This window comes from Pempheris klunzingeri, chromosome 15 (genome assembly GCF_042242105.1).
Source record: "Pempheris klunzingeri isolate RE-2024b chromosome 15, fPemKlu1.hap1, whole genome shotgun sequence".
In the NCBI taxonomy this organism is placed as follows: Eukaryota; Metazoa; Chordata; class Actinopteri; order Acropomatiformes; family Pempheridae; genus Pempheris; species Pempheris klunzingeri.
In genome coordinates, this window is record NC_092026.1 from 24,757,161 (window position 1) to 24,897,276 (window position 140,116).

General features: G+C 47.2%; 9 protein-coding genes across 13 annotated transcripts in view; 4 read left to right on the plus strand and 5 right to left on the minus strand.

The window, feature by feature from the left end:
• Positions 1-11,653: 11,653 nt before the first annotated feature.
• On the minus strand, positions 11,654-17,279 carry ttpa (tocopherol (alpha) transfer protein). The gene is made up of 5 exons (XM_070845127.1): positions 16,972-17,279; positions 14,977-15,130; positions 13,802-13,995; positions 13,300-13,410; positions 11,654-13,222 (listed from the first exon to the last, which is right to left on the minus strand). The coding sequence occupies exons 1-5, from the start codon at positions 17,149-17,151 to the stop codon at positions 12,974-12,976; spliced, it is 888 nt and encodes a 295-aa protein (XP_070701228.1). The 5' UTR covers positions 17,152-17,279; the 3' UTR covers positions 11,654-12,973.
• A 5,890-nt stretch (positions 17,280-23,169) lies between these two features.
• LOC139213928 (xenotropic and polytropic retrovirus receptor 1 homolog) lies at positions 23,170-49,313 on the minus strand. Of its 2 annotated transcripts, none has more exons than XM_070844636.1 (16): positions 48,846-49,313; positions 36,269-36,320; positions 29,699-29,794; positions 29,315-29,538; positions 28,795-28,944; positions 28,583-28,666; positions 28,141-28,222; positions 27,082-27,171; positions 26,593-26,690; positions 26,327-26,506; positions 25,833-25,998; positions 25,546-25,740; positions 24,696-24,862; positions 24,442-24,581; positions 23,863-24,084; positions 23,170-23,763 (listed from the first exon to the last, which is right to left on the minus strand). In XM_070844636.1, the coding sequence occupies exons 1-16, from the start codon at positions 48,912-48,914 to the stop codon at positions 23,709-23,711; spliced, it is 2,070 nt and encodes a 689-aa protein (XP_070700737.1). In that variant the 5' UTR covers positions 48,915-49,313; the 3' UTR covers positions 23,170-23,708. The 2 variants fall into 2 exon arrangements, with proteins under 2 accessions (XP_070700737.1, XP_070700736.1); XM_070844635.1 differs by having other exon boundaries at positions 29,699-29,800.
• Positions 49,314-58,560: 9,247 nt separating this feature from the next.
• Positions 58,561-68,274, plus strand: LOC139214454 (dual specificity protein phosphatase CDC14AB-like). The gene is made up of 14 exons (XM_070845316.1): positions 58,561-58,606; positions 59,837-59,927; positions 62,292-62,367; positions 63,221-63,313; positions 63,413-63,492; positions 63,688-63,754; positions 65,089-65,151; positions 65,442-65,529; positions 65,730-65,960; positions 66,090-66,228; positions 66,880-67,093; positions 67,598-67,689; positions 67,944-68,072; positions 68,212-68,274. The coding sequence occupies exons 1-14, from the start codon at positions 58,561-58,563 to the stop codon at positions 68,258-68,260; spliced, it is 1,458 nt and encodes a 485-aa protein (XP_070701417.1). The 3' UTR covers positions 68,261-68,274.
• Positions 68,275-70,242: 1,968 nt separating this feature from the next.
• Positions 70,243-77,072, minus strand: LOC139214681 (dynein axonemal intermediate chain 4-like). The gene is made up of 17 exons (XM_070845588.1): positions 77,014-77,072; positions 76,762-76,879; positions 75,423-75,586; positions 75,075-75,188; positions 74,644-74,811; positions 74,226-74,365; positions 73,626-73,790; positions 73,213-73,398; positions 72,962-73,086; positions 72,639-72,725; positions 72,366-72,520; positions 72,011-72,171; positions 71,541-71,653; positions 71,313-71,411; positions 70,649-70,875; positions 70,402-70,561; positions 70,243-70,303 (listed from the first exon to the last, which is right to left on the minus strand). Exons 1-17 carry the CDS (start codon positions 77,070-77,072, stop codon positions 70,253-70,255), a joined length of 2,292 nt encoding a protein of 763 aa, XP_070701689.1. The 3' UTR covers positions 70,243-70,252.
• A 930-nt stretch (positions 77,073-78,002) lies between these two features.
• Positions 78,003-84,743, plus strand: fam151a (family with sequence similarity 151 member A). Of its 2 annotated transcripts, none has more exons than XM_070845239.1 (13): positions 78,003-78,144; positions 78,267-78,436; positions 79,202-79,351; positions 79,444-79,593; positions 79,675-79,837; positions 79,957-80,014; positions 80,142-80,234; positions 80,333-80,409; positions 80,500-80,636; positions 81,188-81,334; positions 83,468-83,574; positions 84,172-84,351; positions 84,423-84,743. In XM_070845239.1, the coding sequence occupies exons 1-13, from the start codon at positions 78,083-78,085 to the stop codon at positions 84,726-84,728; spliced, it is 1,800 nt and encodes a 599-aa protein (XP_070701340.1). In that variant the 5' UTR covers positions 78,003-78,082; the 3' UTR covers positions 84,729-84,743. The 2 variants fall into 2 exon arrangements, with proteins under 2 accessions (XP_070701340.1, XP_070701341.1); XM_070845240.1 differs by having other exon boundaries at positions 84,426-84,743.
• Positions 84,744-85,439: 696 nt separating this feature from the next.
• Positions 85,440-94,764, minus strand: LOC139213929 (acyl-coenzyme A thioesterase 11-like). The gene is made up of 17 exons (XM_070844637.1): positions 94,658-94,764; positions 93,444-93,671; positions 93,205-93,274; positions 93,053-93,113; positions 92,529-92,633; positions 92,233-92,368; positions 90,802-90,893; positions 90,129-90,190; positions 89,401-89,520; positions 89,166-89,304; positions 88,501-88,556; positions 88,023-88,089; positions 87,729-87,809; positions 87,509-87,642; positions 86,276-86,443; positions 86,057-86,183; positions 85,440-85,972 (listed from the first exon to the last, which is right to left on the minus strand). Exons 2-17 carry the CDS (start codon positions 93,661-93,663, stop codon positions 85,733-85,735), a joined length of 1,878 nt encoding a protein of 625 aa, XP_070700738.1. The 5' UTR covers positions 93,664-93,671; positions 94,658-94,764; the 3' UTR covers positions 85,440-85,732.
• Positions 94,765-97,651: 2,887 nt separating this feature from the next.
• mrpl37 (mitochondrial ribosomal protein L37) lies at positions 97,652-102,756 on the minus strand. Its single transcript, XM_070844638.1, has 8 exons — positions 102,288-102,756; positions 101,830-102,013; positions 101,247-101,362; positions 100,753-100,941; positions 100,515-100,669; positions 100,271-100,402; positions 98,081-98,155; positions 97,652-97,996 (listed from the first exon to the last, which is right to left on the minus strand). The coding sequence occupies exons 1-8, from the start codon at positions 102,649-102,651 to the stop codon at positions 97,919-97,921; spliced, it is 1,293 nt and encodes a 430-aa protein (XP_070700739.1). The 5' UTR covers positions 102,652-102,756; the 3' UTR covers positions 97,652-97,918.
• Positions 102,757-110,197: 7,441 nt separating this feature from the next.
• On the plus strand, positions 110,198-126,077 carry LOC139213971 (casein kinase I-like). 3 transcript variants are annotated; one of them, XM_070844692.1, is made up of 11 exons: positions 110,198-110,317; positions 115,068-116,186; positions 116,442-116,511; positions 117,097-117,245; positions 117,344-117,578; positions 119,126-119,211; positions 119,334-119,418; positions 119,554-119,702; positions 120,054-120,134; positions 124,684-124,790; positions 124,935-126,077. In XM_070844692.1, exons 2-11 carry the CDS (start codon positions 115,890-115,892, stop codon positions 124,987-124,989), a joined length of 1,314 nt encoding a protein of 437 aa, XP_070700793.1. In that variant the 5' UTR covers positions 110,198-110,317; positions 115,068-115,889; the 3' UTR covers positions 124,990-126,077. The 3 variants fall into 3 exon arrangements, with proteins under 3 accessions (XP_070700793.1, XP_070700795.1, XP_070700796.1); XM_070844694.1 differs by lacking the exon at positions 110,198-110,317 and adding an exon at positions 111,343-111,377; XM_070844695.1 differs by lacking the exon at positions 110,198-110,317 and having other exon boundaries at positions 116,008-116,186; positions 119,557-119,702.
• A 7,701-nt stretch (positions 126,078-133,778) lies between these two features.
• Positions 133,779-140,116, plus strand: part of LOC139214148 (major facilitator superfamily domain-containing protein 12-like) — a 10,154-nt gene continuing 3,816 nt past the window's right edge. The window contains exons 1-8 of the mRNA XM_070844907.1: positions 133,779-133,941; positions 134,786-134,905; positions 135,468-135,678; positions 135,851-135,980; positions 139,113-139,340; positions 139,454-139,546; positions 139,635-139,727; positions 140,033-140,116. The exon at positions 140,033-140,116 is cut by the window's right edge and continues 87 nt beyond it. Of these exons, the coding sequence (XP_070701008.1) occupies positions 133,794-133,941; positions 134,786-134,905; positions 135,468-135,678; positions 135,851-135,980; positions 139,113-139,340; positions 139,454-139,546; positions 139,635-139,727; positions 140,033-140,116 (1,107 nt within the window). The 5' untranslated portion in view covers positions 133,779-133,793. The remainder of the gene's footprint in view (positions 133,942-134,785; positions 134,906-135,467; positions 135,679-135,850; positions 135,981-139,112; positions 139,341-139,453; positions 139,547-139,634; positions 139,728-140,032) is intronic.

Below are 140,116 nucleotides of genomic sequence, written 5' to 3' on the forward strand. Positions count from 1 at the left end.
AGCTGGGGGGTACACTGCTCCCCATCAGGAGAGGTAGGCCTGCCTAAGGGCCTGCTTGGCCTTGAATTTATTTTGACTTGTTTGTTAACTTCAAGTGAAAAATGCATTGACACGCCTTAATGGTATGCCTTCTTTGAAGAGCCCAAGGAGTAAAGAATGATATAGGATCGTGATGAGTTTCCACATGACTGAATTCTGTATTGTTTTAAGAATAAATAACCACGAAGAATAAGGTTTCTGTGAGGATCATTAGAACTTAGTTGTTTTTTACTGTGCAAACAAAAGTGTTTTCCTTATTTCTGTGTCTTATTGTACATGTGTTATTAGGGAAGTGTAAATGTTAGTAAAACATTAGTAAATGAAGATGTGATATAAATGTTACAATAAGGCTTCCTTTCTGCAGTTATGAATGTTTGTAACTCGTATATGAATGATCATAGAAATTAGATGCCAAGAACTCCAATCTGATATGCCAAATGAAACTTTTTCCGTACTGAGATATGGTCGTGGTGGTTAAGTGTCACTAACCTATTAACAAATATGTTACTATTTATATATATAGTAAGCTAAGTATACAATGAGAACTGAGGCCTAACAGATAAATGTGAGCTCAGTGTTAGCTAAGCAACAGCTTATGGTCGCTCAGCGCAGTGCTCTAGTGGGGTAGTACGGTACTATGAGCTCTTTAAGATATGATGGAGCCTGAACATTAAGAACCTTGTAGGTGAGGAGAAGGATTTTAAACTCTATTCTGGATTTTACTGGAAGCCAGTGAAGAGAAGCCAGTACAGTAGAAATGTGGTCTCTTCTCTTAGTTCTCGTCAAAACACAAGCAGCAGCGTTCTGGACCAGCTGGAGAGTCTTTAAGGACTTATTGGGGCAGCCTGATAATAAGGAGTTACAATAGTCCAACCTAGAAGTGACAAATGTTGGGATTTAACAAGCGGTAATGTTCAATTTGGCTATCAGAAGTAATTAATAATTATCAAAGATAATTAACAATTATTAAAATGAATGGAACTTTGTATAAAGTCCACCTCGATTGGGGCACCACCTCGGAAAACGAGGAAAAGACAACCGTTTTAATTGATTTAGTCTCATAAAAATACTAAACTATCAATTTGGAATTATGTTTACAATTAATTTAATAATTACTACCAAAATTACCACATTGATAGCTAGCTGAAGGATTTTGGAGTTCTTGACAGTGTAGAGGTTGGCAGTGTTCACCCTTGTACAACATTAAAGGAGACAGCAGGTATTAAAACATTTATTAAAACAGAACAAAAATCAATCAAACAATCTAACTATGTGTCTATGACTAACTAACAAACAATAGGGTGTGTGTGTGTGTGTGTGTGTGTGTGTGTGTGTGTGTGTGTGTGTGTGTGTGTGTGTGTGTGATTAGGCTGAGGAATGTGAGATAGGACCACAAATGGTGATGGCCAGACCCCCTGGGGTGTGGGGCACAGGAGACAAAGGAAAGCTAAGTGCTGTAGATGCTAGTCTAGGCCTGTTAGAGGAGAGGATGGTTAGTCTGTAGACCCTGTGTCTGTGAACAAACTAACATCAACTAAACTTAATGGCTGCACAGTAACTACAACACATCACAATTACCAAACTCAATGAACATTAAAGCAAGTCAATACATTAACAAGGGTAAACCATGTCTGCAGTAATGCCATGCTAATTATGCCCAATTAGAGTTTGTTAGCAGTCCTTAAAGGGGGAGAAGAGTCCTTTAGGTGAGCTGCTTGTTGTCAGCTCGTTGCTGGAGAGAAAGGTGTGGTTCTGTGTCCTTGCTGTGGTTACAGGCTGGAGGATCCGGTCGTTCCTTTGTTCCTGACTAGTTAGCTGCTTAATACCAACTTGCTGGTGTGCTCCTGTTGCTCTGGTTATCAGCTGACAGACTCTGGGTCGTACCTGCTGGCGCTCATCTGCTTAGTTCAGGCAGGACTTTGTGTCGCTACCATGAAGGAGGTGGCTCCTCTTGTACAGGCCACACTGAGGCAGAGAACGCTGAGCTTAGCTCAGTTGACCCTCTGGGCTCCAGGGCTGGAAGAGAGAGGATCTCTCTCTTCAGGTGGGAGATCAGGAGAGAGGGGTCTCTCCTCTTCAGGAGAGGTGTCCAGAAAGAGAGTTCAGTGGGGGTGACTTGGTTTTGTTGGCCTGAGGTCGTAAAATCATGTGTCCCACTCTGGCCAATGGTCCAACAGCTGTTTCTATGGTTACTAAGTTTGAGGTTGAATCAGAGCCTGTTGATGGCAGGAGGTGATGAATTTAGATTCAAGATTCAAAGCGTTTATTGTCATGTGTACAGTTCAGAAACGGGTTTCCCTGTACAATGAAAATCTTACTTTGCCATCCACACTGAATGCCAAAGAGTGAAAAAAGAAGAGGATAGAATAAAATATAAAAACATATAAATATAAACTACTATTGCTAAATAAACTGCTATTGCTTGAGATATAAATATATTTACAAAATGTGCAACTTAAAATAAAGTACAGTCAGTGTGCAGATGAATGTGCAGATTAGAGGTAGTTGTGACTCCTATCGGCTGTTAAGGAGCCTGATGGCGGAGGGAAAGAAGGAGTTCCTGAGTCTGGACGTCCTGCATTTCAGACTCCTGTACCTCCGGCCTGAGGGGAGGAGAGTGAACAGTTTGTGTTGGGGGTGGGTGGGGTCTTTGATGATGGAGGCAGCCCTCCGGTGGACTCTGTGTCTGTAGATGCTCTGCAGAGAGGGCAGGGGAGTCCTGGTGATCTTGGACGCAGTCTTCACCACTCTCTGCAGGAGTTTACGGTCCATGATGGTGGTGCTGCCGTACCACACGGTGATGCAGCCGGTCAAGATGGACTCAACAACGCAGCTGTAGAAGTTGGTGAGGATTTTTGACGACATGCCAAACCTCCTCAGCCTCCTCAAGAAATACAGCCGCTGCTGGGCCTTCTTCACCAGCTGTGTGGTGTTCAGTGTCCAGGTGAGGTCCTCGTTGATGTGGACCCCCAGGTATTGGAAGCTGCTCACCCTCTCCACTTCCTGACCTCGGACGAGCAGTGGCTGATGAGGGCTCCTCTCCTTCCTCATGTCCACTATCATCTCCTTCGTCTTGTCCGTGTTGAGGGTGAGGTTGTTGTCCTCACACCATGTCACCAGAGTGTCCACCTCCCTCCTGTAGGATGCTTCGTCTCCACCGGTGATGCGTCCTATCACAGCGGTGTCGTCCGCAAACTTCAGGATGGTGTTGTCCTTGTGGGAGGCAACACAGTCGTGGGTGAACAGGGTGTAGAGGATGGGGCTGAGGACACACCCCTGAGGTGTGCCGATGTTGGTGATGATGCTGGCTGAAGTCCTGTTTCCTATCCTGACAGACTGAGGCCTGCCAGTCAGAAAGTCCAGGAGCCAGTCACAGAGGGGGGGGTGCAGTCCGAGTGAGAACAGTTTGTGGGTGAGCTTGTGGGGGATGACCGTGTTGAATACTGAGCTGTAGTCGATAAAGAGCATCCTGATGTAGGAGTCTTTATTCTCCAGGTGTGAGAGGGAGGTGTGCAGGACTGCAGCAATGGCGTCTGAAGTGGACCTGTTGGGCCGGTAGGCGTACTGCAGGGGGTCCAGTGTGTCCGGTATGCAGCTCCGAATGTGGGTCAGCACCACTCTCTCAAACCACTTCATAATGATTGGAGTGAGTGCTACTGGCCTGTAGTCATTCAGGCAGGTGGGCGGGCTCCTTTTGGGGAGGGGGACGATGGTGGTGGTCTTGAAGCAGGAGGGGACAGTTCTCTGGCTGAGGGAGAGGTTGAACATGGTGGTGAGAACGTCGGTCAGCTCGTTAGCGCATGCTCTGAGGGCTCGTCCAGGAATGTTGTCTGGGCCTGCAGCTTTGCGGGGGTTGATCTTCCTCAGGGTTTTGTTCACCTGAGCTGATGAGACGACCGGTGGTGGTGGTGGGGGGGGGTGAAGTGGTCCTGGTGTCTGTGAGCCTCCTCTCTGTGTGGGGGGTGGAGGTCTCGAATCGGGTGTAGAAAGTGTTGAGGTCATCGGGCAGGCTGTCCGTGGCACTGGTGGTACTGGAACTGTTCCTGTAGTCCGTGATGTGCTGCAGGCCCTGCCACATGCGTCTGGAGTCAGCAGAGGAGTAGAAGCCATCCAGCTTCTCTCTGTACTGCCTCTTGGCAGCTGTGATGGTCTTTCTCAGTCCGTATTTCAGTCTCTGATAGTTAGAATTTTATCATTAAAAAGGCTCATGAAGTTGTTGCTACTGAGCTCTAAAGGATCACAAGGATCAGTGGAGTTCTGGCTCTTTGTCAGCCTGGCTAACGTGCTGAACAGAAATGTAGGGCTGTTTTTATTTTCTTCTATTAATTAGGAGTAATAGGCAGCTCTGGCACTATAGAGGGCCTTTCTATAGAATTTCTTCTAATTTGGTGGCACGCCATGTCCTTTCAAGTTTTTGCGAATCTTGCTTAAGTTTGCAGGTCTGGGAATTATACCAGGGAGCTTGTCTCTTTCCTTTATCATCTTTTTTAGAGGGGCAATGGAGTCGAGTGTCATTTGAAGGGAGCCTGCAGAACTATCGACCAGATAATCAATATGGAAGGGGCTAAGATTAGCATAGGGGTCTTCTATTGTATGGAGACATGGCATTGGATTAGATGATAGAATCACCTCCTCAGATTTGAACAGCACTATCAGGTAGGCATCTAGTGAGGATATTTTTGTCATATGGCACATAGTCTAGTAATAGGAAATCAAACGTTATCAGGTAATCATCAGAGAAATTGTTCAATTTCAGGTTGGATGAGAGAAACTAAGAACAAGGCTTTCAAATGAATTATAGTTAAGTTTAGGTCTGGGCTTGGTTAATAAACTATAGTTGTAAATGGCTGCAGCTCCACCTCCTCGTCCAGAGTCTGGAGGAATGTGAGTATTAATATGACTGGGGGGGGGGGGTGGCTTCATTAAGACCAACATATTCTTCATGGTGCAGCCAGGTTTCAGTCAGACACAATAAATCAATATGATGATCAGATATCAGATCACCTCGACAGCCAGCGGTTGAATGATGACATACAGCTATACATGTCATCACTGGTCAGATTGGGTGGGGGACCAGAGAAAACTAGAGAGTCCGACATTGTTTTAGCATAATTACACACCGACTACACATTCATTTTAGTGACCTCCAATTGGTAAATGTTCTGTATCTGTATATCACCTTTCTAGTCATCTCAACTACTCAAGGCACTTTTACATCACATCCTCATTCAGGAGGAATCTCAGTCGGAGGAAACTATTCTTTCACACACATTCACACTCTGCAGCTGCTTCAGGAGCAAGTTGGGGTTCAGTGTCTTGGCCAAGGACACTTCGACATGCTGACTCGTAGCCGGGGCCCTCCGATTGAGGGACGACCCACTTTACCTCCGACTGGTGTAATCAGGTGTCATTCCCGCAGACGTGAATAAGAATCTTACCAAATCTACATTTAGCCTTAGTCAGCAGTTTCAAATTGGATTCTATGTCGCCCACTCTGGCCCCTGGGATGCATTTGGCTATGGTCGCTGGCATCGCTAGCTTCACGTTTCTGACTGTGGAGTCAGAAACTGCAGCCTGCGTCTCTTCTCCAGCCACCATACTGTGTGTGTGCTCTCCCTGATTGTCCACACACATTTCTCCATCAGTCTGGAGGGGGGGTTCAGCGCTGTTCAGGCAGTGCAGAATGCCACATCAAGTGTGGCTGGGTACATGTGTTAACATATGTTAAGTGTACTTAAGGAGGAGGTGGAGGTGACTGCTAAGAGGTGTATGTGAAGCTAAGGTTTACCTTTGGGGCTTTTAGGAATGTGATGGCAAATGTCAGGCCTGTTAACACCCAGGTTTGTCCTCCGTGGCTCAGCTGAGGAACAGCTAGTTTGACAGGCGGCAAAAGTCCTCTTTCTGATCAGATCAACAAGTGGCTCACTGCGCTCATGGTTGTGTTTCAGGGACACTTCAGTGAAGCTGCTGTTCTCTGAATGCCTGGCAGGTGGTGTTAAAGTGCTAAACTTAAATCTTCTGTCTGCACCAAAGAGCCGCTGGACTAGCTTGACTTTTGTGTGATGATTAACAACTGAGGAAAATAACATGCTGACATCTTCCCATGATTCAAGTGAAAAGGCACTGTGAGCTACAAGACACAAGTCAAACACTGTAAACAGCATTTTCCTCATATGAAAGACTGTTCATCTTCTATTTGTTACACGTCATGCATTTTTAATTCCATCCACTTGAAAGAAAGAAAGGAAAGTAGGGAGTCAGTCCTCCACCGTGGGGGAATGAACGGTGTGTGCGTGTGGGTTACGCAGCTGATTCATCTGATTTCTGTCAGCGCTTTAAATTCAAACACAGAGTTGTTTCCTGGACTCTCTTCATGCCCTGCTAGTGCATAACAGGTGCTGACCTCAAAGGGGAACAGTGAGGAGAGGACAGAGGAACCTGTTGATTCACTTGTTGATTTCATCAAGTCCGTTTGCATCACATCAACGGACAACACTGTCGGATCGAGTCTCCCTCACTCTGTGCACATTCATACAACCTCAAAAAAAAAGAGGTGGAGAATTGGTGTGGTGATCATTTAGCATTGTTAGGATGGAATAACAACAACGCAGGGGCTCCAACAGCTGTCTTCAAAGCCACCAGACCATTTTACTGGTCCACTGCTGCCTCCATCACTTAGTTTGGAGATTCTGGTTTCTGTATTTCATATTCTAACTGTGTGATTCTCTGTTTTGTGGATGCCGTCATATAAGAAGCATATGAAGAAGATTCTCCCCTTATAAAGCATTTAGTTGTTTCCCAAAGTATTTGTAGTGAAGATGCTGTCGTGTCTGAATTAATTTCTAAGAATACTTTAAGGTTATTCCTTAGTTGTCGCAATGAAATGCCACCTATGTTTACGGGGGCTCTGCAGGATCTGCAAATGATATATCACTGGGGCATGGTCTGATAGTAAAATAGGGAGTATATCAGTGGAGGCATGAAATGATTCAAGGGAGGAGAAAGAGTATGTAATCAATTCTCGAGTGTGTCTTATGTCTGGAAGAGAAAAAAGTATAGTTCTTAATCATTGGGTTCCATAGACGCCATGGGTCAATAACATTCAAATCAGAAATGTGTTGATCCCACAGGTTGATTCCTGAGTTTGATGTGCGTGTGTTGATTTATCTGAATTTATTTATTAATTAACAGAAGAGTAAGCTTGGAAACTGTGTCTTGAAATCTATGGATGTCACTTATTTTCCGATGTGTTTCTTGGATCAGAGCAAGTCGTATCAAAAGAATGTCACGTGTACGTCTAGGGAAGGTACTTTTAGGTACTTTTCAAATAAACAAGACCCCACAAAAGCCAAGAGTTCTCTCTTAGGTTGGAGAGAAAAATTATAATCTCTAGTTGCTCCCTGTGGCTTTCTAAAGTGACCCGGTCCATATAGGTATCAGAATCGTTACTGGATACAAGCTTGTAGAATAATGACAGTCTCTAGTCCTCTTCACATCTGTAAATAAACCAAGGCTAGAAGTGACACTAAATAATAATCTGATATTAGCATGGACAAAAACACAGAAAACTCACTTTTTAAAATGTCACTCACAAACTGAACAATAATAATCTGAAGTATTTGAATGTGAAATAGCCTTGTCTCTAGGTCACACTAACGTTGGCCTCGTGCAAGAGGCTCCCATGCCCACCGGTCCCCCGTCTGGATCAGGTTGACTCAGGTAGAGTGTTCATTGGGATACTTTGCCGACGGCTCTGGTGAGGGATGGAGAGTGACGAGCACTGGGTCCATGGGGCGTTGAGGGTGGAGACCGGTCGAGTGAAGATATAAACTTGTCAGCATCCACTACTTTTTGAGATAAATGTAACGTCCCGTTGTGCTTGACTTTCAGGGTTGCTGGATATCTCAGAAACGGGCGCAATCCTCTATTGACAATCTGTTTCCTCACTGTGTGGAGGGCTCTTCTCCTCTGAGCATTGGACGGTTGGCGTGTTGATGCCAACAAGAAGGCTCTGATTCTGTGAAGAATTTTCTCTCTGTCCTGATATCTGTGTAATTGAAAGACGAGCGTATTGGGATGGCTGGTCTTGTCCTGGGTGGTGTAGATGCCATGAGCCCGTTGAATTTCAATCCTCTCTCCTACAAGAGGGGGGATTCACGATCCTCTTGCTCTTGTAATGATAGCAAGATGGCTGTGCTCGATGGATCCTCCAACTGTCCGTCTTTCTTTTTAGTTGTGGGGTCTACCTGAGACGCCTTAGTTCTCACTGCTCCTGGTCCCAACGTTTTGTAGAGACTGAGATGTAAACTGAACTAGATTAGTTTCTGAACTGCAGGACCTTTGAATGAATTTTCTGACTTAAGAGATGGCTTTAATCAAAATATTAATTGAAACACCAAAGTCACAGCAACTCGTGTGGTAATGTGGAGGATGCTTCTGTTACACTACTGGATTTTCTGTCTATTATTTCTACATTTCTCCTCTGCTTAACACTATCCAGCCACATCTATCAGCAGAAAAGCTTCGTCATCTTTGCGCAGTCGTTCTTAAAGCAGGCAGCTGGACACTGGGCGCGCTGACTGACAGCTCACAGTGGGGAGGGTCCGCTCATCCACCGGGCCTCCTCACAGTTGCCGTCTGTCTCCATTGCTCTGCATCTTCTACACTAATGACTGTTGCAGCAACAGATGATTCGGTGACTGTCCGTCTTACTGGGCAGGACCGGTGGTCAATGACTTTGTATCCTGGGGTGATGAGTCTTTTCCCAATGAAATACAATGTCAAAAACTAAAGACACGAAGATAAACAGCCACAGAGAGGCTTGTCCTCGTCCTGTACTCACCACCATCTGAGGGGGTTCTTTCAGTGCCTCCTCCCAGGTGATGACTCCTTAACAGAAGTTTCACTGAGTCACTTTTACTGTCTCTCACTGTTGCTTGTGACAGGAACTAGACTGGTCGACAGAAACAGGCCCAGCAGCCTCATCACAGTGGCTGTAAGATCAAGAGCCCCCTGTGGACAGATTGTGAGCTGGTACCCTCAGCTTGTTGGCTTAAGATGACTGTAACGAGGACCGTGAGTCATCAGGCTTCCTTTGTCTGTGCTGCCACTCACACATTAATCAGTAGACTGTTCATTTGCACTTTGACCTTGACGCTCCTCCTGGTGTTTGTTGCTGTAGATCAGCATTTATGTGTGTGCATGTCTGTGTGTGTGATCCTGGCTGTAAACCCTGTGCGGGACAATAAAGATTCCTTTGAACAAAGCACGGTACATTTAAATGAAACACAAGGTGTGCAAAGAGCCAAGCTAAGCTTCTCAGCAGGGTTTCCTACTATAGCCAATGATCAACTGTTCAGGTCACCGTACTGTTCAGACACAGAAAAGCTGCGTGTCACCCATTTCAGGGAGTTGTGTGTGTGTGGCAGGTGGTGCAATGTCAACCAACACCCTGAGGGGAAGTTAGTGATGATGGAGGATGTATCTGTGCAGTTGCACATGATGCTCTGTCTGGTGACAGCTGGTCGACAACGCAACGCTTGCTGAGTTGGGTGAAGTTCCCATGAGGCAGGAAGCATCCTCATCACCCCCTTTATCAGTGAGCCTCACACTGGACAACATCTACAGCCTTCACATGTGCTCATGTTAGGAAAATAAGCTGCTTTTCTGCTGTCAGTTTTAGCAGGGTTAGTGACTGTCCAGCAGCCAGGACAGAGGACACCTCCCCACAGCAGCACTGCTTCACAGTCTGACCCGACATCTCTGACAGTGTACAGAGCCGAGGCTTTGTCTCATTGTCTCTGAGTGACTACACGCTGTAGATCTTATCAGAAATGAACCATGGCTGTACCTGTGCCCGTCCATAGAACCCAGTCATGTGCAGCTTTGTAGGGGAGATAATGTTTAAACTGAGTGGGGGCTGATAGACATGTTTACTGAGCAAGTGATTAGATGTCTGCACAGACAGCAGTGCCATGGACAAAGACAACAGAGCCTATAAAACTACTCAAAGGCTCTTGGAATCTTTACTTGGAAAATAAGTTCAGTATGCAGGTGATCAGTCTGCAGAGTGACTAACAAATCTGTTAAGGAGAAGACAAAAAGGCTTTGTCAAGAACACAAGAAAGAATCAAAAACACAAGCAGAGACATGTTGGTACGTTTAATACAGAGGCACAAAGACCACTGGGAGTGGGAGGATCACGAGAGACATGTGAATCTAAGCCAAGTCAAGCACAAGAACTTCAGTTTTGTCTGAGTTGAGCAGCAGAAAGTTGCTGCTCATCCAGGACTTTATGTCCTTAAGGCAGACTTGAAGTTTAGTTAACTGATTTGATTAATCTGACTTTATTGATAAGTATAATTGGGTATCATCTGCATAATAGTGGAATTTAATGGAGTGTTTCCTGATAATATTACCCAGAGGAAGCATATACAGGGTAAATAATATCGGTCCAAGCACTGAACCTTGTGGAACTCCATGTCTAACCTTAGTGTGGACAGAGGACTCATTGTTAATATGAACAAACTGAAATCAATCTAATAAATAGGACTTAAACCAGCTTAATGTGGTTCCTTTTATGCCAATGAAGTGTTCCAGTCTCTGTAACAGGATGTGATGGTCAATGGTGTCAAATGCAGCACTCAAGTCTAACAAGACCAGGACAGAGAGAAGTCCTCTGTCTGATGCCATAAGGAGATAAACAGTCCAAATGCACATTAAGCCTAACAACTGTTTCTATGATTCCTAAGTTTGAGGTTGAATCAGAGCCTGTTGAGGGCAGGAGGTGATGAATTTAGTCTAATAGTTAGAATTTTATCATTAAAGAGGCTCATGAAGTCGTTGCTACTGAGCTCAAAGGATCACAAGGATCAGTGGAGTTCTGGCTCTTTGTCAGCCTGGCTAACGTGCTGAACAGAAATCTAGGGCTGTTTTTATTTTCTTCTATCAGTGAGGAGTAATACGCGGCTCTGGCATCATAGAGGGCCTTTCTATAGGTTTTCGGACTGTCTTGCCAGATTGAGCAGGACTCTTCTAATTTGGTGGCACACCATGTCCTTTCAGGTTTTCACAGTGTACTTCAGTTTGCAAGTCTGGGAATTATACCAGGGAGCTTGTCTGTTTTCTTTATTATCTTCTTTTTTAGAGGGGCGATGGAGTCGAGTGTCATTCGCAGTGAGCCTGCAGCACTACAGGAGGGGCTAAGATAAGCATAGGGGTCTTCTGTTGTATGGAGACATGGCATTAGCTTAGATGCTGATGGAATCCTGTCCCGTTTGACTTTGCCAGTGGTCTCTATAGGATGTTGGGTGGGTGACTATTGGGTCAATATCAGTGGTGGGTGATGAATTAAGGTGTTGTTCTTCAGTAAAAGTAGAAATATCTTACTGTATCAGTGTGCTGTATTGTATTGTGATAAGCCCTCTAAGCCTTGTGACTTTGTGATCAGCCTCCACATACAGATCTATTTGTGCTGTGATGGTTCTGAAGTCCAGGAGGAAGACAGATGTGCTCCTGAGTGACGTGTTCTCATGCTGCTGCTGCTTCCACAGGGCTCCATGTACCCGGTGCTCATCCAGAAACACACATGAACAAGGACGAGAGCACACAGACGTGTTCCTACACACCGTTTATTCACACATTCACCCACTGACCTGGCCTGTCTACTCATTAGCTGACACACAAGAATGAGGTGGATCCCTGCTTCACATATTAACAGGACTCCAGTTTAAACAGGAACGTGTGCAGTTTGTATAAACGGTACAAAACGTGTTCCGAGAAGATCTGCGTTTGCTGTATAGAGCTTTACAGTCATTTTATGGGCTCCACATGACCCAATTATAGGATACATTCATTCTTTTGTTGAAGAGCAAAAGGGTTCAAGTTCAGACAGAAGTTTAAGAAAATGTATTTTCAAGCTATTCTAGGTTTCACAGCAATGAAAAAGAATGATTAAACGTGGGTATAGTCACGTTTACGTACATGATATTGGTCCAAACATAGTCAAAGGGTTCCTGTCATGAATGATAAAACCTGTTAAAAAAAGGTAAACATTTCAAGTGTTAAAGGAAGGCCACAGTTGACACCATCAGCCTTGGACACACAGAGGAAGCTAGCTGAGAGGATAAAGGTGTGGGGCTAGAGGAAAGTCAGGTTCATCTAAATAAAACATTCAGAGGAACTTCCAGCTACTTTTTCCTTTTTTTTCCAGCATGACACTGGCTTGTTTCAGCAGGCCAAAGGTCCCAGCTGGTCAGGCTTCAGTTTCTCACTGTCCTCAGCTAGCAGAGGACCGTCAGCGTCCTCCTGAGATCCACCCCTGGTCTGATTCAAATCCTCAGCCGGCCATCCAGCTCTACAGCAGCCTGACGACCAGCTATCGAGGATCAGGTATGCAGACTGGGAGACACTCATGTAACTATAGAACAAGAAGACGAGAGGCGTCCCTGCAGAAACACTGACACGGTGACGTCCCGGACAGACCTTAAAGGTCAAGTGAAGATCCAGAAGATCCACATGATCCTGTCCGTTAACACTGAGGGGATAGGAGCAGGATTAAAGCACATGAATTAAAACTGTGTTAATTCTATCCCAATAGTTTGACACTGTGGGACATACTCTTCTTTGCTTACTTGTTAGAGTAAGGTTAGGAGATCTATTTGAAAGTAAAAGAACATCCAGCAGCACACTGAAAGCGTTTTATCTGACCAAAGGGAGAGCGTTTAGAGGGAGGAGTAACCAGGAGCTAACAGGCTGACATCACATACACACCAGTCAAGCACACGGACCAGGCTGACGTGAGAGCTGCCAACAATCTGCAGAGAGAGCTCAAGTGTTAAAAAGACCTAGAAATGGCTGCCAGAGAGCACGTTAGGTTGATCTGAGACAAAGAGTCTGTGTGTGTGTGTGTGTGTGTGATCTGAGAGGACAAACATCATCCCTCTGAGAGCTGGTCAGGCTCCACGTCCTCTGAGATCAAGCAGTCTTCAGCAGTGATGGCGACGTCACCCGTTGGGTGGGAGGCAATCTGGTGCAGGAGCTTCTCTGACCGGAGCAGCTGATTGGTCCAGTCCTGACACGCCTCTTCAATGCCAAGCCCCTCCCCTCCATATTCCGGCGGCAGGACGGGCGGAGAGAAGTAGTCACTTAAGGTGTCGTGGAAGTGAGCGCCGTGCATGTGGATCTGCAGCGGGGACAGAGAGTGTGTTTGAGGGCGTGTCAGCGGCGGCTGTGCTGCTGAGTGATGAAGGTGCTGCTCACCCTCTGTCGGATCTTCTCCGGCAGGAAGGGACGGATCATGGCGAAGACCGGCCGGAAAAACACGGGCTCATTGACCACATGGATGCCTCTGACTTTCAGTGGGAAAGAGTCCTGGACACACACACACACACAGTGAGAAAACTGACTAACTAAGACAGTCTGTCTCTCTCTCTGTCTCTCTGCCCGTCTCTCTCTCTCTGTCTGCCCGTCTGTCTGCCCGTCTGTCTGTCTGTCTGTCTGTCTGTCTGTCTGTCTGCCCGTCTGTCTGTCTGTCTATCTCTCCCTCTCTGCCTGTCTGTCTGTCCGTCTCCCTCTCTCTCTGCCCGTCTCTCCCTCTCTCTCTGCCCGTCTCTCTCTGCCTGCCTCTCTCTCTCTGTCCATCTCTTTCTCTGTCTCTCTCTCTCTGTCTGTCTGCCCGTCTCTCTGTCTGCCTGCCTGTCTGAGGAGCGGCGGCAGGAAGTGTCGTCTCTGCAGTCACATGATGAGATGCTGAGCTACGTACCGCCAGGACGGAAGAGATCTTCCTGGCCAGGGAGGGGGTAATCTGCAGGGCGTGGCCTAAACTCCAGCCCTGCAGGTCAAATATGACCTTCAGACCCCGCCTCTGGGTCTCTGTCTCCACGGAGATGATCTCTGATGTCATCAGGCTGACCCTGAACACCTGGAAGGCGGACCAGTCTTTGGGACTCCACTGTCCTACAGACAGACAGACAGACAGAGAGAGAGAGAGAGACAGACAGACAGACAGAGAGACACAGTTACACAGACAGACAGTCTCTGACAGTCAGACAGGTGTTGAGTGTGCAGGAATGCTGTGTGGAGCGACAGCAGGTCTGTCTCTCAGCCCTGCCGTCAACTAGAAAACTAGGACTCGGCCTCGGGGCAGCAGAACAAGCAGGAAGCATCAGCATGTTGTCACTGTGAAAGCTGAACATGTTCGCTAGCAGTTTCCTGGTCCCATCGCGGACGCATCACAGTCTGACTCAGCTCCAGACATCAGCCTTGCAGCCAATTGGCCCCAAAGGTCGACTGCAGCACTGCAAGTACGAATGCTCTGCACCCCCCATTTCTCACCAACGTGCATTCTGCAGCTACCTAAAATAACCAACACAGCTACCCAAAGCAACACAAGGTCCTTTCCTCATCATTTGGAGGGAAACTAGAGGAAATAACCTGTTTTCCCTCATTGGAGATCCTGTAGCTGGGAACTCAACATGGAAATAAGGTAATAAAGTTAATCTGTGTGGTTTCTACGGAATCAAACCAAATTAGTGATGCTATTTATGGTCTAGTAGTTTTCAGCAACTGCCATTGAGGTGAAATTCCTCTCAGTCATGATATCTCAAAGCATTCACAGGAAGTGATGTAACCCACAGCCTCACTGTTAAACTGTTGGCTCTCAAAGCAGAACCATTTTCACTGTTCGTGCGAGCATGTGACAGACCTGAAGAAATGTGAGCCGGCCCTTCACAGAGCAGTTGCTGCTAAACAGGTGTTGGCTAATCCAGCTGGCCTGATGTCGCAGGATCACGGCGTTAGTGGACCGTCTCTGTTTCCTGCTCCACACATCGGTTGTTTGCAGCCAAACGTTACTGCTCTGGAGTAGGAAACTCTTAGCTAATGAAATAATTCAGATCTTTTCAGTGGCCATCCACACACACACACACTCATACTGACCAATCCTGTAGATGAGCACCCTGCTGCCCGTGTGGTCCCGCTGTGGGAGGACGGCGTGGTACGATGAGTTGAGGAGGCCGAGCACCGAGGATGGAGACAGACAGCAGCTGATCTCAGGACTCTCCTTCCGCCACCGCTGGTAGTTCAGGAGGAGCTGCACAGGACACGTGCAACGTTCAGGGACACCAGGGACACCAGGGACTCTACCCATCACTGCAGCTAACACTGTACATAGTCAGTCAGTCAGTCAGTCAGTCGCCAATTCATTACAAATGTCAGCTCAAGACACTCTTCAGCCAATAACAACATTAAGGAAGGAGTGTGCTATAACACACTCATGATCGAATCCAATGCTTTTATAACATTTAATCACGGTCTGTGTAAAGAAGTGTCGTGTCCTCTGATTGGTCGGTATCAGTCTGTATAAAGAAGTGTCGTGTCCTCTGATTGGCCGGTATCAGTCTGTATAAAGAAGTGTCGTGTCCTCTGATTGGCCGGTATCACGGTCTGTATAAAGAAGTGTCGTGTCCTCTGATTGGTCGGTATCAGTCTGTATAAAGAAGTGTCGTGTCCTCTGATTGGCCGGTATCAGTCTGTATAAAGAAGTGTCGTGTCCTCTGATTGGTCGGTATCAGTCTGTATAAAGAAGTGTCGTGTCCTCTGATTGGCCGGTATCAGTCTGTATAAAGAAGTGTCGTGTCCTCTGATTGGTCGGTATCAGTCTGTATAAAGAAGTGTCGTGTCCTCTGATTGGCCGGTATCAGTCTGTATAAAGAAGTGTCGTGTCCTCTGATTGGCCGGTATCACGGTCTGTATAAAGAAGTGTCGTGTCCTCTGATTGGTCGGTATCAGTCTGTATAAAGAAGTGTCGTGTCCTCTGATTGGCCGGTATCAGTCTGTATAAAGAAGTGTCGTGTCCTCTGATTGGCCGGTATCACGGTCTGTATAAAGAAGTGTCGTGTCCTCTGATTGGCCGGTATCACGGTCTGTGTAAAGAAGTGTTGGTGTGTCTTCTTCAACACAGCAGGATGTTCATTTAGTAAATTATGGTCCCATTTAGAGGAAAATAAGGGTTTCAGGGTTTTGTGGAATGAAAGTCACTTCTGCTTCTGAAATGAAAATGGCATCGGCCAGAATTCCAGACTTCAAAATGTCAGACCACAAACCAGCGGGGGACGTCTCGATGGCCACGTCCACTTCTGTCTATGCCTGTAATCTACTCTGCTGTGCCCTGATTGTCAACACTCCTGCTGCAGAAAGTCAAACAGGAAAGAAAAATACAAGTCTGGGCTGTGATCAAAGTAAAATCAAAGTATTAGTGGAGTATGTGAAAGGTACAAGTCACTTTGTGTTTGTGTCACAGCACAGACCGCTGAGCTTCCACCCAGCTGGCTGAGCTCCAGCTGCTTTAAAGGAAAATAAGCAAGTCAGCCTTCAGGATGAGCTCTGATGTGACAATACGCAGCAAATCCTCAGCGGGCCCAGCACCGAGCCCCCAGTAGCACCACCCTCCAGACACTATAGGCCCTATAGTGGACACTACAGAAACACAGTACACCGCCAGCCCTGGGTTTTTTTGTTGTTTGTTTTTTCCCCACACAGACCAAAGGCCAGTCCACCAGGGACCGTCCAAGCAGGACTGAAGTCCAGGACAGACTGAGAGTGCAGAGAGCTGCTACTGAGGACACTAGTAACTTAGTTAGTGTTACTAGTTAGTTCCAACTGGACCCTGCAGACTGGGGTCAGTCAGTCTCCTCTAACATGAGCTGTGAAACAAGCTCATCCTAATCATTCACTTCACTGAGATGGTGTCACCATCAGACCACTGAGTCATCACCACTGACACAGCGTCCCATTGGAGCAGCCCCTCCATCACAGGCTGAGTGTGAACCCCCCCACCCTGACCAGAGCAGCTCGGTCCCGGTGTGGCCCAGCCGACTGCCTCCCTGGACTTCCCCCAAGTCCCAGTGAAGTTGGGTTTCTTCCTGCTCTTACCTTCAGAGAGAGCTCCACGTCGAAGTCTCTGGCCCGCAGAAACCGGAGCAGGAAGCCGTCGGAGAAGCTCCTGACGGCGGACAGCTCGGCGGCCTGCAGGGCTCCCCGCCTCAGGCTGCTCACATACGGCCCGAGCTGCTCCGAGTCGTCCGGCAGCTCAGTGAGCCAGGGCCCGCTCATGGTGCTCTGGGCTCCGGCTCCCTGACAGGGCAACGGGGGGGCAGCTGCGTCCTGGGACGGCGGGACGGCGGACAGGCCCGGGGGGGGGTCACTGTGATGTCAGCACCGCTGTCTGCTCATGCCGCGGTGTTCTCCACACACACGGTCATCCACACACTGACCGAGGCTCGCCTTCATCGTTCCTGGAGGGGGAACTCTTGTTCTGCAGGCCCACGCCCCCCCCCTGCTGGTCAGCGGCAGATACTGCGAACAGAAAACCCACCGGGGGCGTTCAGTCTGCAGAGAGTTTCTCCTGCTGAGCTTTCTGCTCAGATTCTGCTGCTTTGGTCTTTAAACTACCGGGACCAGTTCTGCTGCTGCTTTAAATGGGTCTCTACCGGGACCAGACGGGCCGAGGCTCTTCTTCTTCTGCTGCTTTAAATGGGTTTCTTGGCTGTATTTATTTTGTATTTTATTTTGAAAACTGTCCTCTGCTCTGAGCTATCAGAAACACACCAGGCGCCTCCCTATAGCTTCAGAGGCCCCCGGTGGGTCAAAGTGTGTGTGTGTGAGAGAGATGGAAACAGAAATAAGACTCCCAGTGACACAGCTCTTCAGCTTCAGCTGCTTTAATGTAAAACCCTAAGAGGAGTTGGTGAACCAGGCCCCTCTGTAGCATCACGCTGCCACTGGACACAAGACAAGAGCCACAGCACAGTCACCAATTATACAATGCTTCTAATCAATATATTCATCAATATCATGTGTTGTATAACCACCAGCCCCGGGGTGCACCGCGCTGACACACAATGCGGATCAAAATGTCTCCGCTCCTTCTCCTCAGTCAGAACATGCTGTCTGGGTCATGGAAGCAGAGTCAAAATTAGGCTGAAACGATGCAGCGGTGAGAGAATTCTGGTCCAGGTCCAGCGGTTTGTCCCCCACTGCCTGCGCCCCCACCTGGAAGCTTTAGGACGGCCAGCATGAAGCCTGTCAGATCATCAGGATCACAGCTGGGTCCATGACACCAAACTACAGCAAACTAAAGCAAGACGCTGGTGGTGAAAAAGAGGATTCTACGAACATCCTGGCTCTCTGTCTAGTCTTCTGGTCTTCTGAGAGGCTCCACGCTGCAGATCCCAGAGATCCCAGGGGCAACATGAGAGGCCGTCTGCTGTGACCGGACCAGTCCTAATACTGAAACACAAATACAGCCCCCACACCAAACCTCGTGCTCTCCAGTGGACACTAGCAGAACTCACCTGGTGCATCCAGTGACTTGGGGGGGGGGGACTGAAGTGAAGAGAGACACCATCCTCGTGCACAAACCAAGACCTGTTCCCAGGTTGCCTTGGGAACAGGTCACAACTTGTCACATTCACCATTTTCTCCTTTTAATGGAGCTCTGTTGTCGGTGCGGCTGAAGGTCCAGAGCTGTTGCACCACTCGCTGTCAGATCCTCTGCCTCACTGTCCCTGGTCACGGCCCCTTGATGGCCCACTGTGTGGCCCTTCAGTGATGATTCAGATTTCCTGCCACAGCAGGTGGCCTGATGCGACGACTGACCGAACTTGTGTTTTTGTCTGCTGATTTCTGACAGCAGGACTGGAGGCTTTTGGGAGAACAAAGTTCTCTAGTCCTTCTTTGACCGACAGCCGCCCACACATCGAGTGGGACAGCGGCCTTATTGCTAAGCTAAGGGGGTGTTGTCAACTACACTACCAATGACGACACCTCCTGATGAACAGGTGACACTCATGAGGCTGAGATCATGAATCCGACTAGGAAGAGACAAAAGTTGGAGGTTTAGCTAAGAAAAGGAAAGTGTGACTGAGCAGCTTTGTTGTGAGGCGGCGGATCTTTGTCATCCAGCTGGGACAATGAGAAAGGTTTGGTGAAAGGAGCTTGTTGAAGGAAGAGTTACGGCGAGTCGTGTTTGCTCCACCATATCCCACCACTGTTGAACTGGACTGTTGAACACTGTGCCCAAGAAAATAACTAGACTTTGGTCAGAGTCAGGAGGATCTGAACAAAGAATCTGCGCTAACCTTTCATACTTCCTGCCAACGATACATTAGCAGTGGTACAGAGAAAGCACTGACCATCAACACCCAGGCAGACCCTCTGCGTGGGGGGGGGGGTTCACCTGTCTGTCACACTCTCATCAACATGTCCAAAAGCAGTGTGGTGTTCAAGTGTAATGGGAGTGTCAGTCACCGTCTGGAATGTTGGAAAAGAAAACCAAAAAGACACGGTTTACAGTTTCTGAGTCCGCTCAGCCTGCCTGCAGCTGAAATGTTCACACGCTGAGTCATAACCAATCACTGGGCCTGGCCGTGGGCCTGAGGGAGCACAGCATTCTGGGGGAAAGCCTCCGGTTTGGCGTTCAACAAGAGAAAATGCCTGACTTTCTCCAGGTTCCTCTGCTAAGCTAAAGCACATTCAGCTCATTCATTGAGTGACATTTCAAATGGCACAATCAATGTGTGTGTGTGTGTGTGTGTGTGTGTGTGTGTGTGTGTGTGTGTGTGTGTGAGAGCTCCAGTGGGTCATAAAGGGCAAAGTAGAAAACTCCAACGTGCTTCTTTGCTGCTTGAAGAAAGACAAACAGAAATCAGGGAGCTGCAGAGACCGTCTTTAATGACTTTAAATGTTATTCTCACTGAACCCCCACCCATTTACTCGTTTCATCTTTTAACACCCACTTTCTACAAACCACTGTTCATATTTGCAGCTGTATCAAGAAATGACATTGAAGTCAGCTGCACCCAGTCCATCAACCCACAAAAGAATTGGACTCCAGTTTTCGCATGAAACTGAAGGTCCTGTTAAATGGATTACAGCTTAATATCTTTAAAATGATCAACATCTTTGTGCCGACTTCAGGTCAGAGCTTCATCCTGTGCTGCCAAAAGACCGATTATTGCCTGACAGCATCAGAGGCCTGGTGACACCAGCAAGTGCTACGGTGAAATAATGCTGCACGTTTTTCCTAAATATTTGGTTGTAGCATCTCGGTGACGTAGCGAGGGCTAGCTGGTCAACTGATGCAGCTAGAGAGTGGAGTGCTCACTGCTCTACTGTTCTGCTCAACCCCCCCCCCCAAGCTTGGTTACCAACAGGACAATAAGTACACACAGCTTGTTCGTGCTTGCACCATTGACTCCCATGTAGAGGTTAAATATAAGTGAATGGTGCAGCACTGGTAAGCTACCATAGTTTACCACCGGCTCACTATTGGAGTTCACCACACTCAATGAGAAGAATTAGCTTCCACCCCCAAGCATTCACTTATCAGATCAATTCTCTGGGGATGAAGTGAAATTGCAGCAAAGTGTTGCTGTTGTAAATGCTGGTGTGACCAGGCTTTAAGCCGCCGGTTAGAGCCAGAGCTCCCATGATGTTTGGGGGGGGGGGGGGGGGGGGGGGGGGGCGACAAAGGGGCTACTCAAGAGGCTTTCAGGAATGATAGAGACAGGTAGATATCAATGCATAACTAAAACACAACATTCAAAAAAAATGAAAGGAATAAGAACATACAACTCACGGACTGTTGTGTTCAGACGTGAAACCTGCACAGGTGATGTGCTTAAGATGTTAACACTGTTTAATGCTGTATGGTTTACTGAGTAGACATTATATATAGACCACTACTAACCTACAATGTGCCAAATCATGTTGACGACAACACATTTGTCTGCCTCTCCTGTTACGTAACAGCAAAAATCCAAAACACGGGAAGTGAGGATATGGGAATGTTAGCATGCAGGCACATGAAGATATCATTAACAAATCAGTTGGTCTTTCATCGTACATGTCTAATTGGCTAAACTGGCAACAGCTCTGCTGTTCCTGCTAGCAAGAGTGAGCACTGACTGTTGAATGGTGAATTGTTTCATGTTGGAGACCTAAATGAAACACTGGTCCATTACACAGCTGTGCCTGTATATACACCATCGTAACCACAAGAAGCACTACAACTGAAATACTACAAACCTTCATTCAGTGAGAGCGGAAATAAAAAAGTGGAATAAAAGAAAATGAAGTTTGGCATCAAAGTGCACATAATCCTCATGAGACTTATTGCTCACTGGTCACTGACTTCAAGCACAACTTCCTGAAAGATTTCAGAAGTGCGTCACTTTTGTTCACAAGCCATTAAACTCATTACAGATCAACCAGCGACACACTGCATACGTGTGTCAACCACAGTGGGAATGTGGAAAAAGAGACTAAAAACATGAATCTTTTCACTCTATAAGAAGCATTTAGAAAAACATATAATCCAGTGTACTCACAGCTACCTGCCTTCACCCAACGACAGAGGATGGTTTCATCTGGTTTGGTGGCACAGATGGACACCAGTGCCTGCACCATGACAAGGTGTCTCCAAAACAGGTTTGCCAATAAACAGAAGACGTGATGATGATTGTGTGTGACCTGATTGAAATTCTGTCTGTCTGACTGTGGAGAAAGAGAAACAGCCCAAACCACAGCCAAGCCCCTAAAACTGCTGTTAAAGAGAGCTGCCACAGTCTCACATGGAATCAAAGAAAGCCAGAGGCGTGGAGCACTGGTGAGATCAGTGCTGCGCTAATGTACATTATATTGAAATCATCAAGATAAAAAAAAGGTAAACATGGTGGAAGTTTGGAGTTTGCAATAACTGTGAAGGAGAGGAAATGAGGAATAAATCTAAATCATGTTCCAAATGGTTGTGTCAGGCCCCTATTTGAGACTTTACAGTAGGTGCACAGTGTGTTGTACAGTACAATTACATACTGAACATACTAATATATATAAAGTGACTGTCACAAGAAAAGCATGTTATTTTCTGTCAACCAGCCTTGTCCATTCACGTGTTCTAACCAAAGGAGCTACACCAGCATGCATCTCATGAGTGCAGACAGCCGGTCAGATTCACTCACACGTGGATCCTTCAACACCAAACCAGCTGCCACTTCATTCTGATTCACGTAGATCTGCAGCGTCCTTCTGATTGGGACACTTTGGACCAGAGCGTGACAGACAGGTGACCTCCCCCCTCTCCGTCACATTCCAATAAACCAGTTTAAGAGATGAAACCGTTTCATAAACCAAACAGTTTCAATTAGCCATTGTTCTGTCTATCAAAGGGCCTCATCTTCACTCTCATTTCAAGGGTCCAGAAGCTGCTCGGCCTGGATGGGCTGACAGGTGGTATGCAGGCGCCGCTTCATACACACATAAATAAGTTGGCAAAAACATCCAAATGGAGGATTTTCTTCCACATGGGGTGACAGGGCGGGGTAATTAAGACGTTTTCTGGAAACAAAAGTCAGATTTCCTTCTCAGCTCGCAAGGCTGAACAGTCATTCCAGCTGCTGTTCCAAACAGTCTGAACTCAGCTCTTTTTTACGGTTTTATGCAGTATTTGATATTTGCTGAATATTGTCACACCACCTCCTACTTTGGTCCATTTCAAATTTACAACCATGGTTACAAATAATTTGCTAGTCTGTGTATGTTTTCCTCCCAGGGTCTCAAAACAATTGATGGTCAAATGTTGCACATCCATGAACAATGAAACATATTACATCACAGTTTGTGGGTGTGTGAACACACAGACGTTCCACCCCAGTTCATTCTTACTCCAAAGTGCTTGTTTCTGTGTTTCTAAAGCGTGTAAGGTGCAGGTAGGCAGCTCTGTGATTATCTGAAAGGGCAAGCTGAGGAGCGAGGGAGTCAAGCCAGTGACTGATTGGCCATACTAAATGTTCATCGGCATAGTCTGTTGGCCATGGAAACGCCAAGGGTCGGAGGGAGGGTCACACGGCCTAAACGGTGGCCGAAAAGGAGGAGGAGAAAACTTTTCATCCCCCTTCATTCTCTTAAAGGAAAGAAGGGCTGTCTGTTTACTCTGAGGTCCAAATTACAGGTTGACTTGAGATCTCTCGGAGTGTGAATGGAACATCATTTAGTCCAGGCCTTTCTCGGCACGTTGTCTGGATGCCTGGAGGCTCGGTGGACGCTAACAGCTAAAAGGGGGAGGAGAAAATCTTTTGGTCCTCAACAGCAGCAGGCTTGAGGCTGCGGGCCTCTCCCTGTGTGGGAACTGTGTGGCAACGAGGGGGAGCAGGGATACTTCCTGTCAGGATGATCGGCTTGCGTTCCATTTAGCTGCGTTGTTCATGCTAGGCTGAGGCTTTGCAGAGAGCCCAAGCAATGGCTGAGGAGCAAGGAGCGGACTTTAATAGTCCACCTCTAGGTGATGACAGGGAGAGAGGTTTTTCAACCACTGTTTGGGTAGGGTAGAGCTAGTGAGAAGCCCACCCCTGGTTTTTCTTGAAGGTCGGAGCAGTAGTTGGATGGCCATGGTGCTGGGTTGTTTGTCCAAGAGGTGAAAGTTTCTCCCATGACACATTTCTGAACCCATCAGAGGCTCATTCATTGGAGAGAGGATTACGTAGGCATGAGAGTTTAAAACTCGTCCTTGGTTGAGAGTTCAACGCCCAACTCGCTGGGTAGTTCCTCGGTTAGGAGGCAGAGTTTCCTCCTTTGAATAAATTCTGGACCCAGGCGAGGGGCGTGGCCTGATGTCAGGAATCATCGTCAGTGTCCTCTATCAAAACCTTGGTGTCGCGGGTCTTGGACCTGAAGTGGGAAAAGGAACAAAGTGTTAAGTCCCAGCGCAGCTCATCATGCTGATGCAGTGACGTTCACATGCTGGCAACCGTTGCTGTTTCGACTCACTGTGAGGCCAGCCGCGGCCTGCGCAGACTCATGCTGTAGCTCCTCTTCCAGCTCTTCTTGCCCTGCCGGTTCCTGACGCCATCTTCCTGGTCCATCATCTGCTCCAGCAGCGTCTGGTCATCGGCGTTGAGCGGAGCCACGCTGATGTCTCTGACGGCCCTGAACTCACCACAGTTATTCAGGTGTTCGTTCTCCAGTCGGAAGAAGTTCCACACAAAACGTCTGGCGAGGACAAACACTGGCTGTCAGTGGCCACTTTTACTTCCACACAGTACGACACATGCTTTGAACAACAGTCCTCATGTCAGACACTTGTCATCACACACTGTAACAAGTCAGGGGGGACATTTGTAATGGAAGTCACATTCTAGATAATACATTTAATACAAAAAGAGAAGATCATTAGATGATAGATTTGATCATCACAAAACACTGGACACAACACTAGAAGGGGTATGGAGCTGGAGGCTGCACAGATGGTAAATCCCAGTAATGCTGGAACAATTAGCTGAATTTTAACACAACCAAAGAAGGAAATGCTGAAAGAGACAAGCTTGTAAACAGAGTGACTGTATATACCTAAAGACCTCCATTGGGGCCAGTATGGTCGCCAGTATGTCGGAGATGCCGTGAAGGCCGGAGACTGTGCTGAGGGTGACAGTTAAAGTCCATGAAAAACGCAACAGCACATCCTCCACTATGGCACTGTAGTAGTAGGCCTGGAGGGAGAGACAGAGAAGGGAGAACACACCATCACATGAGCGCTTGTAGAAAGGGCCAAACTCTCAGCCACTCTCCTCCCACACATGGAGGTTCCTCCCTGGGGACTGTACCTTGTGCGGGTAGACTATCTCCTCTCTCAGAAAGGTATTCTCTCCTGCATTGCGGTCGAACAGACCCCAGTCCATCTTCAGATCCCAGACCAGAGTGTAACATGAGCTGACCACTAAGCAGCCGATATACAAGTAGAAGAAGATCTGAGTGTCGGCGTGGGCTTCCGCTGAGGAGGAGAGGAGATGGATGGAGTGAGGTCACACAGCGGCATCCCATTACATGTTAAAATATTCTAATGTCAGTCAAAGAGGTTTTTAACAACCCAGACACCTGTACAGTAAGCAAAAGATGCCTTTAATTTCTAGCCACCAGTGACTCATCTGTCATCCTGCTGCTACTCTGGGCTTCTGACACAGGAGAAGCTGCCTCACACTAAATATCCAGTGACCAAAGAGAAGCACTGACGCCTCACTAGGAAACATTCCTTTATCAGGACTAAATCTGTGTCTGTTTTGTGGACATGCAGGCCAGCAGCAACCACGTCTCAGGAACCAGCAGATGGAAAAGTCACGGTGCATGTCGTACTGAATAAGAGATGTGTGCCGCGTTTTATTATATTGGACTCATACACAAAGTATACCAGGGCAGGATGTATGTGCTTTTAGCTGCTGGAAGGCTTTTAATGTGATACATCTGTGCAGGGGGTGATTTTCTTTACTGACAAAGCGATCTGTTTTGACAGCAATCTGATGTTCTAGTGATGAAACTGTACAGCAACCAGAATTCATCAAGACACTCGAGAAACAGGGAGACATGTCGCTAAGGGATGGAAGAGTACACTTGATAAAAACAGTCAGAAGGTCAGAAGTCTGTCTTCACGACAGGCGTGTTTCCAGGAAGTGCATGTACCTTTATGTGTGCTGTACAGAGCAGCGAAGGTGACAACAAAGAAGGAAGTGGAGTATTTCCCAGCGTTAACCAGGTGAGGGAAAGCTCGCTTGGTGTCACGGTACCGTCGCAGACACTGCACGAACCGGAACCATGCAGGAAGACACTGGATCACCGCACGCACGCCGTAAGAGTAGGAATTGCACACATCTCTACCTGTAGAGGACGGCAAAGACACGGGGTGGTCACAGTCAGCTGGAGGTCTGTCGTCACTGGATCAGCCTTTACAGCCTCGACATAAGTCTCACCTGCACTGCTAATGAGCCCATCGTGCTTCTTCCAGTCCAGCTCACAACTGTAGAAACAGATCATGTACTCGAGATCCATCAGGACCACCACCAGAGAGTTCAACTGGTCAGCCAGCCAGAAGTCCGCAAAGCCCACACGATGGAACGGAGCCGTCACTACTCGAAACTGTGAGAGAGGGGACAGAGGGGGAGGACAGAGGGGGGACAGTACTAGAGTCAGAGCAGGCTCTCTTTAGGATGTGACCTGTGCTGTGCCAGCATAGGCTTCACGGTGTGTCTCCACCGTGTCAGTGACCTGCTAGCAGCCTGCTGTGCTTCGTATCGTCCCCGTTAGCCTCCCTCTAAACACTCTGCTGCCATCAGCTAGTGCTCCATGTGTCCTGCCACCTTGTCTGTAAGTCTGCCTGTCTCTTTTCAGGCTGTTACTTCTCGTCCTGAAAACAACTTTCCACCCCAAAGTGAGTATTGTAATATTTATAACTAGGTGACGATACCAAGAGCTTGAGCAGCCAGAAGCGTGACTTGTAGTAGCAGGTCTTGAAGGGGTTGATGAGGAAGAGGAGAAAGAGGCCGTAGAGTGCCAGAGGGTTGGCCTGCATCGGTACCAGGATGCTATCACTGAAGAGACAGGACAGCAGGCTGACGCACCACAGCACCCCCAACAGACCTGCAATCTGCACACACACACACCTTCGATCAGCATGGATACAGGTACTGAATGTTTGTTGTTCTGCTTGTCTGCATGTGTGTGTGCTCAGACCTCAAACAGATGCTGGTGGGACAGGTTGTTTCTGGGGTTCAGTTCAAATATGAGAACATGATTAACTCCTGCCTGCCTCCAGCCGTACGTGTTGATGCCTGAAAGATAAAACAACGAATCAACAGACACTCAGGATGTGGGACAGACGGCTGCTGGTGAGCTGTGTGCCACTAATGATGGGCCCATACTTTGAACAGGAAACCATTCAACCGTGTGTGGTAGGGTGTGTGTGTGTGTGTGTGTGTGTGTGTGTGTTTCTGTGCACAAATTAAAACAGATCGGTGAAACTGTAATTCATGTAACATTAACTTTGTGGGTGAGGTGTGGATATCTTTTCATGTATTACTGGGGCACAGCTAGGCTTGTTTTCTCAGCGTCCTCGTTCTGATCTGAATGAATGGAAACTTGACTCCCAACGTGGCATGTCTTTATATATGTGTGTGTGTGTGGTGTGTGTGTGTGTACGTGTGTGTGTACGTGTGTGTGTACCTAACAGGAAGAGGAACTCTATTAGCAGGAATCCTCCTCTGTAGATCCTGACCATGGGCCAAACATCAGTGCTTCGGATGACCACAGCTCCTGGTGGCAGGCAGAGAGACGTAGACAAGAGGGGATGATGATCAATATTAACCCTTTTAATATTTTACTAACTCTTTGCTCAATAACGACATTTCGTAAAATACTAAAATGCATTAGGTTAAAAATCAAACACTTATTTTGCATGCTTCCCCCTTTTAAAGCACTTTTATATCCACGGGAGGATCTCCTGATCTAATTCTATACCAACATTGAATGAATTTAATTGGCCCTGCAGAGAGTATGCTCTCAAACAAACATGACTAATAAACAGCCTGAGGAATACCAGGGACGTGCCTTATGGTGATTTAGTGCATCTGGTGGCTTTTTAATACACTTGATGTTTTTAGATAAAGATATTCATTTTGAATGGATGAAATGACATAATCACCACTGACAGGTGGGTGAGTACAGATGTTTTTCTTAACCTTATTTCATTGTATATATTTGATGGTCTGATTTGTTGAGTGAGGTATTTTAATGCCTTAGCACTCATTTCTTACCATTTTATGATGTGTGTTTGTTTTTGGCAATTGCCCCACCTTTCGTTAACTTATTCATTCCCATGTATCCACCAGTATGTCTGGTCTTTTAATTCATTTCAAGATCTTTTTCTACAACACATATTATTCTATATTTCATATTTAAAATGCCTATGATATACATTCCATGTTCAGGACACAGATGAAAACATAATTTTACAGCTTTAACCACCTTGATCCCATACTGGCGGTCCCCAGGCCATTTCTTTAGAGACCCTGGTTGACTTCATAAATAATAAAGTTTCAAATTTTAACCCAAATTTCAACCAAAAATTTGAAGAGGGCACCTATAAACCATTTTGTTTTTATTACAAACACAGACACCATCCCCTTGAGCCAGTGGCCCTTGAGGAGCATTTTAACCCAAGCCTAACGTTAAGCTCAACCCTACTCCCCAAAACACAGCCCTGCCAGTGTCTGTGTGTATTACCTGTGATGACCACTGTAACTATTAAGACCAGGAACACTCCACAGTAAAGCCCGACTCTAAAGGTGGTCCAAGCAGGAGCAGGCTGCAGACAGACAGACAGACAGAAAGACGGACGGACACGGCCCTCATGTTAGAGCAGGACAGGGCCCAGGTCACCACGGCTGATACACCTTGAGAACACTTGTGTTACAACGTGTCCACAGGCCATCCTGACCTGGCAGGAGAACTCTCAATGAACACATTCAATGTTTTTTCCTTTTGAGAAAACTCCTTTTGAGACAACGCACATCCTGTCTCGGTTCATAAATCTAGACAGTTTAAAAGGGCATCTGGTCAACTTCAAGTGTTAGCAAAGGATGCCGAGTTTAGTAACCGTGTCTATGAGTCCATACTGTGTGTGTGTGTGTGTGTGTGTGTGTGTGTGTGAGAGTGAGAGAGAGACCTGTGCAGCTCCGAGGGGTGGTACTCTCAGCCTCTTCATGGCCCGCTGCCTGTCACCACCTTCCAGCTCTGTTGTGACCAAAGCCTGGAAGACACAGACAGACGGAATTATAATATCAACCAATTGACCATGAACAAGTGATACTGTCCTGAATGACAGCAGTGCTCCTCAAGCATAATGCAGGGCAGCATCTGTACAGTAGGTGTGTGCACCTCGGTCTCGGAGATGAGCTGTGTGATTTTCTTGCACGTGTAAAATGGAGCCACTTCAACATGGGCTACCCTCCAGTCGGCCCCCCTCGACGTCTCCAAAATCTTATCATGCTTCTTCAGGATCTTCCTGAAACCTGTGAAGTTCAGGTTCTACAGAGACAGAGAGGGAGAGAAAGACGTCTCGTGACAAAGGAACACAAAGGAAAGCTGTGAAGCACATACAGTGAAGTCTGAAGGCCAAATCCCACCGCTGGCGTCTGCGTTGCGTTCCTGATGGCCCCCACTCTAGTCAATGCTTTAAAACCCACCGGGAGAGCCACCGCTGAGCCATTGCTGCGGCCCTCCGCTGTGCTAAAGATACGTGCCACGTCTGTTTTCAACACTGGCCGTGGCCAAACCGCACAGACCAGATGATTTTGAGGTAACTGTGCAGTCCAAGAGTGGGGAGTCTGCATTGACTAAGAGTGGGGATGAGAACCACGTGCTGAGATGAGGTCTGTGTGGGTGTGTGTGTGTGCACCTGATAGTTCTGCAGCAGTATGAGGCTGAGGTAGAACTCTGAGAAGGCCAGCTGCAGGTCCTTGATGTTTCTGTGTTTGCATCGTTCCTGTTGCGACAGGGCAAACACCGTCTTCCTCCTCCTCAGGCCCCGCCCATTGGCCCAGCTCTCCCTCTGGGCGTCCAGCGATGACTGCAGCTCATTCTGCAGCGTGGCGAATCGCCGCTGAGCCTCAGCCAGCTTTTCTGGAGAGAAGACAAGGAGACAGATGAAGACCATTTTAGAGATGGAACACCACTGCAGGATAGAAAGCAGAGCACGCCATAAGAGCTCTGTCTAATAGCTGGTGTCCTGCTCTAAGGTACACACTGTGCGCGTATGTGTGTGTGTGTTTGTGCTCATTACCAGAGTAGAAAGTGTTGATCTTGGCCAGCTCTTTTTCACATGTCTGGAAGAATTTCTCCTCAAACTTGGCATAGTACCTCTTCACTGTGTCCTCATCTGTGACTGAGAGAAGACATGAGCTGTTAGATGGCGACGGCTGATTAAAGAACGCAGATGGAAAATGTTGAGGAGAGCAGAAAGGGAGGCAGGAGACACACAAGGAGGACAAGTGGGGACAGACTTGTCCGTCTGCAGTGCTGCTCTGACCAGCAGGTGGTGCAGTGAGGCGGCAGCAGGCTGTCCAGCCTCCACAACAGTTTTCTCTCTTCACCATAGACACATTCAATTTTTCAAGCATCCCTGAAGTTTGATATTTTATTTGTGATATTTTATTTTATTTATTTTATTTGAGTGAGTGGGCCTTCACTCCTCTAGTGGATACACATGACAAGCCAAACACAGTTCGCACACACACAGCTCAGAGGACATTCACCCAAAGCCACCACAACGCAGGTTTCTCCTCAACTACAGCTCCACAACTACAGGGTGGAGATGCTGACAGCTCATCTTGTTTGCACATTCATTCATTTTTCAATCAGATTTTGTCTCATGCTCTTCTCTGGGTGGAAGTGGTGGTGATGGCTCTCACACTAAAAAGATGAACTCAAAAAGATGCATGCAGTTGTTCAGAAGACTTCAAATGAAAACGCTTGGTGAAAACACTAAATACATGTCAGTGTTTGGCAAAGTTAAACAATGGAAGGCGACAGGCTACATAAACAGACTTGTAAAGAGATGAATAAGGAAATGTTCGAAGCAAAGCAGCAGATGGTAGAAGCAGGGAGCAGGCCAAAAGCCAGAAGACTGGAGAAGAAGAAGAAGAGATGGCCTGACAGAGCAGCAGGAGGTGACGGAGCTCTTCGCTGGCCACGGCTGATAGCGCTCTGCTGTACACAGCAGCACCACAGCCTGCTGCCTAGTGGCGTACACTGAACTGTGCTGTCAGGGTCAACCACATCATGTCCTGGTCCTTCTAGGTGGTCACAGAGTCACACCAGTCCTCTGCCATCACTAAGCAGACTTCATTGTGGATCCAAGCTCTCATTGGTCAGTGTCAGAACATGTTGTGTTGTGAAGGTGTCAAACAGGTAATGAGAAAGCAGATCAGCTGTGACATGCTCATCCAGTCACCTTCCATTGGGCCACTACAACTGACAGAGCGAGTAACTGTGGCCTCCAACGCTCCTTTTCATTTGACATGTCACAGTAATAAAAGCACAGGTGGGAAATAATGAAATGCTGATGGCTGAATTCAGTTTCAGGGTCCTGCTACCTGTCACACACCTGTCACAGCACCTTTAGACTGGATAACAACCACCACCACAGATATTAATCAATTTGATTTCCATCAGATTACTTCCAGCAGAAAGCCGTGACAGCGTCCTGTTTGTATGCCTTCAGTGTTGATATCGATGTTTTACTAACGTGTGGGCCATGCTAACAGTGTCTTTCCTGTTCCTCCCAATGAGTCAAAGGCTTTTTTTAATAGCTTTACCAGAACACAGTCCTGTAATTTCCATCTCTTTTAATCTCAACTATTTAAGAAGACCTCATGCTGGGACACATTCTGGTAAAGTGTAATTGAATAGTGGACACAGGAAACTTGTGTGTCCAACCACTAACAACGCTAACTGCCCACCATCACGCCACCAGCGGGCCGACAGCAGGCCGACAGTGCGCCGACGGTTCGGAGTCAGACTGTACACATCAGTGATTCACTGTCTTTCAGACAGGCTGTTTTTAGACAAGACACCAAATTAACTTAACTTGAGTTTCCCAACCCCCCCCCCCCCCCCCCCCCCCACACATACACAAACAACGCAGAAACACACAACAGCCACTCCAGTCAGACTACAGTAATCTCCTTATCCCTTTTTGGCCTTATTCTGCTCTTTTCTCTCTGTGTCTCTGCTCATGTCATCATGATTATTATCATTATCACCATTATGACATGTCTGTCTCTCTGGAATAGGCTATACTTTCCCTTTAACAATTGATGTTTTCTTTCACCAACTCCCTGCTTTCCTTTCACACGTTCCCACTGTAAGTGCAGAGGTGTCCACCAGCCATCAAGGCACACCTCAGCAGTAGCTAGAGGGAGGGATCTGTGCTACATATCCCCTAAATGTCAGTCCAACAGTTACAAAAACAGATTCTCTTTCATGGTGTTTTGACATGACTTTCTGTAAGAGTTCTTCATCCACCTCATGGACATGTGTGGTGCTCAGATCCTTAAAATAACTGTAAAATAACATTTTCTCTGAGTAAACCTCTGTGTCCAGCCTCTCCATTGTTGCACCCAGAACATGCTATCAGGATTTTCTTAGGAACTGCAGCGCCTGTAGAGGCATCCCATGGAAGACTACTCTGCTCACACTGAGGTCTGTGCATTATCAAGGACTGACAAGTAGCTGTTGGATTTTTTTACAGTCCATTTCTCAATGCACAATATCAACACATTTGCCTCCGTTGTGTTGTAGTGGAGGCAGAACTTTGACAACTTGACCACATAAAACCGAAACCAGATAAAAAAAGTTTACTTTAATTCTAACACTACCATGACAAGTGCAAAACAATATGTGGAAAAATAACCAAAGTCCACATTATGACTAACAAACCTGGCTGAAGTCATATCCATATGTTCAATACATTCATTCCTTCATAAAGGCTGCCGCCTCCCCCTGACCCAACTCGTCGTGTCTAAAAACACGAGACATGAGCAGTCAGAGCCCTCTGTGAGGGTTTAAGCACTGTAATTAACCCTGCGTGTGCAGTCTGAGACTAAACAAGGCAAATGCATGTGGGGACGAGCTGGGACACAAACAGGACGTCATGTCGGCTGTGCGGGCACACAACACTGGGCAGAACAAGCTCAACATGAACGGCAGCAAACAGCAGAGTAGATGAGTGGTGTGTGTGTGGCCAGTGTGCCGGAGAGAGAGAGAGGACAGACAGCTGAGCAGTAAACAGAGTAGAACAGTGAGTGTTCAGGATGAGCGGAGCACATGTCCTGAGCTGTGTTCACCAGCAGCTCAGCACAGCCCCAACATCATGTTTCTTCTCGGTCACAGCACACGTAAAATACAGCACACTTCAGTTGGATTTTGCTGTTTTAACAAACACAATGTGGGTAGAAAGAAGGAATATGAACTGCACTGTGAGGATGGAGAGTCTCAGGACTGTAAGAAACTAATTTCATTCAAGCAGGTCAGCCGTCCAACCATTTCCACCGGACTATGTACCTGCCTACCTGCGCACACTTCAACTGCACCCATTGATCGTGACCAGGGTCTCCCTCACAGCTAAAGGTAGCGCGAGTGTGGTCAGAATTTAAATGGCAGCTCAGCAACAGACTGTGGTGAGTTTCATCACTGGCTTCATCCCAATGCCCTGTATCAATCTACTGCTCCTGACAGGCGTACTACCAGGCGTTACCATTATCATAATTCATTAGACTGGCTCGTGATGTGGATAAGAAGAGCTGACTATAAAGGAAGGAGTCTGTGTGTGCGAGCCTTCTTCACTATTCTTGACAACCGTGTACACTTGGTGGGCCGTGAGGCCCGGCCGAGCACATCTCAGCACTCCCGAGGACAGAGATCGTCCCAAACCGGGCTCTCCACTGGTTGTTCACAACGGACACACCTGTGCACTTTTCTTTTTAGCCGCTGTGTGCACAGATCACCTGTTAGAGCAGTCTCACAGTCACTCATATCTTCATCACTGTCCTTTAGTGAAATCAAATACATTTCTTCATGTCAACGGGGACTGTGTGGAAGAGTTTACAGCTTTCAATTCCTGGGGACCCTCGTATCGGACAACCTCTCTAGGTCAAAGGCACAGTGACGGCTGCCCTTCCTGCAGTCCTTAGGAAAAGCAGCTCGTATGGGAAGCTGCTGGTGGCCTTCTACAGCTCTACCATAGAGAGCATCCCAACATACTGCCTCACAGCGTGGTGTGTGGGCTGCTCAGTGGCTGAGAAAGAAGCACTACAGAGGATCATCATCATCATCACAGCACAGAAAATCATCGGCTGCCCTCTTCCCTCATTTCCAGGACACTGCAGACACCCGCTACCTCTCCCGAGCAAAGAACATTGTCAAGGACCGTCCTCACCCCGGCCACCGCTTGCGTCACCTCCTGCCTTCAGGAGGGCGATACAGCTCAATTAAAACACGAATCACTAGACTGTTGAGAGTATATATGGCTATGGGAAAGAAATTGTTCAACAAACACACACAGAGACTCTGCAACCCTGACCATCAATGAATGCACTTCATCTGCCTTGTTTTTATGGTGTTATTTCTCTTATTGTGTTTGCTTTATTATTATTTATTTATTATTTTATGCACACATGCTAGTATGTGGAAGCATAGTGTCTGGGACACTGTTAGCATAGCATAACCAAATGTTCTACACAGACACAGTTCAGCATGAGAACAATGATTCAGGGGTCACAGGTTTTAAGGTTAACAGGTACATCAGCACCCCATGTGATCACGCCAGATGACGAGACCGAAACTGCACAGCCGAATCTCTACTGAAGGACACATTTCTACAGTACATATTGTAACATTGCCTGACCCTACCAGTCAGTCATGTATATCACTGCTCCAAAACCCATTACATCTGACCAAGCAACTGCAACTCAATGTCAACACACCATCAGCAATAAATCCCTAAGGTTTCCCACCGAGCCTGAAGCTCAGAACCGATGTTCCAGAGATGTGAGCGGCTGGTTAAGTCAGTCGCATGGAGGAGGGGAGATGGACAGCAATGGAAGGACAGCGAGCAGCAGAAGAAGACAGGCAGATCATTAGGGCGGCCGTGGTATGAGCTGGAGGAGGGATAAGTGCAATGACTGATGGTTAGTGGGATTGATTTAACAAGCCTCTGTTTCCATGTGAAGCTATAATAGCTTCCATGTCTACGACGTGCCTTCTCCTCTCACGTCCGCCTGTTTGTTTCTGTACCAGCTTACAGCTCGTGGAACTTTAAGACTTTGTACATTGTTACAATTAATTGGGATTGAAGAAAGTGAGCTTGTTGCTACAGAGGCTTTCACTCCACTTTGTTATTAGACGAAGATGAAGAAGAGGAAGTTACTCCAATACACCGGCACTGAAAAGGAAGCCAACGGTTTTGTTGAAGAAGCAAGACGACTGATATCATGAATCATTCTTCACGCGTTACTGTTGTCAGATGTGCCTGTGAGTCAAAGACAAATCATGTTTAAATAAAGTGAAGAGGAAAAACTGAAGCCAGCGACAGACAGAGGCTGGATGTGTTCATTAGTCAGAAAATGAGAATAGCCAGCGTGTGAATCACACCGTCCCCCTGAGTAACAACGTGTGCCTATAGGCTTCTGTATGGAACACGGACCCATGTGCGGGGCGAATGTGGGACACATGGGCCGGACTAACAATAACTGCTGTCCCTCTAAACCGTCTGACTATCTGGCACCTTAAAAAGTTCTCCATATACATATTCTGCTTCAGCATGATGCAAGCCAAGAGACAACAAGTTATCTGTTCACAAAACACAGGGTTAAGCTATCAGCGACAGTAATTTAAGGTGAAGTCTAATGTGTATAATTTAAAGACAGCAGTGTGTGCTCAGATTGCTAGAACAGTACAGACAGAGCCTGATAAATGTTATGTTGAGAGCTGTTTACATGAACAATACGATCGTCATTTAGAGAAATAACAGTAAAATAGCTGCCTAATCACAGCGGCCACCCTGGACGACAGAGGGCCAACGAGGCCCATCTGTAACTGCTAACTAAGTCACAGTCACTCAGTGGACACACAGACTGGACATACAGCCTGGTCACATGATCCTGAAGTCATGCCGTGTGCGTTATTCCTGCTCTTCAATTGACCGTTACAGGACAGAGAAAAGTGATTTATAGTGGAGAAATGGCTCTTGTGCTTTAAATGTAAGATAACATATTGCATGCAGTGCTGGTCACGCTGTTCTGTATTGCTTAGAGAGTGTGCAGTGCAGGGGTACAAAGAGGCCTGTCATTACATGATGAAAAATAAGGCCTCTGATGACTGCTTTTAAGACACCGGTACACTCTTTGAGGCATGACATTTTGGTCATAGTGTGGCTGTTGTTGGTGTCTTTTTACAGAGACACATAATTAAGCAATAATGCAGGATGAGGTTGCACCACATTAAAAGTGGCAGCTGGAGCTGACATGCACATGCCAGTGTTGACATCACAGAGGAGAGGCATTTCCTGCGCCAAGACCGCTGTTTCGTCCAGTACAGCTCCACACAGTGCACCTTCACCTCATGCCATGGAGCTTTAGTATTGCTGCTATGCTAAAGTAGTTTCATACGCTTGTGAAAGCATTGTGACTTTGCAGAGTTACTCCTTCGATAACTGCTTTTTCTTTCCACACAAGGATGTGGGTCTTCCAGCCCAGATCGTCACAGAACGACATACAGAGGAATAGTGCAACTATGTGCTACTGCTAACTGTGTGTGTCTGTGTAAGTATGTGGGTGTGTGTGCAATACAATACCTTCAATAGATGGGGCCTGGTCTTGAGCAGCATACAGCATCTCTTTGAAAGCCTGCAGACACAAGGAGAGGGAAATTATGAAATGATGGAATATCAGACCATAACACGAAATATTTTACCTTCTGAAGCATTTCTACAGGGTTAAAACAGTGACTGCTACTGCATGTACCATCAATGTTAGGCCTGATACATAATGCCATGCGTATAACCCGATAGATCCCAGTGGATAAATGTGTGCTCAATAAACTGTCAAGCTCAAATGAACCAGTAGTGATGACACTCGGCCACTGAATGTGTTAAGTAATGTCAGCCAAGGTTATTACAGCAGTGGCAGCAACACCACTGTGAGGCACATGACTTCTAAAAGGTGTTTGATAAAAATGTGTGCATTAGTGCCATTAAAGATTCATTTCAACTTGTAGTCAAAGCACAATTTCTGTGATTAGCCACGGTATTCAATGACATGTTCAGAATTAGTTAAACAGGTACTGTATCTAGCTCTATCAGTTATAATCCCTCTGTCCAAGGACACCAACACACTTTACATGAACAAAACCAAGAGGACGAGGAAGACTGGAGGAGAAGGGAAGCAGCAGCAGTGTGCTGACAGTGACACATGTTTGGTGGCTGTTTCTCAGAGGCAGAGTAGCATTGGCATTTACCATCACACTGGACTCGGATCACAGTCACAGCACAGTCCCTGTGATGCTGGTGCTGGGTGCCATGATGACTGATGTGATGCCTGATGTACACCATGAAGACCACCGAACACAGACCCCGACACAAGCCGCCCACATTGAGCCTGGTTCTGTTCCAGGTTTCTTCCCGTTAAAGGGGAGTTCTTCCTCCACTGTGTCCTAATATAATATCTGATGCTGCTCATGTGGGGATTCTTGAATCCTTAATGTTGAATTCCTGAATCGTTGGGTCTCTCTCTAATTAAAGAGTTTGGTCTAGACCTGCTCTTTGTGGAAAGAGTCTTGAGATAACGCTGTTATGAATTGGCGCTCTATAAATAAAGATTGATCGATCACTGTAAGATGCCACACTACTTCTACAGCTAGAGCTCAGCCCTCAGTGCCTCTGCTTCACTCGTCTGTGTGGACGCTGGAGCAGCTCAACAAGCAGGACTGCTTTTAGATAATACTGATTTTTTATAATCCATTATGATCTGAAATGAAGCATGTTAATTTCAATCGATCTTTATTTATATAGCACCAATTCATAATTTGTCCTGACTTTGCTGGATGAGCTGAAAACATACATTTCTGTCTGGTCATTGTATCCACACACTGTTTCTCAGCTCATTTGACATGTAATATCTTACAATGTACATTAAAGGATATAACATATAAATGGTATGTGCTGTGACTGCCCACTCCTATCAGATACTACACACACGACTGAAAAATCCTTGCCTTATTGGTACAGGACCACACAGTCCCACCAACACAACGGGACACAACTACACAACTTCTGTTGGAGCTGCAAACCTTCTGACCATGTTGCTGCCATGTTGACACTGCACTCATGCATTTGTATCATTTTGCTTTACTATCCTTAACTAATGCAGTGCTGATGGTGCCCCGGTCGGCCCCCAGGCTCTGTTAGTACCTGTGCAGTGTATGCTGCAGCTTGTTACTGCTGTGGACAAGGCCAGCAGACACCATCATTGAGTTTCACTGAGTACTAACAGGACAGTGGAACAGTGGCCCTTTTTCCTCCCCCCTGGCCCTGAGGTCACATAGCAGAGTGAGCGCTCAGTCAGTCAGTGAAGAACACACCACAATGGCCTCCCTGTGTGGCAGCCTGCCTGAACACCAGTCAGACAGCAGCAGAGCTGGCTGCTGCAGCAAACAGCAGAGCAAGTCAAGGTCACGCTGGAGCCCACGCAGTCAGCAGCACATCTACTGTACTCACTGTTTCACCACAGCAGTGTCCACAGCAGTGTTCACAGCAGTGTTCACAGCAGTGTTCACAGCAGTGTTCACAGCAGTGTTCACAGCAGTGTCCACTGCAGTGTCCAGTGTCCACAGCAGTGTTCACAGCAGGGTTCAGTGTCCACAGCAGTGTTCACAGCAGGGTTCAGTGTCCACAGCAGTGTCCACAGCAGTGTCCACAGCAGTGTCCACAGCAGTGTTCACAGCAGGGTTCACAGCAGGGTTCAGTGTCCACAGCAGTGTCCAGTGTCCAGTGTCCACAGCAGTGTCCACAGCAGTGTCCAGTGTCCACAGCAGTGTCCACAGCGGTGTCCAGTGTCCACAGCAATGTCCACAGCAATGTCCACAGCGGTGTTCAGTGTCCACAGCAGTGTCCACAGCAGTGTCCAGTGTCCACAGCAGTGTCCACAGCAGTGTCCAGTGTCCACAGCAGTGTCCACAGCAGTGTCCAGTGTCCACAGCAGTGTCCACAAGGCACAAACAGCTGAACACAAGGCACAGACACATGAGTGAGGTAGCAGGAGGATGAATCCCATCCTCAGGTGTGCCTGTCTGTGTACTTTCACACTTAAACCACCCAAAACTACAATCAGCTCTGAACATCAGAGCACAGGAGAGCTTTCCTGACGTTTCTGATAATCCCGTGACAAACATGGAGTGACTGCACAAACGTGTTGCCCAGACAGACAGACCCTGCAGACATACACACAGTATATACTGCACAGCATAGTAGTAACAACACACTCACCTCAACAACACATCATTGTGTTTTCATTGATCCACTAGAAAAACAGAGGTCTGAGCTGAGGAAAGAATTCAGGATCAATACCGTTTGCTATCATAACCTGAGAGATGAAGCCCTCAGCAGGCAGAGGAGGCTTTTTTTGGTAGTTCAAGGAATTAAGTATCTTATTTATTTCAGTTAGCGTTCCCACTAGCCTTCTGCCCTCACTAGACATTCATTCCCAAACAAGAATAACAGCTTCTTCTTCTCACACAATGAACATATACCCACAGGCAGAGCAGGTTAAACCCCAAATCAGGCCTCCAGCTCTTTTGAATACCATGTTTCCATAAGGGTTCACAACACGTTTCCCAACATGCTGTGTGGGAAACAGGTACCCGCTCAGACAGAAAAGACCCTTCATTGATTGATTTATAATCTAACTGTCAGTGCTCTACTCTGAATAGTGTGAATATCATTGCTTTTAATGTGCTTGTCATTGGAATAGACACAGTAGGATACAAGTTGCCAATAAATCATGTTTGCTCAAAATGGTGCTGTGATATATTTACATTATTGAGAATGTCTTTAGAGGCTGCAAGCGCAGGGATGAAGGTTTTATGCCACTGTTGATGTCACTAGATGAACTGTAGCCGATTACCATCAATTCCATCAAGCTACAAACAGAAACTGGTGGCTGTTGTCTGGTTAATTATGTGCGCTCAGTCAAAGCACTCTCTGTTCAGGAGAGAAGCGCCAACTGACTGTGTCTGTAGTCCATCAAGAAGAGCCACAGAGCGGGGAGCCTCTCTCTAATGAAAGCCTCTATGCACAGGGGCAGTTAGCAGTTAGCTTCAGCTAGCAGACAGACATGCAGTAATGTGACGAGTCATCACATCAGCCAACACTTTCATGACGAGCACTGTCATTGTTAGCCCAGGTGCATATGTATGTATGATACTAATGATAGTCTTCAATTGATCAACACCACGTCTCACGGTCACAATGCATTTCAGAAAGGAGGGAGTCATTACATCCCCATCACGCCCTCATCATGCCCCCATGTACCTTCTGAGGTCACCCTGCGTCCCTTTACCTTCCAGTGCTGGCCGAGCTCATTGATGGAGAAGAAGACATCACAGAGAGTCAGTCAAAGGACCGACGCTCCCTCCTTTCCCCCACACTCTACTGAGGTGTGACAAAGCTCTGTGTCTTCTTCAGGACTCTCTGGAGTGACCTGCAGAGTGAGTGTCAGTAACCCCCCAGCTTCAAAGTGTGTGGAGCGTCTCTGACTAATGAGAACAGACTGGACGTCTTTGGCTGTGTTCTACTGGCCCAGATGTCTAACACCCAGCCCGACACAACATAACTTCCTTTAATGTGATGCTAATGTACGGTGACAGGGGGCTCTGTTCACCAGTCGCATGTCATGCTATCATCAGCAGATACACACACCCAATGTGGGCCTCAGTAGAAGTGTGGGAAAGCATGTAGTTCTGCAGTTATCATCTAAGAGTGTGTGTGGCCAGTAGGCTGCCTCAGCATGTGCTAAGGTGTAAGTTTCCAAAACAAAAACACACATAGGAAGGAAGGAAGGAAGGAGAGCATCTCTACTTCTCCTCCTCAGATTACCCTCCTTCTGCCCTTTTCCCCTCTCCACCTGCCCCTCTCTTCTCCTCAGTCTCTCTCCAATTCTGTTGGCTTTATTGACAGTAAAGCCAACTGTAAAAACAGTATAACATCATATTAATATGCCATTAATAATTAAATTAAAAATTCTGTATAAAAATATTCTGTATCTACATCATCTAATTACTTTTCAGGTCACATCCCACTGTGTGTGTCTCTCTCTCAGGTGTCTGTACCATTCCTCTCTGTGCTTACTTTATCATCTCTTTCTATCTATCTATCCCTTTTCCATTCCTCCCTTCCTCCTTTGCCTCTCCCGTCCCTCTTTCTCAGCCCCTCTCTCTCTCTTGCCTAGCCCCGCCCACAAGGAGCCAACCACTTTATATGTCGACACCAAACTGTCAGTAGGATTATATGAGTCACAACTGGATGAGGCTCATATTTGTAGAGGTCCTGTAGAGGCCTCAGATCCCTGAGTTTTTCCTTATGTTGGTGTTGTCACAGCTCATGTACAGGGCTCCTGGTGAGGGCATTGTAACGACCACATGAAGGTGGCGCTGTTTTTAAATGCCCAGCCTGCATGCAGGTGACAGAGAAAGCCCGGGGAGCTGAGGGCTTTGGAGAGATGTTTGCTACAGGGCAGTGATGTCACGATTTGTGACGCACCAATGACGTAAACTAAAGGCTAAACCATCAGCTTCTCTCAGTACTACCTTCCCACCTAGCAATAATGTCAACTATGTGGAGATTCAACTGCTCAGGATCTTCTTTGAAAAACATACACTTGATTTAACATCTGCACAGGTGACTGAAACTGTGAGAAAACACAAAGTTCAAGCTGCTCTCGAATTTTATTTTGTGTGACCAAAGACCTGAAGGTCACAATGTACTTAAAAGTGCAGATTGCAAACTTGGGTTTTCTGAGCAGAAGCCTGGACCGAGCAGAGCTGTGTGTCAAAGAAGCTCCCGCTGAGACCAAAACAGTGCAGTGCTTTGCAGTACTCACAGACAGGATCTTACAGCTGAGGAGAGTCATCACAGCCAGTCATCTGCAGAGAATGGCTGCTTGTTTGTATTTAGTTGGCCCACGTGGTGCCTTGCCAGAAGATGATGGTAAGTCAGGTGAAGCAAAAGTTGAGCCTGGTTCAACAAATTTGCACGACTGTCCTGAACCGTTGTGCCCCAGTCTCTTCCCCCACTGTGGCACCCTGCTGTGCCGACACCGCAGATCCCATCAGTGTGAACGCGGCCTAATGTGGATTAAGTGTTCCTGTCATGGTGACGTGATATGCAGGACACTTATACACAGCTTCCTCCTGCCTGCACGCCTAACCCACAGATCACTGAACATCACATGCTCAGGGGTTCACTGTTGGACGCCCCACTCTGAAGAACAGGACTGGTAGCTCTACGGCACAGTTTTCATCAAACATCAACATGTAACACTCTGGCTCCATTCCCAAAACGGAAGAACTGTCTGAAAGTAGGAAATATGCTGTATATTCATTCACGTCAGCTTTTGTTCTAAATACACAAATAAAAACATTTTGTCAGTTAATCAGTGGCAGGCACACCAGTTCATCTAACTTTTACTGGAAAGAACATTTCTTTGTTCTGATGAACCTGAAAGAAAACTCTGCAGTCAGGTGACCCCTCTCAGCCACAGCCACAGACTCAGTGAGTCCACTGGATTACGACCCCGGCATCCACCGCTGTCCCATCCATCGGCTGGGTGGGACCTGACATCTTGCTCATGTACAATAGTACATCTGCAGTGTATGCCATGAGAGCACACCAATTTAAATCAGACGCTTAAGTAACCATGGCATTCCACTGGGTTAAAAAAAGTGGGGGGCAGAAACAGGGTTGCGAATAGTGGATGTGTGCCAAAACCTATTTAAAGCTGTTAGCACAGTCACACAGGTAGAGACCATCAGGAGGCTGAAATACCAGTTCATCCACTGACAGAGGCCTCAACAGGCTGTCACACAAAACTGTCTCCAGACAACTCTACCAAGTATAAACCATCTAACTGCTATGGCTCATGTACACCGCATACTGACTGAGAGCAGCTGAAGGGCATTCTGGAAATGCAGACCGACGAGTGAGAGAGCAGGAGGAGGGACACGGTACCTGGATGTCTTCTGGAGGCTGGGCCCACAGGACAGGGGGCGGAGGCATGTGAGCCATGCATGTGTGTGTCCCCAGCATGAAGATGGGGTGTGTGGATGGAAGTGACCCTGTAATAGCAGGCAGGTGGTAGCCAATGCCATCAGACCTCCTCCTCCTCCTCCAAACAGGTTCAACTACAGTTTGTATGAGTGTAACAACACTGAGGCCAATGTCAGATTATCCATTCTTCTGTCTTTTAATCCAACTTTTCTGTATCAGAAGGATACAGTCAGGACATTTTCTTCACTCTGTCCACACTGACCATCTACAGTCCCCTCCACCTCATCCTAATCAGATCATAAAAGCAGCAGAATCAGCAGCTGGCTTCCATGATGATATTCTGCTGAAGGCAGCATTACCAAGGACCAACAACTGGACTAAAAAACACAGATAAAGACAGAGCTGCCTCTTTGCTTTTCAAAACCAAATATACCCCCCTTCTGAAGGATCCTTCACACACAGGCAAGAAAGCAGGAGCTGGATTGCTTTATGGCCCCAAGTGGCTCTCCTTGAATTCACCAAGTCAGTCAGTGGTTAAATATCACATGGCCATGCCACTTCTCCAGGAGTCAGTGTTCGTCGCCCACTCTCCCACTGCAGTGCATTACGTAGGCGAACAGTATGGACGGTCTCGTGGGCAACAAATTAGCCCCAGTTACTACAGCTCTGCATTACTCCGTCAGCCCTGAAGACACCGTCTGAGTGGGAAACCTTACAAGTCTGGACATAACAAGTTAAAGAGCAGTGCCTGAAAGAAACATGGGTTTTGTTGTCGATTAAACTAGACCTAGCCTAGCCTAGCCGTTGGGGTAAGTTAGCTCCTGCTGTTGTCTGTCAGCAGTTGAGTCTTCATCTTTCACCTAAACATATGGCATGGCTAAAAGGCTGCATGTCAGTATAGCTACAATGGGTAGCTACTGAGCGCAGCTGAGATGGGGGGTTCATATGTTCACTGCTGAGACAGTAATACAGTGGTGTCAAGCTTTCCTACTTGTCTCATTCAGGAGATGACTTGGGCCCCCTCCCCCATCGAAGATGGACATGATATCAGCATATTAATCAGCAATCAGCGTTCTTCTGCACCAAACTATCATCGTTATACTGGCCTTAGAAAGTCCACTAGCCATTGACACAAAGCTACACAGAACTACCCACAACATGAATAGTTAAAACCCAAACCCTAGGGGGGGGGTCTAACAATAAAACAAAGGTTGACTCATTATGCACCTTGATTCTTATTTCATATTTTAAAAAGTATAATCTTATTAGTATTGAGATAGTATTAAGATAAGATTTATTCGATCACAGAGGGGAAATTAACAACATGCAGTAAGACTTTAAATTACTCTCATGTTCTCCAAAAATAACCCCACTCAATTTGATATGAAAAAAGGACTAAATATGTAGAATATTCTTGACGTGCTCCGCCAGTCTTGTTTCAAACTCAGTAAATGTCTGCCGAGTTGGACTGAGAACTGTCGATTCACCTTATTCTTCTGTTTACTAGTCCCCCTGAAACCAGCTACCATCAGCAATCTAACTTCCCATGAACTGAGGCTGCTGAGTTTCCACAGCATTATGGTGACCAAGACAAAAACCTGGAACTTGCATATGAAAGACAAAAAAACACAGCGCTACTGCTGTCTGCTGCACAGATTTCATTTAAACACTAATGCATCCGACAGCTGCTGCTTATCTGATTAAAGGTTCAGCAGAAAAATCTGTTGACCCTACGCAGTGCTCCCATTTCTTGTTTGTCCACTTCCAGTTTTGTGTTTTAAATACCAGCTGCTGCACATTTTTAAAAGTGGGTAACACCCATGTGCTTTAATGAGAAAGTGATGTGACCTGACAGCACTGCATCACCCACACACATCTGATTGAAAGTGTTACAGTGTTACCCAGCTTACAAATATCTTCATTAGCTTCCTGTGTGTGGCCCTTCCAGTGGCTTTATGTTTCTATTGGGCAAAGTTATCAGTGTGATAATGATGAAGGTTAAGGTATTCATATCATTTGCATTCTTCTCAAAGAGTGAAGGAACAGATGATTTTTTGATTAACGGATTCTGTATACTACACCGGTCCGATGACCTGCTGATCCCAGAGCTGTGCACAGAGACTGCTCCAAATAGTGCAGCTACATGAATAGCGGCCGATGTCAGTCAGACTAGTGTAGAAGAAAGCCTTTCATTTTCTGGTCAGATATTCAGATCAGATGCAGGTATCAGGGACTCACAAACAGCAGACACAACACGATGCATTCCACCTCCAGAGTTGACAGGAAATTCAGAGACAAGACAAGAGAGTCAGAACACTACCTTGTTGTTGACACACATAATGCCAATACTGTAGCAAGGCGGATGTCGAAACCAGATTCATTCTGGGTCAGTAGACAAATTCCACTGGTAACAGTGTTAAAACAAACTGGGTACTCTCTCGTTACAGTGACAAAACTGTGCTGTGATATCAGGAGAATGTGAGATTTTGCCTCTCATTGTGACAGCTCTGTGTAGCTGTAGATGTCCAACCTCTGCAACAAACCAATTTTACTACAGCACTGTGGTTACACCTACAGGAACTGGTGCTATACAGCGGCGCATTAGGGCTCCCTCTACCCACTCCTCTTCACTAGAGCTGCAACAGTCATTGAAAGAAGACTCAAGCAAAAAGGGGACTTGCTGCTTGTCCTTGGTATGTAACAGTACATAGAATATGTACTTTTGGACAAACAAGCAATGAGAAGATGTGACTTTAGGCTGTGGGAAACTGGTGAGAATCTTTCCCTTTATTCACATTTTATAAAATGAACAATCGGATGATTAGCTGAGATCGTAACAGGACAACTGATAAACGGAGAAAGATGGTTAGCTTCAGCACCACTGCTCTCGCCCCTTCCCCTCTGCTTCTTTGCAGACTTGCCGCTCTAAATGCATGTCCCGTCCCTCTTTCTCCCAAATCCAGTCTCACCCACCAGAACTCCCAACACAAAAGTCCCTTTTTCCTATAACATCTCACAGCCTGCCTGAGTGCTACACACATGCAGCAGATTTTTTGTTGAGTCATAGATGACCTATAGTTCCTGTCTAGTAACCACGCTGACTGTTGGGAAATGCAACCAGTCAGTCAGTCCATAAACAAGGTCTGAGTCTATGCTATTGTCCAGACCACATGCTCACATCTCTCCCATTTTTGCAGATAACCTTCCAGGGAAAAAGTTGCACTCTGTTACAACGTCAATACTCTGAGCTACAGACAGGAGCTGGGGTGAAGCATGGCGTGCTTGAAAGAGACCCAGCCAGCGTGAACAGACAGGAGAGGACAGTGGATGGTGGAGCAGCAAACACCAGCACATCCTAAGAGCGCGGGGTCCTCTGTTTGTGTTGTCTGTCCTGCTAAGTGTCTGACCCAAACACAGCTGCCATGAGAAAACAGGACATGCATGGAACAGCCGTGGTCAGCATGGCTCTGCAAACCTCACAGGCCTCAGCCCCACATCCACACAGGACAAACACTGACTGGGCCCAGGGCCAGAGCTACAGCTGGGTGCAACAACAAGCTTCATCTGGTCTACGTCCAAACACCGTCAGAGTACACAAACCATGTGAAACTGCTGTGGAAATAAGCAGCGTAGCTCTCTCACTGCTAAACAGACACACAGGGCTGGCTATCTGAACGCTGACGTAAAGTGTGTTACCAGGGCAGCGTCACACTGGCTCAGTGTTCATTTCACTTCAACTACTGCTGAAATAATCAGCCATGCAATCAATCAGTCGACCGCCAGCAGAATTTTTATTAAGTATATTAGGACTGCGGCTACTGATGGCTCAAGCAAGAAGCCCTCAGACCAACTGCTTACTTCTTCAATGGCAGGCACAAGTGGTTTACCAGAATTTGTAGTATTTAACAATTCTCTGGTATTTACAATTTTCCCTCAGGTACAAACACAACTCAGACCTGTCGTACCATTCATGGACAGATACTTCTGCTATCATATTTAAACTCCAGATTGGTTCAGGTGTGACAAGCCAGACAAAGAGCTGGCAGACTAACTCAAATTGAATGTTCCTGTATTAGGCACGATATGTGTGTATCCTTGGGGTCAAACAGACCTGGTGAATGCTTTTCCTTCCTCATAAATCACTGGCGAAGGAGCGCACACACAAAACCCTGTCACACCAACAAAAGCCACTACGGGCTGGTTAGATTCACTTCACTAGAGGCTGTTTGGTTTGGTGATTCCACACGCTGATTGGGCTGTTGCTTGGATGTCTGGAGCTCAGCTATGTTGGACTGATTTCAACAGAGGTGGCGGGTAGGGCAGCTGGTCTAACACTGAAGCTGCTCCACGGACTGCAGGGAAGGCCTGTGACTCAATGGAGCTGTGCTGCAAAGGGAACACACAACTAAAACAAAGTGTCAGGAGCGCACAGGAGATGACTGATTACTTCCGACTCCACGCGAACTGGAACAACAGACAAATGCAAGAATTAACTCGTCGATATGATTCAAGTCACTTCTTGCTGCCATAGCATGTCAGGTTTGGGTATGGTGGTGACCCCAGTCGGTTTTTTTTGAGCATCACAACCCATGAAATGACTCATTTCACCGTCAGAATTTTATCTATTTGGTCTGATAATGTTTAAAAAGGCTAGAAGAGCCGCACGATTCAATCATTTCCCCCCTATTCAAATTAGCACAGGACTAACAGGAAGTTAGCTAGCTCGCCCGGCTCGAGACACTGGTGAACATACGCCATGCCCCCCACCCCTGCAGAAGGTGATCCCAGACTGGGAAATTGTAGCATTACAACAGCACAAACAAAAAGGATTTACAGAAATATCCTTTTCACCAGAATATGAAAGTGTCCTCGAGTGTCACATTAGAGGATAGGCTCAGTGATGTTCTACGTTATTCTTAGGGTGTACAAATCCTATGAAAAGGCCAACACCAACAATGAATTGATGGGACTAGGAACCGTGTTGCCTGTGGAACTAAGGCCTGATGAATCTTAAGCCTCTGGTCCATAGAGCTCCACTGTTCTCCAAAATCCCCAAAACACATAAATGAGAACGCACTCAATAGGAAGGTCCGTGGTTTGATTCTCAGCTCCTCTAAGTCAGCATGTCAGAGAGTCCTTGGGCAAGACATTGAACCCCCAACTTGCTCCTGAAGCAGCTTCAGTGTGTGAAAGAATAGTCTCTAGCCAACTTAGATTCCTCCTGTATGAATGAGGATGTGATGGAAAAGTGCTTTGAGTAGTCGAGATGACTAGAAAGGTGATATACAGATACAGACCATTTACCATTAAGCAGGGACCTGCAGGAGAAACAGCTGTATTCAGAGTGGACTAACTATAGGTCAGACTAACTCCATCCTGCTGCCGGACAGGTAGCACCTGTCCTGGTGCTGATGGGAGGACATGAGCCCTCTGTGCCGGCTCACAGAGTAACACAGTGGACCTCTGACACTACCCACATTACTGTGTCTCATGAAATGTGTGGGGCACACTGGCTGAGCAGCTGTCACGGCTCTGAAAGGCACCTCTAAGCTGGATGCTGCTTTAATAAGACTTGTATAAGAGCTGGCCCTTCTTCATTAAAACACCACAGAGAGAAGAGCGGAATGTACATTTCATCAGCATTAATGGACCAAAGGTCGCAGAGCGCCTCTGTCACCGACTGACCCCGTCCACCCCGGTGGGACACTGTGAGCTGGGTCACATTAGGGACGGACGGGGGCACAAAGATTAACTCGCTAAAAGATGGTGACTCAGCGGAATGTCCTCAGGAGACACTGCTGCGGTCCTCCGGACATGATGGTGTAGCGGCTCAGAGGACCGAGGCGGTGACTCACTAACCTGCACCACAACACAACAAGCGACGTTAGCCTGTCTAGCTAGCTAACGGTGTCTAGCTAGCTAACTGCTGCTGCTGGATTTGAGGCGTAACACAAGTGAAGCAGCACCTCTCGTCCTGCTGCACAACCATGTATGAGGCCATCTCCGGCTGCCTGGTTAAATAAAGCTCGTTAGACAGCCGGTGTGACAGGGGGCATACATCCAGCTAGCTGTTGACTAGCAGAGTGCAGGTTTGACGCGGAGCTAACGTTACCTCGTACTGGATGTACTGCTTCCTCCACTCCGGGGTGATGTGAGCCGAGAGATGCTCCGTGAACTTCATGTCGGCGGTCTGCTGGTTCCCCCCCTCTGCTGGGACTGAGGCCGGGGCCGGCGGCTCGGGGTTGTGCCGTGCTGCTGCTTCACAAAGGGTTACACGGCAACGTTAGCGACGTTAGCCCTCATCCGGAGATTACAGCCGGCTGCAGGGTCAGAGACACCCAGAGGGACACGGAGACAGATGCCCTTTTTTGTCTCCTCGCTAGCCCAGCTAGCTAACGTTAGCCACCGGCACACAGTCCTGCCGTTTGACACCGTCGACGGGCTGCTGCCGGTCTCACATCTTCGCTGAGGGGAAAAGCTTCGACCAGGTTCAGTGTGTGGCGTTTATGTGGCCAGGTAGCGGTTAGCTGGCGGTAAACAGCTCACAGCGGCGTCTGCGTCTCTGTCTGCGTCCCTCTGCCTCCCCCTCCTCTCTCCCCCACCAGCTGCTGCCTTCACTGCGCTTGGAAACAGGAAACTAAAGCTGTAGCGCACATGAATGCGCTGCTGGAGCGAGGTGTGGCGTATACAAGCAGGACGGGCACACTGGGGGGTTTTAACCTCCACGGTGGGGCAGTGAGCAGACAGGGTCACGGGCAGGGGAGGGGTTTGCAGCCGGAGCCCCAGCCCCAGGGCAGCAGCTACTGTCATTTCAGTCTCTTTTTCTAGATGTTCATCAACAGAGGGTGTTTTGCTCCTCCATCCCTCCTTGTGTTTGTGCTTTGACAAAATCATTTCGATCTCGATACTGGACCTTTCCTCTGTCAAAAAGCCTTGCAGCAGCCTCACAGTGGGGGCATCGTGTCTGTCGTTACATTTGCAACATTCACTTGATTTTAATTTGAACAGTAATGATATAATATTACGGATGCTACGGATAGCGGACCTGTGCATTTATAATATCGTGCTCAGCCCTGCGTCTCTGAGAATCTTTCTGAATTTGATCTTTTTAACAATGTCTCCACCGAACTCTGCTGAGTGAATCAAGTGTGTCTTTCCCGAGTGTTCAGATGACACGCGAATGCCACACATGTGACGTCTCCAGCCACCTCTGTGGGGGTGATGACGTCAGTGTATGCTGTAAAGTTTCCATCATGGCTGTCTGTCATGGAGTCTGTATCTGCTGAGTCTGTGTCTGTGAGTCTGTGTGAGAAACTCGACCCCACAGAAACAGGCATGGACACGGGGATCTGACCACTGGGACGTTCTTCATCACGAAGACTCTGCACATGTAGCAGAGAATAATGCAAATGTCCTGGAGGAAAAGGCTGATGCCGTCAGCTGAATGGGATCACAGCCTAACACATTTAAAACATTTTGAGTTGTAGAAAAGGAAAGTCTAGAGGACTTTCTGTCTGTGCTCACGAGTCACCTGGTTCGCAGCCTGTAACTTCTTGGCCTCCTGTCCAGTCCCAAAGCACACTGACCCTGACTGGATCTGACTGGTCCTAAGGTCTCTGGCCACGAACCTGCAGCCTCACATCCAGAGGACAGAGGACAGAGGACAGCAGCCCTGTCTGTCCTCTGAACACACTTCGGTGCTACCACGTCCTCACCAAATCACCACTCTCATGAACTCTTTGTTATGTTGTCAGATGTCCCGTTTCGAGGTACCTTGCTGCTCACTACATGGGACCAGGTCACTCAGCCCCATCTTTAGGGGGTGTTGATGCTCAGAGTTAGTACTCCCCCTGATGTTTTAACAAGACATTGCATCCCAACAGGTCTGCTTACTTTCTGTCTTGTCTGTTAGCTGCTCTTTGCTGTTTTATTAGTTATATAATAGATCCCTGGGGGACCCCACAAAAGAGTGGAGCACAGAAGGAGGCGTCATCCCCAAGCATTACTGAAAAAGACCTGTTCATCCATCCACTGTCTACATCGCTTATCTTTAAAGGCCATGGGTGGGGGGCTGGAGCCAATCCCAGCCGTCATTGGGTGGGAGGTGGGGTCCACCCTGGACTGGTCACCAGCATTTCTGTAAATGAAAATGAAAACGCACAACGTGAGTGATTTGTTTTGGTTTTTTTTAAAGAAAGCTAAGAGTTTGAAAGGTGGAAAGCAGCCAAGTGAGACTGGAGAACAGCTACAATCATTTCTGTGTGCCGCCCCCTCAGCCTGACATTCTTGGCTGGAGGAAAAATAAATGACTGGATGGGTGGTGATTCAGTGAGGGGCACAGTCATCAGGGTTTAACCAGGACTCTGTGCTAATAAGGAAGTCAACGTTACTGGTCGTGATGAAATCCCGGCAGATAATAGACTCGTTAGCAGGGGACCTTACATTTAACAAACAGGAGTGAGCAGCAGCAGAGATGCACACAGTCTTTCAGTGATGCTAACAGGAATGAAGGAGTGAAAGAGGGGAACAGCACCAGCACCAGCACCAGCACCAGCACCAGCACCAGCACCAGCAGGACCCGTGCTGTCTTTAACGTGGCTGTAATAGACAGAGCCAGGGTGCTGGGAAGGATCTTGCTGGGGAAACCATCAGTTAAGGCTAAAAGCAATAAAAAATCACTTTTCCCATTCTTTTCCTTTTAAGATGTGACTCGTCAATTTTACAGAAGCTCTCACTTGGTGCAGAAGTAGTCAAAATTACTAATAAAACCCAGTCCAGTGTCAGTGGTGAAATTTAGCATCCACGAGTGCAGGCTAAAAAGTTCTTGGTCATAGAGGGAGAGGGATCAGACGGGACATCCCTCCTCCCCCAGGCTTTGCTCAAGCTCTCAATGCAGCTGGATGGATTGCCTGGACATGACATGACAAGACATGAACAAGATGCTGTACGTGTTAAAATAAACACTTCTTTCTTCTTTATTTTATCTGCTTTCTATCCCCAATCCCACAGCCTCCCTCCCTATCTCCAGGCTCCATAACGTGGCCAAGGTGGAAGACAGGTGTGTGAGGGGAGATGGGTGGGGCTTCACTGCTGGTGGTGTGTGCCGCCAGCGTGCGGAGCCTCTGGGATGATGGAGAGCCTCGGAGGTCTGGGTGAGTGTGAGCCTGCAGTGCCATCCGCAGGCCAACTGACCACACCACACACACGGTGCGGTCACTCCTCTCGTGTTACACACTGACAGGCACACACACACACACACACACCTCTGCTCTCAGCACTGCTGTTCGACCTGAATGGAACATACAGCTAAATAAATGACTAAATGCTTAGACTGCTGCCTCAGCATACTAAAGCATATTCTAGTCCTGGAAGAAACCCACGGCATCAGCTGAATGAACTGACTGGAGGATTCGTCTTTTTACAGGTGGTTTACACACCTACAGGAGCACAGTCTCTCTCTTTCTCTGCACCACACATTTCAAAGTTTTAGACTTTTACTTTTGCATATGTACTAAAGGAACAAAACCTGATCAACCTGAATATTGTTCTGACCAAGAACCATTTCTATGAGTTTAAAGTCCCCTGTTATTTCTCTTCAAATACACTGAATAACAGTGAACTGTCATTGGTTAATCAGGGGTCAGTTGACACTACATACAGTCATACAGACAGACAGACATACGTACAGACATACGTACATATGCACATACACTACATACAGACATGCGGCACTCCTGGCAACTACAACATGTGACATTTACTTTTGAATGATGTCTCCAGCTCATTTGCATATAACTGCACAACAGAATTATATTTGCATTGAAACTTGAAAAGGTTTGTTTTAGCTCATTTTAGGAAAACCTACAGATACCTTTAAACAAAATTACGGGATTGTTCAGGAGAGGATTTCAATTTCTTATTGCTGCTGCTCCTGGTTAATGATTATTGACTAACTCTCTGTCTGAAGCTCCACACGAGGCACATTGAATGCCTCGGTGTGTCTTTCTGTGGACAGACTGTCACCATTAACAGGGTCCCTGAAGAGGAAAGCGCGATCACATGTCACACAGCTGCCTCCATAGTTTCTATACAGTATGGCTCTCTCAGTCTTTTCTGCCTGATTCTGAAGGATTAACGTGACACACTTTTGAGCACTGGATAAAAAGACAATGTCAGATTACATCGTGTGTGTGTGTGTTAGTTATACTATTTTTGTGGATAAAAGACTGCTGTAAAGAGGATTTTGGATCACAGCCTGAACCTTTATGAAACAGTGAGCTAACCGACATGACTTCCAGCAAGACTAAATGTAGAGCGATCATTACTGAGGATTAACGGGGCCAGATTAGGCCGGCTCACCTTTCCTAACCAGGCTGCTTGGATGTAAACTGGCTGCTGTCTGTCTCTATGTTCAGACAGCAGACAGTCCCTACGCACACTTTGAGAGAGCTGGAGTCGTTAAAGGCAAAACTCTGCTCCATCAGCATTCTGCTGCATGTGGCAGCACCCACTGATCCGTCTGTCTCCACCTTAGGTGTTTCAGACTCGATGAGAAAAACTTCACTTTACCTCATGTGAAACAGCCAATTAGAGCCCACTGTCATGTGATGCTGCACTGTTCCAACCATATGCTGCAGCCAGACAGCGTTTCAACAGCAGCCACAGTGTCCATGATGCAGCTAAGTGGCCACTAAGACCCAGCAGTGTTCACATTAGGTGCTCAGAGGCCTCTTAACTGACTTGTATCTCTGCCTGATGTTTTTATACCTCTGCCTGGTTGTTGTTTTTTTGACTGCATTACCCTGCTTTATCCTCACATAAAATCTCTGTGTTCCCTTAAGCCTGCCTCTGCCCTGTGATTCTGTGTTTGGGTTTTCTGAGCTGCGACAGTATGACAGTATGATCTGGCCAGGAATTGACCACAGTATTGACCCAATAGATGACCACAGTGACACAGAAATTGCAAGTACTTGCTAACGTGGTTGACCACCTGGCGAAACCTGGCCGTGGTTCCATCCGGTCAGACAGCTTCTTTATTTTCGCTGTTACTTGTCCCGCAGATGCCGCAGCCCAGACATGAACCTCGTCTGCTTCCTCCCAGTCGATACGGCAGTGAGCCTACCTTTGCTGTTCATTTTTATCATAATATTCGCTCCCAAGTCGATATGTCATCACTCTATTGGATGGGAGAGCATGGGAGTTGAGAAGTGCAGTGTGGAAAGCTAACAAAAGTATAAAGGATGAGCTAGCTACCCATGAACTACCTGCCACACTAAACTCATTCAGTGACCCAGCCATCCGTGTTGATGCCAGACTGACACAGAGGCAAAGAGAGAGACGAGCCAGACACCCTCAGGTGTCTCCCTGCAGATCACCAGCAGCAGAGCCATCTCCAAGTCCCTCAGATCTTGAACCTATGTAGGTGGACCAGACTCATGCAGGCAATAAAATATTTCACTGAATCTGTTCCACTCCTATTTTCTGGCAGTCACTACGAAAAGATCTCTTTGCACCTCAAGCTCCAATTATTTTGAGCTATCCCGGGATGGTCAAACACAACCCCCATATTGACTGGGCCTCTGAAACCATTCTGGGGTGGAGCACCTCCTGTTTGCCGCAGTGTCTTGTGTCAGCTTTGCCACCAGGTGATGTGGTGGAGCCTCCGGAGCAGTTATCTGGACCTTAAACCTGTGTTCGGCAAGTCTCGTGCACCACTCTTCCACCACACCAGCCATACGACTGTGCCATTGATCTGCTGCCTGGAACGTCCCCATCAAATATCTCTAATATCTCTGACACCTGCTGAAATGGAGGCTTTGAGCAAGTACATTAGTGAAGCTTTGTCTGCAGGCGTTATTTGGCCATCCTCCTCTCCAGCTGGTGCTGGGTTCTCCTTTTTTGTGGAGAAGGACCATTTCCCTCATCTTTGCATAGACTACCAAGGTCTCAATGACATTACTGTCAAGAACCGTTATCGTTTGCCATTCATCTCCCCTTAAGATAACAAGCTGCATCCCTGTACCTTTTACTCTCACCATCTGTCTCCCACAGAGAAATTATGACCTTGGCAATCATTAGCTGCAGGCGGTCAAGATGGCTTTGAAGGATTGGAGACACTGGTTGGAGGGGGCAGAGAAACCATTCCTGGTTTGGACAGATCATAAAAACCTAGAGTCTCAAGTCCAGACGAGCAAAATGGGCACTTTTCCTCTCACGTTTCAACTTCACCCTCTCCTACCGTCCAGGTTCCAAGAAAGCCCAATGCCCTGTCACACCAGTATCTCAAGGAGGGGGAATCCTCTGGACCTGACACCATCCTGCCCAGCCAGTGTCTCGTTGCTACTGCTCGATTTACTGGTTGTGGAGTCCCTTCATCAACATCTGTCCCCAGGTCACGAACTTAGGGGGAGGCTTTTTGTCCCAGAGTCTGTCTGTGTTCAGGTTCTCCAGTGGGCTCATGTCTCCAGACTCGCCTGACATCCAGGTGTCCAACGCACCTTGTCAGAGAGGGAGGTGTCAGGTTAGTGGCTCAGGTCCACAGAGGGACTTCTGCTCAGACAAGCGGCTGTCTTCATGAGCTGAGGGACTCTGAGGAGGGAAAGCTGGACTTGAAATGAATAAAAACAATGAAACATGAGTTCGTTGTGATGTTCGCATGTTTTGCACACATGCAAATAAGTGAGTTGACTGGTAACAAGCTCCATTGGAATATTGTATTCAAGTTGTTTTCTGTCTATTCTCAGCTCATCCGCGAGTTCAGACACTTCAGGGTAGCGTCACTGTGTGATGTGTTGCATCACCGAACACAGGGATCAGATGGTCAGGGGCTGGAGCAGCTAGCGTTTCTCTCTCTCTCTCTCTCTCTCTCTCCCATGTCCTGTCTTTTCATCTTTCTACTCCCTCTTCCTCTCCTCCTCTCCCTCCGTCCTCTCTGCGCTACCCAGGCTGCTTCAGCACCAACGAACCAAAGTCTCACATTCCATTTATTTGGCAGCTGATACGTTTGAAAGATTTTTCATTAAAAAATGTGGTAATCTCATCAAGTGAAATACGATTAAAGGTCAAGCCAACATTCTGATGAATGAAACCTGTGCCAACACCGCCACGAGTACTTAGCTGCTGTTTAAAGATGTCCGAATGAGGCTGTGACAGCCGGGACTGTACATGGCTTCTTCCTCTCTTACCATTCAGTTTCAGTGGTGTAATACTGCGCTGTAAAACACTAGATATTATCAGCCGTGGTTTGAGCTTCCGCTGCCAGGGCTGATGTGTGTGAGGATTAAGTGAATATGTAGCCTAACAGGCGACATAAAACGGCCACAGCTCACACAGGTTGACATGTCACAATTGAGTTTGGTTTGTAAGGATCCAGTAAAAAGCTGCATCCAATCTCTTCTTTTGATTTGTGATTCTCAAAGTTCATACTGCCATTTGTGGCCCAAGGGCGAGAATGTTTGAGGGTATTTGGTGAAGCACAAATGTATTTCCACCATTGGCACGTTCATATCACAGCGTCTGACAGCAGCCGTGTCATCTCATGAGGATGAGAGTTTAAACAGAGAGCGTGGAGTGTGGCCCAGGTGAGGCTGTGAATTATTTATTCAAGATTTTTTTTTGCCTTTACAGCTTTACTGGACGGTGACAGTGAAGAGAGACAGGAAACGGGTGAGACAGAGGAAGACATGCAGCAAAGGGCCACAGGCTGGAGTTGACCCCAGGCCACCGCGCTACCAGGCGAGCCACCGCGGCACCTTGAGAGTCTGAGCGCGATGACCCTGACATTGCGTGCGTCTGTAGTACACTGACACTGGTGTAACACATGCTGAGCACCAGGATGATTGGCTGCTCTCTTTCCTCTGGTGTTTCCGTTCATGTTCCTGATGCAGCTGTCCTCACAGCTGACCCTGCTCGCACCCACCTCCTGTTAATCTTATGTCTAATTGGCTAACTGGAGCAGATGAAGCTAAGACCAGGAATAGGACTGCATCCTGTACACGGGGACCTGCAGTAGGCTAGACAGATATATGTAGCTAGATATATGTTAGAAAACATGGGGAAATGACGGTGGAACGGCAGTGAAATCATTTTCAGTGCGCTGACAACTTGTATTTGACTTGGTGTGAAAGACGGGATACTTCCAGGGCCACACAAGCACACACCTTATCTACATGGTGTTGTTTTACAGCCTGTGCTGGAAACCATGGCAACCTCATAAGTTTCTGGGACCACAAATCATGAATGTGATGAATGAAGTGTGTGTGTGTAACATTCAGCCTCTGGGCACAACGAACACCTCCTCCAAATACAGCATCAGACAAGTTGTCTTCTAAATATAATCCAAATGTAAATGTAATTATGATTTAAAGCAGCTGCACCAAGCATGAGGGCAGCACTCCAGTGTCAGTGAGCCTCCTGCTTCTCAGAGTCTCATCAGGATTTGCTGTTTCCTGTCACCTTTGACACCAGCTGACGGAGAGCTGGAGACTGAATGAAGGGAAGTGGTAAAGGGTTGTTTATCTGTGACCTTCACTGTGTGTGTCTGCAGCTGGTTAAAAAGTACCTCACCTGTTCACTGGAGCCAAAGTGCAGGTTAAACACCGGCCCAGACCTACCAGCAGCTCACGGGTAAACGGCCGGGGTCTGGGGTGGGACGATCCCCTCGTGGGACCTCTCCCTGGTGCTGGCTGGCCCCACCCGGGCACATGTCCTCTCCAGGTCGCCTTGGTAACACATTACTTAACACAGTCAGTCCTGTGGAGTAACTCGGCCATGAACCCTGAACCAAACCATGAGCACTGACCACATGCAGTCCACCAGACTGATGTGGATACTTTTCACTGAAAGGTAAAGAAGTCAGTCTGCTGGTGGAGCGAGAGGCAGAATTCATCCTCTGGGGACCACGAATGTCTGGACAAATATTCATGAGGATTAGTGAGTCTACAAATGAGTGACCTGTGTTTAATTAGCATCCAAACACCTCGTGTGTGGTCCAGTCACAGCTCAGACACTTGGCGCCCGAGCGGGGCCCGGCACCCTTTGGTGACAGGAGAACACTCCAGGCCTCGGGCCATCTGCAGTGGGAGACCATGGTACTCCATGCCCTGCAGGACATCTTATTAGAGCAAATCTATATTCACAATGCAGGAGAAGGACTGTGTTCAAATACAGAATAACTGGAAAGAAAAACAGGATAACCACAATATATTATGTAAAGGTACATTACAGGAATCAGGGATTACAGCAGGAGTACATTCCAGGTACTGTCCGTGCCTCCATCAGGCCATACCAGCCTGTGTGTGTGTGTGTGTGTGTGTGTGTGTGTGTGTGTGTGTGTGTGTGCAGCCACTGACCGAGCATGTGCAGAGCAGCAGATTAGACCTGCTCGCTCCGACTCTGGGCAGCTTGGCGCGTGCCCGGCGTTTTTATTATTCTGTTTAAATTGAGACGTAGGGGAGGGGAGGGGGTGCTGAATCCTAAGTGGGACAGGATCCGCGTACAACTGAGTCGCTGAAGGTGTTTTGGGGGAGAGGGGAGCGGGGGGTGTGCGGCTGCAGTTTCATTTGACTTTGGAGAGCTTTTACGCGCGCGGAGCGCCTGCGCAGCCGTGAACGTGGCCCTGCGGCGCAACAGCCTGTCGGGAAAAGAGTTCTGTTGGCCTCAGTGGGAGTAATGACATGCTTGTGGAAGCTGAGCCGTGGACCTGGTATCATGACATTTCACGGAGAACTGGTGATTTTCTGGACGCGTCTCAGGCAGCCTCATAACAGATAACCCCGACTGGAGCAGAGCACTCTCTCTTTTCTCAGGAAGCTCTTGTCACGAGTCAGATGGCAGAGGAATCTGACCTGTCGGGTGCGTCCGAATTTATTAAAGGTAAGTTACACACGAATTTACGACATGTTAGAGTGAGTGATGTCATATGACTGATAAACCCACATCAGTCCTGGTAAAGATCCGATTCTGAATGTAGAGACACTTTGTCTGTGGTACACAGTTAAAACCTGTTGAGTAAGCACAGGCTCACAGTGAGTGTGTGTGGGAACATCACAGGAATGTCATGGAGGCACCTACAGGTGAGTCACATAAAGCTGCTCAAATGTTCCTGAGTTCTTCAGTTTCACAGACAGTGATCCAGTGGTCGCTGTCCAAGCACCCATGGGACTCAAGCAGACTGGGATGAAGGCGTCCATTTTGTCTGTAGGCCGTTAAGAAGAAGGTTGCCAGGTTGTGACTGTTGTTGGGTTTCTTGCCGCATATGCGTATGAGATGATCATACTGGTGTTTACTGTCTGCCTGTGGTGAGAATGTCTTTGCTTGGGGGTAACCCAACATTTAAATCCGGTATCGCCACAAATAAACAAAGAAAAGGCTTTTCAAAAGCAGAAGTACAAACACAGCCCTCTGTGCTTTTCTTGGCCGCTCCAGCTCGGTGTGTATGGGATGCCCAGGGCTCTTTGAAAAGCCACCATGTCTCCCCAAGCTTGTGTGGGTTCTCTACGGCTTCCTCCCACAGGTAATTGGTCACTTTAAATTTGTGTTGTTAATGTCTGTCTCAGGCGACCAGTCCAGGGTGATTGGCTCGCGGCCCCCTTGACCCTGAAGGATAAGCGGTATAGACGATGAATGGATGGATGTTAATGTTGTACAGTGGTACATTATCAGAGAGTGGTTCCCAATCAGGTGACGCTCTAATGTAACTGAAGGCTTCAGCTGCGTTAGTGCTGGAGTGACGCAGTATGGAAACAGGCTGAGCAGCAGGTGGTGTGGTTTAAAGTGAGGAACGTGTTCTCGTGACGCCTCAGTTAAACAGACAAGCTGGAATGAAAAAGTCTCTGCATGTAAGTGTCAAAGCGGGATCTGTTCCAGAGACCCTGGAGCTCTATACAGTCCTGGGCTTAGTGAAGACACTGTTTTTCTTGGTAAAAAAAAAAACGGTATTTGATCTTCTGCTCCGTGCCCCTGACATGAAAGAAGAACTGTGTGTGATCCACCTGAGCTCTCAGCACCCATCAATAATGCATCTGTGTGTGTGTGTGTGTGTGTGTGTGTGTGTGTGTGTGTGTGTGTGTGTGTGTGTGTGTGTGTGTGTGCTGAACTCCACAGACCGACTGTACTTTGCCACTCTTCGGGTCAAACCAAAGAACATGGTCACCACACACTACTTCAGCACGGATGAGGAGTTCACATATGAGAGGTAAGCCTCCGAGGAGCAGCTGGAGCACATTGACAAACAGAATTCCCGTATTATAAAGCCAGTATGCTCCTTACTGTAGAACCTTCATCATGACCGAGCTCAAGAGAACACATGATAAAGACAGAGTGCTAGCAATTAGAGAAACATCATCACGGCTTTGACCACACACGTCTGCAGGTCTTGACTTTTCCAAGTAGGTTACCTAAACCTAAGCACACGGAGAGCCACCTTTAGTCCCTATACATTCTTCAGGTGGGCCTTTTCATTCTTATCTGTGATCAGGTCCACCACAGCTGTGTCAGTGCCTGACATGGGCACCATAATAAGTTTCATAATTACTGTGCTGAGGGCTTGCACCATTTCTGGGGAGGAAATGATTAATAAATATCAAAGATAAGGGATTTAGTGTAAAGTCCACCTCGATTGGGGCACCACCTTGATGAGCGAGGAAAAAGAGCCAAGTTAACTGATTCAGTCTCATAAAATACTAAACTATCAACTTGGTATTATGATTAATAATTAACTTCATAACTAAAACCAAAATGACCAGATTGACAGCTAGATGAAGGATTTCAGAGTTCTCGACCGGTAGAGGGGGGTAGTGGGGGTGTTCCCACTATCACACCAATCCTCACTCTCCATAAAGCACAAACCTCCTCCCTTTGTGCCGTCATGTCCCGAGCTCCGTCAGGTCGGCAAACAGAGACACCGTCACCTGGCTGAACGGCACCGTCTGGTATTCCAGGATTTAGCCAAGTTGATTCAGCCATGGTTATGATCCCGCTGTAAGATATAGGTCAAGATGAGCTCAGTGGCTGTGCCCTGGAGGTGGAGGGAGATTTAGGACAAACACTGGACGACACTATTCAGATGCTTCATCATTCCAACATCTAATGAACACAGCAGATAGTTTGACATGACAGTTTAGTGTCAACCAAAATGACAGCGAGGCACTGAACAATAATGTACTTTCATTCTGTAAAGCTTACATGTCCTGGCTGACTTTCATCATGTTCCAGCGCATTAAGTAGTCCGGTAGGCTTTAGAGTTACAGAAACACTGTAGGAATAAGTTCAGTTCACCTCATGGTTCCGCTAAGACGGCACATGTGCTCAATTCTTCTAAAATACATCAACTCTGAAAAAGGAATAAGAATAAGTTGGCTTTTCCTGAGCCTTAACGCCAACACAGACACACACACTGGATGAGATCTCAGTGGGACTTCATGGAGCCAGACGTCTTCTGTTGAACATGATTTTGCTGGGATTCACTTTTAAAATCAGCTAAGTCAGAGCAGCTACACGGGGGGTTGCCATTGTCTGTGTGTCTCTGCACTGGGTGTCCTCTTATCATACCTATGGACTACCTACTGACCTGGGGATACACTGTGAAAAGACTTTGTCCAAGTTGCTACATTGTTCCCATGTATGTATCCATTCATGGGTCTATTGTTATGTGCTAAAAACATGGAATATGTGAAAGAAAAACGTTAGTAACAAAGTGTTCATTTCTTGTGGGAGGGGGAAGCTGGGGAGCGTTGACAGCGAGGGCTCAGTCACCTCCGGACACACAGTTAGTGCTTCATCTTGCCTCTACATTGTGGAAAAGTTCCAGCAGAGGTAGAGGTGTGGCTCAGGCAGGAACACATGAGATGAGGTCATAGCATGGGTTGTTTTCTGAGCAGGAGTATCACGGGATATCTGATCACACTGGTGATGATTTAAACTTCCACGTCCATCTGGAACGGTTGTCAGAGCAACAAGTCCAGCAGCCTGGACCTGCAGCCTACTGACAGTCAGCTGGATCACAGTGTCTGTGTATTTGATCACTGTGAAGACTCAGTTACACAAACAGATCACAATGATTTCTCAATAAGCTATCACTGTCACTCAAAGCGTGATATAATAACACTCTTTCATGATCCCTTTAAGAAAAAAAACATTAGTCCATGGCGGGTGTGGGTTTAAGGACTTGTTGCCTTAGCAACAGTTCACAGGACGCCAGACTGTAGAAATACTGACATCAGAACGCACAAACTAATTTACCATTTTTGAAAAGGAAATGAAACAAAGCCTCAAAGTGCTGTCTTACATACTGTGAACTCAACTTCCCCTGCTGAGGATGAAGTTCTGCATGAGGGCAGCAACAGCTGCAGTTAAGAATATGGATTAATAACCTGATGTTTGATTCAGACACACACATTACTGAGAAGCTTTGTTCTACATAAAGGAACACAAGAAGGTGGAGTCCCTCCTCCACTTCGGAGAAGAAAAGCAAATATTTCAACGTGCATATGAAAGCGTTCACATAGTTGAGGTGATGTACGGTGAATGGCACGCTCGCCTGTTTCTCTGTGTCTTGCAGTTTCTATGCAGACTTCGGGCCCCTCAACCTGGCCATGCTGTACAGATACTGCTGCAAACTCAACAAGAAGCTCAAGGTAACGGAGGCAGAGCTCAGCGCAGCACACGCACACGTAACGCTGCTCTACAGGAGGCCTCGGAGTCAGGGCTGCAACAAATGTGTGCATCTCCCTCACCCCTCACCCTCCCCTCTCACCCCTAGGTCAATCAATCAATCTTTATTTATAGAGCGCCAATTCATAACAGCGTTATCTCCAGACTCTTCCCATAAAGAGCAGGTCTAGACCAAACTCTTTAATTAGAGAGAGACCCAACGATTCAGGAATTCAATATTAAGGATTCAAGAATCCCCACATGAGCAGCATCAGATATTATATTAGGAAACAGTGGAGGAAGAACTCCCCTTTAACAGGAAGAAACCTGGAACAGAACCAGGCTCAATGAGAGAGAGGGGGGGGGAGAGAGAACCCAAACAGTAACCAACATACTAACAGTGACTACAGCACTAACAATAGGAGTGTGACTAAAAGATTAGCAGTATGATATTATTGAAAAACAAGACGAGTGGCCGACGATCTGCAGCAGTGATTCATGAAGCAGAGAACCACATCAGGTCTGGTCCCTCCACCGCTCCTGTTTGTTCTGTACACGTTGCTGACAAACAGCCCCTCTCGTTCCCACATGACTTCCTGCATGTGAAATAAGTTAGAGTTCCATAAATCACCAAATCCTGGGGGAGAACTGAGACGTGGCTGCATTAAGTCGCACATGTTGCACACTCACCTGCAATGCTAGCCTCGTGACACTAATGCTGGCTATTTGATGCTGTGTCCATGTTGTCAGTGAACCTGTCAGGGGGAGGGGGTCTGCCCCCTCTGTCAGGTGTGGACGGTGAGACCACTAACATGCTGCTTTTTGTTGCCGCTCCAGTCCTTCACCGTGCCTCGGAAGAAACTGGTCCACTACACCAGCTACGACCAGAAGAAGAGGGCCAACGCTGCTGTTCTCATCGGTGCCTACGCTGTAAATATCTCCGCCCGTCCGTCTGTCCCTCCGTTCATCCCTCTGTCTGTCCGTCCGTCTGTCCTTCGTTCATCATACAGGATCTCCTCGTTCCCACAGGTCATCTATCTGAAGAGGAGCCCAGAGGAAGCCTACAGGACTCTGATCTCTGGAAACAACTCGGGATACCTGCCCTTCAGGTAGCTATCCTACACACACACACACACACACACACAGCTCTGGTTATAGTGGAATATGCTGGTGTAAAACAAAGCTCTCATCACACCTCCAGCCAACCCAACAGCAGCATCAGTTTGTGTGTGTGTGTGTGTGTGTGTGTGTGTGTGTGTGTGTGTGTGTGTGTGTGTGTGTGTGTGTGTGTGTTTGTCCCACAGGGATGCAGCAATGGGAGAGTGCTCCTTCAACCTCACTGTCCTCGACTGCTTACAGGGAATACGCAAGGTAACAGCCAGCCGACCTCTGTGGCTACTTCATTATGTACACACACACACACACACACACACACACACACACACACACACACACACACACACTCCTGCTGCTCAGAAAACAGGGGAGTTTCTCATCATTCATCCTCATCAGTAATCCTCATCCTTCATCCTCATCATTCGTCTTCATCCTCATCATCATTCATCCTCATCCTCATCCTTCATCCTCATCCTTCATCCTCATCATCATCATCATTCATCCTCATCCTCATCCTTCATCCTCATCAGTTGTCCTTTGTTGTGGAAAATCAGAGGAACCAGCTGGACACCAGCTTCAGCAGCCTCTGGGAATGTATTTGGTACAACACAGCTTCACAAAGCGCTTCAATACCAATAACAATTCCATCAGGGCCTTTATACCTTCATACTGCGTCATTTACTCAATGTGTGTGTGTATGGTTAATCTAGTGAATTATATGTGTGTGCCATACTGTGTGTGTGTGTGTGTATGGTTAATCTAGTGAATTATATGTGTGTGCCATACTGTGTGTGTGTGTGTATGGTTAATCTAGTGAATTATATGTGTGTGCCATACTGTGTGTGTGTGTGTATGGTTAATCTAGTGAATTACATGTGTGTGCCATACTGTGTGTGTGTGTGTGGTGTTCTGCTCCTAGCTTGGATGACCTTTGTGTGACTTGTGTATGTGTCCCTCTGTTGCTGCACAGTGTGTGTGTGTGTGCTGGTTCCCTCCTATCTTAGGTCAGCTTGCCCTGTCAGGACCTTGTTATGGCTCCTCTTGTGAGCCTGTGGTATCAGACCTTAACATATTTTTCCCCTACACATTCATCTCCATTCTCATCCTCCATCGTCATCATTCATCTTCCTTCGCGTCACTCTGAACATTTAAACACAACACCAGCAGCAGCCATGAGGAGACAACCACACAGCCACAGTGCATGTTTTAAAGCAACTCTGTGTCTGTTTCTCTGTCTGTCCCTGTCTCTCTGTCCCAATGTGTATATTGGCACGAATGTCATGTGATTATAATAATATATAATAAAGCATCAAAACATACAGTTAATAAAATAATACAAATTCTTAAAATTAAGAAAACAGTTGGAAAATGAACAGTTGCTCTGTGTGTGTGTGTGTGTGTGTGTGTGTGTGTGTGTGTGTGTGTGTGTGTGTGTGTGTGTGTGTGTGTGTGTGTCTCAGTTGTTCTAAGACCAATCAATTATTTAAGACAGTCAAATAATTCTTTGCAGACCTAAAATAACACTGTTATTTACAGAAGAATATACAACCCGGTTTTACACACTGTCTCTCTCTACCTTAACACCTCAGGCATCCCAGTATGGTTTCTTTGACTTTGACAGTTTCCATGTGGAGGAATATGAACACTATGAGGTGAGGACACAAAGACACTAATGACAGTCAGCAGCTCACTCACAGTTAAGAGAGACAATTATGAAATAAACTAACTGAGCAAAGGAAAAACAAGTGCTTGCTAACAGTGTAACACAGTGTTACTGTAGCTGTGGGGCCTCGTGTAGAAAATGATTGTAGGTTTTATATGTAACACCTTCACTTGAATAAGACGTAGTGGTAAGAATATTTCCCTGTGAAGTACTCCGTTGTGATCTTTAGGATGGGCCTCGGCCTCACAGCACGTCTGCTTCTTGTCTCTGTGCTTTCAGCGAGTGGAGAACGGAGATATGAACTGGGTCATTCCAGGGAGGATTCTGGCATTCAGCAGCCCTCACCCTCGCAGTAAGATAGACAATGGTGAGTGAGATTCCACCTAAACGCCACGTTTCAAAAGGATTCCCAAGGTCATCCCGAATTCATTCATTTGAAGTCAGCTTAAATGTGAGGGGGGGGTTATTGTGAGCAAATGTGGCCCTGGTCTTACCCACTGAATTATTGGCTTTTATATCAGTCCTATTACATTCAGTGCTGAGAAATCTTTGCTATTCTCCCCCCAGGTTATCCTCTCCACGCACCGGAGGCGTATTTTGCATTCTTTCGCCAAAATAATGTCACATCCGTGGTCCGTTTGAACAGGAAGTTGTATGAAGGCAGGCGGTTTGAGGATGCAGGATTTGAACACCACGACCTCTTCTTCCTGGATGGGACCACGCCCTCTGACCTCATCATTAGGCGCTTCCTGCACGTGTGTGAAAGCACGGAGGGAGCTGTTGCTGTGCACTGTAAAGGTAGGACTGCGTCTGTGTGCGCTTTCATTGCTTCAGTCACAGTCAAAGACGATAGCACCTAGCAGGAAGTCATACAGACAGAAGAGAGTTGACCTCATCTTCTCTTTTCAAACGCTCGTCCAATCACAGCTGGCCTGGGCCGGACAGGCACTCTGATTGGCTGCTACCTGATGAAGCACTTCCGCTTCACCGCGGCCGAGGCCATCGCTTGGATCAGGATTTGCCGGCCCGGGTCCATCATCGGCCCCCAGCAGAACTTCTTAGAGGAGTGAGTTTGAGGCTCAGCTGTGGCTCCACGCTGTCAGTCTTTATTCACGGAGCTCAGATTTATAGCAAACGTTATCTCAAGACCCTTTAAACAGCCGGTCAGATCAAACTCTTCACAGAGAATTCTGGGCCGCTCTTGCTGGAGTTGTCAGTGAACTTGTTCTGACAGTCATGGTTCAGAGAGGATCAGTCCAGTAGGTTGAAATATCCACTTTATGACAGCATACATAAAAAATGACAGCAAAATTCCTGTCAGCCTCAGTTATAGTTTAGATTAAGTGCATAAACACCTTTAAATACTCACTAGAGGAGTAGTGGATTCAGTGGACCGTTTCCTCCTGTCTGCGTAACGCTCGCTAAACACTACAGCAAGCGTCTGTTTTAGTTTCATCTTTAGAGCCTCTCTGAAAATCAAACAAAGTATTAAAAAGTTTGATTTTCAAGGACCAAAACAGGCGGTGAACACAGTCATGGTTCCCAGAGGAAGACTTGTAATCATTTTGATCTCAGGACTTTCCTCAAGCACCAGCATGAGGTCAAAACCTCAAAGTGTCCAATACTTTGGTTAATGACCAAATAACTACACACTGATCAGAGTCAGCTGTCGGCACTATGATATGATTCTATTCTGTGTGTGTGTGTGTGTGTGTAGGAAACAGCACAGTCTGTGGATCCAGGGTGACGTCCATCGCTCCAAACAGAAGGCGGTTCAGCAGCGGCTGAGTCGGCGGCAGCAGCTGCAGCAGCCACAGCTTCACAGCCCCGACTCTGAGGGGGGGGGGCAGGAAGTCATGTCCCACCTGCTGTCCAGCATGGATGACCTGGCAATCAACAGCACCCTCAACAAATCATACAGCTTGGACGAGGTGAGGGGTGTGACGTGCTTATATTGTATTTCAGACCACAAGCAGCTGATCAATCGGCTGATTTGATGAATCAGAATCTGATGATGTCATCAGAAGGTTGGATCAGGTTCATATTATTTTCATCTATGTGAACCCAACACTGAATTCACATCTTCCTTCACATCGCTCAGTCTGAATAACTTACTGTTATTGACACTGATAATATGCTCTCTCTCTCTCTCTCTGTCTCTCTCTCTGTCTCTCTCTCTGTCTCTCTCTGTCTCTCTCTCTCTCTCTCTGTCTCTCTCTCTCTCTCTCTCTGTCTCTCTCTGTCTCTCTCTCTCTCTCTCTGTCTCTCTCTCTCTCTCTCTGTCTTTCTCTCTCTGTCTCTCTCTCTCTCTGTCTCTCTCTCTCTGTCTCTCTCTCTCTCTGTCTTTCTCTCTCTGTCTCTCTCTCTCTCTGTCTTTCTCTCTCTGTCTCTCTCTCTCTCTCTCTCTCTCTCTCTCTCTGTACATGTGTTTGTAGAATAACTGCCTGGACAGCGGTGTAACTCAGGGAGACAAACTGAGAGCCCTGAAGGGAAAACGTCCGCCACGATCAGCCTCCTCATCCTCAAGGTACAACTGGGATATGACTTTAGTTAACTTTGGCTTCAGAGGAAGGCCATCCGCATCCCCACGGTGGAGCTTGTGCTGACAGTAAATAGTATAAGAATTAGGTTACATTGCAGGAAAATCTGTGTCCCATTTGTTCTGCCTTCGTCATTCTTATTGGTTCATATAGTTTGACGACGTCTCATAATTCCATCGTAGATCCAAAGACGGGAGAACACCAGTGTGGCTGGTTGGTTGACTGTGTGTCTCTCATTCAGGTTAAACCTGTCCAAGGCCTCTCACTGCTCCATCCTCCCACCTCCGAAGTCCTCTAAAGCCCCCCTCTCCTTCTCCTCTTCGAAGAAGCTGGTGCGAAGCTCCTCCTCCTCCGCCATGCATATCAAGAGGTGAGAGTCCAAATTCTTGGTACTTGGTCCTGGTGGATCAAAACTAGACGGGAGATAGACAGGACGGTGTGGAGACAAGTATGAAGCTAATACCTCCCTGTCTGTCTGTCTGTCTGTCTGTCTGTGTCTCTGTCTCCAGTCCCTTCAGCCTCAGTCTGTTCAGCACCAGGCCTGCTGTCATCCACTGACCGGACCCCTCCCCCCTGCTGATCAGTCCACGCTGTGGGTGTCTGGCTGTCTCGGCCTCAAGCACTCTATCAACCTGGACAAGTGCTGTAATTATTTGACATTAACTGCAGGGATTCCCAGATCCGAGGGCTTCGTAGAGTCCCGTCAAAGTAAAGAAACACTTCGACCGCTCTACTGCTTCTGTGAAACTGGCTCACTGAGCACTAGACCCCCCCGTGTGTCCAGCACATAATCAGGTGTTACAAGGCTGAGCACACAGAGATGTAGATGAACCACGTAATCTCACAGAGAATTAATGAATAAACTTTATTAAACAGGTGTATTAATGACAAAACTACATACTAGTGAGCTGCACAAAGTACTCAGATCCCTTACTGAAGTAAAAGTAGTGCTACAACAAGTACAAATACTCCATTACAAAGTTCATAACCCTGCAGTACAGAAGTAGTGTTGGAGCTCACTTGAACAACTTTCTCACGTGTTTCACCTGCAAAGACTTTTCTGTCAGTCTGAAAATGTGCTCTGCAGTGCAGTCAGCACATTTCAACCAGTCTGAACTGAAATCAAACAGTTTCTGGGAGAAAAAAAAGGCCGACTGGAATTACAAAAAAGGTCATTTGAGAGAATTCTTGAAACAAGCTGAATTCCTTTGAAAGGGTGTTGAGGCCGTGTTTCTGCTGCCCCGGCAGATGATTTTCACTTCGTAGAAGAAAATAAAAGAGTCAGGATTCATTTCACAACCAACGTGAGCTGAGCCGCCTCGTACAGGACTTCACCTGACACATCCACACATGCTAAATAACCACTGACTCAGTGTATCACAGAAACGTAGTGGAGTAGAAGTGCACAGCAGCATACCGTGGTACTGATGTGAATGAAGAAGCCACAGCACTTCAGTAATTGTACTTAGTTACTTCTGTAAATGTGTAACCCAGTTCGTCCCAGCTGCACCGGCTGATCCACGGACCAGGATTGACTGAAGCGGAGCAGCCTGATCCACATCTGTCTGAAAGAGGTTTACTTATTGGTGGCGGTGTAGCTCCTGGGGGGCAGCGGCTGGACATGTGGACTGCCACGGTGAATGTTAGGTCTGGATACCCCATCAAACCAGGAGGGGGGCTACAGAGGAGGGTTTAGTTTTGCACCTGTATTTTCCTTTTACTGTCATGTTCAAACAGTGTCAAGGTTGGGGGGGGGGGGGGGGGGGGGGGGTGGACTCTAAGCCATGTGACTCCCAACAGCAACTGCACTTTATCATTAGAACCTCCACACATTAAATGTACTGACAAAAAAATCTGACCTTTATTACTGGCAAGTATTAAAAACACCATCACGTAAAGGGAAGGTTTTCTGTGTGTGTGACAATATGGGTTAGTCGGGGGGCTCTAACGATGGCACTGCTTGTGTGGGACCACTGTCAGTATTGTAATGCAGTGTCTGATCCCAGAGAGAGAAAATCCTCCTGGCAGATACAGACTGTGATCAGTCGGCTGTTTGGTGCAGCTGCAGAAACTCTTTGTAACATGAAGATTAAAGTGATGAGAAAAGGAGTCACGTGATGACAGTGCGTCAGTGTCACTGCTGTAGCTCTGAGTGTCCCTGTTAGCCCACACTCCCTGCAAACAGCCCGCATCTTCCTGTGCAGCCTGACTGGGGTTGCAGTGCTCAGATGTGAAGGTATCCTGTTCTCTGTGTCGGCAGAGGTCCGACACTGTGGAGGGAGACAGGATACAGACAGGGACATCTAAGTAAATAGTTATCTGACTACATACAATGAGAAGAACATTAGCATCATTAGCATGTTTGTAGGTTACAGAACATCCTGAACAGGCCTGTTGTTTTTTACTCACTGACTCATGGTCAGTGGGATGTTTCCACTGGTGAAGGACAGCGGACAGCAATGGCTGCTACAAACATACATGTGTGCGTATTCTTTTTAGTTCTTACTAGTAGAAAGTCAGGTAGCCCGGGCGTTCCTCTGTGTGTGTTCCCTAGAGCTGCCTGGAGGCTGCAGAGTGGATGATGTCCTCCAGAACGTCAGCCTGGAAGAAAACACCCATAGAGACACTTTGAGCTGTGTGAAGCGACCACCACGTGTCCTCTCCACAGACTAGCTGAAGCCTCCCAGCTGTGCCTGCACCTTTACCTGGCTGCTCTGGCCCACGCTGGGCCTCTGGAGCTTGTAGACCGTCACTTGTCCCCCACTGTCTGCCGCCAGCACACAGTCTGTGTGTGAGGCGAACAGCAGGGCTGTCATCGTCACACCGGGGCCAGCAGGCTGCACCAGGAGTGGGTCCAAGCTGCAGCACGGACAAGGACACAATGGACCCTCAGGATCAGTCTTGGCCACAGAGTGAGATGGAGCCATCACAGACAGTCTGACTCACATGCTGGAGCTGAGGTCCCAGATCTCCAGCTGTCCCTCATTAACGGCTCCAAAGACCGTGGCCCACTTCAGGGACCACTTGATGTCGCGCACGGCTCTCTGGGTGGAGGTGAAGCCCAACACGGGGTTAAGGTAGTCCCGCCTCCACAGCTGGATGGTCCAATCAGAGGAGCAGCTCAGGAACACATCTGGACTGAGTGGACACCATGCGATGCTGTTCACAGCACACTGAGGGGAGGGTGAGACCGTTACTGAGAACCCCCCCGTTATGACATTATAATAGCAGTGTTATTGAACAGCACAGGCCCAGACTCAGCTGTTTCCAGCTCGGGTCACAGTGTCAAACAGAAAGGTGTGAACACTTGCCAATAAACCCTGCTCACCCAAACACAGGACTCCCAGACACCTGCACACCTTTAACCTAGCATCACGTAGGTTAAACATGTTTCTACAGGTGACAGCTGGGGGGGGGGGGGGCAGTAAGCCGTGTGCTGTGGGACAGAGCATGAACACACTTGATGTATGAAACGTGTGCCTGTGAGGTTGGTGTGGGTCTATAAGCAAAGGCTGCTGGTCTGCTGTGTTTTAGTGGCTGTGACCGGAGGAGGAGGAGGAGGAGGAGGAGGAAGAGGAAGAGGGGGAGGAGGTGATCCTGATACACATACAAAGTGTTTCCTATACGTGTCCACAAACTGCTGACTGTTGGAAGACGAGCATGTGTGGATGAGACCTTCCAATGTGCCCACCAGGTAGAGACTGGGGTCCTGGAGGAAACACAGGAGACACATGTGATGCTGGAGGGTCATTTACAAAATCCAAGAGACAATAATCATTTCACTGACTGGTTTCTGTTCATGTTCACGTGCTCTGATGAGGTTCTGCTGCCCACTCACTGTTGGATGGAAGTCAAAGCACAGACCAGGAGTCAGAGCTGACAGCACACTGTCTGTCTGCTTCCCTCCAGCCTTCTTCTTTGGACTATCAATCTTCTTCAGCTTCATAAGGTCTGTGGCAAGAGACGCACAGCTTAGCTGAAAGCTAATGATGAGAATATGCTTCTTTTCCATTGTTAGTGTGGAATATGAGAACACGCTCACGGCATTTGAAACACTTTATCTTCGTCTTGCCAAGTCTCTTCACGGTTCCAACATGACAAAAAAGGTCAATGCCATCAATTTTCAAACAGAAGTTAAACTAAATGAATCGGATCGAGTGTGTTTCCGCACCTTTCTAAGCATGTTCACAGCTCAAGTTCAAAGTCTAAAGGCTCTCTGATGAGTTAGCAGCTTTCTCTCCGCAGATTGCAATTGTAGTTACTTCTGAGTTTCTGTATACTCTGAGTCTTTCTCATGAAGTGACGTACCAATGCAGTCAAGGCCACTGTTGCAGACAAACCACTTGCTGATCCTGCCGTCTGCAGCCACAGAGAGAAGAGCCTCCACCCTCTCCTCTCCCGACAAACTCAGCTCCTGCTGGGTCCATCTGAGCTGCCACACTGGGCCCAAGTGCTTGTTGGGACATTCCCTGCACACACACACACACACACACACTATGTTTCGCTATCTTTGTGGGGACCTTAAGCATCACCAAACTAATATTTGGACTTGCCACTTTTAGTTTTGTCAATAGTAACAACATAGTTCAGAAAAATGTTCCCCACGCTCAGAGGTAAAAAGCAATACCGTGAGCTGAGTAGTGTACTGACACACGGCCCTCACCTGCTGCTGATGACATCGGACTTGTAGTCCTGACTGTGCACGTTGTAGAGAGCGATGCTGCCGTCCAGCATCCCCACAGCCAGCTGACTGGGGCTGCTTGATGAGAAATCCAGGGACGTCACAGCGCTGTCACAGTGGATCACACGCTCAGGCCACTGCACAGGGGACACATGCCAACATGAACTAAATGGTGGATGCTGCTGGGGAGACACGGAGCACTGAGGGGTGACGACTGAGTCAGGAGAGGTACATAAAGTGAAAGCCAAGTCGTACCGCGGGGTTTTTGAGAGACCAGCAGCACACCAGGCCTGGTTTCTGCTTGCTAGAGTCCAACTCACCATAGCCCACAGCCAGGAGGTCCTGGCAGAGACAGCACGTGTGTCAGTGATGTGGAACACAATCCATTACAGATTTATCATCTATTACACTAACAAGACCTGCAGTATTAGCAGCCACTGCAATCCCAGCGTCAGCAGGAGCAGCTCCTACTCAGCAGTGATGGATATGATTTTGAAGAATTTGTATTTGCATGTTGGACACACACACAAAATTGGACAAAATGCACAAGAGCCGACAGAGGCAGGCGTGTCTGTTACCGGGTTCTTCTTGTTCCAGGCCATGCTGCTGACGCTGCGTCCTCTGCTCAGCTCACAGCTGAAAGCCCAGAGACGCTGCAGGGCTGCACATCCAGGACTCTCTGTGCCCCCCTCCCTCTGCCTGTCTGGACCATACATCACATTTACACTCGCGTGCTTCCATCTGGTCCTTCAGTATCTATTATGAAGCATCCTGACACATCTGCATCATCACTTGTGAGGAGAACACTAGAGCGGTGAGCTGAGTTTACCTCGTGGTTGGGGCAGCTGTCTGTACGCAGCCAGCCTGGGCTGGAAGCTGTTTCCCAGGATGCTCCTCTCCATTACCATTAAGCACTGCTGGAACCTCTGTGACTGCATGATCAGCTGCAGGTCGGACTCTGTGTTTGAACTGTTCCCAAACACTTCCACCTCTCTCAGTGAGCTGGCAGCACTGGCTGAGGGAGGGAGAGAGAAGGACAACGGACTCACACATGCAGCTGGAGGAAATCATATTCTTTCTTCAAGTTTCAAGACCTTTATTTGTCACATAGACGGTTATACACAGTATAATGACTGACTGATAACCATCTGAGAGGTCATGTTCATGTATCTACATCCACACATTCAGAGCCAGTAGAGCCCAGACTGAAGCGGAGCATCCTCTCTCTCCTCATCATGTTACCTGTACTGGCTGTGCTACCCAGTGACACGCTCCTCTCTGCACCTCTGCTGCCGTCCACCACAGCCTCCGGACAGTTGACCCCCTCCGCCTCAGGGCTGCACACAGGGTCCTCCGCCTCAGGGCTCATCAGGGTGTCATACAGGTCCCAGGGGGTAACTGTTGTGGCTGAGGACATGGAAACATTGGAAAAGATGAGCACTATCACTGAAGAACAGAAACCCTGCTGCTATTTGTAGATCTAGTTTGTAAGTCCAACAGTAAGAATTTATCGTTCAAAGTCATTTTGCAAACACAAATCTACTGGCTCCAGTTTCTTTATCCTTCTTTTCTTTGTGAGTGATTGAACTCTGAGTGTGTGAGTGTCAGCTGTGTGTGTGTGAACTGTGTGTGTGAACTGTGAGTGTGTGTGAACTGTGTGTGTGTAAGTGTGTGTGAACTGTGTGAGTGTGTGAACGGGGTGTGTGAGTGGAGGTGGAGGCAGTGGAGGGCATCCATGCTCGCAGAGGACAGATCCTTTAATACACCGCCCTTTAATCGAGCGTCTGAGGTATGCGATCTGTTAGTGTATGACGTGCCTCCAGGGACCAGAGGGCATCTGACCTGTGTCCACCATGACCACGGCGTCACTCTGGACCTGTTTGTTCTTAGCTGCTCCATTCAGTGTCTGCACCGATCGATCCACGTACTTATCAGTGCCCATTCTGTTCCTGCAAACCTCAGCATACTGGCTATTTCTCTCTCTGGGAAAACAAGGTGAAGAGGACACCAGCTTGTTAGAGTTAAAGAAGAGTATTTATTTTTCAAAAGCTGGTCAATAAGACAGACACTGCATCAGTATGTGTGTGCCAGAACAGCTCCATAGAGAGAGACGTACCAAACTCGTCTATTTGTGAGTTTAAGAAGATGAAGAGGGGTGTATGTTTCCCAGAAGAAGTAGTCCTGAAGTAGTAGCCCTGCTCTAAGTCGCCTTTACACACGTTTCAGGTGTAAAAATGAGGAAGTAGAGGGCTTCACTCACATGATAGCTTCTGCGTCATTAGCATGTACTGACACAAAGGTGCTGGGTATGTCCAGCAGAGAGATGCTGTCTGTCTCAGAGATGTAGACGTCGACAACCTCTTTCAACGTGTCTTCTGTCCACCTGTGCCCTTTCACCCTGTCTCTTTTCCCCTGCACATCTGGACATGAAGCACAAAGAAACTTTCACCAAATAGAACAACAGCTATATAACAGCTACAGTCACTCATAATAAAATGTTGTAACTGTATCTGGCTGCACTTACTTAAAAAAAACTTTCTGCAATGTACCAACATTAAAGATGGAGTTTAAAAAGTTTAAAAATAATAATACGCATAAAGAATAAAGAATAAGCAGTAGAAGAAAAATGGAATTAATGGTATATATATACTGTCCATGCTTAAAATGAAAGAATTAAAGTAATAAGATTGTAATGTACCTGGGAAGTTGATGGGTATGTCTCGTTTGGAATATGTGTCCTCAATTTCCTCATTCATCGACTCTATGGTAGACTGGCTCGATATTCTGCTGCTTCCCAATACTGACCTGCAAAACATTCTTACAAGGTGAACATGTGTGGGAACACTGGGCCTAATGGGCGACATCACAGCCCATCAATACATATTTCCACCATGTCCAGGTTATTTCATTGTGTTTAACAAAGTGGCCTGTGGTGAACAATCTTACAACACATATCTAACAAAGTGATGCTTTGAGATGGACGGATCCACACCCCCTCAGGCCATCTCAGACCAGCTGCAGCTGTCTGAGCATCAGTACCTGGAGAAAGGCATGGTGAAGCTCCCGGAGGCTGTGGTCTGGTCTGATGCTGATCCAGCAGACAGTTCATCCAGAAAGAACCTGCTGGCTTTAGCCTGCATCGCACCTGGATCCACCAGGTACAGAGGCTGGGGCGTGACATCATGGCCTTCTTCATCAACTACCTGCAGACAGGGCAGCGGTTAGCCGCCCAGCTACATATTAGCCTCCTGTTGTTATATTAGCCGCCCAGCTACATATTAGCCTCCTGTTGTTATATTAGCCGCCCAGCTACATATTAGCCTCCTGTTGTTATATTAGCCGCCCAGCTACATATTAGCCTCCTGTTGTTATATTAGCCGCCCAGCTACATATTAGCCTCCTGTTGTTATATTAGCCGCCCAGCTACATATTAGCCTCCTGTTGTTATATTAGCCGCCCAGATACATATTAGCCTCCTGTTGTTATATTAGCCGCCCAGCTACATATTAGCCTCCTGTTGTTATATTAGCCGCCCAGATACATATTAGCCTCCTGTTGTTATATTAGCCGCCCAGCTACATATTAGCCTACTGTTGTTATATTAGCCGCCCAGATACATATTAGCCTCCTGTTGTTATAAGATAAGATGAAATAAGATAAGATAAGATGGACTTTATTGATCCCCCATTGGGGATAATCTGCATGTTACAGCAGCAACAAAGGCAGGGGCAAGATAAGCAATAATAGAAAAAATAAGCAATAGTAGGAAAATAATGTAATAATATTAAATATTTACACTATGTACACCTTTCACTATTAGCCTCTCAACTACATATTAGCCTCCTGTTGTTAGCCACCTAGCTACATGTTAGCCACCTTATTTGATATTCATTATTTCGTCATTTGATTGTTTGTAAATTGACTGCGAGAGTTGTTGGACACCTGAATTTCCCCTCGGGGATAAATAAAGTATCTATCATCTATCATGTAGCCACCTAGCTACATGTTAGCCACCCCACTATATAATCGCAAGTTAAACTTTGACTACATTTAGAAGAGAAAATGGCATTTAAAGAGAGCAACCATAGAACAACATTATGAAGATGGTGGATAACAGATCATTGATGAAGTATGGATTTCTGACTTCATATGTATAGTCTGCGGTATCTTTTATACAGTCTATGATGACCTGTATAAATCTTATGTAGTCTGTGATGGGTGACTATAAGACTTCCGGTCCAATATGGCGGCGACGCTGACGTATCATCCAGCATCGCTAGTGCGGCGTCTCCATGACTTCAATCAACCACCCAGCTAGCCTTACTTATTAGTCTCCGCTGCTACGGACAGTACCAGAAACACTTGCGGCAGAAGTTACCCGGGGAGCGGCCTGTCTCGGGGTGTGGTTGACGCTCTTGTCCAGGACTTTGCTGCCACCCCCCAGGCTGAAAGTCTTCCTACTCGGGCAACCGACGACGTTGTTTGTGTGTCTGGTGCTGTGGCTGACTCCATGAATGGCCGACGCCGAGACATTCATTGTTCTGGAGGAGCTAGGAGACGGTCAACAACACGTTAGCAGCTAGCAGTTAGCATGGCGCCGGGCTCTAGTAATGACCATGTTACAACTTACGGCCTCAGCACCAGAGCGCGTTTCTTCTGTCCTTGTTCCCGGGCCACAGAGGCACACATCGTCCTGTGTCACATAGTCTCTGTCTTGTTGCTGTGTGGCTTCTCCACGGCGTTGCCATAGTAACGGGACGCCTCGGGCCCCTGCTGGACGGTCCACAAGACGGAAATAATAAAGTACAGTGATGATCACAGTGTGATCAAACTCCCTGCCCTATGTCTTCAAAGTCACATTTGTTTTATTGTCTTTGTGTAACTGATCCCAGACTAATACTTCCGGCTCCACGTGTTTGCTGGACATGAGAATGACATCTGCTCATTAAAGCATCTGAGCTCAGGAGGTAAGACACGTGCTGCCTGCGGACACGTCTCAGTTCTGGGTGTATGTTCCCGTTCCTCTGTCACATATCTTAGTGATGGACCTGTGCTGCATGTCCGTCCCCCTCTCCTCTGCTTTCCTGTGAGGTCGCACAGCTGCAGAATAAAAGACTTTTAAAGTGAACCAGTAGACACATTGCTGTGTGTTGTGTGGGCCTGTCTCAGGTCTTGGTCCTGTCTTCATCACACGCTGCACGTCACTGAGCAGGTTCTATCAAAGGGTGATTTCCAGGAAATATTTGTGACGTGGTACACTCTGTGAAGGTAAAACTGTCCATATGACAGATAGATACTTTATTCAGGTGTAATAATACTATTGACTTGTTAATCATCTGCTCCAGATGGGTGAATGAAGCTCCGGAGGGGACCCCAGGTTAGTAAAGACCCTCTAAGGCAGAAACTTTAAATAGTGTTCTTCTTAGTGAGGGGATGCTGGAGGACAAAGGAGACAGCGTGTCCTGCGTGTCATACATGCTTCAGTGTGAGCTTAGAGCAGGGCTGACCCTGGATCAGCCGCGCTCAGGGAGCAGAGCGGAGGCCGAGGAGAACATGTGCGCCTTATCAGAGAGATGACGCTGATCTCTGCTCTGGAGATAAGGCTCATATAAGAGACGGCCAGGGCACATCTGTGTGGCTCCGCAGCGCTTTACAAACACTCTCCACCCCAAGGACGGCACAGAGAAACTGGGCCGACGATGGAAGACAGAGGGGACAGGCAGGGGGGGGACGTGGCTGGCACAGAGGAAAGTCAAAGCAGGTAATCTATCAACACATGTACTTTCTCACATATCAAGCTGTTCACACAGCTGCAGAGGTGAGTTTGTTGGCTAAATGCCACAAGTGTGTGACGGGCTGCTCCGTTTTACTGTGATCCTCCAGGACGAGGCCACAGTCCAGCAGCCAAGCTTTGGACTTCGGACCGAAGAGTCAGCCGGGCCTTCATCTGGGCTGTCTGACAAAGCAACAGCTCATCTTATCAGTGGCTGCTGGACTGGCCGTCCTGCTGACCGCCATCACTGTCACAGCCGTGCTGCTCACCACACACTCAGGTACAGCCGCAAAACGTGTTTGCCACGTGTGAATCATGAAGTGCTTCATTGATTTTGCCCTTTTTGCCACAGCAGTTAGGTTGGGCAGATGGACCCCTAGCCCCTCTAGACCTGTCAAGACACTGATCCCATGTTGGGCCCATGTGTGGATGACCAGTGTCCTGCTGGCGGATTAGATTCCCTGTGAATGTATTGTTAAAATTGAAAAGACCAGGAAGGTGCTGCATGAGTACACTTGACATGTATTTAGCAGCATTTTGTCGCATTGCTGGGAATCACTTTATATCACTATATACTAGCAGATATTTAAAACAGTTTAAATTCATCGTCTGACACCCTTGTGATATTTGTTCCTCCTCTGTCACTGTGGTCACATGTGGTCAAACAGCCATTATGTAATCACGTGGTGGAATCATTCGGCGCTAGAAAGGATAAATCAGAGTTATTAAGCAATAAAACCCATAAAAATCCAAGTGAGAGGGGTTGAATCATTTTATATGCACTGTGCACTTCAGTCTGTCAGGAGGAGGAGGTGTGATAAGGGGAGCTGAGGCTCAGAGCCACCATGAGAGCTCTGAGGTCGTGTCCCCTGTAGGCATAGCTTAGCCACTTAGCCTCCATATATAGCATCATAGCAAACCCGGATGAATCCTGTTTACCCCCACCCCCCCAAAAATGTATGGCAAAAAGAGGAAATAACATGCATGAATGATTCAAAGTCTCGTGTTTTTACTGTACTACACCTTTGTCTGGCTGTCCAATCAGGTTCCTCAGCTCCTCTTCCCTCCTTTGCTACTGGTGGAGACATGCTGGACTTCCTGGTTCAGTTGGGTGACATCAGTACACCTGATGGTCTGCTGGCGACCTGGTTTCACAGAGCCAACTCAAAGGAGGAAATGAACAAAGCTCTGGCAGGTAACGCTCCAGCCCCCCGCAGACAGGACGTGGTGTTTGTCCCTGGAGCTCTGATGTGTGGACACTGGGTGTCCTCTCTGTCGTGCCCTCAGGAGATGCTATGATCCTGGAGTCCGATGTCACTCTGGAGGGTTACGGAACACCCGGTCAGAAGCCGATCCCCATCATGGCCCACCCTCCTGACATCTATAGCGACAACACTCTGGACCAGTGGCTGGACGCCGTGCTGTCCTCTAGAAAAGGTACCGTGTTGATGTGTCTTTATCTGTACGCCCCATTTGTCTCTGTCCACCCCCCAGTGTTAATGCCGTCTCTGCCTGCAGCCGTGAAGTTGGACTTTAAGTCTCTGGAGTCGGTGGGTTTGTCACTGGAGCTGCTTCGTCAGAAGAACAGTAGCCGAGGAATAAACAGGCCTGTGTGGCTTAACGCAGACATTCTCCGAGGTCCCAACGTACCAGCCTTCGTGCCTCCTGTCAACGGAAGCCGGTGAGGAAGACACATTCTGAGCGACTCTGTCTATCTGGCAGTAGGGGTGTGTGAACCCACCGGCCCGTCATTACATTGAGTTCATTTCTGTCCCCCTCCCCTCCTTCCTCCTTTTCCAGATTTCTGTTGCTGATTCAGGAGAGGTTTCCTGATGTGACTGTGTCTCCTGGATGGAAGGTATTACTGGTCACAGCCTCAGTCCAGCACCAACTACATCCCAAAGAAAAAAAGATTGGCCTCAAACCACATGTTTGTCTCCATAATATTGAGTCCCAGTGACTGACAGCTGCGTTGTTTCCGACAGGTGGTTTATGTCCCCCCTCCACTTCTCAGTCAGACCTACACCAGGTCCATGGTGGAAGACATGTACAGTCTGATCCAAGATGTCCCCCAAAAGGTCAGCTTGAATAGACACGTGAAAATCACAACACGATATGTGTGGCAGCTGCTTCATTTGGTTTCAGAGGTCACTTTAAGGATGATGTATCTCTTCAGGTGACATTCCCGGTCCACGCCCTGCTGGTTCACAGCGGCTGGCAGCACATCAGCTGGCTCCTCAGCCGGTCGCCACGGTAACACAGACCACTTCCATCTGTATATAGCAAATCAGGTATGTGTCACTAATTATGAGGCACCCCTCAGTCACTGCCCTTCGTTTCCAGGTTCAGTCTGACGTTGTGGCAGGGGTCAATTCACCCCAATGTCAGTGACCTGCTGTTCGTCCGGGACAACAGCCACCCCGCCAGAGTCTACTACGACGTGTACGAACCCACACTGTCTGCTTTTAAACAGGCTGCGGGTAAGGATGGCACTGTGTGACATCACTACACTTACGGGAAAACCTCATTCCAAAGAAGACAAAGACAAAATAACAAGTCATAATAATTTGATGCTGTTGAAACATTGATCCTGAAATAGTCATCCAATACATGCCCACTGAACTAAGCTAAATCAAACCAAACTGAACAAAAACAAACCAAATTACACTGAATTATACCGCTGCCTGGGTGAATACTTGATTCTGATTGGCTGCTGGGTGTCCATTAAGTAAGGGATGATGCCCGGCTCTGCAAAGTCAGGCATTAGAGCTGAATATGATTCAGTCACATAAAAACGTTTCCGTTGCATAAGAACCTGATGGGATGGTGATTGATCCACACATTAGTCAGACCCTGAGGCGTTACCAGGGAAACAGAGTTACGGCTTGTGAAACATTTTTTGAATTTGGTTGCAAAATGCATGTAAATACAAGTGTGACAGCCTGATGTGTCAGACTTTGACCATGGAGGTCAGAGGCAAGTGTTTGCCGTCTCAGCCACAGTCCTGTTGATGAATGGAGTCTGTTCACAGGGCAGCCGGGCCGTCTGAGGAGATTCTACCCTGGGGGAGACCTGATGGACTTCCTCTATCCAATCCACAGCCTCCCACCCCCCAACGGCCCGGCAGTCCGCTGGTGGACAGTCACCGATGAAACATCCCTGCTGGCTCGGCTGTCAGGTGTGTAAAAACAGCTTCTGTGCACACTCTCCTCCATCATTTTCTGTTCAGATCCACAGAGATCCTGATCCAACTATCTTACTGAATGCAAATGCTCCATCAAAGGATTTCCTCCACCATCAGAAAGTCTACTTTAAATCCTGAATCCTTCCTTTGGTGGTAGAATGAAGCACTGCTAAGTAAAACCATGTGCTCTCACAATACCATCATTTCAAAGTCCACATTCTGAAAAGATGAGTCTTATAAAAGCTCTGGCAGTCTGACCATGGTCAACAGGGTTTACAGGCTCAGGCTGAGCCTGGTATTTCCAATCAAAAGGATGTCTCAGGTATGAAGACCAGAACCCCCTGACCCCCGTCACCTCAGCTCCTCTACAGCAGCCTCTGTACTGCCACTTTCAACTGTTTGTTTCAACTTCTCTCTTCACTGTCTTCAGCCAGGACCCTGAGGGCCACTAAAGGGTCACTGTGGACACTGAAGGTCACTTAAGGGTTATTGTGGACACTGAGGGTCACTGTGGGTCACTGAAGGTCACTGAGGGTCACTGAGGACACTGAGGGTCACTGAGGATCACTGAGGACACTGAGGATCACTGTGGACACTGAGGATCACTGTGGACACTGAGGATCACTGAGGACACTGAGGGTCACTGAGGGTCACTGAGGACACTGAGGGTCACTGTGGGTCACTGAGGACACTGAGGACACTGAGGGTCACTGAGGACACTGAGGGTCACTGTGGGTCACTGAGGACACTGAGGGTCACTGAGGGTCACTGTGGGTCACTGAGGACACTGAGGGTCACTGAGGGTCACTGAGGACACTGAGGGTCACTGTGGGTCACTGAGGGTCACTGAGGGTCACTGAGGACACTGAGGGTCACTGAGGACACTGAGGGTCACTGTGGGTCACTGAGGACACTGAGGGTCACTGAGGGTCACTGTGGGTCACTGAGGACACTGAGGGTCACTGTGGGTCACTGAAGGTCACTGTGGGTCACTGAAGGTCACTGAGGGTCACTGAGGATCACTGAGGACACTGAGGGTCACTGAGGGTCACTGAGGACACTGAGGATCACTGTGGACACTGAGGATCAGTGAGGATCACTGAGGACACTGAGGATCACTGTGGTCACTGAGGATCAGTGAGGATCACTGAGGACACTGAGGATCACTGTGGACACTGAGGATCAGTGAGGATCACTGTGGACACTGAGGGTCACTGTGGGTCACTGAGGACACTGAGGGTCACTGAGGACACTGAGGGTCACTGAGGACACTGAGGGTCACTGTGGGTCACTGAGGACACTGAGGGTCACTGAGGGTCACTGAGGACACTGAGGGTCACTGTGGGTCACTGAAGGTCACTGTGGGTCACTGAAGGTCACTGAGGGTCACTGAGGACACTGAGGATCACTGAGGACACTGAGGGTCACTGAGGATCACTGAGGGTCACTGAGGACACTGAGGATCACTGAGGACACTGAGGGTCACTGAGGATCACTGAGGACACTGAGGGTCACTGAGGGTCACTGAGGACACTGAGGATCACTGTGGACACTGAGGATCAGTGAGGATCACTGAGGACACTGAGGATCACTGTGGTCACTGAGGATCAGTGAGGATCACTGAGGACACTGAGGATCACTGTGGACACTGAGGATCAGTGAGGATCACTGAGGACACTGAGGGTCACTGTGGACACTGAGGGTCACTGAGGATCACTGAGGACACTGAGGGTCAGTGTGGACACTGAGGATCACTGTGGACACTGAGGGTCACTGAGGACACTGAGGGTCACTGAGGACACTGAGGATCACTGAGGACACTGAGGGTCACTGAGGACACTGAGGGTCACTGAGGACACTGAGGACACTGAGGGTCACTGAGGACACTGAGGATCACTGTGGACACTGAGGATCACTGTGGACACTGAGGATCACTGAGGACACTGAGGGTCACTGAGGACACTGAGGATCACTGTGGACACTGAGGGTCACTGAGGACACTGAGGGTCACTGAGGACACTGAGGATCACTGTGGACCCTGTGGGTCACTGTGATAGTTTGACGCAGGGTTCCTGTTCACCTTCACAGTCCTCTGTCTAAAGTGTGTGTGTGTGTGTGTGTGTCCAGATGCTGATGGTGGTATGCTGGTGGTCCGGGTGGCTTCTGACACTGACCAACCTGGAGTCCCTGTGGTGAGGGGTTCTGGGAGGAGGACAAGGGCCCTCACACTGGAGGTATGTGGAGGAAAACAGGTTGTTGGTAAAGCCTCTATTTTGACATTATGGGCTGTTTGATTCCATCCAGTCTTTATTCAAGGGTTTGCTCATTCATATAACATTTTATTCCTAGAGCATGCTCATTTCTGGAGTGATAAAAAGGAGATCAAAGTGAAAACCTTTGACTCTAATGAATCAACTAAAAGAAACAAGAGTTCTGAAGCTGCCTTATGCAATGTTCGGATTTCTGCTCTGAAAACATATGCAAATCAGCACCTATTCAATAAGATAATGTCTCATTTGCATATTTTGACATAAAATCTGGCCTTCGCTAAGTGGGATAGACTAAGACATTTCAGTGGAGCCGTGAGTCCCCCTGTACTCAGACTAGTCTAATGTAGTCTCTTCGCTACCCAGAGACACGGTGGCAGCTCTGGAATGTCAAACTGCTCCAAAACGGTCCACCTGAATCTGATCCCGAGTCACCTCAGGCCCTAAGAGACATCTTATCGGGGCTTTGGTGCAGAGCTCTTGTATTTCTTTGGCACTGACTTCACCACCATCAGTATTGTGTGTGTGGATAACTGAGGCCTTACAGTTAGTGTGTCTGTGCAGGATGTCCTGCAGCTGCTGGGGCAGAGAGGCGATGCCCCCTGGGGTGTCCACCTGAGGATCCCCACTCAGCAGCTGGTGGAGGCCTCTCTGGACCTGCTGCAGCAGGCCTACAGCAGACAGACACTCTACAGGCCTGTGTGGATCAGCATGGAGGGTGTACGGAGCGCGGACAACACACAGGTACAGCATGCAGCTTCCTGCCCTTCTCAATGTGACTGTGTCCCTGTGCTGTAACCTGCTCTGTCTGTCAGGAGTTTGTATCCACAGTAGAATGGCTCTTCCCTTACGTCACCCTGGTCCTGTCAGAGCTGACGTGGCCTCCTGTGATCCCAGAGGTGGTGAGGGGCTTGTCCCAGCGGGTGGCCATACATGTGAACGCAGTGCCTGAAGGACAGGAGGTGCTGAGCTCTCTCATGGGACTCCTGGACACATATGACCTCATAGTGGACGAGGACCCAAGCGGCAGCGCTGGAGCTTTGGCCGCCCTCAAAGGGCTCGTGAGTCGGCGGGCAGGGAGAGCAGACACACACCTGTATGTGGTGCCTGAGCAGTCCTGACTGACAGCACCCACAGCCCACGTTTGTGTCACACAGCTGCTCTTTGTCTGACACAGACACTTCACATCGTCTTCACCGTTCAAACAGTCAGAGCCAGACTGACCTCTGAAGGGCTTCTAGCTTCCAGTTATTTGTTATTTAGTTCATAGTCGACAAAGAGCGCTAGATATTACAATTCAAACCAAAAATGTGAGCCTCGTGGTGATGCTAGAGCACAAGCAGTCAGCAGGAACATGACACCAACCCATCACGTAGCCGATGAAATATTCCACGGAGTATATGAAAGCTGATAGTGACCAGGCACGTGTGCAAAGTTCCCCAACAATCCACCCAGATATTTCAGTCCAGACTAAAGTGGTGGACCGACTGACGGACATCTGCTTACGTGCCAAAATCCAGCTGCCCCGAATCAGTGAAGAGGTCCAGCTGTAAATATGCAGCGTCCACTGCACGCCTTGGTCACAGCTGCTGTAGGAGAAGCTGCCGTGCTGAACATGTCAGCCTGTACATTCAGGGTTAAAGTTGTTTGTGAGCCTCAACAGTTGTCCAGTGCAGTGAGTCTGGCCCAGATGCTCCTCCACGTTGGTCCACAGATAAAAATGCTGCCCATCAGTCTACTGGACTGTCTCCTAAAGACTTCGCTCAGCCTGCCTACCCCCGGTGTTGTACCACTGATTGTAAAATTGTGAACACAGACACAGAACAAACACATTGTGTTTAAAACATTTAATAAAGTCATCTGAAAGCCTCTAATGAAGCATCCTCATGTTTTGATCAAAGGACAGGCGTTGTCATGGAGACGACTGTCTGGCCACTGAATGCCACTGTACATGTTGGTCACAATGACCCATGTTTCCTATGAAGCACACAGGCAAACGTCTCCCTGGCAATACTCCTCTCTAAAACATGGACTTAATCATTAGAGTTGATTCTGATAGGAACAAACCTTGTGACAGAGTTAATTAGCGGTACCATGTTGTCCAGGCTGGATGTAAATTGGCCATCTACAGTTGGGTGCTGAGGAGGGCCACCGGCACGGCGGCAGCTTCACTGTCACAGTGGCCCACGTCGGTAGTCGTGGCCTGGGATTGGCCGACGTGCTCCTCGGAGATGGGCTGCAGTCTGTTCCTGGTCAGGTATTTGCTGCAGGAGCAGAAGGTGTGGTAGAAGGAGGAGGAGAGGCCAGCGATGTCTGTGGAGATGTAGGGAAGGACCTCTGGAGAGGCCTGGTTGTAGTAAGTGATCTGGAGAAGGTCCAAATAACACAGGATGGTTCAGATCCCCTGGAAACATAACCAGACGTGTTAAAGCAGCCGCACTGATCCTACCAGGGACATGTGTTCTCTGGTCTCCAGTACGGTGAACCCAGCACACAGAACCTCCCCTCTGTTGTATCCCTCGGTGGGGGGGTGGGTGGGCAGGGACACGGAACGCAGAGCGATGATGTATGGATCTCTGAGGAGGAAACACACACACACACACACAGAGTGAATGAAGTAGGGCAGTGGAGCGTGACCTCTGACCTGTCGGCCAGTCTGTGTACTGACCCGCTGCCACACGGCTTCCTCTTGGACGCCAACAGGATGAAGTCCTGGAGAATCCCTTCTCCCTGACTGGCCGAGGTCGGGGAAACTACGCCACCAAGCTGCACTGACGGGGTCACCACCCGATACAGGAAGTCATCATCGTCCACGCGGTGAATCAGCTCACATTTCCTGACAGGTGGACAGACACAGAGACACCACTGAGCAGGAAGGTATCTGAAATAAAGTGACAGAAGACTGAATATGCTGTTAAAGGAATAGTTCCACAGTTTGGGAAATCCACTGTGGACACTGTGTTTTACACACATGCACTCACTCAGAGCCAGGCTATTGACTGAACAAAGGTTGGGAGACACAAGGGTAAACTAAACAGCAAAGTAATTTATTTACAACAAACACATGGATGGGAAACTCTGAAGAGTCAGCAGCGTGGGGAGTGGCTCTGTGGGTGTTGCAAAAGGAAACCAAAAAGCACAAAGCATGTTCCGCTGCTGCTCTGCCTTAGCTGCATGTGGCCCAGCGGGCCCAGGTGAGTCCCAGGCTGCTGCTGTATTTCTAGACACAAAGCAAGCAACGGCAGCAGAGTAAGCAGAGTAGAGGGCTGTCACACCTGCCATGCGTCCCATGTGAATATTGATACCACTCATGTCTGTACATAAACATGCAGCCAGAGCCAGCAGCTGCTGAGCTTAGCTTATCTTAGCATAAGACAGGAAAAGGAGGGAAACAGCTAGCATGGCTCATAGACAACAATCCACCCACCAGAACCTCTCACTGATTGACATGCTGTACCGTGTTTGATTAATCTGTGCAAAAACTTAAAAAGTTAAAAGAAAGACAGCTCTGGTTCAAGTGAGTTCCGGTTTAAGTAAGTTGTGGTTTTACAGGAGGTTTGATCCCAGATAGTGTCTTGACAGGTGGCTGTTCACTGAGAACTTACCTGAGCCCAGACACTGAGGATGTACAGAGAACTTTTCACTGCTTCATCACAAAACTTAGGACTGTACTGACACATGTGGTTGGGCCACGTCTCTGCTCGGCTGCCTGCTTTGGTCCTCATTACTCCACACTAAATGAACCAGTCGGGCATCTGGTCTCAGTGACCTGTGAACTGTGTGTTGGATGAAATGGTCCTCCTGATCCATCCACAGATTATGAACTTGGAAAAACTACACAGGGGAAAGGATACTTTTATGTGTGTGTGTGTGTGTGTGCGTGTGTGTGTGCGTGCTTTACTCATAATGTGTGTCCCAGCTCGGTCTGCGGCTCATCTCTGCCAGCAGACTGAAGGCTCTGTGAGCAGGAACTTCAACCTCTGCCTCCACTCTGAAACTCAACTTGGACTTCTGCTCCAGGGTGTAGAGACGGACCTGGGAACGACCAATCGCAGGAGATGTCCTCAGGGGAACAGGAACATACCCTGGTACATCACAACGGGAGCAACCAGCACACATACCTGGTCCTTCTCCGAGCTCAGGCGCCAGTTTCCAGCAGCCAATGTCTTCAGAGCTGAAACATTGTTGTAGCTCAGATACACCTGGAAACACACACACACACACAAATTTGCATTAGAAAACTAACACCTAAGCACGCACACAGAGCCACATCACTTCCATTCATTTCACCATGCAAGACTTGACACCTCCATCTTTCATCATGCTGGGGAGGGGGGGCAGTGGTCACTCACATGACCATGATAGCCCTGACGACCCCGATGGCCTCCAGAGTGACGTCATGAGTTATTCCTCACCTGGTTTCTGCGGTCCCAGGGCACAGACAGCGGGACCTCCCCAGGCTTGTGGGAAATGATGTACTTCCTGAGACAACGGAAGGAGAGAAGAGAGACTCAAGTCAACCACACGACTTAATCATATCAAAAGTGAGGGGCTCCTTGGTCGTATCACTGTCAGATAAACCTTGTTGTGATTTCACCTTTTCAAGTAGGTGACCATCACTTTGTTAACAGAAGTGTTCCTGCAACAAGGACCCCCATGGTGTGCCAGTGGGAGACAGATCTGACTAAACCCACCGAGATACTGTTTGCTATGGACTTAGATTTTCAGTAGTAGATTTTCACCACTGGTGGCACCAGTGTTTATATGTCTAATGCACCCCCCCCCCACCTTCACATGAGAGGTAGTGTGAGACATGTGTACACACTGGGTGAAGGGCTGGACGGGCACTGACATTTCTGTGCACTGAGACACAGGGGCACATAGACAGGTTACCTGTCCAGTCTGATCTTCTTCCTGGCTATGGCTTCTTGAAAGCGCCTCTCCCCCTCCTGTTAATGAAGACACAGAGGGAAAGGGGTAACTGACACAACTCAGACCACAAAATAACAGTGTTCTTTCAGTTGAAGGTGCTACATGTAGCACTTTTACACAAAGCTATATTATTATCAAATTAAAGGGAGAATCCAGCAGTGAGGTTCTGCCCTTCCATAACGCCGGGGAACTCATAAAAGATAGGTATTTAAAAAATTGGTCAGAATGTGTGCAGCAGAGTCAAGACATTTAGTCCAAAAACACTGGATCCTACATCTCCCACGATGCAACTCCACAGCATCTTTTACCCACTTCCTGGTTGTAATGTCTTTAAAACTCGACACCTAGGTGTGGAACAGACTTTCTGGTCCCTGAAGATGTTCTCCCATCCCAGAGCACGGTTCTCCTCAGACCTAGGATTTCTCTGGGCTTTGGTCCAAGAGGAAGAGACCGTTTTTAGTGGCCTTTTGTCCTACTGTACATCACACAGTACGTACATATACTATACATATGCAGACTTCCAGTCCAGTCCCACCAGGGGCCACACACACATTAAACTCACATCGTTTTCGTACACATGCTTCCATTTTAGAAACCTACGAGGACATTTTACAGAAAACACTCACCAGGGGCTCAGGCCGTATCCGTGGTAACGTACATGGTTTTCCCTGCTGGTCAAGCACCTCAAAGGTCATGAAGGCAGAGTTTATGTGTCGGTTAGGTCCCTCCTCCTGGTAGGCCTCTGCACGCACCCCCACCTCAATGCTGCAAAGGCACACACAGATCAGATCCATGTAACTTCACTTTTCTTTGCTGTCAAGTCTGATCTCCTCTCCTCTCCTCTCCTCTCCTCTCCGACACCTGTTTTTGAAGGCGTTATTGACGATAGCCCTCAGCAGCAGCCTGTCTCCAATATGAGAAGGTCCCCTGAAGGTGAACATGTCGATGGTCCTCAGAGTGGGGTGAGCCTGACACAGACGACTGCGCAAAGACAGAGACACATTGTACGGTTAGAGAAACCGTTCAAGGAAACGTTCTAGACATGCTGCATTCCCTTTGTGTTTGTGGGTTAACATAGGAACTGTGTCAGGTAAAGTTAGATTGCTGTGGGCTGACACCAGTACTACTGCTCTCAATAATCGGCTTGGTCGACTATCTGATGATCTGATGTGAAGAAAAACTGATAAACAGACGGACTAGCTCCAGTTAGCCTTCACGTTAGGGGGCAGACAGACACAACAAGCTGATATTCAGCAGATTCTGCTGATAAAGGCTTAATATTGGCCACATGTGGGTCTTTCTAAGGACCGCTGTTTTTGGAACACTACAGGCATCGAGACAGAGACTCTCTTGGTGCTCAGCCCCCCGACAGTTCACACTAATTCACTATTCTGGTGACCGTGTGGCTCAGCTGGTGCTACATCAGTGAACTGAGGTCACAGACAACAACTGTTGGAGATCACACATCTATCTGAGTGCAGGTGTGTTCATGTGTGTGTGTGTGTGTGTGTGTGTGTGTGTGTAACCTTTGTAAACCCTGCTGCTTTCACATAACACCTTTCAACTGTGATGTGTGTGTGTAATTTTACCTGGCAGCAATCGTAGCTACATTCACCATCCAGGCCATGATCTGTCCTCCAAATGTGTTTACCTGGTGTTCACACAAACAAATGCAATAAACAGTCAGATCTGTTAGGGCTGAGTCATGATTTTTGAATATTTGAGTGTTTGTTAAATTCTAAAAAAGCAAATAGTTTGTTTTTATGTAGAAGTATATCCCCGGTAGTTTGCCCAGAGGGGGCAGTAGATTGAGCCAGGTCTCTGTAGATGTGGGCTCAAACAGTCTCTGACTTTTTGTTGCTCAGGCAGCCCGAGTCCCATTTCATCCACCCGTCTTAGTAACCGGACATTCGCTAGAAACATGGTTAGCTAAGCTCCGAGGATGATGTGGGCAGCGATCGACTTAATGGGCCTGCAGGAGCAGGGGGGGTAAACTATTTGAAAAATCTTCGAAAAGCTCACTGTGACTATCAAAAAGTATTTTGGCTTGAAATACACATCCCCAAGATCTATGACGACAATGAGTAATAACCATAGACTGTACATAAGAAGTGGGCGTAGCAACTGTGATGTCATCCACTGCTTTGTGGACCACTGTTTTGAGTTTGAGACTGTAAACTAGCGACCAATCAGAGGACACGACACTTCTTTATACAGACCATGATACTGACCAATTTCCTGACAGATACATAAATGAATGACCTGATGGTTGGCATGAGGGGGGAGCACCAGTTCAACACTCTCCACCTTGGTCTTCTCTGCTGCCACCACAGTGCCTACTGCCGAGGTGTCACCTGACACACACACACACAAATAGAAAGGAAATGCTTAGTGTTATTCTACATATTTTCAACCATCCCACAAAAAGACACAGACCGGTGTGTTTCTGTCATCACTTCCTGGCTGTCCGTGGTAATCTGGGTGTTACTCATACTTGGGGCCTATTTTTCACCGCCAGATGAATCCCCATGTGGTGTTTGTGTGGCAGTAAGATGATGGAACATGAACCAAGTGATATAATGTCTTTGCCTCCCATCACGCTTAATATTTCCTCACAGCTCAGTGTGTTTGGTGCATTGTATATAGCACACTTCCCCAAAGAATCGCCACCTTATCATGGGTGGGGGAGTGTGGGGTTGTGTGACCCTGTGACCCTGTGACCCTGGGAGCTGTGTTCTCGGGCGCCATAGCCCCTGGTAGGGACCTGGCAGGGGAGGTCACCGGCAAACATTTGGTGGCCAGCCCTAGATTACGGGGTGCAGCTAGACTTATCCCAAAAGGAGTTGGGAGGGTGTTGTAAGACAAAAGGCCACAAAAAACAGTGACCAAAGCACAGAGAAATCCTAGGTCTGCTTTGACCAAGTCTCAATTGCATTCTTCCTCTAAATAGGGCCATAATGTACTAAATGAACATCCTGCTGTGTTGAAGAAGACTGTAAACTAGCCACTGAGACCAGAAACTCATCAGGAAAATGTTTACTGAGCTCATTTTGTAATATAAAATTCTGTTTGGAGAGAGTGGAGGGGAAAGCAAGGGGAGAACTGCTGACCCAGACTGGGGATATCGTTCCTTGTTCACGGTGAGGGTAAAATGGAGCGGGAGATGGACAGAGGGATTGGTGCCTTGTCATGCGGTAATGCAGTACAGCATCAGACTGTCGTGGTGAACAAGGAGCTGAGTCGGAAGGTGAAGCTCTATTTACCAGTCGAACTATGTTCCAACCCTCACCTATAGTCATGAGCTGGATTCAAGCGACCAGAATGAGTTTCCTCTGCAGGGTATCTGGGCTCCGCCTTGGTGGTGAGAAACAAAGACAACCGGAGAGAGCTCAGAGGGGAGCCGATGCTCCTTTGCGTAGAAAGGAGCCAGTTGAGGTGGTTCAGGCATCTGGACAGGATACCTTTTGAGGGCCTCCCCTTAGAGGTTTTCCAGGCACTGGAATAACTGATGAATACATGGTGTGTTTGGTGTATTGTATATGGTGGATTTCCTCAGTGCTTAGTGTGTTTAAAGCCTTGCTACCCTGTATTCAGTTTGGTTGAACCGTCAAGCTCCCAGCAGCCTACGGTATCTATGTCATCAGCTACATGAACGGCTACATCAGCTGTGGTGCGGTTGTGTGTCACACCCACCCTGCTGGATGGACCAGTGGGACAGCAGACCTTTGATGATGTCATCATGTACCATCCTGACCCTCCGTCTCTCAGCCGCCAGGCTATGTTCAACTTGCTCTCTCTCACTGTGAGGGACAACAGGCTTCAGGATCACCTGTGAGGTCAGTAAATCATGCTTTTCAGTGATGGTTTCAGTGTAGAGGTGCAGTCAGTACATCCCTACTGTAGCCACCGACCACATGGCATACACTGTTGAAGGCCAAAAGGTTCTACTTCCTCCAAATCATTACATATTGCATAGAAGACCCCTGTACCTTCCTTCCTGCATTGGTGCGCTGGGTAACAAAGGTGGCGTAAGCGTGGCAAACCCTCCAGTGACGGTCGGTGAACAGGTCCTCACAGCTCACCTGTATGCCCACCTGAGATGGAAGATATTGGAGATAATCTATGATCACAGTACGCTTCTTGATTATTGAGGTCATAATACTAAGCTCTGTAAAAAGACTAGTAGAATAATACAGGCCGTCTCCTCACTAATCAAAGAAAATGCGTCCTAATCCGCAGCACGTGTGCTCATTAATATAACACCAACTTCAATATGTTTAACATATCAGCTGAGGCATTTTTGGATTCTGAGTCAGTTAAACAAAGTGTGATTATCACACTATATGATTTGTTGTAGTTTCAGAGAACGGATGCTTGAGTTGAAGGGTTTGAGTTATATTTGAGTCAAACGAGTGCGTGCTACATGATTATCACATAAGAAGAATGAAGGTAGAGGGGAAAAAGAGGAAACACAGGCGGCTCAGTGTCAGAGCACAATGAGGAGTGGTCTGACCTCCATGCTGGTGTTAAAGGCTCTGTTGACCTTTGCCTTGATGTTCACCACCTGACCCACGCTGAACACACAGACACACAGCAGCAGTCAATATACACACTGTACGGCAACTCGGAAGGTCCACACCTCTGCACACACACGTGTTCTATTACCTGATGGTGTGCTCAAAGTGGATGTCATCCATGGACGCAGTGACGCACGGACTCCCAGCATGCCTCTCAGCTGCCCACATGAAACAGACACACGTCACATCCTGTCAGTGCTTACAAAACCTCACAAATATACGAGAAGAGCATTTCAACATACACTACAGGACTGCTTTCTCAGCCTCTCCAGCTCACTCTGACTCACTCACACACACACATACACACACACACACACACACACTTACCAGAGAGGCAAGCCGTGGAGTCTATCCATTTGAGCAGTTGTCCCACGCTCAGCTCCTGGCGATGGTTGCTGTGACAGGGCATCACTATCTGACTCATTCTAACCTCTGTTGGGTTGATACTGACTCCTTCATCTTCATCCTCCTCCTCCTCCTCCTCCTCCTCCTCCTCCTCCTCCCCACCCTCCTTGTTCTCCAGGTCACCAGACACTCTGGAAGTCATCCTCAAAGCTGAGGGCAGAAGAAGAGAGTCTTAGCCAGAGACAAAGCTCAGTTTTAGGTCAGCTCTAGCTGTGCTCACAGACACCTGTGACCCTGTGGCTGAAGTCAGCAGGCGCTCCACACTTCTCTGACTGACTGAGAGCAGCTCTTCAAGGTGGTTCAAAGGTACACAAGGTCAGAGACAGAGGAGGGTGTCTGGACAGATAGGACAGGACAGATAAGACAGGACACACAGGACAGGACAGGACACTACAGGACAGACTGGACAGATAGGACAGGACAGATAGGACAGGACAGGACACTACAGGACAGACTGGACAGATAGGACAGGACAGATAGGACAGGACACTACAGGACAGACTGGACAGATAGGACAGGACAGATAGGACAGGACACTACAGGACAGACTGGACAGATAGGACAGGACAGGACACTACAGGACAGACTGGACAGATAGGACAGGACAGATAGGACAGGACAGGACACTACAGGACAGACTGGACAGATAGGACAGGACAGATAGGACAGGACAGGACACTACAGGACAGACTGAACAGATAGGACAGGACAGATAGGACAGTACACTACAGGACAGACTGGACAGATAGGACAGGACAGATAGGACAGTACACTACAGGACAGACTGGACAGATAGGACAGGACAGGACACTACAGGACAGACTGGACAGATAGGACAGGACAGACGTCTCTCTGAACACGGACTCACAGGCTAATGGTGGCTAACAGTCAGCCCCACAGCACCGCAAACCAAATCACCTGAACTCAGCAGACAGTGTTTGTCAGCACGAACCCTCTACAGGAACTTTACTCACTAACTTTATCTTGTGTCTTTACGCATGAAACTTTCTCACCTAACTTCAACCTCAACTGCATCATGTGTTCAGTAGTAGCTAGCGTCTACGCTAACTACTAACTACTTTAGCTACTAGTTAAGTTGAGTAGTTAACCTGTGACACGTTATCTTCCTCACTCACCTGACGGCGCCCTGTGACGGTGAGCAGCTCAACAACATGGAGTTAGCAACTTTTCAAACTAAAAGCCTTATTAAGTAAGGCGACACGAGCTCTCACAGGTTTACCACCTGAGTGAGGCTTCTGGCCACAGACAGACAGACAGACAGACAGACAGACAGACAGCACTTCCCTAGTGTCTCAGAGAAACAGGTCCAATGCCAAGGAACTATGGGGGGGGAGGGACCTCCTGAGGGACTGCCCTCTGATAGCCACACACACATTAAGAGGAAACTAGCGGCTGTGGAGGTGACGCATTCAGCTGAGAAGCCCAAGAGACCGACTTCCGGGATTCCGTGCGAAATCCATCGGGAGTGGGGGGTGAATTAACCTTCACAGCGGCCTGCTGTAACTGTGGAGTCAGTCAGGGAGACATTTGTGTCAAATTTCAATCAAACTTTATTTTAATCTTTTTTTATTGATTTTATTGATTGATTTGATTTTTTATTGATAAATGAATAAATACAGTGCAATATTTGAAATGTGCATTTGACTGTCCTATCGTACTGGCCTGGGTATATTTGGTACTGATGTGAGCGTGTGATGTTTTAGAATGTTGTGTGAATCAGTGATCGGATGCTGTTGTGTGAGTGATGGACACTGTTTTAGTTATTTATTCTAAATTATTCTCTTTTTTATGAGTCCGTATCCTGACTGTGCACCTTAATTTCGTTGTACACGCGCGTATAATGACAATTAAGTATCTTCAATCTTGAATCTTGAACGCACACACACATACACACACACACACACACACATACATACATACACACACACACTTACTTCTTCGTGACATAGAGTCAACAAGGTGCTGGAAACATTCCTCACAGATTTTGTTCCATATTGACATGATAGCATCACTCAGTTGCTGCAGATTTGTCAGCTGCACATCCATGATGTGAATCTCCCGTTCCACCACATCCCAGAGGTGTTCTACTGGATTGAGATCTGCTGACTGTGGAGGCCATTTAAGTACAGTGAACTCATTGTCATGTTCAAGAAACCAGTTTGAGATGATTTGAGCTTTGTGACATGGCGCGTTCTCCTGCTGGAAGTAGCCATCAGAAGATGGGTACACTGAGGTCATAAAGGGATGGACATGGTCAGCAACAATACTCAGATAGGTTGTGGCATTTAAACGATGCTCAATTGGTACTAAGGGACCCAAAGTGTGCCAAGAAAATATCCTCCACACCATTACACCACCACCAGCAGCCTGAACCGTTGATACAAGGCAGGATGGATCCATGCTTTCATGTTGTTTTCGCCAAATGCTGACCCTACCATCCAAATGTCACAGCAGAAACCGAGACTCATCAACAAGGCATTTTCACTGCTCACTGGATATTTTCTCTTTTTTGGACCATTCTCTGTAAACCCTAGAGATAGTTGTGTGGGAAAATCCCAGTAGATGAGCAGTTTCTGAAATACTCAGACCAGCCAACAACCATGCCACGTTCAAAGTCACTTAAATCCCCTTTCTTACCCATTCTGAGGTTTGAACTTCAGCAGGTCGTCTTGACCATGTCTACATGCCTAAATGCATTGAGTTGCTGCCATGTGGTGTTTGTGGTCATAACTAAGAGCCAATCAGCTCCTTGATCAGGCTACAGCCAGCCATTTCCCATCATACCTTGGGTTTTGTAGTCAGTGGTCAGTGATCACCAGTGGTCAATTCTGCACAGGCCTGACTGTTTGGTTAACTTGACACACGTCCGTGACAAAGGTAGACATGCAGTCCGGGTCAGAAAAGTAAGGCAGGAGTACAGTGAGGGACCGTGTGCCGGAGAGCAGGTGTCTTCGGTGGGCTGAGGGCCGGGGACTGCCCCCTCTGCTTCACACGGTCCAGTCTGTGTCTGGTGCTGTGCTCAACCTCCCAGGACCCATTGTGCTTACATGCATATTGTTTAGCAGCGTATACACCCTGCTGGAACCCCGATGATCTTCTTCATGTTCCCCATCTCCCTCTTCTCCTCTAAAAGTGTTCATTCAGTAAAAACTGCCAACACTAGCAGATGGGTTGCAAATATATATATATATATATATATATATATGTGTGTGTGTGTGTGTGTGTGTGTGTGTGTGTGTGTGCGTATATATATATATGCGCACACACTTGCCACTGTCATGTGGGGAATCATGAATCCTTAATTTAGAATTCCTGAATCGTTGGGTCTCTCTCTTAATTAAAGAGTTTGGTCGAGGCATCGCAGGTCCTTCCTCCCTGCTGCTATCAGACTTTACAATCGAGCCTGCTCCCAGTAGACCAACATGAAGAAAAAACTCAAGTGCAATATTTCCTATATATTTTTATAACCTAATCATGTGCAATAGCCTTTTCTCTCATTCATCATGCAAATTACAGTTTGTATATACTGTATATATATATTTTCCTTTTTTATATTCCTATATATTTTTATACTTTTATCCAGTAGGTGTGAACTGCTGCTGACTGAATTTCCCCACTGTGGGATAAATAAAGGCTAATCTATCTATCTATCTATCTAGGCCTGCTCTTTATGGAAATCTTGAGATCTTGGGATCTTGAGATGACACTTATAACCAATTATGAATTGGTGCTATATAAATAAAGACTTGTAAAGATTTTACAAAAAATAAGAGTTTTGCTTCTTGACAATTAAACAAGAAAACAAGCATCCTAATGCTCATAAGCTGCTTAGACCCCGATCATTGTGGCTATCGTTGTGGGTTTAATTGATTTCTTAAGGTTTTAGTCTTGTGCCACAACCTCTAAAGTATGCGAGATGCTCACACATGCTGATAGTCCCATCACATGCAAGTATTTTGTCCCTGAATGGAGCCTGGCACTGCGTCACAGTACAACTGTGTTACAATAGCTGTGAGGATGAACACGTGTGACAACATGAAAGAACTGATAAGGATCTGAGCCGTGTTCATTTTCACTGTGGTGACCAGTAAAGCATAAACACACCCAGGTACACATTTACAATGACTGTTTTTATTGAGTGAACAAACGATGATGGTCCAGTCGCTGCTTCAGCCTTGTGAAATATTATTATAACTATAATAATAACATTAATGAATGAAAAAAATTGTATTATTAGACAGTGAAACATACTGTGAACCAGGTTTGGACAGTTTGAAAGGAAAGGAGGAAGCACACACATTCAGTACTTGACTGGTAACTCTATATACACACACACACATAGACATAGACACAGGTGGTTGGTGAAGAACACAGCCCTACACAGCTCCATGCAGGTACAGGGCCAGGAACTTGCTGAATGTTTCAGGCTTGTATCCAGCCAGGCCAGCGGGTACCTGCAGGACACACACACACGGCTGTAGGTCACAGTGAGCTCGGCGTTACAGTTAGCAACAGACAGAGAGCGATCTTTGTCCTACCTCAATTTGCTTCTTCCTGATGAGTGGTCGGACTTTTGCAAACTCATAGAGCTCGACATCTGGGTCCAGCCACACCTGCATGTGGACAAGGAGAGACAGACAGGGGTGAATAGAGAGAAACAGACAGGGGCATTTGTGTGCATTTCCAACCAGCCGACACACGTGCCAAGGGTTCTGGTCTTGTTCTGGTCATTTTCCCAAAATGGCAAACAATCCCTTTAAAGATGATACACCGACATACAAACGAGTGACATACAGTGGGGCAAAAAAGTTTTTAGTCAGCCACCAATTGTGCAAGTTCTCCCACTTAAAAAGATGAGAGAGGCCTGTAATTTCCATCATAGGTACACTTCAACTATGAGAGACAGAATGGGGGGAAAGAATCCAGGAAATCACTTTGTAGGATTTTTAATGAATTAATTGGTAAATTCCCCGGTAAAATAAGTATTTGGTCACCTACAAACAAGCAAGATTTCTGGCTCTCACAGACCTGTAACTTCTTCTTTAACCCTTTAACGTCCTCACCAAGAAAAAAGCAATGAAAAAATTTATTCTTTATGTATTTTATTTCCTTGGGGCACTAATTACAAAAAATCAATGTTTTTTTATGAACAGACCCCACATTTTTTGAAATATTGGCCTCTACCAAACGGTTGAGATGTCGTAAGTAAAACATGTTTTCAATAAGATATAGTGAGTCAAAATGTGCTCTACCATATGGTTGAGCAGAAGGTTAAAGAGTTAAGAGGCTCCTCTGTCCTCCACTCGTTACCTGTATTAATGGCACCTGTTTGAACTCGTTATCAGTATAAAAGACACCTGTCCACAACCTCAAACAGTCACACTCCAAACTCCACTATGGCCAAGACCAAAGAGCTGTCAAAGGACACCAGAAACAAAATTGTAGACCTGCACCAGGCTGGGAAGACTGAATCTGCAATAGGTAAGCAGCTTGGTGTGAAGAAATCAACTGTAGGAGCAATTATTAGAAAATGGAAGACATACAAGACCACTGATAATCTCCCTCCATCTGGGGCTCCACGCAAGATCTCACCCCGTGGGGTCAAAATGATCACAAGAACAGTGAGCAAAAATCCCAGAACCACACGGGGGGACCTAGTGAATGACCTGCAGAGAGCTGGGACCAAAGTAACAAAGGCTACCATCAGTAACACACTACGCCGCCAGGGACTCAAATCCTGCAGTGCCAGACGTGTCCCCCTGCTTAAGCCAGTACATGTCCAGGCCCGACTGAAGTTTGCTAGAGAGCATTTGGATGATCCAGAAGAGGATTGGGAGAATGTCATATGGTCAGATGAAACCAAAATAGAACTTTTTGGTAAAAACTCAACTTGTCGTGTTTGGAGGAGAAAGAATGCTGAGTTGCATCCAAAGAACACCATACCTACTGTGAAGCATGGGGGTGGAAACATCATGCTTTGGGGCTGTTTTTCTGCAAAGGGACCAGGACGACTGATCCGTGTAAAGGAAAGAATGAATGGGGCCATGCATCGTGAGATTTTGAGTGAAAACCTCCTTCCATCAGCAAGGGCATTGAAGATGAAACGTGGCTGGGTCTTTCAGCATGACAATGATCCCAAACACACCGCCCGGGCAACGAAGGAGTGGCTTCGTAAGAAGCATTTCAAGGTCCTGGAGTGGCCTAGCCAGTCTCCAGATCTCAGCCCCATAGAAAATCTTTGGAGGGAGTTGAAAGTCTGTGTTGCCCAGCAACAGCCCCAAAACATCACTGCTCTAGAGGAGATCTGCATGGAGGAATGGGCCAAAATACCAGGAACAGTGTGTGAAAACCTTGTGAAGACTTACAGAAAACATTTGACCTTTGTCATTGCCAACAAAGGGTATTTAACAAAGTATTGAGATGAACTATTGTTATTGGCCAAATACTTATTTTCCACCATAATTTGCAAATAAATTCTTTAAAAATCAGACAATGTGATTTTCTGGATTTTTTTTCATTTTTCTCATTCTGTCTCTCATAGTTGAGGTGTACCTATGATGAAAATTACAGGCCTCTCTCATCTTTTTAAGTGGGAGAACTTGCACAATTGGTTGCTGACTAAATACTTTTTTGCCCCACTGTATATTCATCGGTAGGATTTCGGCAGCAGCTGGATGGAGTGTTTATGAGAGCAGCACGGCTGGATGGACCAATCCAGAAGGACTAACCTGGTTCTTGATGCCGTCGTCTCCTGATAGATCCGTGGTGTTGAGCTGGAAAACCAGAAACTGGAAAATTCTCCCGTTGGTCCCGACTGCCTGTACAGTTACAGGACGATCTAGTTCTCGCTGGGGCTGGCTCTGTCAAAGACAGAGAGGAGGGGGTCATGGAGACACAGACGGTGGACCAGCACCTGATAACACAGTATGTTCACACGCTCACATGTGCTGTGTGTAACGTGTGTGTCCTTACCCCGTACAGCCTGTGAGCACGGGCCAGAGCGTTTCCAAACGCGAACATCACCATCTTGGCTCTAAACTGTTCAGGCTGGAGCTTACAGCCAGCACCTGCTCCCCCCACGAAGTAGACTGTGTGTGCATGAGGGTAAGGGTAGTCCTCCCTGAAACCTGATTAGATAAGAGTGACAGCCTTTACTACACTGAGCCCCAGCATACCCCAGTCGGACCACGAGGACAGGACGTCTTCTCACCTGAGCAGTTCACCTCCTCCTTGTACATGTGCACTTTCTGCAGGTCGATGGTGGGGGACACAGGATAGAAGGTTTCCAGGACATGATCTGCCGTGTTGCCCACTTCCTCTTTCCCAGAAATCTGTGGGAGAGGGTCCATGCAGGTCTGCAGTAAACCATTCTGACCCCTGACCTGGAGCAGGTCCTCGCCTGGAGCGCAGACATGGAGTAAAGGTGCAGTCTGTTAGAGAGCAGTACTCAGTAGTCACACTGACGACAGCCTCTGCAGGAAATAATCAGCCGGGCAGGCTTGAGCAGAGTCGTATAGAGCAGCTGGTTCAGAGACATTCAGAGTCATTCGCAGTGTGCTACTAGTTGCTACAACTCAGACGTGTGTGGCCAAGTGCTGTGATCACTTCACGTTCAATGCAAGAGCCGCCATGACATCACTTCTGGTGCAGGCGTCAGGGACACTGTGGCGAGCACAAACCGCACAAAACCATAACCTTTATTACCTCTTTTCCATGAAGCTGCCAACGAGTATTTCTCAGCAAGCATCCTCCTCCCGAGGGCAGGGTGACTGGACTGTAGAGAGGCACACAGGTGGAGCAGGTTGAAGAGCAAAGAGGTGCTGCAGGAGAGGGGGGAGAGGGGGGAGGGGGGAAAGGGAGTCAACACATGTGCACCAGGCTGCCAGAGGTTCTGACACGTTAAGACGTCTGAAGCAAACAACAAAGTGACTTTAGCAGCAAAGGTGAGGAGAGCGGAACAGATTCAAGAAGGGGGAGAGCCTGCATGCAGCAGGACCCCTTCTGATAAGGGGGGGGGCTGGCGGTCTACTGCTCTAGAGGAGGACAAATCACAACAGCGTCTGCTAGGACAGCTGCTTTGTGGGAGTAAAAACACCACTCCTGTTCTCGCTGTCAGCAGACAAGAGGCATCAGGACCACTCGGCGTGTTTGGGCCATTTATTGGGACAAAGACAGAAATCACAGGGTGGAGATGTTCTGGAAATGTCTGGTGCTTCGTGTTATTGGACGATGCAGTGACGCTACAGAGTCTGGGAGCTGGTACAGTGTCCCACAGCAGTCAGTGTACCTGTATTTGTCTTTGCCGGGTCGCTCCTCTATGGAGTCCCAGAAGCGGGCGTGTTTGATGGCATTCTGCACGCGTTCGTCCTGATCTGGGATCTGATTGGCAGGAGCGTCCGCCAAAGAGAGCAGCCGAGGCGGCAGACCAGAGATCAGCTGGGTTTTGGTCAACCAGAGAGCCTGACGCACCCCTGAGGCAGAGACGGGGGGGGGGGGGGGGGGGGGGGGGGGGGGGGGGGGGTCATTAAATGTTTATAGTACTGTTCACTGGAGACAGACAGACAGATAGACAGACAGGTGGGCAGACACAAACAGAACAGTGGTGACAGACTTGAACCCCCCTGACAGGACGGGGGTGTGATTCCCTCATAAGTTCTGTAATTTGAAATGCAGGTGAAGGTGCACACCTGTGTTACCGGGACTACATTCACTGGGGGGCACCACCTGTCTGGGGGGGCCTCATACCTTCCAGCGCGCTGCTCCTCTGGTTGTACACATGGCACGGCTTCTCCTTGTACAGCGGCATCTCGTGACTGGGGGGGGCCTTGTAATGTCTTGGGTCCTTGTAGTCCCGCTCCCACCGCGGGTTCACGGGCTTCGTCAGCCCCGGCACAAAGTGCATCCTTTCCCCGTAGGTGACCGCCTCCAGCCCGGGGATCTGCACTCTCTCCCGGGGCCTGCGCGGAGCGGGGACCTTGGCTGTCCGACAGCGGCTCACAGCGAAGTGCCGGCGGGCCTGCTGACGGCCTTCGGCAGCTCGTCCGGGCGCGCACACCCGGCCAAACAGCGGAGCGGCCGCCCTCAGACACTGGGCCGTCTCTGGGAACATGTTGAGCTCTTACTTCCTTATCGAGCCTCCACGATTCCAGGAGATCTTCTGACCTGAGTCGTTGCTTTCCGGTCAGTGAACGCTGCCACAGGGCGCCGCCATGCTGGATCCTCTTCCTCGTGCCTCCCGTTCTTATGGTTTGAATGGTGGACGGTAGGTAAAACCAGCTTACAGGTGCTTTAGCGCCACCTCCTGGACCGGAGTGGAGCAAAAGAAAAGTGGTCTCCCTGGTTCCACACAGTGAACAGCTTACCTTACCTCACCCCCCATCCAGGAAAGGTTCAACTAGTCACCTCAAACATGCTGCAGAACTTATAAAAGTTAGATGTTCTGATGTCTTTAATTTTAGTTTGTTTAACATTTATCATCCAAAATACTTTTTCAAAGCCCCCTCCACTCTGCACATGTGATTCCATTTGTTTAATATGATGTGTAGATTTCCAAAAAAAGACACATTTTATATCATTTCAAATGAATAATAGTTAAGTTTAGGTTTGGTCTTGATTAATAAACTAGAATTGAAAATGGCAGCAGCTCCACCTCCTCGTCCAGAGTCTGGAGGTATGAGAGTATTAATATGACTGGGGGGGGGCTTCATTTAGGCTAACCCTCGCCTGGGTTAGGGAGACCAGGGCCCCCTCCTGGAGCCACACCTGGGAGGGGAGCTCGCCGGTGAGTGTCTAGTGACCAGGCCTGGATCCATGAAGGAATGACGTGGAGCCGCCGCCATGTGGGCTCACTGCTCACAGGGGCCGTTACAGGGGTCGGGTGCATGGCAAGCCGGGCGACAGGCTGAAGTGGAGTCCTGGGTGTATGGAACCCTGGCATCGCAGATTAACACTAGTAACTAAACTAATAACACTATATATACACTCATAACACTGCTAACACTAATAACACCAATAAAACTAGTAACACTAATAATACTATTTTTTGGCTTCTTCTGCTTTATTGGACACTGACAGTTGAGAGTGACAGGAAACAGGCAGAGAGAGGGGATGACATGCTGCAAAGGGCCCGAGCTGGATTCAAACACAGGACACAGCAGTGAGAACTCAGTCTTAATGGTACATGGTCTACCAGGTGACCTGCTGGGGCACCACCTCCACTAACAACACTGCTGTCAGTGTCCCTTCACTCAGTCTAAGCCCACAAAAGGCTCACGTGAACATATAATGAAGTCTGAAAAAGTTAGTGGTAGAAGCAAAGCGTTGGTTTGGAGAGAGACGCAGAGCCATCTCTCCTCTCTTCTTTTCCTCTCCTCATCCCTTCTTGTATTTTGCAACCAAGAAGGCCAAACTGAGGAGGAGGATGGCTGTTTTTCCCAGCAGGATCCAAAACCACACCTGACCCTGCAGACCTACACAGAGAAAAACAGGGATGAAGATTGGACTTGTGACATGAAACAAGTTACATAAAACCAGTTGGAAGCAGAGCTGGGAGATGAAAAGAGGAGTGCTGAGCCCGGTCCTGTAGTCTAGGACCATTCACCTAGACAACAGTGAAAGCCCCCACATCCATCATGTACACTTTCTACCGGGGCACCACCGAGAGCATCCTGACCAGCTGTGTCACTGTGTGGGGCGGGAGCTGCACTGACTACAACAGGAAAGCCCCGTAGCGCATAGTGAACACAGCTGGAAGGATCATTGGTGCCCCACTTCCCTCCCTGCAAGACATATACACCACCCGCCTCACCCATAAAGCGTCCATGATTGTGAGCGACGCCAGCCACCCCGTACACAATCTGTTCAGCCTCCTGCCCTCAGGGAGAAGGTACCGGAGCCTCCGTGCCCGCTCCACCAGACTCACAAACAGCTTCATACACCAGGCTGTCAGGATGCTGAACTCTCTCCCCACTCTCCCACTCCCTCCTCTCTGCGCCCCCCTCGACTCTGAACCCTGTCTTTTTGCACTACTATTATTTTTGCACTGTTAAAGTAAAAATACATCATGCTGCTACTGTACATACAAAATACATATATACATAGATTTAAGTTTTATGCCTCTTTAATCTATCTGCGTGCACTTTATTGTTTAAACGTGCACTTATTATTATTCTTGTTTAAATTTTCTGTTACCGTGGGATAGTGAGAAACGTCTTCTCGATTCCTCTGTATGTATGGCACATGTGGAGAATTGACAAATAAAGCTGACTTTGACTTTGACTTTGACTTTGAGGGGCATCACAACCCAGCAGCAGTCACACACACTGGGGGTCAGTCAGCACACATCCAACAAACATTCATGATAATGATAATAATGATGATGATGATGATGATCACCGTGTGAGCTTTGTACTGCTGCTCTGCTGAGCTGCTGGCTGCTGTCACAGCGTGCGGTGCTGGCTGGGGGGTTCAGGGTCGATGTTGGCAGGTTATCTGCAAAGGGGACACCTCATCGTTGGTGCTCAACATTAAATCAATAAATCATTCCATAACAGTCAAATCAAAACACTGTGTACATGAAAGATGATGGTGAAATAAGAAGAAGATATCCCAGAGGATTATTGAATCACTCTTACTTTCATAATAACTGGGTTCTATAGAAGGAGACTTTTTATTTGACCCTACTTCAAAATGCATCCTCCCTGTTTTTAGTTCATTCCGCTTTGTTCCCAGTGCCACATTTATTTCATAGAAGTGATGTCATGTGTGATATGATGAAATGTGAGCCTATTAATTAGTAGGTCAGACTTGACGTTGAAATAAAAGTGTCATCAAGAGAATGACATTGTGATTAAAACAATCCTATCCAGTGAAACTCAGAGAGCTTTCATGTCTGTGTTTGACCTTAAGATTTGTGTCATGTCTTTTTATGTACTGAAGACTCTGTGGGTGAGTAACCACAGCCAGACATCACACAGAGCCATGGGCGGTGGTGTTTCCTCTGCAAATGAGTCAGTTTCAGTGATGTTTCAGTCACAGTTTAGAGCAGAGTTCTGATCACCAGTCATTGTTTCTGCTGCCGCTCATCTACTGCTCACCTGTGATTTGAATCAACACCTGGGGGCTGATGGTGTCCGGGGGCTGGGTCATGCAGGAGTAGTAACCAGTGTCTGCCTTAGTGGCAGAGCTGACCGTCAGGACCAGGACCAGGTTGGGGAGGGCAGAGGTAACATTGATAAGGGGCACGGCCTAGGAGATGAAGCCAGTCATTACTGTGACGCCAAGACACTGTGGCGCTCCCACCAGCAGTAGAACCAAAAGCAGTGTGTCTCTGTCCCGCTGGCTGGCGGCTCTGAGCCCCCATGGCTGCACCCTCAGGTGCACCAACACCGACAGTGATGTCACGGTGCATGCACACACCCAGGAGTCCACATCAGCACAGCAGGGGGACAGAGGAAACCACGCTTAGGTCAGGAAGAACAACGAACGCTCTAAACAAATGTGTGGTTTCAAGAACACAGGAGGAGCAAGTGCAGTACCCGGTGGTGTCCGCTGTCCCTCCACAGCTGAGGAACATGCTGGGCGCTCAGACAGGTGAACTCACAGCTCAGGCTGAAGTGTGCTCCAGCTGGGAGAACTCTGCTGCCTCCAGAGATGCTCACAATGGCTCCAACACACCCATCTACAGGGGGCGCTGTCTCACACACACACACACACACACACACACACACACACACACAGCATGGGGCCATTCAGGTTGTATCATGTTTCACAAGCTTCTGGAGCACTTTGATGTTTTCCTGTCAGCTGATTTGAGTCAAACACATTAGAACTAGAGTTTTGCAGGTTAGAAGGACTGAATGATGAGGAGGGGTGTCTGAATGTGAGTACATCAGTAGATTGGACTGTGACACTGAGCCAGGATGAACAGCAGCAGGAGCTGAACCAGTGGCACAAGGGTATTTGACTGTATATTTAACATACATACAGTGCTGTGAAGAAGTATTTTCCCCCTTACAGATTTCTTCTGTTTCTGTGTCACACTTACATGTTTCAGATCAGCAAACAAATGTTAATATCAGACAAAGATAACCTGAGTAAATACAAAATGGTTTTAGTGTGATGGTCTGGGGCTGCTTTGCTGCTTCAGGACCTCGACGACTTGCCATAATTGATGGAACCATGAATTCTCTGCTCTACCAGAAAATCCTGAAGGAGAATGTCCGGCCATCAGTTCGTGACCTTAAGCTCAAGCGCACTTGGGTTATGCAGCAGGACAATGATCCGAAGCACACCAGCAAGTCCACCTCTGAATGGCTCAAAATAAAAACAAAATGAAGGTTTTGGAGCGGCCTAGTCCAAGTCCGGACTTAAATCCGATTGAGATGCTGTGGCATGACCTTAAACAGGCCGTTCATGCTCCAAAACCCTCCAGTGTGGCTGAATTAAAACAATTCTGCAAAGAAGAGTGGGCCAAAATTCCTCCACAGCGATGTGAAAGACTCATTAGGTGTAGGGGGCAATTCCTTTTTCACAGAGGGCCAGGTTGGTTTGGATAGATTTTTTTCCCGTAATAAATGAAATCATTTAAAAACTGCTTTTTGTATTTACTCAGGTTATCTTTGTCTGATATTATGTTGAAATATACTGCATGTGTAATGCATTTAACCCCGAGGGTAGTGTAGTGGTATCCAAGCATGTTAGATCTCCCCTACACACACACTGTTCTAATAACTATTCAGTGAGCAGGGAATCTTTTTTATCAGTATGCAGTAGCTTGACTGTTATTGTGTTAGTGCAGCAAATAATGAGGTCACCAATGACCATCATAGAACCAACTAGAACTACTAGAAACTAGTTTTTCTTAAAAGAAATGTTGCCATTGTTTTATTAACTACTCAATATAAACATAGCAATAAGTCTACTTACTGGTACTGATGACTCACCTTCCATCTGAGTCCAGAGGAGCAAACACAGGAGCAGGAACAACATGTCTGGTTGTTTTCTTATTCGGTGTGTGTGTGTGTGTGTGTGTGTGTGAGCTGCTGTTCTGTCACACTGAGGATGCTCTGCCTTCACTGTCACACTGACTCGTACATAGAAGTCCCACACAGGATGCAGCCTCCATGTCTGCCTCTGTGAGCCGATGAGGGCTGTGATAAGGTGGCAGGAAGCATCTGACATCATCCCCGTTATCGCCCTGCATGCGTGCTACAAAAAGGTCAGAAATCCCCACAGGTGCTACGGAGCTGAAACGCAGACAGCAGAAAGGGAGCATTACTGCTGATGACAGGAAGTCAGTCAAAAGCAGAAACGACTCTCTGCAACAGGCATCACATGGCAGAAATAACACATTTTCTAAACTCCACAACAGCTACATGATGGTGCTCTGAATGTCCATGGTCGACCCAGCCTCTCACCACTCCTACAACAAAGCCTGGACGCAGCTCTCTTGGTCACTTTATCTTTTCTCTTCAAGGTTTTACTCAGACATCTATGACGCTGACGGAGCAGATGAGAAGTTCAAAAGAACTAGTCAAGCTAGGTATAATACAGATTATATGCAGGCAATATACAGGTGGTAATATTCAGACATGGTAATTTACATGGTAATATACAGTACAGTGTACTCACTGGGCTTCTGACTTGCATAGTCTTCAGGAAAAATGCTGTCACTAAAGTTTTTAATTGCTTTAGACTGGAAACATTAAACGATGAAGTTGGCTGGAAAAACGCAACAAGCAAACCATGAAGAAACTTTTAGCGCATCATATATAAAGTACATCACTTTTAATGACTACTGCAGTCTCAAAATTATTCAACCCCTTCCTGCCAAGCATCTTCAGTACTCAGCAGAGCACCCTTTGCTGTTATGACCTGCTGCAAACGTGATGCATAGACAGACACCAGGTTCTGACAGCCTGAGGGATCTGAGCCCATTCCTCATGGGCACCAGCCTCCAGCTCTCTAATATTCTTGGGTTCTTCAAATCCCACCAGAGGTTTTCTGTGGGATTCAAATCAGGTGACTGTGACGGCCACTCCAGTATCTTCCAGGACTTTTTCTGAAGTCCTGGTGGACTTTGAGGTATGTTTGGAATCACTGTCTCATTAGAAGGTCCAGTGACAGCCGAGCTTCAGCTTCCTCACAGACAGCATGAGGTTTTCTCCTGGATTTCCTGACACTTCATTGAATCCATCTTGTCCTCCAAATGCTGCAGGTTTCCAGAGCCAGAAGAAGCAAAGCAGCCAGAGAACATCACAGACCCACCACCATGCTTCACTGTAGGCAGGGGGTTCTTTTCAGCATCTGCCTCATTCTTCCTCCTCCAGACATACTGCTGATCCACAGACCTGAAAAGTTCCAGTTTTGTTTCATCGCTCCTCCCCAAACTTCTGTGGCTTATTTATATGGTTTTGAGTTTATCAGCGCCGACTTGTCTTGTGCTTTTGGGTCAGTAGTGGTTTATGTGGAGGCCTTCGGTGTTAGTATGCACTTTACTGTAGAAACTGAAACCTCAGTGCCTGTTATGTTTCAGCAGTCTGATCGCTGTGGAGAAACAGCTATTAAGCGGTCTTGTGGTCCTGAAGCAAATGCTCCTGTACCTTTTCCCTGATGGCAGGAGAGAGAACAGCCAGGGACAGGGATGGTGATGTCCTCTGCTGATGCAGCATTGGCTGTAGATGTCCATCAGAGACGGAAGAGAGGCACCAATGATCCTCTCCACTGTTCTCATGATCACAATTTGTGCCCAGAGATGGCAGAACCCAACAGTACTCCTACAGCGGGACAAAAAGAGAATCTCCTGTGTTATTGTGTGCCAAATAGCAGATGATTAAGATTCCTTTATAAGAAAATGCAGCATGGGGGCATGAACTAAGCTCCAGCCTTAAATCTTCTGCAGATACAGACACACGAGCCCCTCTACAAGACAGGGCCACCACATTAGGCAAGCGCAGCACACCATCCTGTTTACATTGTGATCTATGGTGCAAGTTCTTTGACAGAAGTGCAGTTCATCAAGAGTCAGCTGACACACTGTGGATGAGGACCACTGGGGCATGTGGGGGCCTTGGACCCTACAGCAGTGGCCCACCATGTCATTTTAGTAATCCAGCCTTGGTTCACATTCATATGACTGGGTGGCCAAGTCTTCATCTCAGGTCACACCAAATGAGTGTGTGGTTTACTGTCTGAAGAGTTCACTGAACAGTCCTGAATCATCAACAAGGTGAAGGCTGTGTGATTGTCAGCAAGAAGGTGTCCATCAGCTCCATGTGTGCGGCCCACACACCTGATAACGGTGCTGGTCCACAGGTTATAGGTGATGGCTTTATTTATAGGTGCATTTTCATTCATCCTGCATCTCAATGAACTGTGCAGGAGTGCAGAGCCGACACAACCCTGGATATAGAAATATTTAGAAACACGCTGGTGTGACACTAAAAACGCTTGTGTGTGTGTGTGTGTGTGTGTGTGTGTGTGTGTGTGTGTGTGTGTGTGTGCGCGCGCGCGCGCGCCCCTCTGTCACGCTGATTTGCTGTGGGGGCCATCCAGTGTTTGGTCGGTATTCTCCACGGTGCTTTACGCCCGGCCCTCCGCTCGGCGCTGCGCCGCATCTCTCCTCCGTTACGCAAACTGCGTTGGGATCACTGGCGAGGCTTTCAGCTGTTAGCAAACATCCACAGAAACAGAGATGAGCAGGAAAACCAGGCGAAGAAAATAAGAACAATTCATTCCCAACTGGGACAACAGCGACAGAGACTAAGTCTGTTTGGGTATGTTAGCTCTTTTTTCAACTTTGTGCACATTTGTTTGTTAAATTAGCTGGCCGTATTCATCAATAACTGCATGTATGGGCAGAAATTCAGCGTTAGCTGCTTAGCTGGCTGGCTAACGTATTAGCCAGCGTTAGCCTCTGCCAGGCTACATCTCGCTACGACCACAGAGGCTAGCTAACGCTAACTGTTGATATAGCTCACCTGCTAGCGTTAGCTTAATCACTGCCGATCGCTAATAGTGTTGTAATATTGTCCGACATTACTACATTTACCACTGAGTTCCCTCCTTGTATCTTACTTGGTCATGTCTAATTAGTTTCAATGAAGCTTACGTTGTCAGGCTAACCTTTCATTGAGGCCAAACACTGGCACTCAAACTACTGTGGCCTAAGTCTAACTTCCTGCGTTAGCCAGCTCGGCTCCCAGTTTGTGGTGCAGCAGCTTCGTATTATCAGATTGTTCGTCGCAGGCTGCGGACACCGTCGGGCAGCGGCTGACCCGCACAGCTACAGCCTCCATCAGACCGGACCGTGCTGCTCCCCGCGGGCTGATCCCTGCTGCAGTCATCTCTGTCAGCCTGAACATGAGCTCGGCTAACAGCCTCGGGGTTCACCTCCTAACCCTCCGCTGCTCTCTCAGCTCCACGATGTGAAAGGTTGACAGCCGAGACGGTCCCAGACCGAGCTGTTTTCAGCCGTGTCTCAGGTGGGCTGAGGCAGTCCCTGGTACCCGGGTCCGGGTCCGGGTCTGAGTGAGCGCCGTGCCGCTGGTCAGAGGAGTGTGGGTGGTGAGACGAGGCCATGTTGGTCCAGCCATCGTTACACAGTCTGTGTTCCCCCCAAGAAATTTCACGTAGAGCAGCTAAAGAGAGCTTGAAATAAACAGATTGATTAGCAGGGTTAAGGCTTTTGTCAGGGCTGCCTGCACTCATTAACCACTGTAAGGTGTTACTGATGCACAAATGACAAATCTTCAGTAGAGATGTACGTTTAACATGTTTCACACAATACCTGTCACCAACAGGTAATGTGGGACACGGAGGACTGGCAGCACTAAGGTAATAGTCTAGTACTTAACACATGGCCTCTGGGCTGAAGCTGCAGTGAGCTGTGACAGGTCATGAGCTGACACATGCTGAGTAGTTGTCGCCCGGTTCTGCGATGTGGGCCAGCAGTGATCAGGACCCGGTGGAGAGACCAGGACCATAACCGGTGTGGAGCCGGGGGTGGGGCTCTGTTCTTGGAGCACTTCTCAGGGACTGCACACACAAAGTTTTCTCACCGTAGTGAATTTCATGCTTTGATTGAATGGATTACACAGACTGTTCATGAACATAAAAAGCATGAAATTGACAGTAATCATAAATAAACTGCATGTAGAAACCTCTCCGCACACACACACCACCATCTGCTCATCCCCCTCATAGTCAGTGTGGGTGGGTGTCGTAAACTACTACACTTTGACTGCTCAGCATGATGTTCTCAGACAGGAGGAAACACGTTTCTGCTACCCATTCAGTACTAGACACCATACCAGGCAAGGGTCTGGTTTTCAACACCGTTGTTGTTTTTCTTATTTTCAAAAAGAATTTGAAGTATACTTACCAGTATAGACATCAGTGTCCATAGATCCCTTAAACGTCTTTAAAGGCTGTGAATTTTAGTTCAAAAAGTGTGCAGATACCCTTAAAGTGTGGTGAAAGGTTCTCTATGCAATATCTCAGCAACAAAAACCAATGTGCCCCCCAGACTGGGTGGCTGGGTCTCACGTCTGTTGTCCTTCTTTCTGTACACAACTGCTGACTGACAGCCTCTCTTAGCTTTCATGCTTCTGTGTTAGCTCAGTAGCTTAGCTGAGTCTGTCGCTGGGCAGCAGCTCTAACTTGTGTTTCAGCTCGGTTTCACTACACTATGGACAGAGAGGCTCAGATACACAGAGACAGTAGCTAGTTACTACTGTGTTCATGTTCTGAGGGTTGTATAGAGAAGCTTTGAGACACCGTCTGTTTGAGATGAGGAAAGTCAGATTTGCAGTGATGATGTTCTGGGTGCTTGGGGAGATGTACTGGGGTCAAAGAAAAGCTTATAGGCTTCCTGCTGTTTCAAGTGTACCCAAAAAGTCTACCCGAGTTTTGATGCTCTGCTATTTCAGAACACATTCCCCAATTAAAGTCTTGAAACGTCATAAACAAAATGGCCTAATGATCAGTTTGGCGCAGCTAGCTCACACCTGTGTTTGAGCAAAGGCCGCAGTCTTTCATCATCTTTCATATTGTGTTCAGGTTGAGTTGCAAACTCTCATTTTAGCTGAGGCCAGTGACAGTATGTGGGAGTGATGTTGCCTGTGGCTGTGTGCAGGCCTTGCGCTTCCTCACAGGTGACAGTACAGAAGCATTGATTCCTGCTGCCTCTGCCAGAGGCCTCTGTGGGAGGGAACAGCAGTGTTTGACCTGCTGCGCTGGATGTAATTAAAGGCACACGTCCAACTTCAGTCAGGGCAAAGTCTTGCTTAATTTTACCGTGGGATCAGACTTCTCACAGCTCTGTCTGCTCCGTTTGAAGCAACTTGATTCTGTTGTTTGATCATTCCAGCTGGGCACGGTGCCCACATTGACTACAGACTCAAATTCTCAGGCGAAGAGTTGACCAAGCTGCACTGCAGTCTAGGTTGCTTTTGCTCATAGCCCTGAAGTCTTCCTGAGTTGCACTGTGTTCATAGATTTGTATCAGCATCAGCCACAGTTTTCATGCACTGAGCGACTGTTATCGCGGGGCGCCTCTGGCTATGGTGCCTGGATAAAATCAGAAGGTCAGTATCTGTGTAGACTGTGATAGGGCTGCAGAGGTGTGTGTAAGACCACAGTGGCACGTAACAACGTGAGCGTGGTGCTGTCTGTAACTGAGAGTCTTTGAGCAAACACATTAAAAACCCACATACAAGACAGAGACCCTTTAGCCTATGTTCACTTTTTCCTTTTTTTTCACCCAGCATCGTACACTATATTATACGCATCGGATTTTGATTCCCATCCCTACATACACATTTAGAGAGGGCCATCCCCCAAACAGAAGAATCTACAGAGGAGGGAATCAGACCGACACGTGTGCTGACTCAAGGAGAAAGTTGTCGTGGAGCAGAGTAAATAGTTGAAGCCGTACACAGAGCCTCACTGCATTATATTCCCCACTCACATGCACGCTGAACTTTGGGTTTCCACCTGAAATTAATGCAGAAAAGACACAAACTGGAGCATAACCATTAAGCAGAATGCAGGAAATTAAGGGTTTGACTCTCAGGGGGACCACAGACCCCCCCCACCTCATGTGTCCTCCCACTATAGAAATGATACATATGTCCCTCACAGCACTCATTCAGGTGCACACATAAACTGTCTGCTGTGCACGCCACACTGTCTCTGGTCTTTGCCGCCTTTGTCTCCAAAAAATCCAAGGAAACCCTGAATCATATCAGTTTAAATGCGCATATGACGCGGTGACTCAGACAAGGTATGTTGTTACAGAGCAGCAATGGGAGGGACTGAATGTAGAAGGAGAGAGAAGTGAGAGGAGAGAAGGAAGTGAAGTAGCCAGGACGAGTGTTGTTATTAGAAGAGGAAATCAGAAATGCCAGGAAACATGTGCTGTCCCCCTGCGCCAACATCTACCCTGCTGCTCCGTCACAAAGGTCACATGCTCTCACTCGGTTGCTGGTGCAAAAAATGACTTTGATAGATATATTCGGGGAATTGGCAACCTGCTGTCCAACCCGATGGCCCTTACCTGCTGCACCAGGGTGTGCTCATGAGGGTTTTTCTCCTCCTCTCCCATTGCTATAATTATATTTGCAGACTGTGGTTCCTAAACATTGTCTACTGGATGCGTAAGACACTGCATAATTTGACACAGAAGATCTCGTGAGAACTGGAGTATGGGTAAGGTGGGGTTACCTGGTGGGTCCAGCAGGTTTGACATCACAGTGAGTCTCTCCAGTGTGTGTGGGAGGAGTAACATTAGCGGCATGTTGCTGCAGCTACAGTTCCTTCTATTAGCGTAGTGATGTTACTCAGACCAGTTCCAGCAGGCTAACAGGCTCCTGACAGGCTGTGTGTGTGTTTACTGCCACAGAAAAGAAATAAAGTCCCCGTTACTACCTCATTACTATGGTGTCTATGGTACATAGGAGTGGGCGTGGAAGCTGAGGTACTAACGAACATAATCAGATGATTCAGATGACACTGTGACTGGTGTATTGTGGTTTGTGGAAGGTGGGACTTTCAGTTTTCTAACAGTTAGCAGCAGAGTGGAAAAAAAAGATGAAGGTAGGCTGTAATCTTAACTCGCACACTGTGCTCCTAAGTTATTTTCCCGGTTGGCACAGATCTGTTTCAGGGCGAATGCGAGTGAAACCCTGGCACTGTAGAGCTCTGACCACTAAGACCATCTGACACTTTGAAATCACTTCTTACAACAGGCTGAGAAGGTGCTGTATAAATGAAGTGAATCATTTGTGATACGTAAGATTTCTCCTAACGCACAGTGGGAATCCCCTCTCAGGGGTTGTGCAGGACATCTTAGGTCACAGGTCAAGCCTCCAACCTGTTTTCCTCTGCAATGATTTGTTACATTGTCTTTTTTAAATAGGCCAGTGTCATGTCTGAATGTACTGTGCTATACACATAATAATATTCAAACGTTATGATAATAGTCCAACCCTTTGAATGTAATGTTTTTCTCTGTATGTCTCTCAGGTGGTACGTGGAAACCTCGGCTCAGTGTGCTCCTCACACCGAAGGGCCAGAGCTTCAGCTGGTCTCCTACAGGACCAGGACCAGGAGCAGCTGTGTGACAGATCATCCGCCTGTGTGCACAAGCACAGCGTTTACAGGAGCGCCTTCTAAAACCAGCCAACTGACACTTATGGCGATAAATCAAACGGCCAAAGCGTTTAGACGTACCCAATGGTCAGATGTAACAAAGCGGAGCCTCTGAACTCCTTTTAGTTTTGATAAGGTCTCCACATTCCTGTCACAGTGTGCACTACCTAACCCTATGGCTGTTGTCATGGTGGACTGGTATGTCTGAGCCTGAAGCTACTGCAGCTTCCCACTTTCGTATAGCATGTTAGCTTATGGCTAGCCACGTATGGTGACAGGTCAGGCCATTATCCCCCTGCCCTCCATCGCCACCTCTGGCCCCTACAAGGGGGTGTATGTTAGTTGGTAGGTGCCCCTTACCCAGTCATCTTTCATTTCTCTTTCTTTTAGTCATCTACCCATCCACCCATCAGTCATCAGCTTGTGCTCCATCTGTCACCCTCATCAGCCCCCACCACTTTAGTACAGTACGAAGCACTCTGTCCAGGCTCTGGAGCTTTTATGACACCTTCTTCTTCCCTTTGAATTCATTTCACTTCTGTCCCATTTCAACTTCAGTTACTCTCTGCCCTCTTTAAAGTCTCACCCCTCACTCCCACCATCTGACAGTGAGGCCGCTAGGCACTTGTTTGGAAGTTGTTTTGGAAGTTGCATGGAATCAGCTTAACCGTGGAGAGGCCAGGCTACCACAAACTGATGGACTTTGACAAGCGAGGAGTAGGGGGCGGTGGAGGAGGAGGAGGAGGAGGAGGAGGGGGCGGGGGTGGTGGTGGTGGAGGAGGAGGAGGGAAGGGGGAGGCAGAGGAGGGGAAGAGGATGTCTGGGAAGACAGGAAGTCGATCAGGGCACGGTGGCCGGGGTGCCGGATCCAACTCGGGGGTTCTGATGGTTGGACCAAACTTCCGGGTCGGAAAGAAGATCGGCTGTGGGAACTTCGGAGAGCTGCGACTTGGAAAAAACCTGTACACCAATGAATACGTGGCTATCAAACTGGTAATAAAGAATTTGTCTGTGTTCAGTAATCAACTAATAATAGGTCATACTTTTGTAAAGCAGCACACCTAATCTGGGACAGAAAACTATTTGACATTGTACCATCATATACCTCGAACATGTTTAACCTTTGCCTTGGACTGCCCTGAACATGGTAGTATTGTCAGAGAGAGGTGTATTGTGAGTTTTGTTTCATGAATATTACTGCAGCCATAGTATGAATTATTGTAATTGAAACTTAATCCTCCATTGTAGGAGCCTATCAAGTCACGGGCACCACAGCTCCACCTAGAATATCGCTTCTACAAACAGCTGGGAAGTTCAGGTGAGAACCAGGTTTTCTACTGTGACAGTCGCTCAAGGCATAATGGAAAGGTCGACATGTGACTGACATTTAGAAAGAATTTAGCTGTGTGTAGCGCAGGTGCCAATGGCAGCTAGCAAATTTTAAGCTTTAGACTTTTAAAGTTGTGTTTCAAGTGTCACATTCGCAAACAGACTTTTTGCCCACTGCAGTGCACTGCAGTCCTTGTCACTGCTGACTGTGCGTTTGGCCTGCGGAGGGTGTCGGCAGCCATGCTGTCCCTCAGTGTAGCAGGACACGTTGTGTCCACTGTAACATGGGAGCTTCTTGGTGTCTCCCCATTGTGTGGACACCTAGACCAACCAGTGTGAGTGGTTAGTGCAGCACATGGGGACTCCACCTCTGTTCTGAGGAGGCTGTACCATAAAGCACACGTGGAGCTGTCTATTGGATCGTAATCTAAAATGCAGCGTTGTGGCCTTTAGCTGTTGTCAGTGTGTCTGTTGTCTGTCCATGTCTGTGCATATCTAATGATGGATGCAGTGGTGATTGGTTAGTGTATGATGTTCGTACAAAAATGTGCCCTACTCTTTCTGCTTTCTGTAGAGGGTGTACCCCAGGTGTTTTACTTTGGACCATGTGGTAAATACAATGCTATGGTTCTGGAGCTGTTGGGACCCAGCTTAGAAGATCTGTTTGACCTCTGTGACCGGACCTTCTCTCTAAAGACTGTCCTCATGATAGCCATACAACTGGTAGGACAAACGCACAGCAATCATGCCCTCACCTCACAACACATTGGTCCTTGTTGGATTTCTTATCTTTCCCCCTTTTCCACTGTCCTCTCCTTTAGATAACCCGTATGGAGTTTGTCCACACCAGAAGCCTGATCTATCGAGATGTGAAGCCCGAGAACTTCCTTGTGGGCCGACCTGGCTCCAAACGGCAACACACCATCCACATCATAGACTTTGGCCTGGCCAAAGAATACATAGACCCAGAGACCAAGAAACACATCCCATACAGAGAACACAAGAGCCTGACTGGAACGGCCCGATATATGAGCATCAATACACACCTGGGGAAAGGTGAGCTGCCCCCCGTGCTGCGCGCACACACACACACACACACACACACACGCAGACAACACAACACAAATCATACCAGAGATGTAAGAGCTGTGTGTATGTGAGCACACACACAGAACCTCAGCTAATGGCTTTTCCACTAGTACCTACTCGGCTCGACTCGGTTTGGTTGGTTTTCCATTACAGTGGCGTACCGCCTCAAAGTGGGTGGGGTCATCATAGCAAGGCAGCCCAAAACTCTGATAGTGTAACTTGTCTGCAGCACAAACAAACACAACTAAGGACATGGAGTGTTTAGTTTGCGTGAAGCCCCTTACCTCGTTCACAGAAATAATAAAAACGCCCGGTCACTGTTTCCAGGGTTTTAAAAACAGCGGGTTTGATTCTCGTGAACGAGTTGCTCTCATGACTCATCCAGTGGCGTCACTCCCTGGCCAATCAGTGGCCTGCAGTCTGGTGATGTCACATTTTCGTCTCGACTCAGTTCGCTTGGAACCCCGGCCGAGGAGGTACTAAAATAGTACCTGGTACCAGGTTCTATCGCTGGTGGAAAACCAAAAAGACAGAGGCCGAGTAGGTGCTAGTGGAAAAGCGCCATAAGACTGCCAGCTCGCAATTGTGCTTTATTCTCCCTTGAATGTAAATGAGAAATGTTTTTTTTTATGATAATGCTTTCTGTAGGTGACTCTCCCTTTTAGTCAGACTGTCCTGACACCAGGATAAAGATTCTGATGAGTTTGGGAAAATTGTAGAAACACACGATGGCTGTTTCCCCCGTTGGGACAGCGAGGTTAAACCCCACATTGGGTGACCTCCAGACGTCCGCCCAGTGCTGTTTTGAGCCAGTTGGCTTTGGTTTCCACTTCATTTCATTTTGGATGTGGCAGTTTCATGAGCTACAGTAACTTTAGCTTTTTCACTGAAAAACTTCAGCCTCGGCATAGCGGCAGTGGACACGTACTGAAAGTGGAAAGCGAAGTTCGCCCTCATTGGCTTGCTCATAGCAGAGCAGTAGAACGAAAACGTGGTTCAGACCAACAACAGATGATTAGGGTTGCAACTGTTTTGTCAAGTAATGTGTCAGTTATCATGTGATGAATCGTTTAGTCTATATAATGTCAGATAGTCATGGGTCATGCCCCTCATAAGTTCCCAGAGCACAAGGTGACATCTTCAAATAATTAGTCAATCAAAAGCAGCACATTTTGACACACTCTTGACATATGTGCTGGATGAATCACTGAAGAGGGTAATGGATCATCAAAACTGTTCTTCATTTTTTGAAATAAAAACCGTTACCTGTTTGACTTCACTTGAGTTTGCAGGCAGAGTCTTGACAGCTTGTGTTCTGTTGAGGATTTTATTACACGTCGGTACACCGTCATCATGTGGTTCAGGTGTAATGAAGGAGTCCAGTGCTATTGTTCCAGTAGCAATAGCAGATTTGGTGTTGAAGCACAGTGTTTGTGTTGTTGCCATTAGAAGTGTTGGATTTAGTGCCTGGGATACAGTCCACACAGTTAAGCTGTTGTTCCGTGTTATTTCAGAACAAAGCAGAAGGGATGACCTGGAAGCTCTTGGCCACATGTTCATGTATTTCCTGCGAGGCAGCCTACCGTGGCAGGGGCTCAAGGTGAGGAGACAGCTGAGCAGCCATCAGTCCAGTCACCTGGGCCTTTGTTACTTCCTTCTGGCGTGGACCTCTGCCTTCAGTGGCCTCTAACGAACACATCCCTCTGTCTCTGTCATCATTAGGCCGACACTCTGAAAGAACGCTATCAGAAGATCGGAGACACCAAGAGAGACACACCCATTGAGGTCCTCTGTGAAAGCTTCCCAGGTTCGTACACGCAAACACACACACACTCCTCTACAAAAAGCAGTGCTTCTGTGCAGCTGTTGCGCTTCGGACTGGCAAATGTTGATCGCAGGTGTGTGCGTGTGAATTGTGTTTGCGTGCACGTGTGTGTTACAGAAGAGATGGCCACCTATCTGCGGTACGTGCGTCGGCTTGACTTCTTCGAGAAGCCGGACTACGACTACCTGAGGAAGCTCTTCACGGACCTGTTTGACAGAAACGGATATATCTTTGACTACCAGTATGACTGGACTGGAAAGCCACTGGTTAGTGTGGAGTGATTGTTTGGTGTTGTTTGTTGTTTAGTGTTGCTGCACACACACACACACACAGCTGTTAAGGTTCACCTGACATATGTATTCATATGACGAATCTGCTGTGGAACCAGGAAGTGAAGAAGTCATGCTATTAATTAACAAAGTCATAGACTGCTTGTCCATGTTTTAGTTTATGTGACGTGAACATACCGTCTGAGTTTAAATGAGCTCACGGCTCCCAGTGCACCCCAACAGTACAGCAGTGTTACCCATTCAGTTGATGAACACCATGTTGTCATGTGACCATCTCTCTATTTCCTGACTCTCCTGCCATGATGACCTCACTTCCTGTGTGATTAGCCCACTCCTATTGGTCCAGTGGCCAGCGAGACTCCACTTCAGACGAGCAACCGAGAGAAAGCCCCGCAGACCAAAAACCAGGTACCCACACTTCATCCTGATCCCGTCATGTTACTGTTGGCCCTCATGTCTGGAGGACAGTGTGTACATTCACCACATACTGATAAAGTTTTCACACACAGAAGCCCCTTTAGCTCCTGTCACTTTCCGGTTTGCTCCACTTGAGAACGGCTGGTTGGTGATCTTGGTTTCTTTGTTGATCAACACTCTGGGTAGGGTTCGAGCTGCAGCCACCCAAACTAAATGTCCTCATTGTTATGCTGAACATTTTCGTATCACATCAACACCGCGATAGTCCAATGTATGTGCATGTAGAAAGTATTGACCCCTGGCTGACTTCTTTGTGCTTTAAACAAAGTCCCCGTGGGCAGCAGGTTTGCTGTGACACTGATAAACAGAAAAACTTGGACACACTGTTGGCTGGTCAGCCCCCGTAGGTTCAACAGGGAGGACGGCAGCAGTGGTTGCACTACATCCACAGCACCCATACCATAGTGCGCAGGGGTTACTGTCCACCCACCCAACAAATGGCCTCAGAGCTGTATCACTGAGCAGGGCTGCTGCCAATTCTGTCACAGTCTCTGATGAAATCTGTGACTGTTGGAATATTGGAAAATCACGAGCCATCCCTAGAACAAATGTCAAATGAGTATAGTTTACACTAGTTCAGATCTTACCCTAGACATGTATACTACACCCCCCTAAGGTACATTATTAAAGTTTGTACAAGAGAACATCAGAATTATCCCGTTTGTCTGGCTACTGTCTTCTCAGACTGACGCTGTCCGTCTGTATTCCTGATGTTATCCTGTAGTGTCTTTTACTGGACTTAGTGTTTGGAGTGTGACATGAAAACGTGTTTTTTTTCTATTGATCAGTGTCAGAAAATCCGGTTATGTCATCTGTGATTACTGTTGGTACACAATACATGGGGGGGGCGGGGCGGCATATAAAGACTAGAAGTGCTGTGCCCTGTTTTATTGACAATGGTATGAAATGGAAAAAGTTTCCAAGGTGTTTTCTAAACAGGACAGAACCATGACAACACTAGTCTTTACACACACACACATACACATGCCACACATGATGGGTGGTATAATCTTAGAGTATATGTGCCTGTCTTGTGTATTAGAATATGTAGGGGGGGCCCATTTAAAAGACTGAATGCACTGGCATGTTGTCAGTGGAGTCTTTTAACTGTGTCATTGTACACAGAGCAATGCAGGGCAGCCTGGAAACTTGACAAACCGGTTCTTGTCTCACAATGAGCTCACCACAGCACTGTGAGATGAAAGCAGAGAAGGGCGATGGAAACGGGGAGCGGTCGTGTGTTCTGGCTGTCAGGACGCTGGCATGACCTCCTCCACCAGCTCCAGTGGGACTGAGTGCCGGTCTGACAGCGCCCCGGCAGGAGACCCCATGGCTCCACGGTGCACTGGGGTTTTAGAGCTGGGCTGTGACCGGTGCGCACACTTTGACTGTCTCTGACTGTGTGGTTACGGGATGTTCCCCATCACCGAAGATGAACTAAGACACACTAACGTAGGCTGATGGAGGGGTTTGATGTGGGCGGCTGCTGACCTGGACTGACACTGACACTGGGTATTTATAAAGACAAAAGTATGTGGAGATGAAGACAAGCATAAGCCAGTGAGCCACGAGCACTCGACAGATGATGATACCAGAAGTGGGGAGCACTCTAACACTATGGTACACACTGCATGTGTACTGGGATGTATAGAGCCTGATACTTGAAACTCAGGACTGAGTCTGTAGTGTTTTAAGATTTGAACACACTGTGTGTGTGTGTGTGTGTGTGTGTGTGTGTGTGTGTGTGTGTGTGTGTGTGTGTGTGTGTGTGTGTGTGTGTGTGTGTGTGTGTGTGTGTGTGTGTGTGTGTGTGTGTGTGTGTGTGTGTGTGTGTGTGTGTGTGTGTGTGTGTGTGTGTAGCGTTTGCTCTAGTTTTTTCTCACTCCCACTGTCGTACAGCTTGTGTGTTGAGTTTGGGGTCAAGCAGCGTGGAAACGCCGTGCAGTCTATGATGTTCTGCTCCACGTCAGGTTTTTGAAACCAAAGTGCTGACTCCTCCACCAAATACTGACTCTGTACTCACAATTTCTTTTCTCTTTCCTCATTCTTTCCTCGCTGTACTGCTGCTCATCCTCTCACTTCTCCCTTGCCTCACTGCTTGTCCTTCTTCTCTCACCCTACTCCATCCTGTCTCTCCCCCTTCCTATGGTGACCCCCCCACTCTCCACCATCACCACCACCACCACCACCTCCTCCCCCACCCTTCTCGTTTCTCCTGCGATCGGCTTCCTCTAGTCTCCAGAGGGGAGAGGCAGTGAGTCCCAGCCCACTCCAGTGACCAATCGAGAGCTGCTGGGCTCCCATCTCACTGCTGATAGGCTGGGCGGGTCTGTCCAGGTACTGAGAGGAAGGGTTAGCTCTGCTGGCTTCCTGTCTGTCTACCTATCTGTCTGCTTGCATGACCCTCTCTGTCTGTTTCCTCACAACCTCAGTGATTCCCAAACACTGTTGTCATAGACCAGGGGTGCCCAATACGTAGATCGCGTGACATTAAAAACATTTTTAGTCTATCACCTATCATCCCTAAAAAGGACTAAGCGGTTTAGAAAATGAATGAATGTATGTCTCCTCCCTATGGCGACTTGATTGACGTACAGGGCGGCCAGTCTCAGATCTCTTCTCTGCTACGGGTCGCGGGCAGGGACATGCACGGTCAAACACGATAGCTACTGCAAAACTCCAGCGAGCGACGTGACCTAGTTAGCCTTCCAATTTATATCTACTAAATATCTACTATTCTGGGTTAGGGAACAGGATAGGAAGGGATGTTCGACTCCATTCAGTGCAAGTCATCAGAGTAAGGTAGTGATAGGCAGTAGTGATGGTTCCATCACTGTTTGTCACCTATGTGCATTACTGCTGTTAGTCTGTATAATGTGTGTAACACCAAGGGTTACATTAGCTGCAGTTATGCAGCGGACGCCAACATACACTGTATATATAAAGTATACTCGGTATATTTATAAATAAATATATGTTTAGCATTTGTAATGTAGGTAGATCATTCTGACCTGGTCATTTAAAAAAAGTAGCTCGCAAGCCGAAAAAGTGTGGGCACCCCTGTCATAGAGCTTCCAAATTCAAAGCCTTACCCATGCATGTTACAAACTACCACCCCCCCACATCGGAGTGCTGGAGACCTCTGGCAGGGGACAGACGGTGTTTCCCTGCAGACACACAGGAAGTCTGTCAGCTGGCTTTCACATTGTGTTTGTAGCAGCGATTAGAAGAGACAACAGAACATTAGCAGCAGCTCTGTTTGCAGTGTTGTAGTTGTTGGTGGGGCCGTCTTTTCTACCCTCCTCATATATCAAACACGGTGGGGTCTGCTGACATTTGGCCTGTCTTGAAATTTTCCAGACTGACTGACCTTCATGTCCTACAGTAATGATGGACTGTTGTTTGTCTTCACTTAGTTGAGTGGGTCTTGCCATAATGTGATTAGTGCAGTAGTGAAACAGGACCGTGCACCAACCCCACCTCTGCACAACACAACTGACGGTCTCAAGCACATTAAGAAGGAAAGAAATTGTTTAGTGAAAACCATTCACCTCATGAAGCTGACTGAGAGGATGCCAAGAGTGGATACTTTGAAGAATCAAGAATTGTTTAACACTTTTCATGTCTTCATTATTAATAAAGAAAAACCACTGAATGAGAAGTTGCGTCCAAACCTCTACATACCAATAAAAGGGGCATTCAAGACCCCAGGCATAGAAGTACTGAATGTGTGAACTGGCCTGTTGGCCTGTGTTTGAATGATTTCAGTTGGAGAGCTGAGTGGTATCTTAAGCCTCTCCAGTACTGGCAGTTGATGGGTGAGCCTGAGAGACAAAGTTGAAGAACCTCCCTTGCCCCCGTTTCAGTGACTGCATGTACACCGAAGGAATATAGAGAAAATGCTTATAGGTGCTTGAAGGGTCTGAAACAGCTGTAGAGAGATTGTACAAGTTTGTACACGATGATGTCAGAGCTGTAGCTTCTGCAAAGCAAAGTCAACAAGCCCCTGACATCACTGTGGGCCCTGAAGCAGACGTGTCTCCATGCTGCATGGCCGTAAAATGAACGTGGCCATATGTGGAGGTGTCGTCTCGCCCCTGGACGGCCCAGCTCCTACGGACTGTTGGGACCAGGCCCACGTGAGGCTGGCTGTTCCCTTGTGAGGACAGAGAGCAGGACCCTCAGCAGAGGTGCTGGGCTCCGATGCTTAGTCTGACGTCTGGCTGCACCGGACAGTGACAGGAAGAAGAGGAACGCTTGTATCTGTTTTCCTATTGTGACAGTATGTCCGTGTAGAACAAGCCCTTTTTGAAATGGACGTGAGAACAGAAGTGTGGAAGCATGTGGTCTTCACACAGAGAGTACAGGGTGTTTTAGCTTCATCTGGCTGTCTGTGGACGTCAAGTCTTTACTTGTGTCCAACCAGGAGTGGACGGCTGTGCCTCTGGACTCATCCCTCTCTCCCTGTTCTTCCCTTCAGGTAATGAGTTCAACCAACGGGGAGCTCAACACTGATGACCCCACGGCTGGACACTCCAACGCACCTATCACAGCCAACGCAGAGGTGGAAGTGGCCGATGATACCAAGTGAGGACGCACACACACACACACACAAATAATAAGAGTAAAGCAGGGCCACAGTGTCATCAAACAGAACAAAACCCAAATTCAGATATCTGTCATGTGAAATGACCACATTTACCATGTAAATTGTGTGTGTGTGTGTTTCAGGTGCTGCTGTTTCTTCAAGAGGAGGAAGAGGAAAGCTCTTCAGAGACACAAATGAGATGCAGGGACGGAGAGAGAAAACTGCTCTCATTGTCCCATCTGCCCCCCCCCCCCCCCCCCCCATCTCAAGCCCTCACCATAGAACCATCTGCCCCCCCAGCCCTCCCCTGGGACCCGCCTCCTCTGCTTTTGGACCTTCTGTCGTCCAGCCGTGGTCGGTTGGACTGGCTGGACCACTGGGCAGCACAGTCTGCTTGCTAAGCTGATCTAATGGACCCTACTGGTCCAGACTGACTGGACACACACACACACACACACACACACACACACACACACACACACACAGTAAGGTGTTTGCTGTTCAGTCTCAGAGCTTTAAATGTGGACTAGCTGTACCAGTCCTCGTGTGTCAATGGTCACAAACTGAAGTGAACCTGAACTGGATCAAGACAGTCTGCTGTGGCAAACCAGTGGGCACTAAGCAACAGATGACAGGCTGTAAGAGGCAAGCTGATTGGTTGACGTCCTAGAGTCAGCTGGGTTACTGCAGACTGGCTACACACTCTGTTTCTCTGTTATTCTCTTCTGGCTCAGAGAGACAGAGGGATGGGAAGTGACGAGACTGTCGGACTACACAGGAAACACACACACACACAAGTACGCTGTACACTTTGTTGAGCTCATCATAAAGAGACTTCGTGGACAAAAGGATGCAGCTCTTGCACATAGTCTATGAAGTTTTTATTCCTTAGGGTCAAAGGAAGTACACAGTGACCAGCTTGGTCTATTTCCTGCAAGGGATCACTGGGCTCAGTGTACTTCCCAGACACTGTGACCCTCAGAGGACAACCTCACAACCACCAGAATCAAAAGTTTAAAAAGATGTTTATGTGAAAACTGCTTTTTCCTCTTTTAATTTAGAACTAAAAACACTGTCTGCACCTGTTTTTTCTGTCTTTTTGAGTTGTTCTAAAAGTTTGTGTTTTGTAGCTGCGAGTGTGTTCCTCAAAATGTATTTTTTTTAATAACTTGTATTTTAAATTTTCGGTTATTTTTGTTTTTTTCTCTTTCTCTGGTTGGAGGATGGCAAGTCAGAGAAGTCCATTAAAAACCAACCAACCAAAATAAAAACTGATCGTTATTTAAGGCTGTGGTGAGGACTGTTTTTGTTGTGGTCATCGCTGCAGGTCCGGTCCGGTCCGGTCCGGTCAGAGTGGCCGCGGAGAATCTCAGCACAAGCACCATGTCAGAACTCCAGCAGAAAAGGCTCGTCAGACCCCTCATGTTTGGATGGTGTTTCTGTCACAGAGTGGAGGATCACGTATGAAATGCCAGAGAGCAGCTCTCACACTAACTGGTGCCGATGAGCAGGAGAGCGTCGGCAGCCTGTTGGACCTGCTGGCTGAACGAAGGTCTGACTTCACACAGGCCTCTCAGGAACGGCCAAACACACCTTTATCTCACAGAGGACATTTTGCTTTGTCACAGCAGGAATAGCACAGGTGTTTATAATGAAATGAATGATGCCTGCTTTAGTTTCAGGGTGCTGGCCTTGTGCGAGCTGAGCCGTCATTAATGTTATTAGCTAAACCTGTGCTTTTCCTACTAGCACAAGTTCAAATGTCTGATGTGAAAAAGGCCCATACAGCATCCTGGTATGGTGAGACAAGAAGGCTGTGAGATGACATCCTCCCAGCCAACCTTCCACTATCCATCTAGCCATCCACTATCATCCACTATCCATCTAGCCATCCACTATCATCCACTATCCATCTAGCCATCCACTATCATCCACTATCCATCTAGCCATCCACCCATCCACTATCCATCCTCTATCCATCCACTATCCATCCTCTATCCATCCACTATCCATTTCTCCATCCACTATCCATCGAGCCATCCACTATCCATCTAGCCATCCACCCATCCACCCATCCACTATCCATCTAGCCATCCACTATCATCCACTATCCATCTAGCCATCCTCTATCCATTTCTCCATCCACTATCCATCTATCCAAGTTTCTATTCCAGCGTTGGAACAACTGTGTTCACTGCAGAGTGAACTGAACAAAGGAGGAAGGGACTCATCAGACAGAGTCTGACAGAGAGGAGACCATAAAGGCAATAAAACAGGAGTCAGTGTCCACCGAGAGTCTGAGAGATGAAGAGAATTTCACCATGAAGCTGCTAATGTCATTTCATAGTTTATCTGTTGACGAACATCCAAAGCAGAAGTGGATTTTGTTCATAAAAGGAGACAAAGGTGCAGGTTTTATCATGAGAAGAGGCAGCACTTATGTGTGTGCTTTGCACTTTAACCCTTATGCACCCCTCGGTACATTTTTTGCATTTTTCAACTAAAAATACTCAATAATTTTGCCAATTTTAATGATAATGAGACAAAATTTTGCAGGGATGTCAGTCTTTTACCACATTTTAAGATTTCAACTTTGAATGTATTAATAGAATTATAATACACTGTGGAGAGAAGAAAGTTCCTCTCGTCACCCTTAAAACATTTTTTGCACCATTGACTCCCATTAAAACATCACTTTTTGATCCTACTTTAATTACACCATAAAATAATGTTTTACTTATGACTACCTTTTCAATCTAAGCTTTTGGCTTGAAAATTGTAGTTTTTTTCATTATCCATCATTTGACATCTTTTTCCACTATATGGCTGAGGGCTCCATTATATGCTGTTTCTGTGAATCCTACTTCCGTTGCATTTCTCACTATTGCTCCCCAGCAGAATGCATGATTCCAACTAAAATGGTCTGAGTGTGTTGGCAGTGATGTAAAAGTGTGGTATGAATGTGTGTTTTGACAAATTATTTGATGAGTGTGTGTGTGTGTGTGTGTTTGTGTACAGGGAGTTAGAAAGTCATTTTTGCTCACCACATTTTGCACATCCCTATCGCTATCTTTCTTATGACTACAGACCACATGCACCCACTCACCCCCCCGCCCACAAACACACACCTACACACACACACACACCTATTCGAAGCCCCCAGACACACTACAGCACTTGTAAAAAGCAATCAAGGTCAAAAGGTCAAAAGGTCAAAAGGTCAAAGAATCTAAGGAGGAGCACCCTAGCTTTTTTTTTGCCTGGAAACGTTTTTTTTTTTTTTTTGACCAAAGCAGTCTTTTTATTGTTTTGGTTTACAGTGCAGCATGTTTATACAGGTGCTGTGTCTGCAAACCTCAAGCTGCACCTAGCTGGTGCTGGCTGGTCATTTCCTCAGTGACAATGAAGAGACACTTTTGTGTTAGAGGAGGCTCTGACTGCTGTCCTGCAGTCGCCTGAGAACGAGGAGGAGATGTCCGGCACAGACACAGGCACTGAGGACATATCAGGGGAGGCTTCACCTGAAATTCATCCAGATGGGTCTCCAGCTCAAGTGAGGACATCCATGTCCTCACTTGAGCTGGAGCTGGAAGACCCATTTCCTCACTTGAGCTGGAGCTGGAAGACCCACTAGTGCGGCTGCTGCTTGGACCAGCAGCAGCCACACTAGTGGATCATGTCAGAGGAAATGGAAGAGCCAGCAGGAGAAGCCAGGCCCTCAAAGAGGTACAGGCAGTGCACATTTTGCATGGGACAGAGAAAGGTCTGGACCCATTGTGCCAAGTACAGCAAGTATGGATGCCAAGTACAGCAAGTATGGATGCAAAGTATACATGACAGTGATCTGCAGGTCCTGCTCCACTGAGTGACCTTTCTCATCATTTGTCAATATATTCCCAAAATACCATTAAAGGGTTAAAATTAATTCATAAATACATGTAAATTGAATAGTTATGATCTGGACTGAGGTTGTTCAAAAGATTTAATGCATTGAAAGTGAAAAAAATATTAATGTATAATATTTTTAGAGCACTTCTTAGGAACAGAGTATTTTTTGCACAAAGGATAAAAGGTGGCATATTTTGTACATAAAGTCAAACTGCTCAAAAAATAATGATGGATTCAAATCAATGTTGTTGTCAATTATTGACATACCCAAGGGTGTAATACCCCCCCAAAAAAATTCCAGTTTGCAATTAGTATATGGAAAATACTTCATATTTTGTGTTTTACCTCATTTGACATTTTTGGTTTTATATTCCCAAAATGGCACTAAAAAGTTAAAAATACTTAATAAATCCATGAAAATGGAATAGTTATGATCAGGACTGAGGTTTTTCAGAAGATTTAATGCAATAAAAGTGAAAAGAATATTAATTATAATATTTTTATAGCACTTTTTAGGAACAAAACATTTTTTTGCACAAAGCATAAAAGGTGGCATATTTTGTACATAAAGTCAAACTGCTCAAAAAATAATAATGCATTCAAATCAATGTTGTTGTCAATTATTGACACATCCAAGGATGTAATTGCCCCCCCAAAAAAATTCCAGTTTGCAATTAGTATATGAAAAATATTTCAGATTTTGTGTTTTTCTCATTTGAAATTTTTGGTTTTATATTCCGAAAATGGCACTAAAAAGTTACAAATGTTTAATAAATCCATGAAAACGTAATAGTTATGATTAGGGCTGAAGTTGGTCAAAAGATTTAATGCATTCAAAGTGAAAAAAAATATGAATGTATAATATTTTTATAGCACTTTTTAGGAACAGAACATTTTTTGCATCGAGGGTAAAAGGTGGCACATTTTTACATAAAGTCAAACTGCTCAAAAAATAATAATGCATTCAAATCAATGTTATTGTCAATTATTGACATATCCAAGACTGTAATACCCCCCCAAAAAAATTCCAGTTTGCAATTAGTATATGAAAAATATTTCATATTTTGTGTTTTTCTCATTTGAAATTTTTGGTTTTATATTCCGAAAATGGCACTAAAAAGTTACAAATGTTTAATAAATCCATGAAAACTTAATAGTTATGATTAGGGCTGAAGTTGGTCAAAAGATTTAATGCATTGAAAGTGAAAAAAAATATGAATGTATAATATTTTTATAGCACTTTTTAGGAACAGAACATTTTTTGCATCGAGGGTAAAAGGTGGCACATTTTTACATAAAGTCAAACTGCTCAAAAAATAATAATGCATTCAAATCAATGTTATTGTCAATTATTGACATATCCAAGACTGTAATACCCCCCCAAAAAAATTCCAGTTTGCAATTAGTATATGAAAAATATTTCATATTTTGTGTTTTTCTCATTTGAAATTTTTGGTTTTATATTCCCAAAATGGCACTAAAAAGTTAAAAATATGTAATAAATCCATGAAAACTTAATAGTTATGATTAGGACTGAAGTTGGTCAAAAGATTTAATGCATTGAAAGTGAAAAAAAATATGAATGTATAATATTTTTATAGCACTTTTTAGGAACAGAACATTTTTTGCATCGAGGGTAAAAGGTGGCACATTTTTACATAAACTCAAACTGCTCAAAAAATAATAATGCATTCAAATCAATGTTGTTGTCAATTATTGACATATCCAAGACTGTAATACCCCCCCCCCAAAATTCCAGTTTGCAATTAGTATATGAAAAATATTTCATATTTTGTGTTTTTCTCATTAATTAATTGTAGTTTTATATTGCAAAAATGGCATTAAAGGGTTAAAAATATTTGACAAATACATGAAAACTTAATAGTTATGATTAGGACTGAAGTTGGTCGAAAGATTTAATGCATTGAAAGTGAAAAAAAATATGAATGTATAATATTTTTATAGCACTTTTTAGGAACAGAACATTTTTTGCATCGAGGGTAAAACGTCATTATTTTTTTAAGGGGTGCACAAGGGTTAATGAGGAAGAGTCCAGCCCAAGATATTTGAAGCCGCAGGCTGTTCCTTCCAGATTTCTGTGGAATAATTGGCGAGAAATCAAACCACACCAGACTCCTCCTTGCTGTCTGAGTCTGGCGTGGTTTGTGAGGGGGAAACAGCAGTGCTGTTGCAGGAACATGACTATGACTGCCATCCACCTCCGGGTGTGTGTAGCATGCTGCTAACGAAAATGGATAAATGATGTATATTTAGAGCCAGTGACAACTGAAATATGAACACAGATAATCTTACACAAACTTGACAGTGGAATGTTTGCAGTGTAAAACTGCAAATTAGAAAACACTAGTTAACGTTAGCTAGCAGTCAAGCTAGGGTTGTTAAGCCGGGGTGGCTGTGGCTCAGAGGTAGAGTGGGTCGTCCATCAATTGGAAGATCAGTGGATCGATCCCCAGCTCCTATGAGTCAACATGTCCAAGTGTCCCTGGGGGAGACACTGAACCCCAACTTGCTCCTGAAGCAGCTTCAATGTATGAAAGAATATTCTCCTCCAACTTAGATTCCTCCTGTATGATTAGAAAGGTGCTATACAGATACAGACCATTTACTGTAGGGTAACTACAGTACTTTAAAATCTGGGCCATTTTGGTGTCTAAATGACTGGTAGCCACAAAAAGTGTTTGATTTGCAACGTAATCCTTAGATTGTTGGGTCGGACCAGTGGTGGTCCATGATGAGGCACAGGCTAAAATACTGGAGTTGGAGGAAATGCTGTCACATCTTACTCTCCCTGCACCTTTGCTGAATAGATGGTGTGTGTCTGATGAAGACTTCACAAGGTTTTCATCCAAACATGTCTTTTTTGTTTTCTGGAGATCCATTGAGCCCTCTGCATCCATGATTGTGTACTAGTCCAAAGCAACGAGGGTTGGAATTGCCGAGATGTTATTGGGCCAAGCCCCCAGATGAATTTTCCATGTTTTGCCTGCATGTTGCTGCTGGTCTCGGAGAGAGTTTTTGCAGAGATATTTGGAGTGAGCACCTCTACACTGAGTCAGGTTCTCACAGACAGAAACGGGGCCACGACTGTTGCTCAAAAGGGGGAGATTTTGACTCTGGCGCACTGGTGTGGGTCTACAGTCCTGAGAGGAAACTGATGAGTCACTGGGTCGGGCCTTGTACAGTTCTTGAGTGACCGACAGATGTTGCGTACAGGGTGCGGTTGAGCCGGAGGAACCGGGTGGTAGTGCTCCACCGTGACCGGCTTGCACCCTATCGGCCCTTGGCCCCATCCGAGGGTGAGCTAGGGGCAGAGGCCCAGCCCCAAGCCAGTGCCACACCACCAGAAACCCAAGGACCACCGGAATTTTCTCGGAGACCACATCGGCTTCCCCAACACCTCAGGGACTTTGTTGTGGAGACATGGGTTGCTGGAGACAGCGAATCGGCTAGGTGGGGGCTGTGTAGCGTGTTGGGGAATGAGAGACTTCCCAGCATGCCATTGTGATTTCTTGTTTCGGGCTGTTTGTGGAAGAGGGACGTTTTGTAGATGTGTTACATGCATTGCCAGTTGTGCTTGTTATTGCCTGCTGTTCATGTTTATAGAGTTATAATGGTTATGGTTATTTATAGTGAAGGAATCTTTAGCACCATGGGTGAGGCAGCTGACCCGTTTTATCAAGTCCACCTGAGCATGTTACTCAAGTTGCATGTGATTGACATCATCCTTTATTAATTTCCATGGGAGAAATTCAGGTGTTGCAACAACTAGGATACAAGTATGCAAAATTAAAAATATAAAATGACAAAATTGAAAACGCAATAGAAAAAGTACACATATTTAAAAGAAAGTGACAATTTATGACATTGAGGTCATATGTAAGTAGCAAGCAGGTTGAAGAATAGTGCAACGTGAAAATCATGATGTAGTGCAGTATGACAATATGGAATGGGTATAATATGTGCAAGATAAAAAAAGTACAGTGGGATACTACCATCAACCATAACTACTAGTAGAGTAATAGTAATATACTATAATATGACAATAATAATAATAATAATACCATAGTGACAGTTCTAATAACAACCATATTGATGATAGTTTAGTATAATATAACAAAGTTTACTATAATGTAATGAAAAAGAATAAGATCACTTTATTAATCCCGAAGGAAATTGCTGTGCCAGAGTACGCAGTTGACTCAACAGTACAAACATTAAATCCAAATCCAAAATACATGTAATGCAAAAATATAGTAGTATAGTTGATAGGTAATATGTTATGTACATATTCCAGTCAGTCCAGTGCAAGAGGTGGGGATCAGTGAGTTTGTTGGGGGGCTCAGCTTGATGGCAGGCTGTGTTCTCCACTGCTGTTAGACTGAATGATAATGTTGAAAAGCAAAGAAAACACCAGCATGGTTGAAACTTATCTTTAACAGTTAAATTGACAGCGATTTACAGATTTGAAACTTTTTGCTTTGTAATCTTTAATTCATGACTAAATAGCGGAAGTGAGTAAGGGGTATTCCTCTCAGTTGTTGTCACATACTCTTTGGCTGTCTGTCTATCTGCCGTCACGTGAGGAAGTTGAACCCGCGAGGCTTTCGCTATTGGCTGAGAGCAGCCAGGAGTGTTTCCTATTGGTCCCTTGCTCTGTTTTTCTGCTTACATCACCACAGCCGGTATCGTTTCGCCGCGTTGGTGTCGTCTCGGACAGATGTGTGTTTGTCCCGGAGGGAAACGCTGCTGGCTGCGGCCGCCGAGCGACTGGAGCGAAGAACAGACACCCAGAGGCGCTTTGATGGGGCTCACCTCGGGCCTGTTGTTTCCTGTTTTTCATCAACGTGCTTCCGCTGCTCCCGACAGACAGCTGAGACTGACAGAGTTCTTGTAGAGACGGGCTGCTCCGGTCGTCCCTCCTCCCCAGATGCTCCTCCTGCCCTTCACTCAGCTCCACTGTCACCTGACTTGTAGGACAGTGACGGGGACAGCAGCCTGTCCCCACCTGCTGCAGGTTACTGACTCCAGCTCAGTAGTCACATAGTGTCAGCCGGGAGCTCTTCTGTCAGAGGTTGGGTCTCCCTCGAGCCCTGATGTCGGACACCCAGAGGGCTCTGCCGGTCCCCAGGAGGCTCAGCTATGCCGTGGGACACTTCCTCAACGACCTGTGTGCCTCCATGTGGTTTACATACCTGCTGGTCTTCTACCACTCAGTGCTGGGCTTCCAGAACACACACGCAGGTCTGTCTGCCTGTCTGTGTGTGTGTGTGTGTGTGTGTGTGTGTGTGTGTGTGTGTGTGTGTGTGTGTGTGTGTCTGTGTCTGCCTGTCTGTGTCTGCCTGTCTGTGTGTGTGTGTGTGTGTGTGTGTCTGCCTGCCTGTCTGTCTGTGTGTGTGTGTGTGTGTCTGCCTGCCTGTCTGTCTGTGTGTGTGTGTGTGTCTGCCTGCCTGCCTGCCTGTCTGTCTGTCTGTCTTTCTGTCTGTCTGTGTATGAAGCTGTCTGTCTGCCTGTCTGTCTGTCTGCCTGTCTGTGTGTATGCAGCTGTCTGCCTGCCTGTCTGTGTGTATGAAGCTGTCTGTCTGACTGTCTATCTGCCTGTCTGTGTGTATGAAGCTGTCTTTCTGTCTATCTGTCTGTCTATCTGCCTGCCTGCCTGTCTGTGTGTATGCAGCTGTCTGTCTGTCTATCTGTCTGCCTGTCTGTGTGTATGAAGCTGTCTGCCTGCCTGTCTGCCTGTCTGTCTGTCTGTCTATCTGCCTGCCTGCCTGCCTGCCTGTGTGTATGAAGCTGTCTGCCTGCCTGTCTGTGTGTATGAAGCTGTCTGCCTGCCTGTCTGTGTGTATGAAGCTGTCTGTCTGCCTGCCTGTCTGTGTGTATGAAGCTGTCTGCCTGTCTGTCTGTCTATCTGCCTGCCTGCCTGTCTGTGTGCATGAAGCTGTCTGCCTGCCTGCCTGCCTGTCTGTGTGTATGAAGCTGTCTGTCTGCCTGCCTGTCTGTGTGTATGAAGCTGTCTGTCTGCCTGTCTGTGTGTCTGCAGCTGTACCGTGCTCTTCCTTATGGTCCTGCTGAACGTCCTGTGCTGCAGGTGTGCTGCTGCTGGTGGGGCAGGTAGCTGACGCAGTGTGTACTCCTCTGATCGGCTACGAGTCTGACCGAACCCCCGGCTGTGGCAGCTATGGCAAGAGGAAGACGTGGCATCTGGTTGGTAAGTGGGACAGACACCCTGAAGTCTTCCTGCACTGGCTGGCTCTTCTCTGCCGACGTGTGGTAAACAGTCAGCTGTTAGTCATGTGACCTCACAGAATGTGTTCATGTAAGGTTTTATGAAAGTGCTCCCATACTCAACACTTCTCACTGACTGATCAATAAATGACAGCTTTGCTTCATAACACAGCTGATGATCACCTCAGTGTCACAGTGGATGGATATGGCTCCCATGGATCAGTGCCTGGAGGGTTTTTATCCAGTTTCTTTTTTTTGTTAAAGGGGAGTTTTGGGGTTTTTTTTTTTCTTGCCATCGTCTCCTGGTTCTTGCTCATGTTGGGATTCTTAATTTTTTAATTCCTGAATCATTGGGCCTCTCTTGATTTAAGAGTTTGGACATTGTCTGGAGATACTGTTTGTTATGACTAGGCACTATGAAAATAAAGATTGTTTGATTGCTTAATTGATTGATTGACAGTTCACCCGAGTGGTGGGAAATGGTGATAGGTGTATTTCTATAAGCAGCTGGATTCTGTGTGTTTGTGTGTGTGTTTGTCGTCCAGGTACGCTGAGCGTGCTGCTCTCCTTTGCCTTCGTCTTCAACCAGTGTCTGGGCTGTGACGCCTTCACCCCTCAGTGGGCCAGTCTCATCTACTTCATCCCCTTCATCATCGTCTTCCAGTTCGGCTGGGCCGCCACGCAGATCTCCCACCTGTCCCTGATTCCTGAGCTGGTCACCTGTGAGCACGCTAAAGTAGAGCTCACTGCCTACAGGTACATCTCACACCCATGACCTATGCACCAGTACTACACAGTACTACACGGTACTACACGGTACTACACAGTACTACACACTGGAGTACACACTGTAGCAGTCATTGCAGTTGCAGTCTCTCCCGTGTCTTTATGTATGTGTGTGTGTGTGTGTGTGTGTGTGTGTGTGCAGGTATGCGTTCACAGTCATAGCCAACATCACCGTGTATGCTGTGGCCTACCTGCTGTTCCACACCCAGGCTGGAGGGGATGAGGACCCGCTCAGTGATGCACTGGGACCAGAGGACATCAGTGTTTTCAGGGTGAGAATGAGCTCTGATCATCTGACGCATGACACAAAGGTCAACGTGTCCACTGGACGTCCAACAGTACCACTTCACTCACGGGGAACCCAAAGGCACTAATGTCCCTCAGACAAAACACCTACGGGAACACCACCCAAGGGCCGCAGTCGTCCAAACAAGAACTAGGTCCACTGAAACTCCACCTACTCCAAACCAACAGATTGGTCCATTAGTCCATCGCTTCGCTCAGTCACTCACTGCACTGTCAACACGTATTAGATCACTCCATCATGTCAGGTCACCAACACAACATCATGGGTTTGGGAGGAGAGCAGCATGTGGAGCCACCTCATCACAAGGTGTCAGTCCTAACACAGACAGGTTTTCTACCATCACTGGCCTGTTCCTCTGTGTGTGTTGTGTGTGTGTTTTGTGTCTTTCTCCTTATGTGTGTGTTGTGTGGATGTCTGTGTGTGTAGTCACAGCAGGTGTAGTCACAGTGGGTGTAGTCACTGAGCAGTGGTTTGACAGTCAATGAATGTACATCAAATCCAGCTTTAATCAGTCAATTAAAAAATGACTGATTGCACACATTTGCTGGAATTAATCTCAGTTGTTTGCAGTTTCTCTTAAGACTGAAGCTTGTAATGATGGAATCGACACAGAGGAAGTATATTGAAGCGCACGCACTATTGCTAAATGGCACCTCGTTATCTGTGAACTACTGATGTCACTTAAAAGTGTTGACCTTCAACGCAGCTCGTGGTTTTGCACTGACAGACAGAAGCAAACCCAGGCTGTGTGTTAGAGAGCTCTGTGGACTCAAATATCAGCTTAGAGGACATGCACTGAAAACACAACCCATCCACAGCGCCTGGCCTCGACAAACAGACAGACAGACAGACGGACAGACAAACAGACAGACAGACGGACAGACAGACGGACAGACAGACGGACGTGCAGACCTGTAGGGTGCAGGTCCGTCTCTGTTTCAGCTGTAGGCTGAGTGAACAGACTTTTGGCAGTTTAACGTTCAGCCTGGACGCTGGCCAGGCTTCATGTGGCTACACCCAGTGTGAGGAGAACAAGGCTCTCATGGTGTCTGCATGTCACCTGTTAAACAACACCTGTCTCTTCCATTTCCTCATTCTGGTGTGAACGAGGATGTAAAAGTCTGACCAGGTGAAATGACTAGAGAGACGCAATAGAAATACAGACCGTTGACCATTTGATGAGCCAGTCTGACTGGTGGGCTCAGACTCTGACTGCATCGTCACACACGGGTCAGTAATAAGACATGCAGCACAGTGGGCGCCCATCCTTTACAGGTCGGCCTTCTTGTGCTCATTTCATGGTGTGCGATGGTTTGCTGGAATTGTGTGTGTGAGCGTATAGAGTGTGTGTGTCAGGCAGCTTCTCTGCCTGCTCAAATCAAGTCTTAGTGCTATTGGTAACCTGCTGAATGGTTGCATGCACACACACACACACACACACACACACACACACACACACACCACTGGACTCTGGCTGTCTCTAACCCGTTTCAGCCAGCACACAGTGATGAAGAGGAGAGCGCAGTGTGACAGCAGCTGCTGTAGATTAACAGTTCATTCTCAGGACAGGTCTTTCCCTTAAGCACAACTCCAAACACCACTCCCTCTGGTTCTTCACGCTCCCATTTCATTTTTTGTGTGTATCACATTATTATGCAACCATTGCTCTGATTGTTCACATTAACTTCTCCAAATATGAGGAACTTGGCACGGTCCTCTCAGTCAGATGACTTAACAAAAGACACATCTATAAAATGGCAGGGAGACTTTACTGTAGTTTGACTTTGTCATTGAAGTCTGACGATGAGGCTCCAGGTCTTGTTGTGTCCAGCTACCATAATCAGAGAGGAAAGCTTTGAGCTCTTCGGTTATTACCATGCTGTCACAGCCACACACAAGCTCTGCTTGTGGACTCAGGGCACCTTGGTGGCTCACCTGGTAGAGTGTGTACCATTAAAGATTAGGAATCGGCCTGTGGTCCTCTCTCACCTGTTTCCTTCTCTCCCCACAGTTACAGTGTATTAACAATCCTAAAAAAACGAATCATGTGTTCATAATGTCATAACAGATAGTTCATACTAAGTCTACTTGAGTATGGTGTTTGTTTCAACTACATAGTATGAGGATTTTGTGTAGGCGTGAAATTCCTGCATGTATACTAGATTAGCAAGAATTTCAAAGCATGTGTCCTGAGGTCACTTGTCACATTCAACCACCCCAAAATGCATTGCCTTTCTTCAGGCTGTCCAATGGCAGACTGGGGGGGAGACGGTGGTTCTAGCACTACCGTGTGGCTGCTGAGAGGCATGGCTGGATAATATGATTTAAAAATGATTGCGAGGAATGATGTGCGGATTATGTCCAGATAAATGATCCCAGCCACCCACTGGGATGAATTCTGTTGGGCAGCCTGAGCTTTCTAGATGATTTCTTTCTTACTTTCTTTACTTTTTTTTAACGATTTAATGTCAGAGATGAGAGAGGCTGCTTTCAGTAATTCTAAACATTTCCATGTGTGCCATACTGTCACCACAGCAAACACTGAAGGACATTTAAGCAGCATTTAAGAAGCACTGTAGTTCTAAACTTGACAGGACAGAGGAAGCTATCCAGGGGAAACATTAATAAACTTTTAGCTTCTGAAATCAATGGTTTAGACAGCTCTGGTGGAGATCAGGATTTATTTAACTTTTGGATGAGTCTGCCTGCGTATCTGGAGAGTTAAATAATTGCTGAAGTTAAGCTGCTGTGCTTTGCGCAGAAATGTGCACAAAGGTGGAGACATGCTCATTGTTTGTATTGTATTCATCTTCCCCATTTTTTCAAGCACCTTGAAAAAAAACTTGATTTCTGTAGCACATTTCAAAAGAGAAGCGTTCCTACTGCCAGTGTCATGTTTTAAAAATGTTTTAGAAATGCTCTTGTGTTCATGTGGTCCTTCCTCTTCATTGTTGTGCTCGCGGCTGTAAAACAGAGCGTCAGTTTTCCTGTTGGTGTTGGGACTGAGGCGGAGTGTGTGTGTGGGGGGGGGGGGCAGGATGGAGCTGGCTGTCTGGTGTTCGATGATAAACCTGTGCTGTGCTGTGTTTGATGACAGAATCTGGCCTTCATCGTGCTGGGCATTGGCACCCTCTTCTCCCTTGTCTTCCACTTGGGAACCACAGAGAGGAGGCCCGAGGCTGGAGGAGTGGAAAGGGGGAGGAAGAGAATGGAGGAGGAAGAGGAGGAGGAAGCTGGGGAACGGAGACCTCTTCTTCCTTGCCCTGAAGCCTCTTTTCCTCCCCTGCAGTGGAAGTGTTGGCTGCGACAGCCTTCTTTTTATCAGGTAGGAGGGGACTCACAAGACCTGGGCTGGAGTCCACCTGCAGCTCCTCAGAGGACCGAAAGGCGGAGACTTTTCCTTTTGGCTGACAGATGTGTGTCCCTGTGTCTCTGTAGGTGGCTATGCTCTACATGTCCACCAGGTTAATAGTCAATCTGTCTCAGACATACATCTCCATGTATCTCATCAACACTCTGAAACTGCCCAAGGTAACACCCACCCCTCACTATCATACGCCATCACGTCATCAATTATCCTCCGGTCTGCTCATTCTGCTTGTCTTCCTCCCTCCTGCAGAAGTTCATCGCCACCATCCCGTTAGTGATGTACGTGAGTGGCTTCCTGTCCTCCTTCATTATGAAGCCTCTCAGTAAACTCATCGGGAAATGTGTAAGTGGCCGCTCTGACCTCTGACCTCATATCTTCTACATGACAGACATCATCTTACCTCTTGCCTTATAATCAACAAATTCAGACCTCTCACTTAGTCTGATGTTTGTATCCATGGTTACAATGCAGACAGGAACTGCTAGCTAGCTAATGCAGTATGACTTATGCAAACATTTGCCGAAATGTGAACAAATACAGACTTAAAAGTGGAGTAACCAGAGCTAAGTGAGGGGCCAGGGCGTAGTGCTGAATGTCGGCAGGCTGGATTCGAGCCTGGTCTCTCATGTCTCTTCTCATCGGTCCAGCTCACCTACTTTGTGGGCCTGCTGCTGATCCTGGCCTTCTCCTACTGGGTGCTGCTGGATGAGCGGATGGGCGAGCGAGTGTAC

What these genes read in the sequence shown, in the direction of transcription:
- ttpa (XM_070845127.1), bottom strand. Translation starts at nt 17,151, where the DNA reads ATGAGCGGGCCCTGGCTCACTGAGCTGCCGGACGACTCGGAGCAGCTC. An exon ending in AGATCTCTTCCGTCCTGGCG is followed by an intron (nt 13,411 to 13,801) that starts GTACGTAGCTCA and finishes GTGTGTGTCCAG; the next exon opens with GACTCTTTCCCACTGAAAGT. An exon ending in CGGAGAAGATCCGACAGAGG is followed by an intron (nt 13,223 to 13,299) that starts GTGAGCAGCACC and finishes TCCCCGCTGCAG; the next exon opens with ATCCACATGCACGGCGCTCA.
- LOC139213928 (XM_070844635.1), bottom strand. Translation starts at nt 48,914, where the DNA reads ATGAAGTTCACGGAGCATCTCTCGGCTCACATCACCCCGGAGTGGAGG. An exon ending in AGCAGTACATCCAGTACGAG is followed by an intron (nt 36,321 to 48,845) that starts GTAACGTTAGCT and finishes TTGTGTCTGCAG; the next exon opens with GCTTTCAAAGAGATGCTGTA. An exon ending in GCCCCAATGGAGGTCTTTAG is followed by an intron (nt 24,085 to 24,441) that starts GTATATACAGTC and finishes TGTCCTCGCCAG; the next exon opens with ACGTTTTGTGTGGAACTTCT.
- LOC139214454 (XM_070845316.1), top strand. Translation starts at nt 58,561, where the DNA reads ATGGCAGAGGAATCTGACCTGTCGGGTGCGTCCGAATTTATTAAAG. An exon ending in GAGGAGTTCACATATGAGAG is followed by an intron (nt 59,928 to 62,291) that starts GTAAGCCTCCGA and finishes TGTGTCTTGCAG; the next exon opens with TTTCTATGCAGACTTCGGGC. An exon ending in AATCATACAGCTTGGACGAG is followed by an intron (nt 67,094 to 67,597) that starts GTGAGGGGTGTG and finishes ATGTGTTTGTAG; the next exon opens with AATAACTGCCTGGACAGCGG.
- LOC139214681 (XM_070845588.1), bottom strand. Translation starts at nt 77,072, where the DNA reads ATGTGTGCCTCTGTGGCCCGGGAACAAGGACAGAAGAAACGCGCTCTG. An exon ending in ATCAACTTCCCAGGTACATT is followed by an intron (nt 74,812 to 75,074) that starts ACAATCTTATTA and finishes TCTTTGTGCTTC; the next exon opens with ATGTCCAGATGTGCAGGGGA. An exon ending in ACAGCTGCCCCAACCACGAG is followed by an intron (nt 73,087 to 73,212) that starts GTAAACTCAGCT and finishes TGTATGGTCCAG; the next exon opens with ACAGGCAGAGGGAGGGGGGC.
- fam151a (XM_070845239.1), top strand. Translation starts at nt 78,083, where the DNA reads ATGGAAGACAGAGGGGACAGGCAGGGGGGGGACGTGGCTGGCACAGAG. An exon ending in GCTGCTCACCACACACTCAG is followed by an intron (nt 78,437 to 79,201) that starts GTACAGCCGCAA and finishes CTGTCCAATCAG; the next exon opens with GTTCCTCAGCTCCTCTTCCC. An exon ending in GGAGCGCGGACAACACACAG is followed by an intron (nt 84,352 to 84,422) that starts GTACAGCATGCA and finishes TCTGTCTGTCAG; the next exon opens with GAGTTTGTATCCACAGTAGA.
- LOC139213929 (XM_070844637.1), bottom strand. Translation starts at nt 93,663, where the DNA reads ATGACTTCCAGAGTGTCTGGTGACCTGGAGAACAAGGAGGGTGGGGAG. An exon ending in CCTTTAACACCAGCATGGAG is followed by an intron (nt 92,634 to 93,052) that starts GTCAGACCACTC and finishes CTTCCATCTCAG; the next exon opens with GTGGGCATACAGGTGAGCTG. An exon ending in GCACCAATGCAGGAAGGAAG is followed by an intron (nt 92,369 to 92,528) that starts GTACAGGGGTCT and finishes CTGACCTCACAG; the next exon opens with GTGATCCTGAAGCCTGTTGT.
- mrpl37 (XM_070844638.1), bottom strand. Translation starts at nt 102,651, where the DNA reads ATGTTCCCAGAGACGGCCCAGTGTCTGAGGGCGGCCGCTCCGCTGTTT. An exon ending in CCCGGCAAAGACAAATACAG is followed by an intron (nt 101,363 to 101,829) that starts GTACACTGACTG and finishes CCTCTCCTGCAG; the next exon opens with CACCTCTTTGCTCTTCAACC. An exon ending in GGAGGAGGTGAACTGCTCAG is followed by an intron (nt 100,670 to 100,752) that starts GTGAGAAGACGT and finishes TTATCTAATCAG; the next exon opens with GTTTCAGGGAGGACTACCCT.
- LOC139213971 (XM_070844692.1), top strand. Translation starts at nt 115,890, where the DNA reads ATGGACTTTGACAAGCGAGGAGTAGGGGGCGGTGGAGGAGGAGGAGGA. An exon ending in AATACGTGGCTATCAAACTG is followed by an intron (nt 116,187 to 116,441) that starts GTAATAAAGAAT and finishes CCTCCATTGTAG; the next exon opens with GAGCCTATCAAGTCACGGGC. An exon ending in CCTCTGTGAAAGCTTCCCAG is followed by an intron (nt 119,419 to 119,553) that starts GTTCGTACACGC and finishes TGTGTGTTACAG; the next exon opens with AAGAGATGGCCACCTATCTG.